Source organism: Mustela erminea, chromosome 8, assembly GCF_009829155.1.
Source record: "Mustela erminea isolate mMusErm1 chromosome 8, mMusErm1.Pri, whole genome shotgun sequence".
Lineage (NCBI taxonomy): Eukaryota > Metazoa > Chordata > Mammalia > Carnivora > Mustelidae > Mustela > Mustela erminea.
Genome location: NC_045621.1, coordinates 40,984,603 through 41,128,781, shown reverse-complemented (window position 1 = coordinate 41,128,781; position 144,179 = coordinate 40,984,603). Strand labels below are relative to the sequence as shown.

Here is a 144,179-nt window from a genome sequence, read left to right as displayed (position 1 = left end):
TGCTTATCTGACAGCTATAAGAAGTGCCAAGTCAAGTACTAGGCAAAAAAATATGTTCCAGACAGTAACAGATGTTCTCAGATCAAATATTTTTCTGCAAAATCATGTAGGAGAATCAACTGATAAAACAGCAGAGACTATTTCAGTGGCTCGCATCATGGTAAACACACACACACACACACACACACGCACACCAAGAAAAAGCCTCTTGTCTGAGCTCAGTTTCCCCACCTGCAGTAGGCAGGCTGAGGTACCCTCATTTCTGAAGTCAGAGCTCTAGAAGCAGTTCTGGGCAGAGGTAGGGCTGTTGTTCCAGAAGCGACTGTTTTCCCAAGAGGGATAGATTAGAAGTACTACCAAAGAAAGGAGCCAGAAGAAGAAAACACATCTAAAAAAAGGAAGAAAAGCAAGCAAGAATGAAGAGTATAATGAGGGGTGGGGAAGGACTCTGGGATAATTGTTTGACTTAGTTATCCTCTCGGAGCTGGGATGCCTTTTGAAGGGAAAGATATTACTGTCCCACCTAACACTCTTGGGGACCACTGAAATTTCATGGCATGTGGAATTTTTGCAAAGTTTTGAGTGAGAAACCAGGAATCACACAAATTTGGCATTCATGGGGAGGCATTATGACAGAACCATGAGGTCCCTCCCCTACCTCAGGACCTCCTCTTCCTTCTACCGGTCACCCAGGCTTAAAACTCAGCTCCTTCCTTCAAGAAATCTGTCTCTCTAAGCTCGTGAATGCTCAAGATGATCCTGAAGATGTGGGTAGGAGGCCCAGGGAGGGGGACTTAGCCACCTTTCTGGCCCATCCTCCTCTTCTCTTCCCTCTCACTTTTTCTCCTCTTCCTTGAGTGGCAACCAGAAGCTCCAAATTCCTCCCCCCACCCTGGCACAGCAGTGGACTCTGCCCCACTCCATCTGTGAACCTGCTCATCCTAACGGGTCAGGCTCTGCTGCCCATGGTTTCCTGTTTGCGGGAGCATTCTCCTAGGGGCCTCCCCAGGCCTGGGACCTTAAAACCCACTGCCAGTCATGGGGTTTCTGGATTGTTCTGCATCACCCAGTTTCTCGAACCAAAACCTGGGATGGGAGGTTTCCCCTTTCAGCTTCCTCTTCTTCAGGACTCTGTTTGCCATACAGCATTAAGCCACTAGACAAATCTGTATCAAGTATCACTCCAGCAACCCCATCCATAACTGCAGTCCCCATTTCCCTGTTACCCCTCATTCTCCTTTCTATTTCTCTATAGCATGAATCACCATCCGACCTAAGACAGCTTCACTGGCTTTTTGTGATCCCCCTCCTCCGGTCAGCCTCCAGCCCCCAATGTGAGCTCCATGAAGCAGAGACCTCATAGGTTCTGTTTCTCAATCTAGTCTCCCCTCCTGGACACGTGCATGCCCCATTGTAGGAACCCCACAAGTACTTATCGGATGTTGAGTTAATTTCAGATCTCAGTAATAAGTGGCAGTTTCAGGATTTAAATTCAAGCAATCTGACCCAAGAGAGCTTAATATTTGCCCTTAGTGAGCTTTCAGGTACCAAGAAACATAGCATTCATGAGCTTCAGGTAAAACACAAGATACATTTTGGAAAGAATCACACACATAGGGGAAGCCATTATTAAGTCACAATAAGTCTATGAAAGATCACATAGACACACTAGGGATAAGCAGAAAAAAAAAACTATTTTGTAACATTTATAGATGACAACTTCATATGCTACCAAAAGGAAACCCAACTTCTTGAAACTCCATGCAATGGTTTTGAATATTATCAGAAAATGTCATGTGATCAGTGAGATCATGTGGTAGTTGTCTTTCTCTGATTGACTTATTTTGCTAAGCATAATACCCTCTAGTTCCATCCACGTCGTCGCAAATGGCAAGATTTCATTTCTTTCTATGGCTGCATAGTATTCCATTGTGTATATATACCACTTCTTCTTTATCCATTCATCTGTTGATGGACATCTAGGTTCTTTCCATAGTTTGGCTGTTGTGGACATTGCTGCTATAAACATTCAGGTGCATGTGCCCCTTCGGATCACTACATTTGTATCTTTAGGGTAAATACCCAGTAGTGCAATTGCTGGGTCATAGGGTAGCTCTATTTTCAACTTTTTGAGGAAACTCCATGCTGTTTTCCAGAGTGGTTGCACCAGCTTGCACTCCCACCAACAGTGTAGGATGGTTCCCCTTTCTCCGCATCCTCGTCAGCATCTGTCATTTCCTGACTTGTTAATTTTAGCCATTCTGACTGGTGTGAGGTGGTATCTCATTGTGGTTTTGATTTGTATTTCCCTGATGCCGAGTGATATGGAGCACTTTTTCATGTGTCTGTTGGCCATCTGGATGTCTTCTTTGCAGAAATGTCTGTTCATGTCCTCTGTCCATTTCTTGATTGGGTTATTTGTTCTTTGGGTGTTGAGTTTGCTAAGCTCTTTATAGATTTTGGACACTAGTCCTTTATCTGATATGTCGTTTGCAAATATCTTCTCCCATTCTGTCAGTTGTCTTTTGGTTTTGTTAACTGTTTCCTTTGCTGCAGCACAAAGATTCTAATGGAAGCCTCCAGAAACTTAGAAGCAGCTGCAGAGAGTAAGCTCCTTCTGCCTACGGGGTTGGAGAGGGAATCCCTCGGAGAGAAATGGCTTGGTTATTACCTTGTACAGCCACACCTGGAGGACCTTACAATACCTTTTACAAAGATCAAAAATTATATATAAAAAAGGGCACAGTTCTGTATCCCAGTGCATCAAAGTAAAAAATTAATCACATCCCAAAAAAATCCATTTGGAAATATGAAGTTGAAAAAGAAGAACTTCTCCCAAATAACATTTTTGTGAGTCTTTATAAAAATCTACAATATGCTGACCTTGTACCCAGCAAATGTGTCTCCCAGACATCATGCCCTAGAAATATTCGTTAGTGTGCTAAGATGTATGCCCTAGGACATTCCTTGCAGCCTTGTCGGTAACTGTAAAAACCTTAGGGAAAATCCCAATGACCTTCATAGGGGTAAATGTAATGAAGCCATGTGGCCATTACAAAGAATTCAGTGACACACTTCTGACATGGAAGGAGAGCAGAGTCTAAGCTCCATGAGTGGGGCAGGGAGATCTCTGCTCTGTTCACATATGGATCCCAAGGTTCTGGAACAGAAGCAGGAACATAGTTATAACAATAAATATTGATTAAGTGAATGGATCTCTGAAATGTATTGCTAAATGAAACTAGCATATGAAAGCAACCTGCATGGCATGAAATTTCAGTGGTAAAAAAAAAAATCAAATGTGTGTAGAAAAAGCAGCTAAGGAGAGGATGGAAGTGGGGCTGCCCAGCCCAGCCTGTGGTCACCCTGGGACAGGGGAGGCATCAGGACTGAAGGCGTGGGAGTAGTGGAGGGAGGTTGCCCCCTTCTTGTTCTGAGTACTCCAGAGTTCTTTAAATATTTACAAGAATATTTTTATTCATGTACTTTTAAGAACAAAAAAGATGAAAAGAATAAAAGAGAATTAATAAAGCAACCCCAAGCTCATTCTTTGAGGGTTTGTTGGGGAGCTCTCTGGTAGGTCTCATGAAGAAAAGTCACCCATAAAAAGCAGAAATTTTTTTTTAAAAAGTGGTTATAGGGGCACCTGGGTGGCTCAGTGGGTTAAGCCTCCATCTTCAGCTCAGGTCATGATCTCTGGGTCCTGGGATGGAGTCCCACATTGGGCTCTCTGCTCAGCAGGGAGCCTGCTTTCCCCTGCCCCACCTTGTCTGCCTACTTGTGATCTCTCTCTGTCAAATAAATAAATAAAACCTTTTTTAAGAAAGTGGGTATAAGCCATGTGAGAAAACAGCAGGATGATATGCCAACCAACTTGAAACTTAATCAAGAGACATCTTTTTTCTGCCCATGGATTAAGTGAAAAACTTCAACCCACGAAAAGCATGAAGACATTTTTCATGATGAAAAGAAAATTTAAAACAAAATCAACAACAGAAAATAAAAATAAAGCATTGTTCCTTCCCCATCCCCAGACTCAGAATATTTCACTGGAGAAGTCATTTAAACTGTCAAGGAAAAGAGACTTCTCATACTTTATAAATTCTTCCAGACAAAGATGACCATTATACTATTCCTTTCATGTAAATGACCTATTTTCCAATAACAGTACTTTTGTCAAAGATGGTGTATTATTAACATGGATACAAGCATTCTCAATAAAGTACCAGTACATAAACTCATAGATATGTTACAATATTTCAATAGATCACAGAAGGCTTATTCTTGGGAGATAAGAGTACTATAATGGTTAGAAATCTATGAATGCATACTTCAAATTAAAAAGATAAAAGCAGAGGGGTCTCTGGCTGGCTCAGTCAGTAAAGCACACAGCTCGCTTTTTCTTTCTTTCTTTTTTTCTCTCTTTCTTTCTTTCTTTTTTTAAGATTTTATTATCTATTTGAGAGAAAGAGAGTGAGGATGAGCAGGGAGAAGGGCAGAGAGAGAAACAGGCCCCCTGCTAAACAGGGAGCCTCATGTGGGACTCGAGCCCAGGACCCTGAGATCATGACCTGAGCCTAAGGCAGACACTTAACCGACTGAGCCACCCAGGCACCACAGAGCATCTGACTCTTGATCTCATGGTCATGAGTTTGAGCCTCACATTGGGCACAGAGATTACTTTAAAAAATAAAAATATTTTTTATTAAAAGGACAAAAACAGAAAAATATCAGTAGATACCAAAAGGCATTTAATAATGTTCAATAATCATTCTTATTGGGGAAAACAAAGTAGCTAAGTATTTCAGGGTTACGTCTCATACTAAGTAAATAACGTTATGCTTTAAGGGTAAAGAGCTAGTAGCATTTCCAATAAAATCAAAAATGGAGTCCTGCCATGTACTATTACCTAACATTGCTCTAGAAGTTCTAGAAACAATAAAAGATATAGCTTTCGGAATAAAAGAGATGATGGTATTGTTAGTTGCCCATGATACGATTGCGTACCTAGAAAACTCAAGAGTCACACATTTAAAATTATCAAAATGAAGAGGAGAGCCCATTGAAAAGGCTATACCTCAGATCATGAACACAAATAAATGGTAATAAAAAATAGTAAGTCTGACTTATAAAAACAGTTTGAGTTGAAGTCCTCAAGGATGATAGTGGCAGGTGACTAATGAGCATGGGTTAGAATGGGGAACTTGCTGGACTTTCGTGAAAGGAAGGGACACTTGGAAGGTGAAAATTGAAGCTGCCATCCTCCAGTGGGCTTAGACCCAAGACAACGTGAACGCTTGTGATGTGAGAGTTCTCAAACCTCTCTCTTTTTTGGTTAGTGATGTTGACCTCTATGTCTCTGCAGAGATTTTCTGTTAAAAAATAAACAGTAAGAAAGCTGACCGATGAGCTGGTTCTCTAGTAATCCCAAGATGAGTCAACAGGCAAGAAGGTGCCTCACTTAGCGCCCAGAACACCAACCCAGGAAGAGTGGTTGGTGTAGCCCCATCTGAGCCCAGCAGTCATCATGGGGCTGGGATGACAACTTGAACACGAGGGTATGGTCCTGGGAGCTCAGGAGGAGAAAAGTCAGATTTCTCGGCATTTCTCTTGGAAATCTGAGGCACGCCCAGTGACTTCAGGAAATGAGCATTTCCTAAAGGTACCTCTTGCTGCTGACTCTGCAACCTCCCTCCAAGTGTGGGCACCTTCAAAAAATGGCTGGGGTCAGAAGCAGTCATATCATGTCCTTAGTTTCATAATCACAAAGGGATGGAGAAGCAGAGCCAGCTCCCCTTGTCCCTTGGGAGATGTGTCTCCCACGCTTGTCCCTTGTCTCCCACCATCAAACATCTTCTTGGTAGCAGCAGCTGGAGCTAGACAGTGGGAATGTTGGCTAATCCATTGTTTCAAGTCCTGAGTGTAGCTGATGTGTGACTTCACTTTGGACACTCACAGCCCGGTGGCAATGGCTGCAGGAGAAACTGGCTCTAAGTTAGCAGCTAATATTTTCTGTAGGAAGTCAAAATTTCCCCTTTTCCTCATTTTGGAAGAAGAAGGGGAAGCCTGTGACAGAGATGTGCTCCAGGACTAGGGGCAGTGGAGGCCAGCACATCCCTACACAGCCAGAGGCAAAGACACAGAAGTGGTCCAGGCCATGCCCTTGGCTTCATCCTTGCTGTCCCTTTCCCTCCCATCCCTGCATCTCCATCATGAGCAAATCACATCTGCTCTGCCTTCCATCTGTCTCCAGAATCCAGCCACTTCTCAGCGTTCCTCCTGCAAAATGGTAACCGGAATACATAGAAGTTACTCATTAAACCCGGCTGGAAATTGCAGACTCTCTGGAAATACCTCTTGTGCCCTTATTCTGGTTATTTACAATTACACTGGTGACCCTGTGCATCATAAGACAGCAAGAACTCCTGTAAGAACCATTCTATCCACCATTTTATTTAACTGACAGCACATCCTCTTTCTCCATAACAACTTCTGTGAAGCTGGCTCTTTCGTGAGACCAGGAGCCCTCAGCCTGAAAGCTCTTCCCCTTACATGCAACATTTTGACTCTGGATTTGGGTTTTGTGGCAGAGACTCCCACTTCTGCCCCACAAGGCTGAGCAAGGTTGAGCTGCCTCAGCAGCTCAAAGGATGGCGTAGATCTTTCCGCATGACCCTCGTTTGTCTGTGCTGTGGTTTCTCTATTTTTTTTTTAAAGGAAAGCAATTATTCCCTGAGTCATGCTGCATTTTTGTGACCCATAGTAACACCCTGCGAAATGTCTCTAGAAGTTACATGGTTCCCATTCAAAGACATAAAATTAAACAGTTGGCCATGATTCCTTCTGCAAAGTCTAGAGAAGTAGCATCAGCTTTGGGGGCAGGACCTGTTAAAATGCTCTTCAGATGGGGAGCTAAACTTACGTATGTAGCCAGTGGGTGACGACAGGCCAGTGGGGCTGCTGGCCACTGGGCTCCACCCACAATCCTGCTTTTTCCATGGAAGCCCCTGGCTGAGAAGGTCTGACTGCCGGGAAGGTGCTGGAGTAATAAGCTTGCACAGAGCATAGTCACCTGCTCCCCAAGATGTTGGGCTCAGCACAGCCCTGGCTTGATGTTTTGTTCTAACAATTCTGTCTTACAGACTCAAATAAAATTGTGCAAAGATGTTAATTACTTGAAGTCACAAGCTCTTCTGCTTTTTTTTTTTTCTGTCTGCCTTGCCTCTGCTCCCTGTCCCTAGTCCTGTGCTCCAATTTTATTGTAGGCAAACAAAGAATCCTACAAATGGCATACAAATCAAAACTTTTTCAAAGAGGACTAGTAGAAAAGTTGATCAAATATGAAGCAGGTTCTCTGGAGAATATGCATTTTGTTACAGTATCCAATAGGTCTAGTTTTGTTGGCCCCTGTTGTTGGACAAGGACTTACTTGCTCATTGACAAAGTTTGTGTTCTGGGCATCTGCTAGACCCCTAAGCAGGGGTGGCAGTGGATGTGGTCCATGTCGAGGTAGCTAGGGGAGGCAAGGTGACATTCTGTGTCCCTGGAGCCTAGGACCTGAATGGGTTCTGATGTCAATCAAACCTTGGGCTTGGTCCCACTTGTTTCCACTCAACTTGTGAGCAGCCTGCCTTGTGTTCAACGTAGGGTGTGCTCAGAGGTTCCCAGTCTCCTGTCCTCATACTGTTTGGCTCAAGAGTAATTTCTGAGAAGCCTTTATTGAAACCTCCAATTAGGCCCTTGGGTTTCTGAACTCTTACAACACCGATATAGTTCCACCAATTCTACTTAGCACATCTTAGGACAACTGCTTCTTTTGTCAGATTATACATTCCCTGCAGGTAAATATTTTGTCTTAATTCATCTTGGTATCCCAAACCTGACACAGTAGCTGCTTGTATTGGCTAGCTATTGCCTTGTAACAAATTGCTCCACTCTTTGACTTCTGACAGCAATCACTTACTATAATAGCTCACAGGTCAGTGAACATGCTGGGGATAGGCTGCTAACCTAGACTGCACTTGGCTGATCTCTGCTAGGTTCCTTAATGCATGTGGGGTCATTTGGGGTGTCTGCTCTGGACTGGGCTTGGTTGGGGCCATTCTGCTCCCCATGTCTCTCATCTTCGTCACAGGACTAGCAGGCTAGTCTCGGCATTTCCTTCTCACAGTGATGGCAGAAGAGCAAAAATGTAAGAGGAAACAGCAAGGGCTCTGAGATGCAGGCTGAGTCCTGATAGTACTCTGTCTCTGCCAACCCATCCTAGCGGACAGAGCTAGTCTCATAGTCAAGGCCACACTTGAGGTGGAGAAATAGATTCTGTCTTTTTGGAGGGTGGGGTACTGCAAAGAAAAGATGTGATAAGGGGGGTGAAGGAGTGGGTTCATTACCTCAATCTGTCATACCCCAGAGCCCATACCCTTGGCAAGTTCAGGGTCAACTTGACCCCAATTCTATTCTCATTCAGAAGGGATTTTGGTTTCGTAGTTTGGTGCAGACCCAACATCAGTCACCAGGCTTGCTTCCACGCTGCCTGTCTGGTTAGTATCTAGCATCCTGCCCAAAAAAATTCACCCTGATTTGAAATGGGTAGGAGGGCCTTACAAAGTGCTCGAACCTCGCCCTGCAGGTTAGCACCTGCTGATTTTCGGGAAATGTCACCTCAGCTGGCTGCCTACATCACAACATGTACTCTGCTCTGAGATTCCTCTTCATCCCCCAAGCTACCGGAGGATGCTCGCTGGGTGTCCTTGATGTTTCTTACCCAAGGTTGAGAATGAGGGTTTGTCTGCCAGCTCATGTCCCCATGCACCCCTGCCCTTGGGTCTTCTCTTGTGCCTCACTCCAATGGAACTGTCAAATTTGAGGTCTTGAAACTCAGGTTTTGGAGGGTCAAGTTTCCTGTGCTTTGTTTTGTTATAACTGAACAGAAACCAAACAAGAGTAGACCTTGGATTTTTAAAAACCACTCCCATATATTTTATTTTATTCCATCCTATTAAGAGCTTCATGTGATGGAGGTGATTTTAAGCTAAGAAAACCAAAGAGTGACAGAATGTATGCCACTTTCCTGAAATCAACCCGCAAGCAAGGAGCAGAGTCTGGATTAAAGCCTAGTTATCCCATTTCTCATTTAGACTTCTCATTCCTATCCTCTGACCGCTCTAGTGGTTAATAAAATCCCCCCAAAACTGTTGATTGTGGAAGTGATATTATGGAGATCAGTGAATCAGGTATCAATGAGTGTTCTTAGGGATTCTACTGGCTCCTGTCCCTGTATCATCCTTATACCTCTTCTGACTATCTGGGACATCAGGGAACTGGTGTCAGGTGATTGCCCATAGGAATTGTTACAACAACTTTTCAGAGTGTGGTCCTCAGAGCATCAGCAGCACCTGATTGCCTGTACTCTACTCCACACCTACCGAGTCAGAAGCTCTGGGAGCAGGGCCCAGCCATCTGTGTTTTCATGAGTCCTCTGGTGATTCTGATACACGTGTGAGTTTGAGAACAACCGATCTGGAAAATTCCAAGATATCCTTAGCTTACTGGTGACTGTTGTGGTGAAGGGCACGAGGGGCCAGTAAGGTCAAGTAGACCTTAGGTACATCAAGACATCCTTCCACATCTACAAGTACTGCCATCAGAGTCAGAAGGGGAGATAGTGAGGGACAGATTCATGAAATGACATTGGGAACGCTCTGATAGTTGTGGTTCTTTTTATACTTGGTGGACACAGGTTGGAAAGACTGGCTGGCTTGCTCCACTGAGCAGACGGAAAAGACAATCAAGCTCAAATCCTTTCATGCTGAACGGCTCACCTACTCTCTCAGTTCTCACTTGCTCCTGCCTTCCTGGGTGGAAGTCCTCAGCGGTCCCTTTGAGCTGTTATTCTCGGTTTCATTGTTTCTGGTACTGCGTGTGCTGAACCCAAAACAAAGCATGCCAGGGTGTGTGATGTTTGGTGCTAAGTGACACTCGGTCTGCATGTGTGGTGTTGGGGATGGGAAGGACTCTCTCTTACTCTGAAGATGCCAGGGGGCAGGAATGTTAAGGTGAGTCAGCAGAGACAGAGAAGTCCAGGTGAATGTGATGCTGGCAGCTTCACCTGATATTGTCCTCTCCTCCCTACAGAATCAGCCTAGGTCTCCTCCTCCAGGAAGGCCACCATCACAAGCTAGGTAAGATATCCATCCCTGTGCTCATCTCTACAGCAGTAATTACCGTGGGGTGTTAGAATTTCCTGATTGTTTCTTTATCTCTCCTCTGCTCTGGATCCCTGAGCAAAGGGTCTGTGAGTCAGGTGTCTGTACTCCAGCAGTCCATCTCCCAAGGTTTAACACCATGAGGGACTGTAAGTTGGTGCCCAGAAGATGTTTGTTGAAGGAACAGTGACTCTAGAAAAGCTTTATAGCCTGTCTCACTGACGGGTAGGAGCCAAGGATGTTCTGAGCAGGGAACCAGATAAGGATACCTCTTACCTGTGTTTACAGCATGAATAACTCCTGGACAATCGCTAGCATCAGCCTCTTCCAAGAACACTGGGTCACAACTAGGGAAAATTGGACAAAATAAATTCACCCATTTAAGGAGACAAACAAAATCCAAAGAAGAAAGATGAAAGAGCCCCAAGGAATGCAGGCTTACCAGGGAGCCAGACTAAGATTTTACTTATTTATTTATTTATTTGAGAGAAAGAGAGAAAGCATGGGCAGGGGAAGAGGCAGGAGAAGAAGAAGCAGACTTCCTACTCAGCAGGGAGATGGGCATGGAGCTCGATCCCAGGACCCTGAGATCATGCCCTGAGCAGAAGTCAGAACCTTAACCAACTGAGCAACCCAGGTGCCCCTGTGTTTCCCTCTTTCTTAAAATTAAGCTTTTATTTTGCAATCATTGTAGATTCACATGTAGTTGTAAGAAACAGTGCAGAGAGATCCCACATACCCTTTTTTCATTTTCCCCAGAGGTAGTTCTCCTGCAACACTATGTTATAACATCACAGTTGAGTTATTGACATTGATCCCAAACACGGGTCTTATTTCCAACTCACAGTTTCCCTTGCACTTGTGTGTGTGCATTTGGTTCCATGGTCCTTAATCACACTTGTAGGCTCAGGTGTTCACCACCACAGTCAAAATACTCAGTGACTCCAACACCACAAGTACTCCTCATGTGACCCGGTTATGACAATAGCTGGCCCTTCCCAACCCCAACCCGGCATCCCCTAATCTCTGCAATTTCTGTAAGTTAGTCACTTCAACAATGTTTTATAAATGGAATCATAGAACCCATGCAACATTTTGGAATGGGTTTTTGCTCAGCGTATTTCCCTGGAGACCCATTGTTCTAGATGTTGAATGCAACCATGGTTCACTTCTTTCATCATCTAGTGGTGGACAAGGGGACAGATATACCTCCCTTTCTTTAACCTTTCACCCCCCTGAAGGATGTCTGGGACTTCATGCCCCTGGAACAAAAGCCCAAGAGTACAGTTGCTGGGTTGCCTGGTGATTGCACTCAGTTTTGATTTTTGTTTTTTGTTTTTTGTTTTTTTTTAAAGAAACTGAGTGGCTTCTGTTCTGAGGGGTTCTTCTGCCCCTTGAGGAGGAGAAGATAAATGTCTAGCCTTGACATCAAACCTCTCACCCTCAGGCACCCCTAATGGGCCCAGGGGCTCTGGATGGCACCAGAGTAGGGACTAGTTTAGGAGCCCAGGGTTAGAGACTCAAGGGACCTCCATCTCAGGGTCATGACCCTGCTCTTCCCCAGCAAGAGTGAGCACCTCCTTCAATTCTGCTTCTGTGGTGCCTCCCCTGCCTCCCCTGGTCCCCACCCCAAGGACAATTCCAGAATAGACATCTGGAGGTTCCCAAGCCAGATTAAAAAAATATGGGAGCAGGGGCCACAAGTTTCAAGCAAGGGATTTTTATGAGCTGGAAATTAGAGCAAGGTGCCCTCAGGAGTGGGATGCTAAACACAAAATGAAAATTCCTTGGTTTTCTTGTTATGACACCTGCTGGAAACCCCATCCCCAGCATCATTGACACCAACGTCACAGAGCCCAGTTCCTTTGCTCCTGAGGAAGTGAGAAGGAGATGTGGTTGTTAAATGCCTTCCTAGCTGGCTTCCCCAAGTGAGGCATCAGCCTTAGACTTCCCTTTTCTCTGCAGCCCCTGCGTCGTTGTGATCTCAAAGTCGAACTTCTGTGGCTAGGGCATGCTGAAATACGCTGAGCCTCTGGTCTGGTTGCATAGGGTTTTTGGGATTTACAGCAGGGTCTGAAAACTTTCCAAATGTGGCTAGCCAATCAAGTTGCCAGTCCTTGTTGATCTGTCTGGGCAAGGATGCGTGTGTGTGGGTACGTGCGCACGTGTGTGTGTGTGTGTGTGTGTGTGTGTGTGTGTGTGTGTGTAGGGGGCATAACTGAGAGATACAGATGGGATTAACTTCAAAAGACAGGCAGAGGGAAAAAAGAAACAATCATTCCACATGTTACTAACAATACTTCTGCAACATCTTTGCCAGCTTCTTGGTTAGGTCCAGAGTTTGGGGCCAGATTATATTTGTCTTATGTATAGAAAAGTCATGGGGTGCCTGGGTGGCTCAGGCATTAAGTGTTTGCCTTTGGCTCAGGTTGTGATCCCAGGGTCCTGGGATCGAGCCCCACATCGGGCTCCCAGATCAGCGGGAAGCCTGTTTCTCCCTCTCCCACTCCCCCTGCTTGTGTTCCCTCTCTCGCTGTCTCTCTCTCCCTCTCTGTCAAATAAATAAAATCAATCCTAAAAACAAAACAAAAAAAAAGGTCAGTGTATCAGTGAGCCTTCTGTCACAAAAAATATGGTGCAAATATCATTCAATGTTTTGTCTTATATTTATACCATTTATTCATGTTACTATTTTATGTTTTTTCAACAATTGGGCATGATCTAATCAGAGGAGTCCTTACAGGAGACGAGGAGCTTTCTGGAAACAGCATGAGAGAGACCCTATATGCGTGTGGTGGGGACAAATGCTGGCTTTGGGGATATTGGGGTCCACATGACAAGGAATGCAGGCAACCTCAAGGAAACAAGAACGGTCCATGACTGATGACCATCAGGGAGGTAGGGACCTCAGTCCCACAACCCCAAGGAACTGAATTTTGCCACTAACCTGAGTGAACTTGCAAGTGGGTTGTCTCCCAAAGCCATCAGAAATGAACCCACACCGGCTGCCACCTCGTGTCAGTCTTGTATGACCCTGAGCAGAGAATTCAGGTGAGCCCTGCTTGGGCTTCTGACCTACAGAACTATGAACTGTGAAATCAGTTTTGTCTTACTCTGTGAAGCTGGTGGTATTTGTTATGTAGCAATAGGACATTGATATTGCCTAACTACTTTCTTTGAAGGAGGAAGGAAAAACTCAGTAGGAGAAACACAAGTTAGTATCTCACTAAATTAGCCTGCCACACCTGTATTGATACTTGGTCTCCCGCAGTGAGTAGTAATTGCCTAAATTACCGTATCTTCACCAGCAACGAGTTTTATTATTTTATTTTAATCCCTGACAATGAAAATGTCAATTCATTGTTATTATAATATGCATTTATTTCCTTCCCTTCTAGTGAGAAACACCCTTTTTATATACTTCTTAGCATAGCAGCTGTTAGCTTGTAGGAACAGGCTATTTTAATTTCCAGCTGGATGCATTTTTCTATTTAATTTTTGCAGCTAATTTCTCTGTTTCTACAAAACCCTTACACATTAGGTGCTATAAAAATATTTGCTGAGCAACTGTCTGAATTAAAAAATAATGAATGAATAAATAAGTCTTCAAGAGCAAATTAGGGCTTTTATTGCTGAGAAATTCAGCCTTTTGGTGTCGGGACAGGAATGCAGGTGGACCAGTGGAATCAGCTCAGTAAAGCAAAGACCCACCTGACATTCAAACGCCCTTGGCCATATCAATCTCCAAGGAAGCTGGTCAAGCAGTAGCCAGTGGGGAAGAAGTCATTACAGACAGACCAAGAGATGAGAGTGGAGAGAGATGGGGAACCACCATGAACGGATGCCTGGCAGGTGGCTGGGCTTCTCTGGGGTGGATAGCAAGGCAGTCCGCTGATTTCTGAGATCAGAGATGCAAAACTAGGTCGGAATATCAGTTTGTTGGAAATTTATTTGTTATCATTTCTTTTTTTTTAAATTTGTTTGTAAACTATTATTGCAAAAGTAACATATTTGCTATTTTAAATACTTGAAAGGGCTTAGAAGTTTATAAAATACAAGGTAAAATATACCCTCAATCTTACTCCTCTCAGATAATGTCCTTTGGATTATGTACATAATGGTGAAAGGAAAAATGGGTTGAGCTATGTTTATTGTCTGCAACACACTTTATTTTCAATTAAGAAAATATCATGGGAATATTTTCAGAGATACAAATTTCAGACGAGGAAACTGGCCATAGGGAATGGCCCCCGGGGTCTCCATGGGTACATTCAGGATATTTATGGCCCCTGAAATCTTGGGTGCTTTTTCAAGCTTTTGTGGACATTCCCTTGGTCTCTAAGCAAAACAACTCCTACATCATTTTCAAGTCTTTTCTGACATTGTGATCATTTTTAAAAATTAAGATGTACTTGAAATGTAACATTTTTGAAATTTAAAGTGTACGTGTTGATTTGACACACTTACGTTTTGCAATATGACTGGCTCTGTAGTGTTAGGCAACACTGCTGTCACATTACATAATTATCATTACTTTTTTTGTGGTGAGAATATTGAAGATTGACTTTCTTAACATCTTTCAAGTATGTGAGCAGTTTTGCTAACTCTAGTCACAAGATTGTGGATTAGATCCTCAGAACTTACCTTCTAACTGCAAGTTTATACCCTTTGACCAACATTCCTCTCCAAACCACTATCTACTCCATATCTACAAGTTCAGCTTTTTTGGATTCCATAAATAAGTGAGCTCCTACAGTATTTGTCTTTCTTTGCCTGGGACTTCCCTCCTATAGAATAATGCTCCCAGTGTCCATCCACATTGTCATGAATGGCAGGATTCCCTCCTCTTATGGTCATATAAGTTTCCATTATATACATCTTCTTTATCCACTTATTCATTAACAGATACTTAGGTTGTTTTCATATCTTGGCTGCTGTAAATAATGCTGCGGTAAACATGGGGGTGCATATGTCTTTTTAGTATCCTGTCTTCATTTCCTTTGCATATATACCCAGTAGTGGAATTGCTGGATCGTAGAGTAATTTTATTTTTAATTGTTGAGGAATCTTCATATTGTTTTCCTTAGTGACTGAACCAACTTACATTTCCACCAACCATGTACAATGGTTCCTTTTTCTCCATATCCTCACTGACACTTGTTATTTCTTGTCTTTTTGATGATAGCTATTCTAACAGGTGTGAGGTGATAGCTCATTGTAGTTTTGATTAGCACTTCCCTGATGATGAGTCATGTTGGACATATTTTCATGTGTCTGTTGGCCATCTGTATGTCTTCTTTGGAAAGATGTGTATTCAGTTCCTCTGACTATTTTTTAATTAGATATTTTTCGTTTATTGAGTCAAGACCTTGTAATGATTCTATTAAATTGTAATGCTTTTTTTAAAAAAAGATTTTGTTTCTTTATTTGACAGAGATCACAAGTAGGCAGAGAAGCAGGCAGAGAGAGAGGAAGGGAAGCAGTCTCCCCGCTGAGCAAAGAGCCTGATGCAGGATTTGATCCCAGGACCCTGGGATCATGACCTGAGCCGAAGGCAGAGGCTTTAACCCACTGAGCCACCCAGGCACCCCTTAAATTGTAAAGCCTTTTACGAAATTGCCACTTGATGCTGAATATCTTCAAGCTCCGAAACTCATTTTATAATTTAGGCAATGACACTGGGAGATTAGGAGTACTTATGACGTCTAAGTGCAGAGAAAAATCCCAGCTTGTTTGTCCCTTTGTACTTATTGTTCAGTAGATCTGAGCAGGATATTATCAGGATTTCTTTAGGATCCCTTTTGGGTCTGCTCTACTGCCATGTCCTTCTTGTTGTCTTTCTGTAAATCTGTCATTTCTATGGCAATGTGGACACCATTGGTCTTTTTTTTTTCCTAGTTTTATTGAGAAATGATTAATATATATCACTATACATTTAAGGTATAGGGCATGATGATTTCATTACCACTGGTCTTTAAATGGGTAATAGACCAATCACCAAAGCTTCAGCTCTCACTTACGAGGTCTGTGATGGGGATGGCCATCATGTGAATGGCACACATGGCATGGGCATCTGCTGACTGATCATGTGGGTGTAGGTTGTAGGGGATGGATGGGTTAGAGATGTCCAGGAAGGAATTAAGGTAAGGGGTAAAAATGTAGCATGCCCTCAGGAAATACTAGTTTGAAAAATTTGTCAATTAAATTTTGACACTCTGGTTTTGTGAAACTACCTTTTGTGTGACAGTGAGATAATGTGTTAGTCTAGGTACAAAGATTGTTAATCCAAGTTGCAGGCCCCTCTCTGGGGATGGGCATGCCTTCTGTTCTTGTTTGTCAGTGATTTGTGATGTCTGAGGTGGATGATTACAGGTCCATGAACAGATACTTTGAATTCACAAATCGGGGCAAAGTTGATTTGTCTGTCTGTCCTTTAAGAAGCAGAAACCAAGATGAGAGACTTATGGGAGGGTATGGCTGTAAGGGATAGTTAGAGAGGGTCAGGGAGGTAAGGAGAGCCTTCAGATTGATGCAGGTCTAACACCTGGGAAAACATGGAAGGAGGGAAGGCAGGCAGGAAGGAAGGAAGCTGGGTATAAGAAGGACTTTGAACTACAGCCTCAGCTGGTGGGGGTTCCTGGGCAGTGGTACCTGGATCTGGTCCCTGGCACCATGTTTAGTCATTGGCTGAAAACACTCTGGGAAGGGAGCTAACACTGTGGAGTATCCAAAGCTGCAGCAGCTGGAGGTGTGTGTCTACAGAGCAGGTTCTGCCTACCTGTCTACCTGTAGCAGGTTCTCTCAAAGGGAGATGTGAGCACCTCCGCTGGGACCTGCATGTTATCTCATTGGGCAGCCACTCTGCTAAGTTCTTGGTGCTCCTGTGGCCTTGTGAAGGCGTCACTCCCACCCCTGTCTCCCTCCTCACATCACTGTCTCTTCTGTGTGTCCGCTTTTCCTCTCTTTTTAAAAGGACCCTATTTACCAGATTTAGGGCCCACCCTAATCCAGAATGATCTCATCTCAAGGTCTTTAGCTTCATTACATCAGCCAAGACCCATTTTCCAAACGAGGTCACATTTACAGCTTCCCGGTGTGTGTGTGTGTGGGGGGGGGGGGGGTGATTAGGACTTAGACGTGTCTTTTTGAGGCCCCCTGTTCATCCTTCTACAGACAGATATCTGTAAAAGTTCACAAATCATAACTGGACAGTTCAGTGAATTTTTGTACATGGAGCACACTCGTGTAACCACCTCCCAGAACAGCTCCACAGATTCCCTACCGATGCCTCCTCCCGTCATTCCCTTTCCTTCTCCCCAGACTCAGCCTCCATCCTGACCTCTGCCACTATCCACCAGCTTTGCTTGGGTCTGAACATTATGTGGATGGAATGCTGTCTGCCTGGCCATGGCGGTATACCAGTTCTCCACTCTCAGTTTCTTCTAGCCATACACAGAAACCCAATAGATCACTGACTAGCTGATGAAGTAATAGGAGGAGTTAATAAAATAACCAAAATCACTGTGAATCAGCATATCAAACTAAGTAACTTTTCTTTAGAAAAGTTTAGAAGCATCGAACTGGTTAAAAATAGAACTTAGAAAATCCCATTTATAACATACCTGCAAATAGAATAGTTGAGAATATCCTTAATAATAAATATAAGGGACTAAATAAATGAAAAAAAAATTGAGCTGGAAAATATTTTTGTTTTCAGAAAGAATAGCCATGTCTTGCCCTGGAAAATGCTAGGTTTTATTTTTTATTTTATTTTTTTAAATGGTAGGTTTTAAAGTGAATAACTTTCCCAGTTGAAATTGGAAGAGTAAATAAGGGGAAATACTTAAGAAAATCTTCTGCAAGATGTGGTGTATATATATATATATATATACACACACAATGGAATACTATGCAGCCATAGAAAGAAATGAAATCTTGCCGTTTACAACTAAACTAGAGGGTATTACGCTGAACGAAATAAGTCAATCAGAGAAAGGCAATTATCATATGATCTCCCTGATATGAGGAAGTTGAGAGGCAACGTTGGGGGTTTGGGGGGTAAGAAAGGAAAAAATGAAACAAGATGGGCTTGGGAGGGAGACAAACCATAAGAAACTCTTAATCTCACAAAACAAACTGAGGGTGGCCGAGGGGAGGGGGGTAGGGAGAGGGTGGTGGGGATATGGACATTGGGGAGAGATGTGCTATGGTGAGTCCTGTGAACTGTATAAACCTGGTGATTCAGAGACCTGTACCCCTGGGGCTAATAATACATTGTATGTTAATAAAAAATTTTAAAAAAGAAAAGAAAATCTTCTACAGAAAAAAAAAAAGAAGAAGAACTTGCTCTACCAGATTTTATACTGTGTGATAAGCCTATAGCTAGTGAACATGAGCATCACTGGTATAAGAAGCAGCCGCCGATCAATGAACAGTGAACGGCTGGAAACTGATCAGTATTTCACATACGTTAAGTGAGGTGTCACTCATCAATGGGAAATGAAAGATTTCTCAATCAAGGATGACACCATAGTTGGCAAGATATTTGGGGAAAATGTCCACTTCTAACTTTACCACACACCAAAATAAACTGCAGATTGATCACAGCTCAGTTACTTAAAAAAAAAAAAAATAGGGGAAAAAATAGCTCCTTGGTTTCTGGATGGAGAAAGGACTTTCTAAGTTTAAACCCAATGAAAGGCAATCAAAAGGAAAAGATAGATTTGAATTCATATAAAAGTTACATGTCAAACATCACAAAAGAAAGGACAGCCAATTATAGGCTTAAAATGTTTTTTTTTAAATACACAATATTGAGAAAGAGTTTAAAATGTCAATAAATTAAGTCATTCATATAAATCAATGAGAAAAGCTGGAATATTCCATTAAGTAAATGGGAATAGAACAAGTGTAGAAAACTCAGAAAGGTAAGTGCAAGAAGCTTACCAGCAAATGACAATTTAGTCAATCTTACTAAGAATCAAAGAAAAGGGAAGTTGAAGGTAAAGACCAGTGTTTGCCTCCTGACCTAGTGACAGGAGAGTTTGAAAGATGCAGATAAGCTGTGCATTTTTTAATCTAATGATCCATCTTTCCGAGAACAAATTTAGCAGTTTGTGTCAAAAGCTCAAAGTATTTTGATAAATGTGGAAAAAATACACAAGGGTTTAAACTATATATATAATCATATAAAGTAAATAAAAATATCAGGGAAAGTGAATAAAATACACCCAAACCTTGCAGTGTTATATCTCATCTTTGGTGTTCTCACTACTTTCCAAATTTTCAAATGACTTTTATCTTCAGGGAAAAAAAAGGATTGATAAAACAAATGAAAAATGCTAAGTTCATTCTGTGCAACACCAAGGGAATCACTGTTGCCACGTGGTAACGGGATAAGGGTGTGAAGATACCAACAGTGGGGAATGGACAGACATACCTCTTTGTTCATAATAAACTGAAAGGCAGCACATAAACCCAATCAATAGGTAGTTTTTTGGTGATCTCCAAGTAAATAAAATCTCTCACTAAATGGAATTAACTCACTTCATTCAGCAGAGAAGGTCATGTTTAGACTAAAAGGTTAATAAGCAGGACTGTTTCAGATAGAACAGCCAGGGGAGGGCACTAGTCCAAGAAAGACCACGTGCAAAGATGGGAGGTCTGAGCCATCCAGTGGGCTGGAGAGAAGGTGGGTGGCTGAGAATGTGGGCAGGAAAACAGGGACTGGACCACTAAGGGCTGCAAAGATTTTAGAACTGGTTCTGTATAGAGCAAGGCAGGAGCCACGGGAACACTGGATTTCCAGGAGAATGTTGCATCATCAGATGTGTCTTTTTCAAGAAGAAGAAGAAAAGAACATCACTTTTATTGACAAGTTAGGGCCACAATGGAAATGAGACAGTCCCAAGAAAGATCAGGAGTGCAGAGAATGAACACAGAGGTGGGGGAAGACTATACGGAGACTGCTAGATTCAGAAGCTTTTACAGTGGTCTTCTGGAAAGTGATGGAATCGGAAACAAGGCCATCATAGTTGAGAGGAAATGGGGGGGGGGCTTAAAATGTCAGCATTTTTGATCAAAGGGCTTTTTTGATCACTTCTGTTTTTGTAACCCTAGAAAAATAACTGGACATAGCAGGTGGTGAATAAATATTTGTTGAATGAATGAATCAGCAAAAAGGCACGAGATATTTACAATGTAATAAACTAGAAGGAACTGGTGGGTTTCTAGATACAAAAGAAAATCATGAAAAACTTCAAAAAGGACATAAACAGTAATACCTCTAAAGAAGCTTAAAGGTTCTTTAAGTAAAGTAAATCCATCCAATGATGCCTCATAAATATCCTTAGATATTACTGTATTATATTCATGCTGGTTATAATTCTACAGGATTTCAAAATGTTTCCAGGGGCCGCTTAATATTTTTCTTATAAACATGCCCATTCTATGGACATAAACGCCTTCCTAGGATTAAGGTAAAAACATTTTTCTCCCTGTATGGTTATTTTGTAGTTTAATTTTAGGTTTTTTTCTTAATACAGAAGTTTGATGTTTTTATATTTCCAGAAGTAACAATATAACACTTCCATACTGAATCATTGTGTTAATATCCATTTCCTGGTTGAGATGTTATTCTATAGCTATGCAGAAGGTTATCACTGGTGGAACTAGGAAGGGTTTATGGGATCGCTCTGTATTATTATATTTTAATAAATGCAGGCAAATCTAAAATGATCTCAAAATAAAAAGCTAAAAAAAGAAAGAAAGAAACCCCTGAATGACTCATCTTCTTAACTGAAGACCTTTTACACGGTAATGTCAAAAGGAAATCTTGGATTTACATACAGCCCCTGGGAAACGGTTCCATAACTGTCTCTTCTTTATAGATGTGCCCAGAAGAGAGGACTGCTCCTTTGCTGTTGTCATTGTAGCTTTTCTTTTCTTCGGTTGCAGTTCCAAAGAAAACACACCTCTTATTTACTACCTCCAAACTGCGAGATGATCACCATGGTTATTGTCTCTTCTGAGCTTTATCACTTCCTCTCCGGATGCGGTCTGTTCAACCCCGAGCAGATTTGCCTTCATTTCAAAGCAGAGAAAGATGAATCCTTTCTGAGTGCTCTGCGCTGCAACATAGTACAATCTTGTTTCTGCTGATATGATCCAGACCAGACGGTGCGGAGAGGATGCTGGTTTAATCAGTATGGCCCCTGACTGTGGTGACAAGTGCAGAGGCACAGCCCTGGCTCCATATCTGTTCGCAGCCTTACCTGGGTGAGGTGAGGGGTTGCTGGGCTGCCAGCCTCACTGGAGGCTTGCCTCTTCCTGGCTCTGCCATGTCCTTTCTGATCTCAAGGCACCCCAACCCCTGACCTCTTCCGACTCCTGGAAGGTACTCTACACGAGCTGGTTGGATGTATCTGGTGTCCCCATTGCCCCACGCACGTGATTTCTGTCTCAGTTGTAGCCACCCACTCTTTGAACTATTGCACACACTCCCAAATTTTTTGTTGAGTCCCCTTTGGCCGTTGTCGGACCCATTTTCACCAGGCAGCCAGAGTGATCCCTTCAAAAGTTCCCTCTTTGGCTTAAGGCCTTGAGTGACTCTTCAAGATAAAATCTGAAATATGGCACACAGTCCTTCCTGACCTGACTACGTGCACCAGCCCAGCCTCTGGGCTCCTCCCTCTGCAGGCTCCCCTCCAGCTACATGTATGAGGCACACGCAGATCAGCCCCACTCAAAGAGCTTCCACGGAGCGGCCAGAGGCACCTTGGAGCCCCCGGGTTCATAATGGGGAGCATTTGAGCTTGGTATCCTTGTGAGTGTCTTATGACATTGGGAGGGTATCCTCACCCTGTTCCACTTCCTCCTATAGAGCCCGGGGTGTGACATCTGTAAGATGGTGGCTCCCTGGATTCGGAGTTGTCCTGTGCCTTCTTACCGTCAGGGTGGGGGCAGGGAGGCAGGTCACATGTGTGGCTGTAGGCCACCTGGCTCAAAGATCTTTGCCTTCTGACCTCCTAGTCTTGAAATCACCTTGACAAGAGCAAACATAGCCACTATGTGGTCTGGACACAGACTTCAGGCCATAATATCCACCATGAGTTCTCTGATTCAGTGCAGCCGGACTGTCTCGAACCTTCCCAAACATCTCCATAGCCTCCCCACTCCTTCTTGCCTGTGAATAGGCTATGCACCGCCCCCACTCTGTAGCAGGTGCAGCATGAAGGCATGAGCTGGTAGGATATAGATGTCTGTTACTGGGGGCTTGAGGAAGAGCTTCCTGTGATGGTGGGTGGAAGGTGCTAGAACAGGGCCAGGAGTAACAGCAGGTTGAAGACTGCATTTAGAGCAGGACAGTGCTGGGATCCTGAATCAGGAGCTGAGCACTGGCACACATCTGGTAACATCAAGAGCACTGGCCAAAACCCATCATGACAGAGTCTAGAACTAAGTAGATGGTACAGGTTGGCATGTTTAGGCAACAGAGCTTAGAAATCAACCAATCTAGCCCTTCACTTCACAATGGAGGAAAACAAGGTTCAGAGAGATTGTGAGGTCTCTCTCTTACAGCTAGAAAAGCCAGGAGTATTCATGAACAAGGCAAGGCCAATGTACCTGGCTCACAGCATGATCACTGCCACAGAGCAGGGCTGCTGTCTGTAGCTGTCCAGGCCTTGCTTTGTTCTTTGCATACCTCAATGTGAGCAGCTTCACCTAGGGGTGTGCAGTGCACAGACTACACAGCTGTACAGAGAGAGTCTGAGCCAGAGTCAGGGCAAAGACTGATAGTGACAACAAGGTCACATTGCATGGGCTAGGTCCATGGTGGAAACAAAAGCAGGAGGCTGATCTAGAACCCAGACAGCAGCTGGCAAGGCCTTTCCCCACAGAGGAGAGGAGGGTTCTTCTGGCGTTTGGCTCTGAGGGAGACCATGGTTGGAGACACTGATCAATAAACCCATGAACACCTGGGCCAGGCATCCATGGTCACCCCTCCTTGGTGGTGAGTGGCCCCAGAACCTGGCATGGTGGTCAGACTGAGTCAGTAGCGGAGTTCATCAGACCTTTGCCATACACAGACCCCAAAGTCCAAAGGGCAGAAGCAGGACAAGGGCATGGTCACAGACCCCACAAGCAGACCTCGGCCAATACGAATGTGGGACGTGAAAGGCTGGCGAGCATGGGCGGCGTATCAACAGAGAGTCTACCTCTCACAAAGCAAGCACTGAAGAATGAATAACCCCGCCTACTGCAGACCTTTTATTCTTTTGTGTATCACGGCTTTATAAATATTTGCGTACAATTGCTTTATTTAATCTCAGAGGAAGCCCGGGATAAAGGCCTTATTATCATCTCACGTCCCCGCGCGGCTTTTGCAGGTTACAGGAAAGAGCAAAAAACTTGAACCGGTCTCTTGGTCTTGGGTGAGCGTCCTGCTCCACAGCGCTCCCTTCTGGCCAGAGAGGAAGCGTTCCTTTAGCGGCTCGAGGGCACCGAGCTGGGATGGGGATGGAGAGGGCAGGTGGGTGTGACGTGGGCGAAGGGGTCCTAAGTGTGGCAAGGGCGAAACAAGACCTTACAGCAGGTGGATTCTGGCCATGGAGACAGAGCTCTGTGAGTCTGAATCTCTGGGAACATTTCGGCCTCAAGTCGACCCCTCCCATACAGCTGGTCGGTGCACACCAGCGTGTGTTTTCCACAGCCCCACTCCATCTGGGAAACCTTCTCCCTTCTTTGGACAGGTGAATCTCTCTCTCTCTGTGTGTGTGTGTGTGTGTGTGTGTGTGTGTTCAGACGTCCTTCCTCCTGGCAGCACCCAGCAACCCACCCAGGCCATTTGCTCTGTTTTCTGTGTTCCATTCATGGCTTTTATCACCCCACATTTCACACAAGATTAATTTGAGACTTTGTAAAATGATTTTTCTTTTTATTAAAAGAGTAGGTTCACCTTGCAGATAAGGTGGAGAATGTAGAAAAATAGAGAAGTGAAAGTAAAAATCACCGGTGGTCCAACCCCTGAGATAGAAATCTCGTTATAATTTGTATCATCTCCTTCCAAATTTAAGTACACGACAGAGTTTATACTTTAGTGATACTGTCATCTTCTATTCTGTTAATTAACATTCCTTCACAAGCATGCTACGAAGATTTTTCCAAACACCCTTCAATGGTCTTATCACAGAGCATCCCATAGACGGTGCATATCACATAGCCATTCTCCCTTACTGGACATTGCTGGTGTTCCCAAGTTTATTCTTTTGAACAGTACTATATGGAAAAGCTTGGAGATGAATCTTTGTCCTTGGGATGGAGTCCTGAAAGTGCAATCACCAGTGAGCGGATTCCCAGCTTGTAAAGCTCCTGGCAGTCATGGCCTGACCTCACCAGGCAGGTGGGAGCCCGCACAGCTGTCCCGCTGTTCCCAGACAGGTGGCCAGGGGCCCACAACTTTCGCTTTTGTTTCAGGGTGCATTTTTTTTTTTTTTTTTTTTTTTTGGTTATCAGTCAGGCTGGACATTTTTGGCACATATGGCTGAAGTCTCTGAAGGAGCCCACAAAATGGCAGCTCTTTCCCCTGCCTGCGGTCTGACAATTGCAGGATGACCTAAACGGGACAGGGGGACTAAAATATTACTTCTAATCCTAATGAAGGTGAAGGGGGAGGAGGCAGCTTTGTGTGAGGGCGCAACGGCTATGAACTGTGTTATGAATTCAACAGCCCCACTTCTCTGCATCCTGGTTAGTACCAGCTGGACAGCTGGACGGAGAGTCTGCTACAGACCTTCCCTGGTGTGGGCACTGTCCGGTGAGTCTCAGCATGGGGGAGAAGAGAACAGAAGAGGATTCCCCCTCCCCGCAGTCATCTGGCTCCCAAAAAGAAGGGAGCATCTGAGTAAGCACCTCCTTTTACTTTTCAGATTGGTCCTTTTCTCTACGGGGAGCATTAGGAAGGGGCAGCAGAGACATGGGTTCATCTGGGGAGAGTTCACCTTGTTAGGGTGTTTGAAGAGTGAAGAGAGGTCACACTTCTCACTGTTTTCATCAGCCTAATGTGTCTCCTCCTATTTGTGCATATTCTGCTCATTTTCTGTTGAGCTTGAAATGCACAAATGCTTTGTCGAGTCATTCTTAAATTTTTGTCTTTTCTTCTTATTTAAAATGTCTTTGAATTATGCATGTTGTTCAATTATTATTTAGCTAGCTAGCTAGCTAGCTACCTAGATATTTTTTGGCATACTGTTCCAATCCTGGAAATTAGCCACTGTTACCATCTTCATCAGAGTTGAGTGAGTCTCCTGTGCTGGGCGTTCTATAAGCCCTGTGTGTAGGTTAGCTCATGAAATCTTCACAGCAGTCTCAATCAGGAAGAAATGGGTCCCCAAACCACAGTTTGTGCGGGGCAGTGACATGCCAGGAGCTCAGACGGGGCAGGGCCAGTGTGGTCTGATTCCAGTTGCTGTGTCCCCATGGCCATGTCACCCCAGAGTCAGGAATTATAGGCTCAGGGCTCCCATCCCAGAGCCAAGCATTTGGGAAATAAAAATGCTTATTTATGTGGGCTCCTAATTACTCTGCCAGGAAGCAAGCTTGTCACTGCTGATGATTTGGGGTAGGAATGATACAGATTCCAACTTAAGAATGATATACAAAGCTACGGGAGAGGCTGTGACTCAGCTTAATGCTCTGTTTTGAGAAACATCAAAGCTTTCACAGATTTATCTGTCTGCCCAGGGATTCAGCTGTTCCCAGAAACCACTCTCACCCTTGATACACTTGGTGGGCTCTTTTCTTTCCATTTGATTTATTTTTCTCAATGACAGAAGTAAATCATTGAAAGTTTTGGAAAAACCACAGTAATGGATTTAAAAGATGGTTCACAACCAGATATTCCCTCCTCCCATCAACTTTTTAGATAATACTTAAATAATTGTAAGCACTTAAATAATAAATAATAAAGAATGGAATAATATTAATTAACACTTCAATAATAATAAGTGCCAACCATTCATGAAGTTCCTACTCTGTGCCAGGAACCCAGGTGTGTTCATGTAATCCATGAAGTGGCAGAGTCTGGCATTCTTCCTACCCCTGTTTCCCAGGAACGGGAACAGAGACACAGAGACATTAGTAGGAAGCCCCAGGTCCCACAGTCCGTACGTGTCAGAGCTGGGATCTCAACAGCAATCTCGGGCTCCTGAGCCCCTGGTCACAGCTACTCCATCCAAAGCCTCTGATCACAGCTACTCTCCTCTGCTAATCCTTCCGGGCAGACTTTCTGGAGATGTTAATGCTCTTTGTTTAAGAGCATTGTTTTAAATAAACACTGGTAGATGCCGAGGAACTTATGCACATCAGGCGACCACTTTTTCTTTCTTTTCCCTTTCTTTATAGCAACATTACTTGTTTCACCTGACAATATATTTGGACATCTTTGCAGACGTAATATAGAGAGTTAAGAGAAGTTTGACAATGTTTTATAGTACAGTCAACCACAAACTGTGGCTGACTATACTCTATGGGACCATTTCACTACTTATGGGCACTTAGATCATTTCCAGTTGTTTTCTCTAGAAATAAGTATTTTTATGCACAAACCTTTATACAGCATGTTTTGTTTAATATCAACAGAATATATTGCTAAAATTGGGATTGCTGCATCAAATGGTTTACATATTTAAAATTCGAACACATCAGTCCCATGTGGTCATAAGCTAATTCTACCAAAACTTTAAGGAATGAATTTCATACGAATTCTGACAAACAATAAAAAAAAAAGAAAGAGAGATTACTTGCAAAGTCATTTCATAAAGTCATCAAAACTGCATGCTAATAGAACTCAATGACATCACAGAAAGGGGGTATTTGGGCCTATGTAATTCATGCCTATAGACATAAAATATTGGAGAATGGAACCCAACAAAATACATAAAGATGATCCAGAACAATACATTTGCATTTTATACCAGTGATGCAAAAATGACTTGATATCCGAAAAGGCGTATATAGAATTGAATATGCCCATCCATCAAAAGAGAAACAATCTGGTAATCTCAGTAAATTCAGAATATCACGATATACGAAAACACCCAACCGTGATTTTATTTTAAAAGTCTAAATTTTAGAATAGAGATTTCTTTTGTGTGCTAAAGTGTATCCATGAAAAATACAGAACAAATGTCTTCCTAGATAGGGAAATGTCAAAAGCCTTCCTTTTAAATGGAAAAAATGAGTGTGGAACACCCTACCACTGCTTTTGTTAACACTGTTAGTCAAGGGGAGCAGATGGTCTCTACATCAAGGTCAGTGTTTTGGCCATTCCAGGTGACAGGGTACCCTAAATTCTGAATCATGTCTTGCCTTCTCACTAAAAGTGGCCCTGGGGCTACCTTCACGGGAGAGTAAGCACGTAACATGTAGGGGGGGTTCTCATAGGCAAAGGAAAAGCTCTTGCACTAAGTGGATCTTAAAGGATAGGGAGACAAGAATAAATATGCATTGTGATCACAGCCTCCACGATTGGTTATTTAAAATAACAGTTATGGGCACAAAAGTCAATAGCTCATTACTGAACTCAAAACCCAGGCAGAAAATATTAAGCAGACAGCTTCTATTTACAGTAGCAACAGAAGCAGAATAATTAGGAATAAGATAAATAAGAAGGTACAAGATTTATATGAAGAAAATGATATATAATCTCTGCTGATGCATATTCAGACAAAAACATGTTAAAAAGAGAGAGAGATGGGGCACCTGGGGGGCTCAGTGGATTAGGCCTCTGCCTTCTGCTCAGGTCATGATATCAGGGTCCTGGGATCGAGCCCCATATGAGGCTCTCTGCTCAGCGGGGAGCCTGCTTCCCTTCCCCTCTCTCTGCTTGCCTCTCTGCCTATTTGTGATCTCTCTCTCTGTCAAATAAATAAATAAAATCTTTTTTACAAAAAGAGAGAGAGAGAGACTGGTTGGCTCAGTGGGTGGAACGCGTGACTCTTGATTTTGGGGCTATGGGTTCGAACGCCATGTTGGGAGTAGAGATCACTAAGAAATAAAATAAAATTTAAAAATATATAATATAATATAATTGACACAGAGCAGAAACCCAACATTATTTTAAAATGTTATTTATTCTCACCTACGTTAGATAGGACCCAACTTATAGCCCAAGAGAATTTTTGAAACTTGGCCAAATAATTTTAGGTTTTATTGGTAGGGAAAAAGAAATATGGAATAGCCAGGACATTGCTGGAAAAGAAAAATTATAAAAGGAATATATTTCTTTATCAGATGAATTATAACATGAATTATGAAGCTAAAATTCATTCCTTCTACAAAATATATTGAGTGCCTTCTCTGAGCAAGATGCAACTGAAGATGTGGGTAAGCTCTGGGCAGAAGCAGGAAGCATTGTGAGAGCTTCTCCAGTGCTCAGCTTCCCGTATAGTGACCGAGAAGGTGCTGGCTCCCCACGAAGAGGCAGCTGCAGAACACAGAAGAGCCAGCATCAGCTCCTCAGCCACCTGGGCCATGGCGAGCCTTCCAACAAGCAAGGTAGGGACTGCACCATCTTTTTGGAATTGACCTCCAAGTCAGCATGGCTTTGACTGCATACTGCAAGCAAACCACATGGGACCCAGACTACAGTGGGAGGGGAATCAGGTTCTCCTTGAGGCAGAGCAGAGGCTGGGTTCTTGCAGAACCTGGCACAGGGAAATGGCACTGCTGCTGGCTTCAGCACAGCTTCAGTACAGTGTTCTCAAGGTGAATGTCAGTCGTTTGCTGGGGAGCCTGGCTTCAGCTCGGGTGCAGAGCTGGAACAAGAAAGCATTCCTGAGGGGGCAGTGGAAAGCAGAGGCAGGCAGCCAGGGGGCCAGACCTAGGAGGATGTCCTACGGGGTCAAGGGTGGGATGGCATGTATGAAGCATCTGGGTACTATGCTGAAGGGGGTGCTCTCTCTTGGGGCCCTGGGATGACACACTTCCTTAAATTTGGCATGCTACTTGTCTCCCTCATTTCAGCTGAATTGTAACACCAAAGCAGTAGCAAGAAGAACCTTCAGATGAGCAGAAGTGAGCAGAAGGTCACTTCCAGGGACAAGGCTGCTGGGAGCACCATGGCATGCAGTGTCCTTGGGCTCCTGGTCAGCAGCTTTGAGGAGGAGGCTTGTGGTCAATAAACCTTAGTATGAACTGTATCCAATTTTGATGAAGGAGACTCTGATATATCAAAGAAATGTCTTCCCTGGTAGCTGGGAGAGAGAGGGTATTAGCAAGTTGGCAAACATCCATTTCTTGATCAAGTCAACATTGGTCCACAGAGGCTGGAAATTCTAATGAACTGGAACTGGAGACGTCATAGGATTGTCCAGATGAACAGGTCTCAGGCTCCCTTGGGCACAGCACATCCTTCCTTCTCTGCCATGCTGCCAGTGCATGGAGAGGTGGCTGCTTGCAGGTGATGAGGGCTGGGGAGGGCAAAGGCTGGCACTAGTAAAAGGAGATGCCAGCCGAGGTCCCACCAGACAAAATCCCAGTGATGAAAGATGGACATTCCATGTCCAAAAGAAAGAAAGAAAGAAAGAAAGAAAGAGAGAGAGAGAGAAAGAAAGAAAGAAAACTAACTAACTCAGTGTTGGCATCAGGCAACTGTGGTCCCAGGGTCCCAGATCCGAGCTGTGCAAAGACCCTCTAGGGCAGGCTCTGGGCACATGTGAGCTTAGGAGGCCACAACAGCTGTGATACCTGTCACATAGCTCTGTGATCATTCCATGGTTCCTGACTTCAGGTGTTCCCAGGAAAGTCATTCACTCTAGAGAGAAGATCGATGCCATCCAGTCTGGTGTCCTCCCTTGCCCATTGTGTCTGCCACTAAGGTGATGTCTTCCTTGGTCCTTCACCCTGTTTAATGAGAAAGCCATATGGGGGTTGGGGAGAGCAACAAGCTGAATGGGGAGGAAATACCACATTTGGGATCAAAGAAGCAAAAGAAAGTCGGAGGTATAAGGGAGGGTGGGACACAGAAGGGAATGAGCTTCAAGTGCCAGGAGCGGCCAAAACACACATTTGAGGCTGAGTAGGGGAAATGCCAGAGCCACCCGCATGACTACAGGCAGATAAAGAGGTAGATTAAGGATCAATACCATAGGGAAAAGAATCACTCTGGCTTCTTCTCCCTATAGCCTTCAGGCAAAGTGAGTTTGATGGAGCTCCAATCTTGTTTCTTTGTTTCTATTTCTTCATGTATTTATCCAAAGATGAGAATGCAGGGAGCCCCCCCCCCCCCCCGCTTTTAAAAATATATATATATTTTTTTTTATTTCTTTTCAGGGTAACAGTATTCATTGTTTTTGCACCACACCCAGTGCTCCATGCAATACGTGCCCTCCCTAATACCCACCACCTGGTTCCCCCAACCTCCCACCCCCCGCCCCTTTTTTTTTTTTTTTTTTTTAAGTGTCTTCCATAGCAAACTGGCTCTTTAAGCCCCAGGCCTGAGAGAGGAGTGATTCCGATCTGAGGGTCTCCAGGAGCAGAAGATAGCCCTTGCCTGAGATCCATGTCCCTGCAGTTCTACTCCAGGGACCTCCCTGTTTGCTGCTCCAAAGAGCCACTAGCAAGGGGAGGCAGCAGTGCTGCTTGGCACTCCACGGAGAGGTTCCCAGCTGGGGCTAAATCAGTAGGGTCCATGGGGAAAGAAGCAGGCAGCAGATGGGTTTGGCCTGGAGACATCTTTTTCAAGTTTTTTTTACTTTATCTCTTCCACTTTCCCTTATTTCTGTAGAGCTCCCTTTTAGCATGGCGACTCTTTTGTTGCATCAGAAAATCAAAGGACTGAGAGAGGTGGAACTCTTGCTTTCAGCTTTGTGGTGCCTATACCTGGAACAAGACACATGTCCCCCTTCTCTGTGATGCTTACACCCTAATGGTTCAGGTAATTACTCTGTGGTCTATTGATAACGTTGGCTCCCTGACAGAGAAGACTTCATGCACATTGCCTGGCACACATCTCCTGAAATGCCATCTTGCGTGAAAAAATGTGTAATGACGTGCTCAGGTAGAGTGAGTGTTTGGCATGGATCTTAATGAATCAGACTCACTCAATCAGATTATATTCATGTTGATTAGGACTCATCACACACGTTTAGGATAATGGTCATGACAATGGGGATAAAAATGCCAGAAGGTAGAGTCTCTGAAAGACTTTAGGCAAAGAGTATCTTGAGATGGTTATATGTTCAGAGGCAGTTGAAAAAAATGCCTTCCCATGATGGCATCTTTCAAAACTGTAGTCCGCTATTGCAGTTAGGATATTGGCATTGATGTGGTCAAGATATAGGACGTTTCATCCCTATAAGGAGCCTGTCGTGTTGCTTTTCTATAGCCACACCTGCTTCTTTCCAACTCCTAACTTCTCATCTGTTTTCCATTTCTGTGATTTTGTCATCTTAAGAATGTTACATAAATGGAATCCAGTATATAACATTTTTTCACTCAGCAGAATTTTCTGGAGTTTCTTCCAGGTTATTTGATTCTCAATAACTCATCCCTTTTCATCACTGGTAGTGTTCCATGGTGGAGTGTAGCTCCAAGGTATGGGAGTACCTCCAGGGTATGGGCACATCTCCCTGCATGGTATAAATGCATCTCCCTCCAGGGTATGGGTGCAACTACCTCCAAGGTATGGGTGGTCCTCCCTCCAGGGTATGGGTGCACCTCGCTCCTGGGTATAGTTGCATTGCACTTGTGCAACAATCCACCCGTTGCAGGATATCTGGGCTGCTCCCAGTCTTTCGCTATTATGAGTAAAGCTGTTAGGAATGTTTGTGTACAGGTTTGTGCATGAATATACACTTTCATTTCTTTGAAATGAATGCCCATTGGCAAAGGGTTTTTAACCTTCAAAAAAGCTAGTGGGGAGAGAATTGTTTCATAGTGCCTGAAAACTGGGAGAAATGGCTTCTGAGAAAAAGAAGGCAAGAGCAGGAAGAACTGAGCAATGTGCCAGCTTCTTCATGTTGTAGCAGGTGCACAAAGATGCAAATTGCTGAGTTGGTTTGTATTCCACAGTCTGCACGTTAGTGGTCACCTCATCGGTGCAGATGCAAAGAGCATAAAAATGCTGGAGAAGTGGAAATACAATCTGTGAAAACCCTACTTTAAAGATTAATTTTAAAATCCCAAACTGAGAGCTCTGGGGACACTACCTCACTGTGTTAGGGAGCCTGAAAGGAGACTGTGGGTTGATGTCCAGCCCCCCTGCTGGGAAGAACCCTCCAGGCATTAACAAGGGTAGTGATGGAAATCAGGGGTCTCTCTAGACACTGGGTCACAGTGACTATGTAGCACCATACAGCTCTCCAAGAAGGGGGCACCCTCTACATATACATTTATTTTATTTATTGAAAAGCAAAAGAAACTTCAGGAAAATTTTATTTTCTATTAATTACGCAGACTGAGGATTACAAAAAGATAAGTATAGGACCAGCATGTGAATCAAAAGCTAAATAAAAACTTACATCAAAGGCAATCAACAGAGATTCATTTCCAACAGAAAATCACATCCATTTATGTGGAAGAAAATTTTGAAAAATCAGAACACAGAATAAGAAGTAAAGAAGTGAGAAGATGATAGACAAGGTAACAGACATGGAAGAATTTTAACTGAAAACCAATCTAATAATATTCCCACAAAGGAAAAAAAGAATAAATGGAGCAGAAGCGGTATTTGAATATAGGAAGAATAATTTTAAACCAACATTTCAGATCTAATAAGACTCAAATATGAAGAGCGAGTTGGCCACACGAACTTAACAAATTTAATTACAAGCTGGTAACACCCAGACTTATCTGAACTACATTTTTAAAAGTCAAAGGTCATAAAAGAATTTTATAAGTATTCAGGGAGGAGAAAAAAAAAAACAAATGAATAATGTGTTGCCTTCAAAAAATAAAAATCAGATGAACTATAGACTTCTGTGCCAGTTCAAGCTAAGAAAATTAATTTGGTTTGGAAAAACAAAAATAACAACAACAGTAAGATGTGACCCTTAATCATTTTTTGTCTGGAGAATTTGTGATTGACATTTGCAAGCAGGAAACTAAAAAACATTCTTCAGGCATATCCTTTCCTGTGATGCAGCAACATAATGCTTTTCCTAATAAATAATAACTTGTAAATGTTCTTAAGATCCCAGACACAGAATCATATTTAAGTATGGTGAAGTTTTGTTGAAAGTAATTGGGTAGGTGATAAGGATTAAAATCTGTTCAATTTAATTAATTAATTAATTAAATTAATTAAAATCTGTATAGATAAGTCACAGTAATTCTTTTAAATTTGCATGTGAATTTGAAATAATAACAAATAGTCAATACAAATAATAATAAAAAACTAATCATAAAAATGTAAATAATGATGTGATGTGGTTTATGATCTCAGATAAAATCACAGGAGACTGGGTAGTATTGGAGTAATAAGTCAATGCTTAAGGATCTTCATCTCCTGTGAAAGAAAGGAAAATGTGCTTGGTTTCTTTTTCAGCATGAAAATACCTAAACTTAGGTTCAAGACCTTTTTGCAAAGCTATAAAGTAAGGGCTCATGAAACTAAAATCAGATTTTAAACTTCTAGATTGCTGAAGAAGTGAAAGCAGACAGAACAGTGTAACAAAAGATGGAGAAAAATTGAGAAGGAAGAGCAAGAACATATACCCAAGCTTAGAGAAGACCCAGCAAAAATATTATGGTAGTAAAAGGGCTTTTGTTCTCTTATTGAATAGCATGATTTTTTATTAGATCATTAAAACTTCATTAACTAGCTTTCTATTTAAAAAAATCCACTTAAGAGAAACAGAAGGTTAAACATAAAATAAACTCTAGAACCGAACTGGTAATAACAGAATAATATAATTTTTAAAAGGCAGGTATGACGACATTAATATCAGACAAAGAGTTTTAGGCAGGACCTGAGGTCATTTTATGTGTAGAGTGAAGAGCCATTCTTGGTTCAGCTACATCACGAACTAGGTATGTGCCCTGAATGCCTTGTGCGGAAATTCAGCAAAATAAACCTATTTTTTTCTAAAAGTCACAATTGTGTAGAAGACTTTGCATGGCTCTAAAAAGCTGTCAGCATGTTCTGGAAAATAAAGAGCATATCTGGGGTGCCTGGGTGGCTCAGTGGGTTAAGCCTCTACCTTCGGCTCAGGTCATGATCCCAGGGGCCTGGGATCGAGTCCCGCATTGGGCTCTCTGCTCAGCAGGGAGCCTGCTTCTCCTCATCTCTCTCTCTGTCTGTCTCTCTGCCTATTTGTGATCTCTCTCTCTGTCAAATAAATAAATAAAATCTTTAAAAAAAAAAAAAAGAGCATATCTGAACCATGAAAAGACTGAAGGGAAATGATAGATACCACACGTGGTGCTCTAAACAGTTTCAAAAAAGTAAATAATAGTTTTATAAGCACGAAGCTTTTCCAGAGGAGGCTCAGGCAAAGGGCCATGGACATGCTCCTTCTCTTTGGGCTGATTAACCACAAAATTTCTTTGACGGTGGCCCTCCTCCGAGGTTTACGTGCAGAACCCATGGATGGCCCACCACCCTGGGACACAATCGGGGTCCGCTGTATCTGTTTTGGTAACAGCTCCAGAGGCATGCAAAAAATCCCTTCTGCTGGTGTAATTACTGTCTCTTTAACTGTTTATGTGATTAGTCAGCCTTTATTAAAGCTACGGGGTGTTTGACCCTGGGCTGAAAACATGCTCTATCCATCTTATTTAACAAACCCGTCGTGACTCCAGAGCCATGAAGATGCGCTCTCATTTTCATCTCAAAGTGTTCTGACATTATCTTTATTTTTTAAAAAAGATTCTATGTATTTATCTGACATGGAGAGAGCGAGTGAGAATGCACAATCGGGAGGGAGAAGCAGATTCCCCACTGAGCAGGGAGCACGCCACAGGAATTGATCCCAGGACTCTGGGATCATGACCTGAGCCGAAGGCAGACGCTGGACAGACTGAGCCACCCAGGCACCTGGACATTATCTTTCACATACAGAACAGCGAAGCATCTGGAAGTGATTTTTTAGGGATGCTCTAAGAGAAGCATCAGGATTAATTTTTTCTATCAAAATTTACTGAAAATTTTATTAATCTCCCAACTCCCTTGCCTGCCATGTCACCTTTATCATAAATTAAATGATTGTGCATGTGTGGTCTGTTTCTGTATTTCATTCCACTCCATCGCCTGTCTGTCCATCCTCTCTCTCGTCAATATGCCATCCTTCTGTTTATGGCTCTGTAGGTGAGGAGAGCTGGTGACCAGGCACCCGATTCTTTCCCTCAGGATTGCCGTGGCTGTTCTCGGCGAGGGGCACTCCTGACAGGGCCTTAGGCAGTGTGTCACAAAGGCCTTAGGGGACGGTAAGGAAGAAAGGGATTTGCACACGTCTGAATTATTGAAAGTTGGCTTTGGTCACAGTCCAAGTGTGGTCGGGATAGGCGGGCAGCTTTTGCGGCAGCCCGTGCATGTTGGGAGAGCAGCTGAGGGGAGAATGTGTGATGAGAAGTCCTAGGGCCAACCAACCCCTCCCCAGACCCCATGCTCCCCATCTCAGCTCCACTGCCTTTCCTGGCCCCTTTCTCTTCCATGTTCCTCCCTGCCCCAGGACCTTTACACATGTGTGTCTATCTGCCCAAAAGCCTCTACCCGTTCCCCTTGGTCTTATTCCCTCCTCCTGGTCTTCCATCTCTGCTCACATGACTTTTCTGCAGAAAGCCCTCCTCCAGGATGATAACGAATGAGACTGGCAACAAAAGTAGCTACAACTTTTAATTACTGGCTACCAGATACCAGGTTCTATTTGGAGGACCCCTGAGGAGACAGCATTTGACAAAGCAGATAAAGTGCTTGCTGATGCCTTCCACCGTCTGGTGGGAGAGATAAACAGCGAACAAAACATTATATGACAAATTGGACACGAATAAGTCTTACCAAGAAAGCTTAATCAAACATCCCCTAGATCTGCAACTGGAAGCAAGCTAGGATTTCTGAGATAAGGACACTTTCCTGGCCCATGTTACAGCCTCATATTGGGAATGAAATAAAGAACTCATGCTGTCATATTTTTTTATGTACGCTTCACATCCAACATGAGGCTCAAACTCTCGACTCTGAGACCAAGAGTGGCACGCTCTACCGACTGCCAGCCAGACACCCCTTACCCTTGTATTTTGAAAGTGGTGAAGTGCCATCTAGAACTCAGAGTGCCATCTGCTAAGGCTGGGAGCCTGCTTGCTCGTCCACTGTGCACAGTAATACTCTTCTAATGGGAGGGTGTTGTCATGGCAGGTCCACCAGAACTCTGGGGTGCAGTGGCGACCTGATCAGACACCACCCCTCATCTTGCCACGTTCCCCGCTCACAAGCCCGCCCTTAAGTCTGATCCTTTCTGGAGCGAAGTGTTCACCCCTGTGATGAACATCCTCAACCACCCCCCATGCAGGCTGTGCTTGGGAAGACGGGGCGTTATAAATGTCATTTTATTCCAGTTTCCTACAAGAGATGGAAAAGCTTAATTGCTGAGTGTGTGGGTTTATTTTTCTGTTTTGTGCTTCTCTGAGATATTTTAAGGTATTATTTGAGGGGAAGAAATAATTCCAAGAAAGAAGCTTCTGGTGTTGAAAACTCTAGGGTTTTCATGTGATAAGACGTGGCATGAAAGGAAAGGGGGAAAAAAAAAAAGATTCTTTTTAAATTGTCATGGCTCCTGAACTTCTCCAAGGAAAGGACGTGTGCCCGTGTGGTTTGGGGCACAGAATTGCTAATGTTCACTGGGGATCAATAGGCTGCTTCTGCTGCCGGTCCAACATTCTTGCGGACACTTAACTGGAAAGAAGAACCTCTGAGATCTGGGAAGGCAGGGACTGCCAGCTCAGGGAGGGGACAGCCCTGTCTTTTGGCAGGCTCTTCCCACATGCTGCTGCCCACGTGAGTGGTTTCTGCCACTCTCCTGATGACAAGCTGAGACCCCTGTGGACCTGGCTGTCATGGAAGGTCTGTCGTCTGTCAGACTCTGGCCAGGTTGGGGGTGGGGGGTAGTAGTTGCCAAACCTTATTACTGAGAGTCTGGGGAGGGGGGATTGTTAGCATCCCTCTGAGGTGCCTCTGAGGGACAGGCAGTGTCTGGTGGCCCACGTGGCTGTCGTGTGGTTTAGCAACTGTTCCTCTTTTGGAGCCTGACCTATCTCCATCTAGTTCTGTTCTGTTCTGCTCTTTTTATTTTGAAGATCACTCATCGTACCTCTTCTTGTTTTCAAATTGAGTCATAGACAGTAAGAAATGGAAAGAAGAAAATGCTTCACCCTTCCAATCTGTTGTGTAGCATGTAGCTACTCTTCACAGGTGGTGGGTAGCCTTCCCAAAATCGTCCTAAATTCATTCAGATCTATTTATATTCTTAAGCAGACATATTTATATAAAACAGAATCGTGATGTGTATGTGTGCATGTGTGTGTGTGTGTGTGTGTGTGTGTGATGCTTGCATATGTACAAATAGAATTGCTTTTTTTAACATCATGGACATATTTCTAGACCAGTATATGTCGATCTTCCTCATTTTTAATGGTTTCGTAGTGTTCTTCCATTTGACTCTAGAGTAATTTATTCATTCTTCTCTCTTAGAGATGCACGTGTTTTTCCAGGATTTTACCCTCACTGGTTTTTACATTGTCATTCCGTGCATGAGCTAGCCTATAGTCTTAACTACAATGATTGCTCAGGTGGCCAAGATTTATCACTCTGCAAAGCAATTGAAGGTGCTCTTTCATCTGAAATCGCCTTATTTGGGATCCAACTGTGTGCACAAGGCACATTCTCAGTACTGGGATATAATTAAAAAAAAAAAAAAGAATCAATCAATCTTTTTAAAATAAGTGTTGTGCTCCTGATTAAGAAGTACTGTGCAGGACTTGGATAATACTTTATATAATAGTTAATTTAAGAAAGACAAGAAAGTTTAACAAGCACCAGCTCTTCCTCCTCCATTTATTCTTTGTTATATTAAATAGTGGTTTTTCTATCTTACTGATTTTTTCAAAGAAACACCACATAGATTCATTCACCAATTCTTCTGCTTTCTTATTGATTCTTCTGTTTGGTTTTTATGGCTTTCCCACTTCTTGAGTTGAATATGTAGTTTTTAATGCATTTTAAAGTTAAAGAACATGTTGAATGCTATGAATTTATCTCTAGGAACAACTTTGGCTGAATTACGTCTATTTTCCTATGTAATATTCTGATTTCTAAATATTTGCACTGAAATTGTGATTTCTCTTTGATGCGAGACGGGTTTTTTTTGGTCCCTCCAATTGTTTGTATTTTTATTGTTGGTAGTTTTTGGTAATTCTTGATTTTCTTTTGCATTGTAGTTAGACAATGTAGATCATTTGTATTTGGGGGGAGGTACTGAGATTTTTCAAATATAAGAACGTATTTAAGAAAAGAATGAAAATACCAGTGATAGAAAACAGCAAATTTTGTTGTGGATTCGAGTAGAGTTGAGAACTAAATATATGACAAGTGTGTCAGAAACTCACTGCTTAATACACAGTGCTAACACAGGTGACTCTCTGTGCAAGAGAAAGCAAAACTAAATCCCTACTTTCCTAACAGAGCAGCCACTGTGGGCTACAGAGAATGCAGAGACAGCTAATGTAATGAGGAGCCAAGGATAAGAGAGTGTCTGGACAGAAGAAAGAAATGAGCAGTAGTCTCAAGCTCAGTAAGAAAATGATAAAGATATTTTGCTGGGGCACCTGGGTGGCTCAGTGGGTTAAAGCCTCTGCCTTCTTCTCAGGTCATGATCCCAGGGTCCTGGGATCGAGCCCCACATTGGGCTCTCTGCTCAGCAGGAAGCCTGCTTCCCTCTCTCTCTCTGCCTGCCTCTCTGCCTACTTGTGATCTCTGTCGGTCAAATAAATAAATAAAATCTTAAAAAGACTTTTTGCTTTATTCAGCAATTAGAATGTGATTTGTAATCTTAGTAAATACAGTTTTAAGGAGCAGTAGAAGCAGAAAACAAGTTGCACTGTATTGTAGAGTGAATAGTAGATGAAGAAATGAGACACTGAAAGGGGGTCAATAAGTTTGGATGAGAAGAGGAAGAGGAACAGTTGGGAGAGAGAACAGAGGCACAAAGGTGAGAGCAGTCTGGCCACACTTACCTACTGAAGGAAAAAGAGCCTATTCAGAAATCAGACTGTAGGCACCAAAAAGGAAAGAGATCCCTTCTGGCAGGATGGCCACATCCCAGTTTCCTGGGACAGTTCTCACATGCACCCGTTGTCACAGCATCCAATTGATTTTCCCAAAGACCATATTTCACTTCCCAAAGTGTCCCAATTTGGATAATACATTGTGCAATCACCCCTCCTATGGAGCATCTTTCCAGAGAGAGTGTGGTCCAAAACACAGGTGGAGACAATGGCCTTAAATAGAAAGAGGGCCATCTCATTTTGGGGGACATGAGGGAGGAGAGAGAAAGGACAGAGCTAAGTCTTCGGTGCAGGATGTCCAAGATTCCACAGTCAGCCCTAGTTCCTGAAGTGGTGGCAGAGGTAAACCCCACCTCTAACATTCTTCAAAACATATCAGAAGCTTCCAGAGTGTCAAACTGGAAAAGTCTCCTTCACCCCATATCAAACCTCCACCACTATCCACTGGAGCTTCAGTGAAGAAGCCATGGGTAAGAATAGTGTTGTATGCTGGGAACATGTAGGCTTGCCCTACAATAAGGATCCAAGTTAACTTTCTGAAATATGAAGAGGTAGTCATCATGCCAAAAAGATTAATTCCAAAGCAAGAGACATGTCACTTGATAAGTAAGCAAAAGTAGGAATTGAAGAGAACAGTGGCGGCCATGACTTATAATTTATCCCCAGGACTTAGGAGGTAAGCTGCCAGTTGTGTTCTTGCTTGTCAGCAGCATCCTTGATGAGGATGTCCTGGATCCTGAACTCCTAAAGCAAGCTTTTGCTGTTGATTTTATAGACTAGCTAATGCATGCAATGAAAATGTTGTAAAAAATCTGTGAAGGGATGTAGCTGGCATTTTGGTTATATAAGGGGTAGCGGTAATGGAAAGCTACCTTGTAAGAGCTGGGGAACAAATGGGTGGTGAGGAAGTGGAGACAGAGGATGTAGACAGCCCTCTCAAGACTGCCAAGGGAAACAATGTGCTAGGAAATAGATGGAGAGGTGTGTGCAGTCAGGAGAGGAATTTATTTGAGAGTAGAGAGAACTAAGTACATTCAAATTCTAACTGGAAAGAGCCAGTAGAGGGAACATCAATGATACAGAAGTGGAATGAGATGTCAATAAAGTGTGGTCCTGAGGGAGAACAGGTAGAAGGAATACTGAGCACTGCCTGATGGCTCTTTTCAAGCCAGCAGTCCCTGTGGCCATGTTGCTTTGGGTGCCTCCAGAAACATGCCAGCTCTTCAGCCCATCCTCACTGCTCTGTGAAACCTGACCCTATATCCTGGATCCACCTGGCCTTACAGGAAGAAACTGGACAACAGTGAGTCCCGTTGTGTAAGCCTTCCCTCTTAGTGGGCTGCTCCTTGGACTTGGGCTTGGACTGAGCTGGCTTGCTTGGGACGAATGATCCAGCAAGGCAAGGTAAAGGGTCTGACCAGAAGCTGACCCAGGTCAAGTTGTAGCCAAAGCCTGTGAGCCTTCTTGAGACAGAGTTCTGATAACTTCGCCCTCCCCTATTCCCTCTGGTAATTTCACCCTCCCCTAAAATCTTTGATGACTCCCATTGTCCACACAAGACCCCCCAACTGTCCAAATGGCATGCTAGGCCTTTCACATCATGGCAGTAATCAGGCACTTCCATATTTTTCACAGTGCTCCTTGTCCAGGTTGCTATAGTATATCATCACTTTCTTCTGCTCATGACTTAAGTGAGAGAATGCTATCTTTCCCTCAAACTCATTGCAAAGGCCATGTCCTCCATGAAGCAGGAGGCAACCACATTCCTCTCCCTCACAAATCATTCCTTGTCCTCCTCTGACTGCCATAGTGCTTCTCCTGCACCAGGATTCCCACCCTAAGCCTGATCCATCTCATCTTGTCCTTCAGCAAGCCGGGGTGTGTCTTCAGGGCACAGGAGGAGAAGCTACCAGGGATCTATCTGCCCGGGAGACTATGGAGCCTCTTAGCAAGAATTCATTCCACGAAAGAGAGCTGGGCCCACCATAAGTTCAATGACAATGGGTCTGAAGACACCAAGCATCTGGGCATCAGAATCCATGGAAACATTTCCAGCTGCATCACAGCTGACTTTATGGGTGAGGACCAGCCCTGAAGGGTGCATGCAGACTAGGCAGCTCCAGGGAGGACATCCAGGCCATCTGGTGGCAGCAAGGACCACGTTAGCAAATGCAAGAAAGTGAAGTTGAATCAGCTAAAGCTGAAGAGGAGGATTTAATGGCTCACACATCTGGGAAGGCCAGAGGTGGGGCTGGTCTCTGAGAAAGCTGAATCCCAGCATACAAATGATATCCTCAGTGTGACTTTGTCTCCCTTCTCCTCCTTCTCTGTGTTGGACTCATTCATGTCACCTGCAATGGGTTTTCCTTTATACTTCAGTTAATATGGACATAGTGGAGATCCCAGCTCAGTGACCCCCCAGGAGAACTGCCTTCTGCACACTTCAGTACATGTAGGGATAGGATTGGCTTGACAAAGACCCCTGCACTCACACACGGAGTAATCAATGTGGCCAGAGTTATGAAGACTATATAAATTGACAGTCCCACTACCATGAGCTGGTTACAATAGAGGAGGGAGCGGATTCCCAAAGAAAATGATCCAATTACCAGAAGGGGTGGGGAGGTAGGAGAGGCCCCAGATGGAAGTCATGGACATCTTCTATGCAGATGTCTTCTGTGGACATTGGGAGCACAGCCACCATAGGAACATCCCAGAGAGCTCATCCGGAGCGTGCTCGTGGTGGACCTCAAGCTGGAGACCAGGGACCAAGTTTTCTGAACACCCTAGGAGAACCTGAGAAGGCCCAGAGTCCCCGGGAGAAAGTTGCTGAGAGTCCCCAGGGCAGCGGCACCCCTCCTGGGAGGGTCTTTACCCCTGGTGGCAGTGGCCTGAGTAAACCTGCTCCCAGTACTTGCATTCCAGACAGATGCATTCTTAACCATGTGATGAATTCCTTGACCTGCATCTGCCCTAGCCGTAGTCACCCCAGAGAACACAACACAGAGCCCAAGGAGGTATGTGCAGAAGATGTAAATAATGATCAAACAAATTCATATTTATTTTGATTAAGAGGCCCAACTTACCTTCTTATCCCTTTCATTTTCCACCTATCTCTATGCCTCCCCACCGTGTCAGCCCCAAACAGCCGAGAAGCACGGGCCTCTTTGTATGGTGCCGCCAAAAACTCACGTGTAATGAGGACTCCATCCTCCTGTTGTGACTGTGGGTTTCGGAGATCCTCTTCTACCTGGTCCCCGCATGTTTCCAGGCAGGGAGGGTGTGGGCTGAGGGGCTGGACGTGCTTTGCTCCTGCGATAGGTAAGCATGGGACAGGTCCAACACCGGCTTGCTCCTGTTTCCAGCCCAGGACTTGCCTCAGCACATTTCCCTCCCTGCTAGTAAAGACGATTCTGGATGAATGACTCTTCTTTGAAATGACTGAAGTTTTGGCCAAAAATCTCTCTTCCTTTTGCTGCGAACTACAGCTTTTCTAACATGTAACCACTTCTTGCCATGATTCAAAGACCCAGGCTATCTGGGACAATTTATAAACGACACATTGAAATGTGTGTTGCCATCTGAAGCTCACCTTTGGATTCTCCCAGTCAAAGGACCCAGGGCTTCCAGAGCTCTAGGGAAAGCAGCTCAGTAACTTGTTCCACATTGTTGGAAAATCACCTGAAGAAAGAACGTGTACCCTCTGCCTTTTGCGGTCCATGCTCGGTATTTCCCCAGCCCCTGCCCTCTGCCTCCCCTCGGTTTCCTATCTGTGACTCACAGACCATTCCTTACCAATGGTGCTCAGCCAGTGCCAGCAACCTCCTTGTCAGGAGACGGATCCCACACGTGCTCCTTAAAACGTGCCAGAGCAAGCCAGGGTGAAAACTGCCTTTCTAATCCCTCTGCTTTGAGAGAGTAGTATGCTTTTGCAGGCCCTGAAAAAATGTCAGAAATGCTGGCTCAGAACTGACACTCTTCCCCATGGGGAGGCAGCCTCACCCCCACCCTCTTCACTGGCAGTGGGGATTGCTGAGAGACCGCTCTGGCTGGAGGTAGACTGTTCCTCAAACACAGGCTGGCTCCTTCCTGGCCTTCCATCCCTGTGGGCAGGGTCTAGGGGTGCTGCCTCCACACCTCCAGCCCCGACGGTGAGGAATTCCGTATAAGGACACAAGCTGGTGGTTTCTGACAAGACCAGTCTGTGGTCACTAGAGAAGATTTGCAAAAATCATTCCGGACATAATGCCTGAGGTTTTGAACCTTCACCTGTATTAAGTTTCCTTCCTTCCTTCCTTCCTTCCTTTCTTTGTTTCTTTCTTGTATTGTTATGTAAGCTTCCAAAGGCAGGACACCAACTCTCTTGCCCTAACCCTTGAATCTTGCTGGGCTGTGGTAGGAGCCCAGTAGGTATTCATTGTGATGTCTGACGTTTCAAAATTCATACTGAATTGTCCTAAGCTCAGGAAGTTAATGGATCCTTTTCTGTGGTCTCTTCTACTCTGAGTCACCACATACCCACTCCATGATGACAGTGATGCTTTTCACATGTCAGACCCAGTGTTACGCACTCTACACTGGGTTCTGTCATTTGAATCTCACAAACCCTCCAGTGCTGGTTTTGCTGTCATTTGCATCTTTACCTTCAATGGAACCAGGATTTCCAGGTTTTCCCACCTATAAGCAGAGGAGTAGAGATCTGAACCCAGGTCCCACTGGGTGCAGAGTCTGTATCCATCCCTAGGTATCTGTCAACAGGTGCTTTAAGTCACCTGCGTGGTGACCTGAGAGAAGTGACTTCTCATTTATGTTTCAGCAGTTTTCAGTGACTTTCTATTAAATGCAAGGGTGACACAGCAAGATCGCCATTTTGATAGTCAAAATTTGACAGTTCCTTCCACAAAGGAACCCATGAGGGTGGCCAGCTCTAGACAGGCAGGCAAACCCTCACCCCCATCTCATGGAGAGACCCACAGTCTCTTGAGAGGCCAGGGCATGACCAGGACTCAACAGAGTGACACTTATTCAGGAAACTTTGACCTGGAGGGAACAGCAAACCAAGTCACATGGGAGTAGATCACTCTCCTCTTGAAGGAATGCAAACTGGAAGCCATGCCCAGCCATGCCTCACTGTCCTGGCCACCTCCCACCTCCATGAGCTACAGGATTCCTCAGTCCCCAGCTTTTACCCAGCAGGGGCTAGCTGTGCCCTGCATCCCTGCCCTGGACAAGTGCCCTTATTTCTCTAAACCCCATTAGCTTATATGCTCACTCTGTGTTTCTCTTAGTTCAACTCAGACAGGGATGATTTTTAAAGATGTGTTTTTAAAAAAGATTGTATATATATACATATAGATGTATATATATACACACACACACACATATATATACATATCATATACATATATTTTCTATATAGTTATTATATATGTGTGTGTGTGTATATATATATATATATCCTATATACTCACATATGCCACACACAGACACACACACACACACACACACCCGTACCTCACCTGAAGTCGTTGGCCCAACATAACAAAAGCCCAGCAGCATCCAACCACAGTTTGACCAGGTTAGGAATAAATGTCAGCACTTAGACTAACATTTCTCTTCTTCAACCTGACCTGGTTGAAGTAATAACAGGTTCATGGTTGATGGACTTATAACAGGGACATTTGCTTTGCTTCTAGAATTTCCACACTTCAGTAAGAAACTTCACAGGCTTCTCAGGTGTCTGTCCAAATGGTGTGGCTTAGAGAGGTGTTTCTGATTGGTTCTGTCAAGACCATCCCTGGTTGTATTCTGCAATGAACCTTGGCTACCCAGTTTCCACTTTGACTATGCTGGGGTAACTGGGCTGGGTTATTCTAGCAGCATTCAGTACCACAAATATGATTTGTATCTCTCCTTATAATTTGAATTAGTGACTCTGTCTTCTTTCTTCTAGCAAATTTGCATTGAAGTATCATTAGTTGCTGAGCTGATTAAGCGCAATGCTTTCTTACAAAAAGTGTTAACATTTAGCAATGAAGACTATCTTGGTTTATATACATTGTATACATATGTATTTTTTTATTTGTACAGATTCTAGAAACACTAATCACTTTGATTTTGGAGCTGCCTGATATTGTATCTTAATCTTTCTTTCACTCTGTAGATTCTTGAAGGTTCCAGAAAGATATATTTTGGCCTCAAATATATTTCTACTGAGCCCTGAACAAACTCAAAATCCTGATTGTGCTCTAAAACAAATCTTTACTGTAAAGATAAATGATTTCTTTGTTGATATTTATTTTAATGTTTTAATAAATGTCTTGTTTCTCCACCAAAATCCCAGACAGGTGCAACTGGCATACAGTGAGCGTGTACAACAGGCTCCTCTTGTGTGGTAAAGGACAACGCCATCTGTGCCCTCTTTTGTTTTGCTTTGATTATTTCCATTGAAAACAATAAACAATGAAACCTCATCTGTTTAGGAAACGGCAAAAATCAACTTTGAATTCAATTATGTATTATAGTTGTTCATCTAGTTCATGGGCTGAGGAATACTGTTGACTGCTGCGGGGCTTATCATTTTGACCAAACAGTATTTGTTTAATCAGATTTTACAAATGAACTAATGGAACAATAAATATAAGGCTCTGTATTGGGCATTAGAGGACAGAATTCTGTCCTTGCGTTGAGGAGCTTACAATCTAGTGGGTCATACACTTATTGGTTTTCTGAGCAAGACAGCAGACCCTGCTTCTCCTTTAAAGAGCCATAACCTGAAGTCCCATGAAACATTTTTGAAGTAAGCATGTTTCGTATCTCTCTATCTGTCCACACTTACATGCACCTCTAAAATCATAAAATAGAAACACTATGTATCTTCATTTCAAAATAAAATTAAAAATTAGTCCCATCACAGAATCCATGGAGGAGTTTCTGAAAATACCATGTTGTTGAACAGGACCAGACAGAACAGACTGATTTTTGAGAAAAGCTTCACGGCCTGAGATACGTGCACATGCCTGTTAAAGAACTGTAAAAGAACTATAGGGCGCTCTGATAATACCTTCCAGCCCTTCAGTTTAAAACCATGGACTCCTGGGAGATGGATTCTAGCTGGGGTTCTCTGAAGCCCCCTGGCTTGACTTTGCTTCCCATCTGTCCAGCAGAAGCTCTGAAACTCCACTGGCATGGACTCCCTCCTGATGGGTTGGTGTCCCAGGCAGGTGTATGTGTGTGCGTATACACATGTGTGCACAGGCATGAGTATGCATGTGAGACTGTGTGTGTTGTGAAGGTGCATGTGCAGGCATGTGTTTGAGTGTGCAAGAATGTGTGTGTAAGCATGCTGGTCATACATGTGTGAGTGTGCATGCTCCCACATGTGTGTCGTTGGCATGAACACTTCCCATGGAGCTCTGCAAATCTCTTTAGGGAGTCAGCCTGGGGCAGGGATGAAGTGAAGCTCCAGGCTACCTCCACTGACCAGTTTGTCTTTTCTGACGCCCACCTTAGGTTGCCCTAAGCCCCAGGATTCTGGCTCTCCAAAGATGGATCTCTCAATCCATGACCAATGTTTCTCTTGGCTAGGATAGCCAGAGAAAATACAAGACACCCAATTAAATTTGAATTTCAGATAAAACAGGAATTTTTAAGTAAAAGCATGTCTCAAATATTCCATAGGACATGCTTATACCAAAACATTTGCTGTCTGTGAGATTCAAATTTAACTGGGCATCCCATTCTGTTTGTTTCTTTGCTCTTGTTAAACACTCTACCCCTGAGTGACTGATGCATATAGGCTCCAATCTCAGGAAGGCAGAGTGTTAACAGAGGGAACCTTGGGACAAACTGCCTGGGCTCTATCCCTGACCACACCACTTATGGGCTGCAAAACCCTGGACAAGTCACCTAGCCTTGCTGGACTTTAGTTTTCTCATCTGTAAAATGGGGATATGAATAGCACACCCTTCCATGGTTTTATTGATTCAAATACCAATGGCTGGATGAGAGGATGATCATTGGGTTGGTCAAGGCTGGTGTTCATTCTGGTGGAGAGTGATCAGAACAGACTTGAACTGTAGGGCCAAAGCAAGTTTCTGAGTTGACCACTGTATAGTCCTAAAGTGGATGCATGTTCAAGAGAATACCAAGACAATATCAAGAGGACTTATCTATGGTGGGGTGTGTTTTTTTTTTTTTTCCACAACAAAAAAGTGGAATTCATGCATTAAAATATAAACAGATAAAATCTTCCAACACGCTGGCAGAATTGTAGCTCCCACATTGGAAAATGTTAATGGGAAAATAGCAGGTGCACGCTTACCACGTCAGTTCCCACATGTGGTCCTGCTGGTTACTTGGCAGCCACCCTGGAAATCGTGAATGTGACCGAGACACATCTATTTTCACATGCTTGTCTGCCAGGAATAAGATGAGAAAAAATAGTGGGATTTTTTTCACTGCAGGACCTGGTCACCCAGTGCTGAGAGAGAACCAAGGGAGGGAAAAGGTGCTTGTGGCTTGTTTTACCAGCTGCATTGACCAGACATGTCTCCTTTCCCAGACCCTGCCATTCCTTGAGAATACAGATCTTGTCAAAAGTTCATTTCAAATCTCTCAACATGTGTTTGTACGTCCTGCCACCTCTTCCTTTTCTCTCCTTCCCCAACATGGATGGGTGTTCAAAAACCAGTAACATGAGAGTCAAGGGTAAAATGATGTTGAAAGCAGTTAGCATCTCACCTGAGTGAAGCCCATGAATAAGGAATGTGACAAAGCAATATTCCTTTCATTCATTCCAAATGGTTTCTTGATCTAGCCTCTAGATCAAGCAGGTAGTGTCCTACTTTACACTTTCCTGGGAGAGCCACTGATCCAGGGATGGGGGCTTGGAGGAGATGGCTCCATTTCAGAAAAACTGAAGAGATGTTACCTTGCTCAGCAGTGACCTCCATACATACTTCCCTTTCAAAAGCAAGCAGGGATTTGTGTACCATGCGTTACTGTAAAGTGACAGGATTATAATTGTCACATGCAGTTCATCAAACCAACTTCAAGGTCACATATCATCCAGACTCACTTTCCACAGTGACCACTCATGCATCACATTCCACATTTCGGCTTCCCATTTCACACCATCATTCCCTGTTTTTTGTGTTAGTACTTTTAAAAGAGGTCTCTTACAACTGATGAAGCGTTATGCTTACTTGAATCTTGAGCACATAAGTCAGATATTTTCTCTAAGATTATTCTTTGTCATCTTCCTGAAGAAAAGTTATGTCCAAGGAAGACAGGCCCTCTGGGTCTTCCAGAACCTATCCATCTCTCTTTCTGGAAGAGTGCTGAATTGCTATGGGCTTGAGGATTCTTCTGTCAACTTGTTGGAGCAAGTCCTGTGTTTGGCCAGTATCAGCTATTGACAGGTGGGCGTTCAGATGGACTTTGCCAGAGATCCCTGTAGATTCTGCTCAAGTCCTGAGGGAGTTCCAAGGTCAGGTCCAAGAAGACAGGGAGGGGAGGAACAGATTAGGATGAGTCTCGACTCAGAGCTTCATTCTTGGCTCGTGATATGGACAGTATTCCAAGGAAAGTTTTCACACGGAGCCCACCTCTCTGCTTTTTCCAAGGCTTCTGGTGTCACTCTCTTTCCTCCTCCATTCCCTTGGACACTTACTGCTTCCCCTCTGCTGTTTTGAGGCGGATCTGGGGCTAGGGCTGATCTTATTGCAGATTGAATTAAGGTCATATTTGTCCAAGAGCCAGTGTTGCAATTCCGGAACTTTAAGGACCTGCAGGGGTTCAAGACGTTCAGCCAGTTGCTTGAGAATTGAGTGTGCCTTGGCACAAAACCCAATAGTGGTGACCAGGAGTCATTCTCTTCTCTGGCAGTTTTCTCCTTAAGAAAAAGAAGAAGGAGAAGGAGAACACTGTGTCTTGATTGCATTGTACCTATATTAGCAAATGCATATCAGTTGAAAAAAATTATATATAAATCACCACCTAAGAGCTAACCATGCAAGACTTTGATGCTTAGCATTTTCTATTGTCCACCTACCTACATTTTCCAAACAAAAATGGATCATACCCTGTGTGTTTTTTTAAATTATGGACAAATATGTGACAAAAATTCTTCTACTTGTGCTTAGTTGATTCTGCCACCGGTTCTGTGGTTACAGGTGTTCACCGCTCATATTCTGATGAGAATCCTCATGAATAAGGTTTCCAAGAACCCATCTTCTGATGAGAACCCTTATCAGAAGGAAAGATGTTGTGGCAGAGATAAGGAGAGTTAACAGAAAGGGCACAGGTGCCCATAAGAGGCTGTCCACACCGTGGTGAGCTATTTGTATGTGCAAATTGCCTGTTTCTGGAGATCCTGTGATCTCATAGTCCTCACATTCCCCACCTGCATGCCCTTCTAGAAACCTCCTCAACTACAGCATTTCCAGGACAAGGAAGCCTGGCCGGAAGCAGATACTGAAGTAATCCAATAAGCTTGCCTTTTCCCTCTTTTTGTTTTTTTTAAATCTTGAAAGTGACCTATTTAGAGATCTATTGATTTGGCATATGCTGAAACCAGTTGATTAAAGGTAGCCAGTGATCCTAACCCATACTGTAATGTGCTTCTACATAAATTTTTTTCCCACCTCAAGTGTATTTTACTGTGAATGAGCCTCAGAATGGACGGTGTTCAGGGTTAGCCTTGGTGGGCTCGTGGATCTGAAGTCAGGTCATCTTTTGCATCAGAACAATCAACATGAGCACTTAGAGTTGGGTTAGCCCAATAGGGACTAAGAGTAGCAGTCTGAAGTGAACTGGGAAATCAAAACATGCTTGTAAAGCTTCCAGGACCAACCAGACTCAGGGCTCTAGTCTGTGATTCACTCTCTCTTCCTGGCGTTTAGAAATGTGTCTTCTTGTGGAATGCCTTTTACCTGCCAAGGCTGGGTCCTCTCCTCTAAATAGTTGATGGATGATTCATCAGTTTAAAAAAAGGGAGGGGGGCGCTTAATGAATGGAAGTGCTGTTATCGGTCTTTACATTTTACATTATGGTAGCATCTCTTGTTTCCAATCATGCCGACAGAGGCAAGGTAGTTTCCAGGGGCAAACTGTACAGCAGGACTGTGGGACCTCATCTTCCCAAGTCGAGCAAGGGCCTGTGTAAATGTTTGAAGGTTGAATCTGCTCAGCAGTAAACCGATTGTCATCACTACCACACGGACCCTCCAGTATGTGCTGTTGTTTGCCTTGTATCTGTGTAAAAGTACTTTCTTGCTATGGTCCCAGGAAGGACAGCAAGCACCAGAAGCCCTCCGTCCTGGTGGAAAACAAATGGAACAGTTAGCACCCCAGGGTGGAATGGAGAAATCCCTCAGAGGCAACAGAGAGGCTGGAGTTGTTTGAAATAGTGGACCAAGAACTTGGCACCATAGAGGAGAAGTTTATTGGTTCCACAGTCAGGAGATAGAGCTGGATGGAAAAGCACAAGATGTCCAAGAGAGCCAGAGTGTTGGGTCCTGGAGAGCTGCTCTGCCAAAGACCAGAAGTTTAGGGAGGACTATGGTCACAGGTGGAAGGAGACAGGATACAGACTTCTCACGGAGCAGTCATTGGTAGGAAGGACCGAGATTTGAGTAAAATGAATATGGGTATCCCAGCTTTTGAAAAGTTCATGTGACACCACTTCATTTTTACAAAAGACCTAATGCTAGTACCTGTTTTCATTAACTGAAGGAAATTTAAGAGGATTTTTGCTTTTATGAAAAAAGGTGAAAATCAGCAATAATGAAGAATTCAGCAGTGGTTTGCAGCGAGCAGTTATAAAGGTAGCATGCACCCTGACTGGTGAGAGGAGCGCCGTCCAGCTCCTTCCCCGGAAACCACTTTCAGCTGCCAGAGTCTTGAGCTGTATCTGAGCATCTGTGCTTTATCTCAATTTATTTTGTGCATCCATTAACAGGATATACCCTAAGGTATCAGAACAACCTAAAAGAGGTGATTTGGGGGGTCTTGGAATGCTCAAAACTTTTCCCATGTAAGTTAATGCCAGTTGCTTCTTTGCTGTATTCTCTTTCACGTTATGGAAGTTTTTATAGAACACTACTTTTGGATACTGGGGAAAACTTGTCTTAAGAGTTTGGGGAGGCCGAAGGTAACTTGTAAGAAAAGTGGAAGACGGGAAGTATAGCACATAAGGATGTGAATACCTAGCTGGAAAGAACTGTACATCTCTGGACAAATGTGCTTGTAGGATTCCCCTATAACACTGTCCTCTTTGCCTCTTACATTCTCTGTCCTCTGGATGAAGGATACTTTCAGAACACTGTTGTCTTAGTGAAGGGAAGCAAACCCGTTCCATAATTCTTATCCAGAACAATTTAAGAATACTTCCTACAGGACGTTTCTAAGAACCTAAAATTTTTTTTTGAAACTAAAATTTATTTTAGAAAATTCCCCAACCATTTCTTCTTTTTCTTCCCTCGTTTCCATAGATCAAAGTGCCTCAAAAAATTCTGAAATGTTATATCCCCATACAGTATTTTAGACTGCATCTAATGTGGTCTAAAATCACCTACCTGAAAAGCACTGTGTATCTTGCCCTTAAATATAACCTCATGGAGATTTTTAAAACTGTGTTCTCATAGAAATTGAAGAAGTTTGCATTATAGATATCACTGAACACAAGAGGGAACTTGTTGTCTAAATACTGGGATTTTTGCATACTTAAGATGTATATCAACACCTGCCAAAAAGAGCTGAGTTCCTTCCCCTCTTACTATGCCATCTGAAAATCAGCTTCATAAGGCTGCTCCTTTTTCTTCTCTTAACTACTTCTTCCCCATCCCCCCCCCACCCCGCGCTTTCCTTCTTTCTTACTAACAAAATAGCTTCAACCTCTGTGACTTGGTTAACAACTAGCTGATAACTTTAAACAAGCCATTCATGGTATCTTTCAAAGTCTGGATTTTGTCAGATAAAAATTTTAGTTTGGGGTCTTCAGTGCTCCTGATACTGCAAAAACCAATATATATTTATCACAAAAATCTTGCAATTCCAGGGCCAGGAGAAACCCATGAGAGAAACTCTTTATATTTGAGCAAACCCAGATCCAGGAGGCAGAAGTGACTTTTCAGAGTCACATAGAAATCCTGTGGCAGAGCTGAGATCAGAATATGGGTTTCCATCAGCCAACATGGATTTGATTTTCCAGTATGATGTATTGGACTTGATTTTAACAGCAACAAAATTCAGGTTGTCATTAAATTTTCTCATCTCTACTGTGTTCATTTCTCAAATAGAAACAAAAAGCATCTTTTTTCTCAAGCCACTCAGCACAAACAGAAATTACATCTCTCATTGTATTGTTAGATCTAACGCGATTAGATTTAAGTATTAATTGCATATCCTATTGTCTCCTGGATTGAAATGATTGCTAATAAATTTTTGAGATCTTCTTGAGTGATTAGATAACATTAGGTTTAACAGCTTTTTTTTTTTTTTTTTAATTTTTAATCGTCACTTGAAACTTCTGAAGCTCTCCAATGGATATTGGTTTTTTTAAGTAAAGTTGCTTGTAAAGAGTCATTTGTGAGTCATGCCATTAATATGCAATCAGAGATAAAGAATGTTCCTGTGTGTTGTTGCATCATATGTGTGGCTTTGTTCTTTTGTTCTTCCTTCCCCTTAGTCTCATGCTGGGAATGTGGCTTTCTTAAGAAAACAGCAGTTCACTCACTATGCTGTCTTAGCCAAGTCTCAAAGTCACCTGAGCACCAATGCCAGCAAAGTCTTGGGAAAGCCACTGATAACCACTGAACTCTCTGGGGCAAAGTTTTTCAAAGACCAATTGGCTTTTATCCCCATGTTCTCAGCTTCTTGTCCGTGAGACTCATTGTGCTAGATGAGAGGAGGGAGGCAGACCAGGAAGAGTTTCAGGAAGTCAGAGGGAGATGAACAAGACCCTGAACCCCAGGCTCCATGCAGAAGCAAACCCTCAACAGACAAAATCAGCATTGATGTATATCCTCAGGATTGCCCTGGATAACATCCTGGTGAATATAAATTCAAAATTACTTCTAAAACATGAAGTCATGAAGAAATAAGTCACGACAAGGAAAAGCAGCAAATAACAAACAACAGAGTGAGTTCCCTCAAGTACTTCAATAATTGTAATTACCATATACAGACAATGACGTAACTGTTTTTATTTGAAGAAATGAAATACTATGAATGACCATAAACAGGCGACAAGACAAATTTCTAGGAATATCTTTTAATAATCAAATTATACAAGTTATAACTGATAAAACAAGAAACTCAATAGATGGGTTACGAGTAGATTAAATACAGCCGGAGAAAGAATCGCAAAGCAGAGAAGGAATTGGCCAATGTTGAGCATGGAGAAATGAGATAAAAAATGTGAAAGAGGGGCGCCTGGGTGGCTCAGTGGGTTAAAGCCTCTGCCTTCGGCTCGGGTCATGATCCCAGGGTCCTGGAATCGAGCCCCGCATCGGGCTCTCTACTCGGTGGGGAGCCTGCTTCCTCCTCTCTCTCTCTGCCTGCCTCTCTGCCTGCTTGTGATCTGTCTGTCAAATAAGTAAAACAACGGTCATTTAAAAAAAAAGATTCTTTAAAAAAAAATGTGAAAGAAAGGTGAATATATACAAAGTATATAGGAAGAGGGAGGGAGGGGGAGGGAGAGAGTATCATTTTCAAGTTACAAGACGGGAAAATGGAATCAACAGCAACAAACTTATTCTAACAGAAGGGAAAAAAAACCCAAAGAATTAGCAGGGCAAATAGAAAGCACAAAGTAAGATAAAGATGAAAAATAAGGCTTCATATATAGTAACTGCAGTAGATTAAAATGACCTAAACTTCCCACTGAAAATACAGAGTTCCAGTTTCGCATAATTAAAAAAAATCTACGATGCCCTATTTAGACACAATTCTCCTAGAGCATGGGCCTACAGCAAGCTAAAAGAGGTAAGGGCTACAAGGCAAATACTAAAGGAATCTGGAGCAGTTATAAAAATAGAAAAATTATTACTAGGGATAGTAATGCTCACTTTATATTTCTGTGACAATCCTGAGTTTGTGTTATCCTAAATAACTACAAAATATATATGGCAAGTACTGAGAGACTACAGAGAGACCCTGAGATATTCTCCACCAGAATGGAAGGTTGTGACCTCCCTTTCTCGTAACTAATGTGTCCAATAGACAACAACATTAGTATAGAGATACAAGACTGGTCCAACACTACTTCGCAAACTGTTCAATAGATGTCCAGATATCCTGGCATTCAACAATGGGGAAATGCACATTGTTCTCATGTACAAATGGATTATCTATAAAAATTGAATATGCAATAGACCATAAAGAAAATTTCAGAACTTAAAAATTTTTAAAAAACCACATCTTACAGATTATGTGCTTTGACAGCAATGCAAATTAGTTATAAGTTAAAATACACATTTCTCTAAAATTTAAAGCCCCTGTGTTCCATAGATGAGGATATCTAGGAAACACTGGCTGAAATCCAGTTTAATAGTTATAAAGGAGAGGAGGAGGAGAAGGAGAATAATTTTTCAGCTGCAGGAGTTCTCATATGCCTTCACCTACTAATAACATATCATCTAGCATTTAATGCATCGTCAGCATTTAGTGCAATGTTTCATATGTTCATTTTACCATACAATTTTCTACTCATGGAATGACTCATGGGACCAGGGTTCTGTGGACCACACTCTGGGAAACATTGTTCCAAGGTTCCCCTGAGGTTAACTTCACATAAACCATATTATTTCTATTAACCCTATTTCACTTGCTTGGACAGCCACATGGACGGATATGACATCTGACGTCAGAATCCCTCGTCTGATCAAACCACACGCCCAAGTTGCAGATGAGAAGCATCACCAGACCTTCGACAGCGCATTACAAGGAATAGAGCAGAAGCCCTTCACCAGGACGAAGCCATGCGCAGAGAGGGATATTTGTGTCTTAAAAGTGTTCTCATCTTTCAAGACCCTCGCGCTACTCAAATCTGTGTCAAAGCTCTGAGACCCACTGTATGATCCCTTAAACTATTTCTCAAACTTGTCAGGACAACCATGACTCTCTTGGGTTTGACCTTCATCCAAAAGCCCCACTTTCTAGACAGTTAAGAGACCTGACTCTCTTTCCAGCTCAGTGAGTCTGTGACAGGACGATGAATCACTGTGCGGTTGAAGAGTTAATCTATTATGTTGCCTGCAGCACTAAGCTATTTCTGCCCCTTTCCAGGGCTTTCTCACATACCCTCCCTCTTACATTGAGAGAATTCATTAGTTCTGCTTTGTCAGGGGCTGTGTTAATGAGCAACCAGATGGATCGGAGGGACAGAAAAGCAGTGAACCCCCTCTGGGGATGGGGCAGCTCTGAGCAGTGTTTTTGTTTTGTTTTGTTTTGTTTTGTTTTTTTCTACAGGAATCCAAACACTCCAAGGTAAGAAATAAGCTCACACATCATGAGTTCACTTAACTGTGTTTTCGTACATCTGAGGAGATATATATGTGTTAACTCAGGGTGGTAATTTTTAAAAGTTGTCCAAATGGGGCACCTGGATGGCTCTGTGGGTTAAGCCTCTGTTTTCCGCTCTGGTCATGATCTCAGGGTCCTAGGATTGAGCCCCACATTGGGCTCTCTGCTCGGCAGGGAGCCTGGTTCTCCCTCTCTCTGTGCCTGCCTCTCTACCTACTTGTGATCTCTCTCTCTCTCTCTCTGTTGAATAAATAAATAAAATATTAAAATAAAATAAAATATTTTATTTTTTATTAATTTTATTAACTTATTTATTCATTTATTAAATTAATTTTATTAATTTCCAAAAATTCTTGATAGTCCTCCATCCAAAAGATGGAGCACAATTCTCTTTCCCATGAGTATGGGTTGAACTTAGTGACTCATGAATGAATAGAATATGGCTGAAGTCAAGGGATGTCACTTCTGAGATTAAGTTACAAATGGAAGTTGTTATCCTCTCTTGGGTGTGTTCACTGGCTCTCTCTCTCCTACAACTCTTACTCTAGGTGAAGCTGTGTCACCAGCAGTCCATGGAGAGGACTGCAGGGAAGAGAGAGAATCCTCCTGTGACAGCCACATGAATGATATTGAAGGCGAGCCCTCCAGTCCCAGTCAACCTTCAGAGACTGTAATCTGTGTCAACAGTATTACTGAAATCTTGTGAAAGAACCTGAGCCAGAACCACCGAGCCTCAGAAACTGTGAGTTCATAACTGCTTATTGTTTTAACAGGCTAAGTTTGGGGTAATTTGTTATGCAGCAGTAGATAACTAATATACCCAGTGATCAGAGCTGTTGAGGGCATAGGGAAGCCATCTTAGGTAATGGGTATCTACTTCAAATGCCTGGGGCCATATTGGTCTGGCAGGAAAAGGAATTCCCTATAATTAGAAGGCTCACTAACTGGAAAGGAGGTAAGGATAGAAGGAAGCTTATAAGATATAGGAATGGTCCTGCAACTCAGCTCTCTACCAAAACCAGACCAAAGGGTCAGGATCCTGGCCATATGGACATAGTTGTGGGGTGGGCAAAGTATCAGGCATGGAGACGGTGTTGGCAAAGGTGTTGATGCGGATTGTCTTATCTGCGACAAACCCTAGTGTGATAAGGGTGTGGAGGAGCCTGAGTACCAGTGTTAGGTTTGGTTGACTGGTGACTATGGCTATGGTGGTGATGAAGAAACGGAACCAACTCCAATGGGCTCCACCAAAGCTTTGCCTGGGTGTGCTGGCAACAGTGGTGCAAAGAATTTTGCAGCACATGAAAAGGAGTTGGCTCATCAATGCCTAGAGCTTTAAGCAGGATGGACTAAAGTCTGGTGTGAGTGATCTTGATTTCTCCTTCCCACAGAGGATGGTAAGTTCACATTTGAACAGGTGGATTGGAATTTCAAAATTAAAACCTAAGGCGTACCTATTCTTTTAAAATTGGGCATTACTTAAACATTAAGAAACTAGATGTCTATATCTATTCCTTTCTTTTCTCTTTTTCTTTCTTTTCTTTTTTTCTTAAGATTTTATTTTTAAGTAATCTCTACACCTAACATGGGGCTCAAGACAAGAGTCACAGGTTCCACCGATCAAGCTAGCCATGCAGAAAGAGACCTTTCTTTATCATCTCTCTAATAATTTATTTTGAGACTTCCTGAAAGAAAAATAAAACAGATTAGAAATATTTAAAGATCTTAAAGAACAAAATTTTAATAACTACTGCCACAAGATGTGCCCCCCAAATTCCTATTTCAGGAAAACTAATTCTGATGTAGTCTTATAATGTTTGTCTGAATAAAAATTCAACATGGAATCAGTTTTCTGTTCCTGATGGGTTCATTGTTCAAGTGACATCAAGGTGACATTGTAACAATATTTTTTCTGAGGAAAGGAATTGATTCATTGTTTTAAAACCTGCTCCAAGAATAGATTTTCACTAATAATCGAGTTTAATTAACAACAAAAACATAGTGACATGACGCTATGTGAGAATAGACGGTAAAACTAAAGGAACAAATTTATCTGTTTCTTCAACAGATGTTCGCTGGAGGTCCACCATCCGTCAGTCAGTGTATGAAAGACCTAGAAGGTGAGTTGTAAATAGCTTGAAACTGAATGTTTGTCAGGCGGAAGGCAAGCATAGCAATGATGAAGATGCTCCCTGCTGCTGTTGAAAGCTAATATTACTCAGTACTTTATGCCCAGAGCCAGGCTAAGTACTGCACAGTCATTAGCTCACAAAATTGTTACAATAACACTATGAAGTTGTTACAACTCTGATTCTCATTTTGCAGATTAGAAAAAGAAGCTTATTAAATTAAATTAATTTTCCCAAAACATACGTATAGACAGGGGCCTATATTGACAAGCAAGAGCTGATTCCAAAACCTGTGTTTTCATTTCTATATCAGCAGGAGAGAGAGGAAGGGAGCTGTGTGCACGGAGAGAATAGTATTAGATGCTAGATAAATTTCAGAACTAAAATCAGCACATGGAAGCCATAAAGAGAAGAAGCACCCTCTGTGATATGGAGAAGCAGCTGAGAAGTTCTCTCAGAATGCAGATGAAAAGGACAAAATGTGGAGCACTGGAGACTGGGAAGGGTATCAGGATAACTGGAATTTCTGCGGAAGAGATCAGAAGCCATGGAAAAAAGGAATAATATATAAAAGAATAAAAATTCCTTTATTTAAGAAAAACTCAATTCTGCACCTTGAAAAAAATTCATTCAGTAGACTAAAATTACCAAAAAATAGGATCAATAAATATGTTCTGTGTATTTTTATCTTCAGTGAAAAACAAGAAAATGCACAGATCCTAAGTGTTTGGTTCTATAAGTTTCAACACACAAATAGAATAGAAAATAATTCCCAAATCCTAGTAAATGCCTTCATGCTCCCTTAATCATTCTTACTCCCAGAGGCACCACCATTCTGATTTCTCTCATTATAGATTAGTGTTGCCTATACTTGAACTTCATATAGATGGAACTGTATGGTGTGCAACTGTCGGGCTTCTTTTCTCCCCATATGTCTTCACAGTCCATCAGTAGTTTATTTCTTTCTATTGTTGAGACGTACTCCATTGTATGAATAAACAACAATCTGTTTGTCCTTTCTCTTGCTAATGAACATTTGGATTGCTTCTGGTTTTTGACTATAATAAAGTTGCTCTGAACATTCTCATACGAGGCTTCTTGTAGACATATGTTCTCACTTCCCTTGGGTAAGTACCTAAGGGAGGATGCACTGAGACAGGGCGAGCTTGTGTTCAACTTCACAGGAAACCATCCAGAGCTCTAGATAGCGGTTGTATATTCTTATGCTCTCACCAGTAGTGTCTCAGAGTCTTAGTTGCTCCACATTCTAGCCAACTTTTGGGGCTCTTGGTATTTTTCATTTTAATTTGGGTATGAAGTGACATCTTGTTGGTGGTTTTAATTTTCACTTTCTTGAAGACCAGTAACACTGAGCATCTTTTCCTGAGCTAATTGGTCATTGTCTTCCTCGGTGGTGTCTGTTCAAATCGCTGGCCCATTTTTAACATAATAGCCTCTCACAGTAAGCCAGGTGAGAGGTTATGAAGACCTGAACTAAGGTTTTCATTATGGTGATAACAGAATGGTATGAGAGTGAGGGAGGGCAAAGTGAAGACTGATCATTGAGGGTCTGTTGTGATAGATAATGGCAGTAATGGTGAGTTCATTCAGACACCCAGGATTTGTGGTCCTAACCATTTCAACACTCCTATCATGACTCAGCAGAAATCTTGGAGGAAAACTTCTTTACACCTGGTCTTCATCCAACACCCACTCCAGCCTCTACTGTCTACATCACATCCTGAAAATCTGAGGTAACCTATGTGTCTCATTGGCTCAGAAGTTTCTAGAAGGTCTCCATGGGAGATTTTTTTTTAAAGTGTTAAGTTTTCAAAGTCAACACAAGCTTCTCTAATGTTTTGTGTCATGTTTATGCCCTCTGCCCCAATGCCTGTGCTTAATTTGGTTTAGATTTCTGTAAAAAAACAAATTTCATCACGTAATCTCTAATAATCCTGCCCCAGAACAAGACCTTCCTTGGGACTGTTGAAATCATGACTCTTGTATACTCTAAAGAAACATGGGTGGCTCTTTCTTGGAGTTATCCGTCATCTACATATAATGATGTTTTTGCCTAGTTATTAGGGAGACCAACCTGTGGATAGAGTAAGTCCACTTCTCATTACCCAGAACCTTTGCATCATGGAAGTGTTTATGTCTTGTTTAGAACGAGCTTAGTCACAGTGAGCTTGCACTTTATGAAGCCATGACGAAAATCTCTCTTTAAAAGCCTTTTCTGAGTCATTTCCAGAAAGATCCTGATGCCTTGTTGGTTTCCACTTCCCATTTTTCCCCTTCATTTGAATGTGTGTTTGAACACATGCCTCATTATAAATCCTTTTGGATGGAAGTTCCCAGAGCAGGAAGCATGAAATGAGCTCAGTCAGCTTTATTATATAGAGGTTTGCTTTCACTTAGTCATTAATGTGCAAATGATGGAATTCCCATTGGTTGGATCCAAGAAATACGTTTGCACAAAATGAAGCAAATATGAAGTGCATTTTGGATGCTGTGAAAGAGAACAGCCTGGAGTCACTTAGATTGGATCATGTACACCATGAACTCATGGGTTGTGATCTCAGTGTGCTGTTTATTTCTGTGGTATCTTGCTCCATTTTGCCCTGAGAAGTATAAGGAGACATGTATTACCAAACTATAGTAAAACACTGTACTGTGGCAGTTGATTGAAAAAAAAAAAAAAACCTAATATCATGATATTTTAACAATAGAGACAAGAAACCGACTCTAACTATAAAGGGAATTCTCAGAAAATGTTGTACAGGGAGTAGAAACAGAACTCATAGGAGTAATACCTGAAATTTTTTTCTAAGCTGAACACAGATCCAAGCCTGCAAGTTGAAAGGCTCAGCAACAGCAAGAAAAATAAGTAGAAGGAGACTTATAGACCTTGAAGATATGTTTCAAGGCTAAGGGGACCTTATTCTTAGCACCCAGGGTGAGCATTTTAAAGGTAGACATGCAGTCAGATTGTCTTCAAACTTATCTTCTATAGGACCAAGTGCTAAAAATCAATGTATCAGTATCTCTACAATTCTGAGGGAAAATTACTGTAACCCGATTCTTCAGTTTACAAAGCTATTATTTATGTGTAAGAGTAACATACAGATTCTCAAGAAGGTCTCCATGGGAGATTAAGTTCCTCTATATCTAGAGGAACTTAAAAAGTATACTGTTTTAGTTTCCTACTGTTGCCATAAAAAAACCACCACAAACTTTGTGGCTTACATAGCACAGATTTATTCCCTTACCATTCTAGCAGTGAGACATCCTAGAATCAAGGGCTACATTTCTTCCAGAAGTTCTAGGGGAGATTCCTTTCCTTTGCCTTTTTCAGTCCCTAGAACTCATCCATGTTCTTGGTCTTGTGGTTCCTTCTTCTGTCTTCAAAGCCAGCATTGTTGCTTCTCTGACCATTCACCCATCCACCCTGCTCCCTCTGATGCTCCTGTTCTGCCTCTCTCTCCCATTTAAAAGGACCCTTGGGATTACACTGGGCTAACCCAAATGACCCATAATCATCTCAAGATCCTTAATTTAATGACATCAACAAAGTCCCTTTGTCATGTAAGTTTATCTGTTCACAGGTCCTGAGAATTAGGATACGAACATCTTCTGGGGGTAAGAGGCATTATTCTGACTACCACATGTACCAAACAAACCCCTTCTTGAAAAAAGGTAAAGATCATATACATCTAAAATTCTGTGTCTAGGGGTGCCTAGGGGGCTCAGTCGGATAAGCGTATGCCTTCAGCTCAGGTCATGATCTCATGATCCTGGGATGGAGCCACACATTGGCCTCCCTGCTCAGCAGGAGTCTGCTTGTCCCTCTCCCTCTGCTCCTTTCCCTGCTCACGTTCTCTTGCTCACTCACTCTCTCAAATAAAGAAATAATAGCTTTAAAAAAAATAAAATTCAGTTGGAAGAAAGCATAGGAGAATAGTCAAAAAATTTTGAAAACAGAAAAGTAATGATTAGAACATACCCTAATAATCTCTAAAATTGTAGAGCTACAGTATAATTGACACCAGAACAGGCAGACTGAAAGTCCACAAATAGGTCCAAACATCCACATGAATTTAAAGCAATGAGAGAATGAGAAAGAAATCCAATACAAGTTGTTAGGAAAACTAACAAATCATTTGGGGGGGGGGATGAAAAGTTAAAACCTAAACTTGTATCTTATGCCCACAGAGAGTAAAGATTTAAATATACATATTTTAAAAAATGAAACCATGAAACTATTGGAAGAAAATTTTATTTTACTTATCTATTTTTTTTTTTAAGATTTTATTTTTAAGTAATCTCTACACTCAATGTGACACTCAAACTTTGACCTGGAGAGTAAGAGTCACACACTCCATGGACTGAGCCAGTCAGGTGCCCCTACTGGGAGAAAATTTTAGTGACTAATTTTGTAATTTTAAAATAAACATGAATTTCTAACTATAACTCCCAAGCCAGAAACCCTTAAAGGAAAATAGTGGATGTATATGAAAACATAAACTGCTAACTAATAATAAAAATGATTTCTATATGACCAAAATAGTTGAAAGACCTATGATAAGTTACTTATAACAAAATTGGCAGAAGTTAATATTCTTCTTATATAAAAAGCTTTTACATATCAATAATTAAGAGACAAGAGAAAGGTGGGCAAAGGATATAAATAGACACTTAGGAAAAAGAATTGAACAGACCAAGCAAACATGAAGAGTACCTGTCAGAGGAAATGGTGATTTTTTTTTCCAGAAAGTATCAAATAGGAGCAATCAGTGTGCCATAAGTCCTGATTATGTAGAGATGCTAATCACAAATCATGCAAACTTCAATTATCACGTTCCAATCTGCCTCTAAAAGCAGAAACAGTTAAAGATTATCCTACCTGAAAATCCCAATGATTTTTTGTTTTTTAGATAGTATTCTGTTTTGGTGTGTGATTTTAATTGGTTCAAACTTTCTGCAAGCTAACAACATTTAATAGAATTTCAGATGTGTATATTCTTTGTAGCAGCAAGTATAATTCTTCACCAGGTGGTTGGAATAATGCCTTGACCAGCAGGGGGGAGTTATGCAGTTCCCATGGGGTTTCCCCTCTATTGGTGATGGGCAGGGGGACACTTTGTTTTCATTTAACACCTTCCTTCCCTCACTCTCTCCTGCTCCCTACTTCTCCTCTCCGTCTTAAGTGCTGACCCAGGAGATCCCTTTAAGTCACACTCAACTATAGCGAATTCAAGGATGGGGAGGACATTCGTGGTTCTGTGAGAACAGCCTGAGTGTGGGCAGGCATAATGCCTCCATTCCTAGAGCCCTCACCCCAGGCTGGGGCTAGCAGAGCGTGAGGCACCTGAGACCTTCCATTCATGGGCAGTCTCCTCTCTTGTTAGGTCTCCAAACACAGCAAAGTCCCTTTCTTTCTCAGAGTTTGGAAAGAGTTTCACTCTTTTCTCTCTCTTTCAGGAATATTTAGGAAGTTTCTCTCCTTGGCCATCAGTGGGAAAAAAGAAGCGTGGTGGCGGGGAGGGGGTTTTGTGTGCTTACCTTAGTTAAACCTGAAATTCAAAAAACAAATGCTCTTAGATAAATTCTAAATCATAGCATTTGGCATCCTAACAGCCTATGTGTGTGAACGTGGTTTTTTTGTTGTTGTTGTTGTTTTGGTTTTTTCCTTTATAATTAGAAGTTTACACCTTTGAGGATTCAGGTCTGCTGCTCCCGTGGGAAATAGAGTCTGGCATCTTAAAGGAATTAGCTGCTGCTTAGCCAGCACACATTAAGAGCAGAAAATACATTTAAAATAAATTAATCCTTTACATAATTAAAATATGAATGCTGACTCTAGGGCATGTGCCTTCACTTATATATGCAAACACTTTTTTATCCAAAAATCAGACATTTTTTATTAACAACACTTCAATTTCAAAAGAGAATGACAAATTCATATCTACAGATTCAAAGTTTAAACCTCAGGAGACTCCAATCCACCGTCCGCCATTGCCCGATCTTGTCCCCACACCAGCCCCTGCAATTGACTAGCCCGATGGGCCGGTGTAAATTCTAAGACAGATGCAGGAAAGGCATTAATGCGAATCAATTTTATTCTTAACAAAGCCGAATAAGAGTATCAGACATTCCGGAACTCTCTTCTATGTGCTACAGTTTCCTGTCCACATTAGGCTCTCAAGTTGCTAACTGAAGGGGTGTCTGTGCAGAGAGGCGATGTGCCAGATGGCCTCACCCTAGACGGTCCCTGCTGTTGGCCTGGTTCCACCTGTCTCCTCCTGGCTCTCAGATTTCATGTCTTCACTGTTCTTGAGAATCCAGCTCCCTCTTAAAAGTGGAAAGTGATACAATAAGATGCGTTCATGATTACATTCAAATGCATCGATGGCCATTTCTGACCCCCACAAAGCAGCAGGAAAGCCTAAGGGTATTTTCATATAACGACTCACAAAATAGAAAGAAAGCCTTCACTAACTTTGCACACTTGTCTGTAATTGTGCTAGCCCTGCATTCTCATTAGAATATAATCATCCTGCTTTTCATTTGCTTAAGCTGCCATCTCTGCTTTTCCATTGTGAAGGGTGGGGAAGACTTGATTACTTGCTTCAGTGTAAAATGTGTAATTTTCCCCAAAAGGCTACTTATACAGACGCATTTTCCATCAGGGCTCCAGAGCCCAGAACAAAATTTTGATTAATAGTCCATCAAGGGTTTCAACATATGGTTCAGTGTTCAAAGGATTTTAGATAAATCCACTAAAGAGGATACAACTCTGGTTATGAATATAATAGTATCTGGCTTTCTGGCGGAACTGTAGCCAGTTTAATATACAGACGCCGGATACCCTCACATAGGTGGAAAGTGCCTTGCAGGCAGGGACCTGGGGTTCCTCAAAGGGTATCTCTAACATGTGACAGCGCCCTGGACACACTGAGGACAATAAGCATTAAATGAAATGTTGCTCAGCCTGATGAGATATGTAGAAACCGTGTGCAGAAAATCAACAACTTCGGACAGATTCTCTGAAGATCATGTTCCTGCTGGTGCTGCCCATCATTACATAAACTAGTTAAATTCTTCACTGGGCCCATTCAGTCAGCAAGCACGCACTGAGCACTCACTTACTCTCTACTACACTGTGACCCTGGAATTGATCAACAGCTCATCAGCAGAATCCATTTCTTCTTTTCTCTGAGTCATTTCCCTGTCTCCCTCACTGCAAAGGCCATGTAGTTGGTTCTATCTAGCAAGTGGAAGATGAAGAAAAGTGTCTCTCTTCAGGCGGTCCTTTGGAGTTCCTCAGTCCCCTCCTCCATTTCCTTCCTCCTCCCAGTTGGCTGGATCAGAAACAACATGGCGGCCATGGAAGCCGTGTGCTGAGGGTGGGAGACCCTTCTTCAGCCTAAGTCCTTGAACACCCCACCAAACTGAGCACCTGCCCACGACTGTTAGGTGAAAAGAAAAGAGCTTTTATCATCCTGAATCCAATCCCAACTAAAACATCAGAGATACAAAGTCAGAGGAGATGTCGTCCTGCCTCTAGGGGGCATCTAACCCCAGTATGGACTTCGGTGGGCCGAAGATCACCATATGGCCCTCTGGTGGGCCGAAGATCACCATATGGCCCTCTATGCCTCCACAGAAGAGAATCACACACAGAAAGAGTCCCTCCATGACACCTGCTCCAAGATCAGCAGACCCTTTGTGAAAAGACCCTAGTTGGAGACCAGTAGCCAGAGATGGCCTGCACTCAGGGATGAACCAAATGCTACAACCAGCCAGATGTGGGGCATGCACATCAAAGGATGGGTTTGTGAGAGGCCAGACCGATGACTTGGATCCCTCATGTCTCAGCCAAGTGGCTCAGCAAGTGTTTGACAAGGGGACGCTCCCTAACAGAACCCTTCTGACCAAGGCCCACCTCCTCCACCTAAGGCCTGCTTTCTGTTAGCAGACAAACTGTTTCCAGTATATTCATTTGAAGGACCTTGGTATCCTCCACTTTGAAAATACTTGCATATGTGTTTCTCCTTTAGTCCTCTAAATGACCTTGCTGAGCTGTGAGGCAAGTTGGCTCAAGGTCATATGGCTGGTGGAGATGTTGGAACTCAAATGTTCTGACACCTGATTCATTCAATGTCCTCCCCATTGGGTCAAGCTTTGGCTTTATGTCAGGGCTTGGGACACACTTTCCTCTATAGCCCAGTATTCTTTAATACCTTGGGTGTGTGAACCCACGAACCAGCAGCAGATTTGAGCTTGACCGGAGAGCCAGGAACACACAATTCATGCTCCGCCCCACCCAACCACTGCACCACCCCAGAGACAGCATCTTGGCTATGCAGAGCTTCGGGAAAATGTCACGGGTAAGATTTAAATGTCACAGTATCAATCTGGGTCTCATGTTCAGTTCCCCAGGCAGCATACAAATGAGGAGGACCTAAGGATCATAAAGGTTTGCCAAAAGAGAGAGAGAGAGAGAGAGAGAGAGAGAGAGAGACTGAGCTATTTGTTAAGAATGTTAGGGTGATACTGATATATTTCACTGAGGTTTCACTGGTATATTTGAATTTTAGTTTCCATAGAAGTTAGACCCTCAACATCCCCCTCCTTTCTGCACCTCACAAATAACCCCTTCACGTTACTTACTTCAATTCAATAAATATTTACTGAGCACCTACTAAGGGAAAGGCTCGCTGCTATCCACCTGCTATCCACCTCCATGATGGCACTGTGTCAAATCAGGAAGATAATTATTCACAAACACGGAAACTGATCGTTCCTGAGTTCTTCAGCCTTCTGGAAGCTGTCTCCATTAACATCCAAATGAAACTACCTGAGTCCCCACCACGGATACAAGGAAGCCAGCACTGTGCCTGGGGTCTGAAGGCAGGGAATGAAGAGCAGCAAGTGTCTTACTACCAGTTACTACAGATGAATGCTACTGGCCCAGCTCTCAACCCATAAGATTACCTCTCCTCCAGCAACTTCATTCATATGTGTCTTTAGCAAGTGTCTATGGAATTCCCACTAGTTCCCAGGCATTGCACTGCATGATGAATAAGACAGAGAGCCCTGTTCTTGTGACCATGCTCCTTATAATCTAGGAAAAGACCCAGACAATTTACTAATCAGCAGTTAGAGAGTAGTACAGCTACTCTCCCTTGCCTGAACATGGACACACCTCTTCTTGCATCCTTCCCCCAGCTCTACCAACTCCAGGCTGCTGTGCACAAATCTTTTATTGGAAGTTTGGGGAAACGAAGTATGATTATAGGTTAAAACTAAGAAAATCTTCCAATTTAATGTCAGACTTCACTATTCCCAAAAATTCTCTGCCCAGTCCCCACCAAAACTTATTTTCCTGAGATTCCAGTATCTGGATCTCTACCCCTTAAGCATTTTCTTCAATCTTCCCCTTTGTTATGGGTTCGATTGTGTCCCTTTCCCAAAAAAGATATGATATTGAGGTCCTAACTCACACTACCTCACACTGTGACCCTATTTAGAAATAGAATCTTTTCAAAGATAATTAAGTTAAAATGAGGTCATTTGTTGGAAGGGGGAGGGGAAAATCCATTATGACTGGTGGTTTTATGAAAAGGAGAAAATTGGACACAGAGACAGACATGCACAGATGTGAAGACACACAGGGAACTGGAATAATGTGTCTACAAGCCAAGGAGCACCAACATGGCTGCCTGGATATTCAGGAGCTATAAAGGGCAAGGAAGGACTTGCCTCCACAGGTTTCAGAGGCGCCTGGCCCTGCCAACACCTTGATTTTAGGCTTCCAGTCTCCAGAACTGTGAGACAATACATTTTTGTCATTTAAAGCCACCCAGTTTGTGGTCCCCTGTAACAGCAGCTCGAGGAAGCTAAAACACTCTCATCCTTGAGAGTCAAGCTTCTAACCTGACCCCTTGAGCCCCCATGCATGAGGCTGCCTGCAGAAAACTCAAACACTTTGCCATTTCAAAGCAAAGTAGCTCACTTTAATCTCCTAGAGCCTGATCCCCTTCAAGGCTTTCCAGAAGCAAAAAAGTCATTTATACCTCACCCCCACCCGCAAGAATTTTGCCACTTCCCTACAAGAAAGAAGGAGATGCTGGCAAATTGTTTTGAAAAGATGAAAAGTCAAAGCTCTGGATGACACGTGGGCTGGGGAGCTCAGTTCCTGACCACCAGGGCCTCTGTGGCACCCAGGTGGGAAGCCCTGGATAAGCAAATGACCTCTGAGTAGCCACCCTCCCTGTGCAGTTAGGGCAAAATCAGGTTTCTAGATTTGATGTCCAGTTTCCTGAGAACATGAGTGCACAAGCTACCCAATTTTGGGGTCCTTCAGGATACCAAGAGATAGGCAGCCACCCATGATTTTCCTGCCAACTCCCCCTCCTTCAGGATCTGGATCAGAGTAGTGGAATGGGGTGGTTGAATGGGGCGAGGTGTCTTAGTTCTGCAGCCCAGAAGAAGTGTGAAGAGAATTTTTGCAACAAATGGACAGGGTGGGGGTCAGGGAAAGAATCCAAAAACAAAGATGGCACACAGGCCTGCATGGTGGCTGGAGGTGGGAAGTGGAGTAGCTGTAGACGCCCTTAATGAAATCAGACCCCGGATTGCTGAGGAAAGACGGTGTGCACCGTGTGAAGTACATGGAATTTCTTTTCCTTCCCTGTCCTAGAGTTTCCAATCTGACCCGAAAACAGGAGGATGATGTGTGTACATGGATCTTCTCTATGGCTGTAAAGGCAGTAGAAACACATTGGTCCTCATGGAAATTCCATTCTAATTTACAGAAATAAGCCAGAATCCATGACTTCTGACTTAAACACCTAGGGCAGCATTCAAGTGTGTAATAACACCAAGTATTTCAGAAAAGTCACAAAGACGAATGAGCTGTCCACCAAATTGATCTCAGTGGCCCAACATAGGTCAATGACAGTTCAGTTAAAGGTCATTAACAAATACAAATTGTGATCAATTATTTAAATATAATTTAAGACAAATGTAGTGCAAAGCCTTTCCAAACCAGACACAATCGATTTACTGAAAATAATGTTGTACTTTCAAGAGGCCAGCCAGGCCCGAATCAATAAAGTTACCTCTAACTATAAACCTTTTATCCAAGACCAATTCATCATTATCAATACCTTTTAACAAAACAAGTATTTGACATCCCACTTAGAGGATCCTTAGTGGTGATTTTCCTGAAAAAGCTTATAACCAAACAGTGATTTATCCCTCTGTTCACACGTGCCATCCCCTCCGGGTGAGGTTTTGGTTCAAAGGAATCCAAGCTGTTATCTCTATGCTTCTGTTCCGAATAGAAACAGCAAGATTTGGTGTTCAATCCAACCTGACCATCACTTACTGGCATCTAAACAGTGGATCTCAATCATTTGATTTCCCCTGACCAAGACAATGGTTCTCACACATACAGAGCCTTCCCCAGGGTGGCCTGGGACAAGCCTTGGTTCTACTCTCTCCTCCCACACTTAGAAACATGTTATCAGAATGCAAGAAGAAATTATTGTGACAACTGAAAAGGTTAATCTTAAATACATTCTAATTCTGGCCAATAAAAATAAAACTCATAAACTTTGGTGCCGAAACCACCGTTAAAGCCACTCTAACGACACATTAGTGGTTGAAAACCACAGATGTACTAGACGCTCAGTGCTTGTGATCAAACCCTCTTCCATGAAATATTATTTTAATGACTTTTAAAAGAGATACGCATGCATGGAGAAGAAAGGAGCATGACCTTGAAACCTGTTAATTAGACAAATGAGCGTCTGGTTCCTCCATTAATGGCTCAAAACCCATTCTGCCTCTCTTTGTGGCTTTGCAAATCTCTGCTCTGAGATCATGCAGTAAATTTAACTCTTCATGGGGGCAAATCTGATTTTCCCACCTGCCAAGTCTTTGCAAGGACCCTGGAAGGGGGTCACTCTAGAATGAAGACAGAGGAGAATCCCAGAGAGGTTAGTTTATGGGCAAAGGGGCCAGAAAAGACCTGGTGCCCAGATCCACTTCTCCTCTGGCTGTTTCAGGAAAGCAGGCAGTTGGGGTAGATGACAGGGGCCCAAGCTGGAGGTGGACTGCTTGGTTAGAGTGGCCGTTGCACCACGAGCTGGTCCTCAACCAGAATGCACAGGTGGGGGCCTTCAGGTGATTTTCAGTGTGCACTTTCTCACCAATCCCTGCACTGCCCTCACCAAACTGCACATGCAATACACTTTTAAGCTTTTATTATGGAGATTTTCAAACACAGGAAAGTAGAGAGTCTTGCAGTGAACCCCATCTGCCACCACCAGCCTTCAACCGTTGCCAACTCAAGGCTTATCTTGTTCATTTATACCTCCAGCCTCCCTCTTCCTCCACTGGATTATGTTAAGAATTTTAATTTACCCCAGATGCAACCCATTAGTCACCTGCTAAACTTGGGCAAATTCCTTCATCTCTGTGAAGCTCAGAGTCCCTGTAAGTAAGATAAGAGCCTTTCCTCCCAGGAGATGGTGGAAATGAAATGAGCTAAGACATGTGGAAGCCTTAAGGGCAGAGCTTGAAAGGTGATAAAGGCAACAGAAGCTTATCCCTGTGTTCTTTTCTGAAATTCTAGACATAATCAGTATATCAAACCAGAGGACACATTGCATAGAGGGGCCAAGCAATCTTGTCTTCAAACGAATTCTGTGGCACTGGGTTTTCTCTGCTCCGGTGAAAACCGTGAAGTCTCTCATGTTTTCTAGACATTCTTGGGCTACATGCAGTCCCCTTCTGGTCATTAGAATGTCCATTCCCTTTAGGAGTTCAAGTACATGCTTTATCCAGTTACAGCAGCTTCCCCTTCCCAGCCCAGCCCAGCTCTGCAGGCAGTGGGCTACCCTGGGGCTGGGGCTGTTCCTTCTTTATTTCCCCTCATCCTGTGTCCCCACCCAAACACCCCCTCTACACACACACACACACACACACACACACACACACACACTGCGGAGAGTCTGCTACAGAGCTGTGGGAAAAGCAAGGATGTTCTGAGTTCAGTAGCACATGTTTATGCTGACTGCTTGCTTGTGGGGGAATTTCTAGCTTCTTTAGAGAATTCTTGCCCTGATCCTTGGCTGTTTCTTACCTGTTGTTCCCATAATATGGATAAATCCCAGCCAGCCTCTTACCCCTTTCGCTCCCCACTGGGAACTCTCCAGGACCTCAGGCTTGTCTCTGACGCACTTCAGCACAGGATTCGACATCTTGCACTGTGGGCTGAAACATGTGGACCCAAATAAGGAAACACCCCTGAATGCTTTGCCCCAGCAAACTGGGTGCACACATCCATCCCTGCATGCCCTCCTGTCTGTCCACTCACCCATCCACAGTGGGCCATCTCCTCCTGCCCTTCGTACTTGCTCTGGGCAGTCAGGTGTCAGCCCACTGTGTCCACAAACTACAGGGATCATGCCTCAGACTCTCTAAGAGGGCCTGGTGAAAACCCTTAAAACCAGCCTGAGGGATGAGAAGGAGTATTTATAGCCACAATAGCCTTTCCCCAGAACCCTCTCTCTCAATCTCTATGTCCCAAACTCAATGTGGGTGAGGGTCTTAAAAAGCTATACAACTGGGTTTTTAAGTCTACCTTGAAATTTCTGCATGGAGATTTCATTGGTACACCATTTTACACCCAATGAATATACGGGATGTAACAGAACATGTGGCCAAAGTTAAAAGTTTGTCTGGACCCAGTCAACCTGCCAAAATGGTTTTACTTGGGGAGAGAGATGGAGTGCCTAACCATGGCCACAGGAATGAGAGCCTGGAGCCCAAGGGTAGGGCACCCCACAGTCCCTGCTGGGACGTGGGAGGCTCCAACAGCACCCATTGGGTAGATGTCACTGGAATGTGCAAAACATTTTCAAACATGACTCCTGTGGCACCAAGAGAAGTGATGTCATTGCATGCTCAGATGCTTCAGCTTTCTCTCCAACCAGCAAGGAGAGACAGGGGAGTTGAGATCCCCATCTAGATCCCCAGGCTTCTTGGGCTTTGTGACAGGGTGTGGAGATAGGCTGGGCTTTAGGATGGGGATAGTAGACTTCCTAATATTTTTTTTTAAGATTTTATTTTATTTATTTGACAGAGATCACAAGCAGGCAGAGAGGCAGGCAGAGAGAGAGGAGGAAGCAGGCTCCCTGCTGAGCAGAGAGCCCCATGCAGGGCTCGATCCCAGGACCCCGGGACCATGACCTGAGCCGAAGGCAGAGGCCCTAACCCACTGAGCCACCCAGGTACCCCTAGACTTCCTAATATTAAGGGCAGTTGAGAACTAGGTAATTCCTTGCAAAAAATGAGAGAGAAAGAAAGAGAGAGAGAAACATCTGTGTGTGCTTCCAAATGGATGAAATAAATCAATTGTTCTTTTTTTTTTTTTTTTTTTTTTTTTAGGAAGCAGGCTCCCTGCTGAGCAGAGAGCCCGATGCGGGGCTCGATCCCAGGACCCTGGGATCATGACCTGAGCTCAAGGCAAAGGCTTTAACCCACTGAGCCACCCAGGCGCCCCAAATCAATTGTTCTTTGAAATGCCATGCATAGTCTCACCCCAGGGCCTTAGCACTTGCTATTCCTTTTGTCTGAATGCTCTTCTTACAGCTATCCTTTGTTCCCCCACTTTCTGTTTGTTTGTTTAAAGATTCATTTATTTATTTAAGAGAGAGAGAGAGAGAGTGCTGGGGGTGGGGAGGCACAGAGGGAGAGAGAGAGAATCTCAAGAAGGTTAGGGAGCCCATTTGGGGGTTTGATCGTGTATCCCTGGGATCATGACCGGAGTGGCATGCTCAACCAACTGAGCCACCTAAGTGCCCCTCCCCACTTTCATTCTAGCCTCTTCTTAAATGTTACTGAACTAGAGAAAACTCCTCTGACCACTTATTTTAAGGAGTCATCCCACCGCAGTCAAGCCCTGTCTTCCCTGCTGTATCTTTCTCCAGAGCATACATGATCACATGCATTTTCGTTTCTTTTCCTATCTCCCACTGAAGAACACAAGTTCCATGACAGCTTGGACTTTGTTTTGTTCATTGCCTTGGCTCAGTCCCAAACATTGCCTGGCACATGGGAGGTACTCCAATGCTTATAGAATGAATGATTGGACCCACATCTCCCTGTTCTTTGGTTCTAGCTCTTGGACTGTTTTTCTACTTCACCAACTCATTTTTCTGCAGTGGCCAAACCACTGATCTCCACCTCCCTTAAAAAATATTGCAATCCTGTTTTCCACCTAAAATCCATCTCTTCTGACCTTAGGGGAGGTTTTCTTTTGAATAATTTAATGTCCTTCGGGATTTTTTTTAATGCATTCTTTTTTTTTTTTTTAAGATTTTATTTATTTATTTGACAGACAGAGATCACAAGTAGGCAGAGAGGAAGGCAGAGAGAGAGGAAGGGAATCTCCCCGCTGAGCAGAGAGCCCAATGTGGGGCTCGATACCAGGACCCTGGGATCACGACCCGAGCTGAAGGCAGAGGCTTTAACCCACTGAGCCACCCAGGCACCCCTGTTAGTACATTCTTAAGTGTTTGATTTCTTGCAATACATCTATTTCATGGGGAGAGATACCTCTTCTCTGTTTTCTCAGATTATTTGTCCTTTCTTGACCTCCTGCATCTCTGCATGTACACTGATGACTTTTCTGTGTTGGTCATTCTTTCAGAATGTAGTTGTTTATTATTAATACTGAAAGTTGAGATGAGCTTTGTTTTCAGTATCAAATGGAGAAAAAAGTAGTGATGTATGTTATTATAGAAACTATAAGGTTTTTGTGAAAACCACTAAGAGCAAAACTAAGGTAAATGACAATCTAGGGGAATATTTTCAATTTACATGAGCTCTACTATATAAAGAGCTCTTAAAATCAATTAGAAAAAAATACTCTAAGAGGAAAATAAAGGAGACATTTAATTCAAAAAGAAGAAAAACATAGAGGCTTAATCTTAGCATTAATCAACAAAATAAAGATTAAAGTAACCATGTGATAGTATCTTTCCTAAGATATAAAGAAAAATAGTATCTTTCTTAATAATAAAGAATCATATCCCTTTATAGCAATGACTGGAGAACTTTCATTTATTTCTGCGAGGAAAATAATTTACTGCAAGTTCCCCTGAAAGGGCAGTTCTTCTCTATGAATCTGGAATCCTAAAGAAAATGCATATGGCATCTGACACAGTAGTGTTTGCTCTGGTTTAGGGTTAGGGCAGCATTCCAGGCTGTATGCTGAGTCCGTGATGAGGTCTGGTTTGGGGACACCTGCCTCAAGCACTATAACACAGGTGCCCTTCTAACAAGGTCTGTGTGGAGGCATGGGCAGGCCAGACTCTCTGAGCAAATCCCGATGGACCATGTTAAGGCTGAGCCACTTATAATCACATCTAAGACCCCAGGCTCCACCCTAATTTCCCTTTCTGTATTTATCATCTTTGCCCCCCAACACACACCACATATGTACTTGTCATCTCCAGAGGGCTAATTTAGAAACTAAAATAAAAACAAAGGAATACACAGCAAGTGTTTATTATAATGAGAATGAATTTTATTTGCTTCCATAAGTATTCATTACAAATACAAGCATTCTTGAAATATTCAAAATATTCCATGCATATTCCCCTATAGTTGGAGAAGCATATGCCAATCAGACAGACTGAACCTAGGGGAGAGGTTGTTAATATATATCACCCCTTCTTTCATAGTCTGTGTTTTGAACCAATGAGATGAAGAAAGAAATGCCAGGCGAGAGATGAGAATATTAGCCTTATCAATGACCGAAGCTCAATGGAGATATGGCTTGAGATCAGGCAGGTGGGCTCCTAATACTTTGCCACTGAATTAGTAGAGCCATGAGCAGAGCTAGACACCCGCAGGATGTCACCTTTAGGCGATGGCTCTGACTTCAGGGCAGGTCTACAGACCAGAGCACTTCTCTGCAGACAATCAAAAAGGGTCAAGAAGTGGGGTGAGAAGAACCTGGCTGAAGTGCCCAGATCACTCCCCAGGAGTCACCCAGGAGCCACTGCTCCTCTTTCTTCTAGAGAGATGTGTGAGTGACAGATGAGGAAGAAGGGGTTAGTGGTTCTCAGTCTTAGCCTACTTGCACATTAGAATCACCTGGTCTCCCTAAAAGACACAGATGCCAACACACTACCGACTGCATGAATGGAGGTAAAAACAAGTAACCTGCATTTTCAAAGCCCCCAGGGGATTCTGATGTGCAGTCAGAATTGAGAATCCCTGCTCAGGCTAACGCCCACCCTATGAGGAAGACTCAGGTGTGGGGACCCAGTGCCTCAGGGTGAGTGGGGCACCTGGGGAAAGAGGGACCTGGTGGTGGTCCTGGAAATGACTCTGGGGGTTCTGTTATTCGTTCTTCCTACCACCCACAGATGATCCAACCAGGACCATCAACCTTCTGAACTTTCTATGGATCAGGCCAGTGACATCCTCACCAGATGTCCTGACTTTATTCCTCCAACCCTGTGGCGCCCCCTGCAAGCCTGGGGGATGGAAGTACACACCAAGAGCAGGAGCAAAGATAGGGAGAAGTCACTCGGAGCACAGATATTTTTCCAACTCATTCAAGTCCAGGTGGCAGCAAGTCCAGTCACGTCCTGACTCCTGATGCTAACACGTCACAGGAAGAGAGACACGGACCATTCCTTCCACCTCTGCAGAGCTTCCTCAGAAATTCTACCCAGACTTCCAGTCAACAGGTTCTTGAGGCTGCTCCTGGATGTTTCCTAATCACACACAACTTCAATTAAAAGGAAGTAAATGCAAAGACATCACTGTTGGACAAACTGTGGGTTAGAAATATAAAACGGATGCTGATTTGGGCAAGGAAAATGAGAATCATTTTGAGGCATTAACCATGAAACAAAGGTTTTTCATCCGAATAACTTGTTGCCACCAAAACAAACAAATATTTAAAGCTGATTCATACTAAATATTCACGTACCTGTGGATCAGGGTTCATAGTCACACACTTCACTCATGTATGCAAACATACCTAGGGCTCAAGGGCTCATTTGCGTCACTGTCTTCTATGGATGTGAAACCCTCCTCCGGGACCCAAGAGATAGCAGGGCAAGGAGGCTGGACCAAGCATGCCAGTTTCCTGCTGAAGGGGGTGCCGGGCTCCTTTTCTGCAATTCTCCCCCTTCCCACCCCCATCACCCCAGCAAGATTTCACCTGCGTAGAGAGGAGAGTGGACTTTGCCTCCCAGCATGGGAATGGGAAGGGCTTGAATCCCTGTTGGTCCCTGTGCTGTCCTTGGGTGTTGTTCTCCAGGCGCACAGGTGTCCTCTCCACCCTGCTCTGGGCCCTGCAAAGCTGGACCACATGGACCTCATCCATTGGTTTCCATGTCCTGTGGTGACCAGTTGGGTTCAGCAAATGGGTATGTTAGCAAGAGGCAGAGAGAAGGAGGAGCATGCCCCTGGTTCCTTCCCTTTGGAGTCCCTGAGGACTACCTTGTCCCTTGACTAACTGTCTCATCTCCTGGAAGGCAGCTTCCTCTGTGCAGCCCTCCCATGTCTCTGGGTTTAGGAAGTTCTCCCTCTCCCTGCCCAGGGCTCTGCCCTGTCACCTGTGGTCCCCTGCCTTCAGACACACTTTGGAGATTGCTCCTCTATCTCTACATCAGATAACCCCCTTTTTAAATTTAAATTCAATTAGCCAACTTATAGTATATGATTAGTTTCAGATCTACATCAAATATCCTAACTCAAGTGTACCCTGTTTCCAGAAAGAATTCTGATGGAGGCTTGGATCCCTCTCAGACCTCTGAGTGATGCTCTGGTCCTGTTTGGGCACTTCTGGCCCTGCTGTGAAAGCCTGAGGCTCCCTAGGCACAGCCAGGAACCTTCTGGTCCTACACTGGTTCTCACTGGAGCTGCAGGTCCTCAGGGTATAAGGCACCTCCAGCAGCCTTGCAACAGGGGCAGTCCCCAAGCCTATGGGACCTTCCAGAAACCCCACCTTCCTTCTTCTAGATGCCTTTGGTGCATAGTTTCTGCCCCTGGCTGGTCTCCTTGAGCTCCAAACAGGAAATGAGACAAAAGACACCCTGCTTTCTTCTTTACTTCTTGTTTTTCTAGGGCTATTATAATTTACTATCCCTAGACCACTCAACCCTGGAGGAGTCAGGATTCTGGCTTTGACCTCTTTACCCTCGTCCCCTCTGCCTCCTTTCCCCTCCCATTTTGAAGGTTCTTCACCCCTTCATTCCCCATGGGGACCTCCTCCAAGTCAAATGCATCTCCTTTCCTATCCCGTGAACCTTTTTGCTCCAGCGTGCTCACCATCCTCTTCTTAGGGGCCTTAGACCACGTGGCTGAGTCTTAGGACTGATGAGGTATAAGAGAGAAACATAATACTGAAAATTTCCCCATTATACCAGGATAGGCTCAGAAATTCATACTTGGCAAACATTTGGGGGATATAACCTCTTGAAGACTTCAAGCTATCGTAGTGGTATAAGCCCTCCTAAGAAGGTAACTCAGGAAAAAGGGAAAGACATGTACTGCAGGACTTATCAGAGCATTTTCTTCTCTGCCGTGTTTTAAGACCATCTTAGGAGGTACACAGTATGCCTCCTTCCTCATGAGGTTTGACCAGAGATCTTTTTCCCACAGAACATATCACAGGGCCAAACACAGGGGAAAGCAGTGTTCTGATAAGATTACATTTTGAATGTCAAAGTTCAAAACCATTTCAGAAGATAAGGGCAAGCTAAATGCATTTCTCTATAGCAAAGGGCAGATGAGAAATGGAGTGACAGGAAGCTTTCAGGCTGAGAGCACAAAACACAAAAGCATAGAAGGACAAGAAATGGATTAATCCACTTATTAAAATACCAAGGTTCTCCCTGGCATGCTACTTACAAAAATATATCCCCAAGGGGGGAAAAAGGGAGATAAAAAATAAAAGCATGAGCAAATATACAAGTGAATGTTAGCACATAAAGGAAAAGAAATAAGGTTGCAGAGAAATTGAATTCCAAGCAAACATTATTTCATGGGAGCAAATAGGGCCATTTTTAATGGACATAAAACCCAATCCAATGTGAGAGGATAATGGTGTTAGAGATTTATATATACACTGACTCAAAACTGATAAGGCAAAAATTATTATAATCACAAAAGACATTTAACAGAAAAGCACTGACAAGATTTTAAAGCAATATTGTCATTCCAAGAGAGAGAAAATGCACACAAAATGTATATGAGCATAGGAGACTTGATCAATGTAATTAATAAGGAGAAATGAATAGATATGTTATAATTTTTCTAAAATAAATAAGAGTTCTTCCTTATTTTGTGTCCATGAAAATTTAGAAAATTTGTCATGTTTGCTCTGACAGATCTCATACATTTCCTAAACTAGAAACTGCTCAAACACATTTTTGAACACAGTACAATGAACTTGAACATTAATAAATGTGTTCAAAAGACAGTACCAAAATCACTCAGAAACTTAAAAATAAATAAAAATGAAAATTGTCTAAAAACTGGTAGGACTAAGAAGTAAATGAAAATATCCAATGGTCAGTTACTCAGATGAGACTAGAAGTGAGATCACAGTATTTCAAAACACATATGCCACCACCAGTAAGGTCATCAGAGAGAAACGTACACTTTAAAAAAAAAAAAAAAAAGAAGAAGAATAAAAAGTACAGGTACTAATATTCACCTCAGGCTTCACTTTTTTATTTTGTTTTTAAATAAAATTAGTCATAAAGAAACCTGAGCAGAGGAATAACAGAAATATGGCAGCAATTAACCGGCAAAAAGAATGCAATCCGCAAATACAGCTAAAAGTTGCTTCCTTTCCTAATTAGTAAGATAGCCAAACTTTTGTTAAATCTAATTTTTAAAATTCCAAAATGTAAGGAAATAAAATTAGGAATTTGTAAGTTGTTATAAGAAAAAATACGACACCATTTCTCAGCAAAACAAGTCTACTTCATCAAACTGTGTACTAATAAATTGAAAATGTTAATAAGAAGAAATATTTTGTGCAAAATTTTTAAATAATAGAAGCTTTTAAACAAGAGTGCCAATAACTAAAAAATACTCTAGAAGTTTTCAAATAATTACTCCTTAAAGCTCTGATTTCAGGTATCTTTTTAAGCAAATTGTACTGAAAATGTAATAGAATATGCATTTTTGCAATTTTTATACCTGATTTCTACATGTGACTAACACAGCACAGGTATGGCAATTTGTAAATCAGTCTCATATTTAACTAGAATGTAAAGATCCTAATTAAAATCCTACCATACCCCTTTGTACTAAATCTGAACATACACAGAAATATAGAATTTATATCCAGGAATGGAAAGGTGCTATAATATTTAAATAATACATCATATTGATATTTTTTAAAAGAAAGATATATAAGCATCTCAAAGGTTTTGCAAGTGCTTTAATACAGTTCTGTTCCTTTTTCAGATATAACTCTTTGAAACCAGAACAGAAAGAATTCTCGCCTCACGGATTAAGGATAGTTATTCTAAAAATGGTCATCATTGGAGTCAGTGATTCACTTGGGGTACTCAACGAAACTGGGAAGGGGGGCAGGAATGGGGATTATGACAATGGCTGCTAATTTATTCACTTATCCAACAAATACTCATTGCAGGCCTGTGCTAGGCTCCAGGTGTTGTAGGTGTTGGAGACAGTTTAGGCTCCCCATGGTCATGTGATTATTATGATCGTTTCTATGAATGTTGCTGTTACAAATATCAGCCATGGCTATGGTTGTTGCCATGAATGGTGCTGTTACAATTATATCAGCTTCACCTCTCCCATGCCCAAGTGCAGGACAAAGAAGTATGTGTCAGCAGGGAATTCACCCAAACATGTGGACAAAATCAACACCTGAAAGAGTTTTCTTGTATACCCAAAATTCCAAGGGAGAAGACATGGTAGCAGAAGGATCCCATTCACAATAGTAACACAAAATATCCCACAAAATACCTGGAAATCATCTTGAAGACTAACAAAAGCCACACTGAGAGCCATAAGAGAAACTTGCAGAAGGGAAGGAAGAGTGGGGATTCTGTACCCTGCTAAGGCAGACTATGGTAAAAATGGCATTTTCCTCCAAGTTAATTTTTAAGTGTAGACAATTTCAAAAAATAACCCAAAGAGAGGTGAGATGTGGTTTTTGTTTATTTATTTTAGAATAGGGAATGGGGATTCTAACATTTTTTTTTCCCCAGAAAAATAAGCAGACAAAAGTAGCAAGTAAACATTGAAAAACAAACAAACAAGAAAAAACCACCATGGTGGGAAAGAGCAGGTTCATTGAATGTGAAGACACAGTAGGAGCAAACACTCACACATTCATGAATTTGATGGATGTTGATTGCGCCTTGTTGGGTGGCTGATGCTGTCATGACCATGACAGGGTAAAGGAAGAGAATCTGTCCCGGCTCTCCTGGAGCTTGTGAGCCAGTGTCAGCTTACATCCAGCACTGGTAAAGACCATGAAGAACAGGGTGCAAGTTAAGAGGGTAGAGAGTGACTGAAGGCTTAGGAAAGAACTCTTCTGGATTGGATTTCTGAGGAGGTGACTTTGAGCAGAGACTCCAATGAAGAGTCGATGGGAACAAACATATGTTGGGGAGAGTTGAGCTCAGGTGGAGGGGACAACACATGCTAAGGATGAGGGAGAACTTGACGGGTCTGAAGAAGAGCAAGGATAAGGAGATCTGTAGGCGCTGAGGTTGGGAGGTGACCAGCAAGTCATCAGTGGGCTTCAGGGGTGCTGCTGGGCATGGGCCCAGTTTCCCCAGGACAGTTCTGGTTTATGCTTGCTGGCCCTATGTAATTGATAGTGCCTCATTTCATCCTCAAGGTCTGTTTTTTCTCCTTATTCAATTCAAGCATGAAAGGTAAAATATTGAAGCCTATAGAAGAAATCATGGGAAAAATATTTCATGGTATTGAACAATGATTTCCTAATTGGAATACAGAAAGGGATGACCCTAAAGGACTTCATTAAGATAATGTGTTCATCAAATGACTCTAGTGATAAGCCTGGACTATCTTGTGCTTTAAAGCAAGGAAGTGTTCAAAGACTGATCCCATGCATAACATGCCCTAACTGGCATGAAGGACTTCCCATTGGTTAAATTTCGGATGAATTGATTCTCCAAAAGAATAATGACAAAATGAATAACACATTGAATGTAAAGCAAATACAGGAGTCCCCAGTGTGCTAATAAATACAGATGAATGAAATGCAAAGGAAAGAAGGAAAGGCTTTTTTTTGTTTTGTTTTTTAATGACAACTAACAAGTGTAGAAGGCATCATAGAGTTGGAAAATCTCTATCTTGCGACTACCACAGAGGTAATTATTTCAGACAAGAACTTGGGTGAATGTTTGTTGCAGGACCTGGTATCAACAATGTATCATTTCTCCAGAGAATACATATTAATTACATAGGAGGAAAAGGTAACTTTATAGTGGAGAAATTGGGTATAGGGGTGCCTAGGTGGCTCAGTCAGTTAAGCATCTGCCTTCAGCTCAGGTCATGATCTCAGGGTCTTGGGTTGGAGCCCCACACCAGACTCCTCTTCACCGGGAAGTCTGCTTCTCCCTCTCCCTCTACCCTTCCCTCTGCTTGTGATCTCTCGTGCGCTCCTCTCTCAAATGAATTTTTAAAAAACACCTTTTTTAAAATTCAATTTTATTTTTTCAGTGTTCCAAAATTCATTGTTTATGCACCATACTCAGTGCTCCTTGCAATACATGCCCTCCTTAATACCCACCACCAGGCTCACCCATTCCCTTACCCCCCTCCCTCTAAAACCCTGAGTGTTTCTCAGGGTCCAAGTCTCTCATGGTTCATCTTCTCCTCCAATTTACCCCAATTCACTTTTCCTTTCCTTCTCCTAATGTCTTCTGTATTATTCCTTATGTTATACAAATAAGTGAAACCATACAACTGACTTTCTCTGCTTGACTTACTTTACTCAGCATAATCTCCCCTGTTCCATCCATGTCAATGCAAATGGTAGGTATTCATCCTTTCTGATGGCTGAGTAATAGTCCATTGTATATATAGACCACACCTTCTTTAACCATTCATCTGTTGAAGGGGATCTTGGCTCTTACCACAGTCTGGACATTAAAATAGGAAAAAATATCCAGTGGAAAAAAGACAGTCTCTTCAATAAATAGTGCTGGGGAAATTGGACAGCTATGTATAGAAGAATGAAACTCGACTATTCTCTTACACCGTACAAATATAAACTCAAAATGGATGAAAGACCTCAATGTGAGACAGGAATCCATCAAAATCCTAGAGGAGAACATAGGCAGTAATCTCTTCAACATCGGTCACAGCAACTTCTTTCAAGACACATCTCCAAAGGCAAAGGAAACATAAGCAAAAATGAACTTTGGGGACTTCATCAAGATAAAAAGCTTCTGCACAGCAAAGGAAACAGTCAACAAAACAAAGAGGCAGCCCCTGGAATGGGTGGAAACACCAGTGGGTTTATGCTGCTAAAATCTACCAGGCTATCCACTTTTTATTTATTTATGTTTTCTTCTATATATTATTCTATCTATATATTCTATCTATTTACATATTTAATGTATATAAAACATTAAAAAGTTTTTCCCAAAAGAAAAGCAAACATAATAGTCTCCTTTTGCAAAAACAAAAACAAAACCAAAAAACAAACTAAACAAACTCTTAGGAAGCTTTCATTTCAAACTCAAAAGAAGAGAAAGAGAGGGAGCTTGCCAGCTTACTTCACTCTCACTCATTTCCTGAAGTACCGCCTGAATAATCCCTGTTATTAGCGCTGGAATTGAGAAAAGGTGAGTCACACTGATTAATGCAGCATAGTTTTGAGAGGAGCCTTGAGAAATTCCCACATGAATAGGAGCTGCAATTAGTCACTGACTATTAAAGCAGTAAGTGTTTGAATTAGTAGCCAACAAAATAAAACACAACCTATTAAAACATGTTTTTGAGCAGAAAATTTATATTTCAGACTGTGTTCCAGACAAAACAAGTGTGTCATCTGCTGCACCAACAAAGGTACCACTGAGCGTGTCCACAAGGATGCCAAGCCCGTCACAACTGTGCTGGCAGCACCAGCCTACTACACACAGGAATCTCGGCATTTCAGCCTTAAGATTTGTGATTATAATACAATGGATTACTTAAAAATAAAAACAAAAACAAAACAAAACAAAATACAAACAAACTTCTATAAACATCCTATAGTTTGATTTTTTTTTTCCCTTTGCATGGGAAGCTAATGACAGCAGAAAGTATTAATTTGTCACAAAAGCATGGATCTATTGACCTGAGAAGAAGACAGTGTGGAGTTTAAAAACATTCCCTCCCAAAATAAGACCATCAGCCTGGTCTTGCCATTGTGTTCTACAGTTGAAAGAAAGATATGAAGGCTGAGCAGTGCTGTCTAGGAAGGTCACCCCAAATCCAGCTGAGCAGCTGGATGGGTGGGTCCCCCAGGGTGAGGTCCCCTCCTTGTCCAGAATCTCAGTAGTCAGTATACCCAGAGCTACAAAGCCTCATACTAACCAACATCAGCAAAATCTAGAGTATGCTCAAGAACACCAACCTATAAATTCACAAGGAGGAACACAGAATCAACTTCATGAAGTTGGATACATTTATGGTCATCCTACCAACAAGTCTACAGGAGAAAGCAAAATGTAAAAAGAAAGTTACTTTGTGAGCTTGAAACCAAAATAAAAGGAACTCACTGGATATTCTTAATGACTAAAATTTTTTTTAAAAATTGTAACAACCAGGAGAACAGAGAGATGTATAATGGACACAAGTTCCCCCTTAAGAGGGCAGAATTCAGAAACGATGGTTTTGGACCTCGGTTTTGCCTCTTCCTGTTTACCTGACCTGAAGTAAAATCACTTGATTTACATGAACCTCAAGTCCTGATCCATGAGATGTGGATGTTAGTACCTATTTCTAGGATAGCAGGGAAGATTAAGGAGACAATATATGTGATCGTGCCATATGCATGTAAAATACAATCATTTCCATCTGCTCTGTCCCCAGCCGCTTCTCAGGACCTGAAGCTCTCACTTGGAGGCTGGATCCCACAAAGGTCCTTTACACCAGCTCCAGAGAGTAGGATGATTTGAATCAGTGTTATTCCAGTGAACAAGATCCGCTCCAGGGTGTGAGGCTCTTCCCCAGGGTACACATAGATCATAAAGTTCTTTCTGGTCTTCCTTCAGTGCTTTCTGTTCTATTCCTTGATAGCAAACTTCCCACATGGTTCCTGGATTTACTCCTATTTCTTTGTTAAGTTGGTTTGCAGATTCCTGTTCCCCTTGCCTGGATCTTGACGGCCTTTCTATACCTTACCAGTTCCTTCTTCCTAGGGTCCCACTGGACTTTCTTGCCTTTCCCCCAAGTCAGTGCCTGGGCTTCTACCCCGTGTTGGAATTCCCTGGAAACAGATACAATACGTCCTGCAGTATGGCTTGACGTGCCTGGAGGTCAACATTAACTCTGCTCAAGCCCAAGTTTGCTATGTATCAGGTAACTGTAGCCTTAATTCTGAATACTATCAATTACAGCATGCGGTGACAGGTGTTTATTTAGCTCCCGAGCCTGTGAGTTGGCTGGAGGTCAGCTAATCGAGGCTTGGTGTGGCTGGAGATAACACTGTTCTATGTGTCCGTCATCTTCCTTCCAGGAGCAGCAGAAACACAGATGCAAGTAAATCACCTGTGCTCCATGCCTACTGCATCCAGTCTGTTAACATCCCATTGGCCAAAGCGAATCACATGGCTGGGCTCATCATGAAGGCATGGGGAAGTGGCCCTGCCCACAGTGGGTGGACACTGAGAACTTACTTTGCAAAAAGAATGGATATGAGAAACAACAGGGTACCCCAGCTTATCCTTACCTTTGTCAGAGGCTGGTTCAGATGTTCTCGTGTCTGTCTAGTCCTAGACTTAATCTAGTCTAGCCCTAGACTTAATCACTTAATTTAATTTAAAGCCAATTTGATTAATTTAATCATTTAATCCCAAATGTCCGTGCCACCTCAACAAAGATTCTTTGCTTGATCAAACTTCAGTCAGGCTCCTGAACCCATCTGCGCATTGCCTTGTAAAACCTAGTTTTAACAAGAACACTGCTTAGGGAGGTTGACTAGAACCACCTACCTGGATATCTGATCAGAAGCCTCATCCTCCACCAGCCCCCAGGTGATAGGTATCTGGTCACTATGGCCCATCTTCAGCAAGAATCAGTAGGTGTGTTTAGCCAGAATCCCCGTTACTCCTGATGTGTCCTCTTAGTAATTTTCCATCCACTAATCCTCACCCTGTTCCCTGGCTGTAACTCCTCACTTACCCGTGCTGTATTTGCAGATGAGCCAAATCTCTCTCTCACTGCAAAACCGCATCACAACCATCTCTGTGTTCATCATAGCAGTCTGAATGGAGACTGCCTTTCCATGTGTAACAGGTGTCACTGGACCTATTTCATTCTTTATCACCCCTTTTCTTCCCTGTATGTCCACACTTCAATTCTGCCGCTTCTACTTATGCTCACATCTCTCCTCAGAGACTTCCAAGACCCCCCCCAAATAAGTGGGGTCCTCCTATTTCCTTCTGTCATGGTGCTCTGAAGTTTCCCTTCTTGGCACTTCTTTCTGAGTGTGAGCGGAAGTAAGTCCTGAAACCATAAATACTGAGAGCCTCCAAAGACCTGAGGATTCTCTGGTCCAAGTTTCGGTTAGTAGTCGTTCGGATAACGTCTCTGCAGATGAAGGCCACACTTGTCCTGAACCAGCCAAATCCTTCAACAAGAGATGCAAGCGGCCAATAAGCACTTGGAGAAATGCAAAAAGTAAAACAAAATGTAAAAGGAAGAAATGAAAAGTTAAGTGTGTATGCATACGTATGTAAATGAATGTATGTATGTATGTATGTAAGTATACATATGGGACTTAGATGTATATATGCAAATTTTGTCGGCTATAATTGTTCTAGGCCCTGAAACAAAAAAGCACATTTGGAGCTTCATAGAAAACATCTAGCAACACTGATGAATAGTATGAATCAGAAGTGTAGCTAGGATAGTCCCACAACATGGTACTCTGGTTAGTTGTTTCTGATTACTTTATTTTGACTGCAAGAGCATGCTAGTTTCAGCTCACTGGTGCTATTTCTTCCCAATGATTAGTTTGGAAAAACTGAGCTGAGAGCAGCGTGCACAGACTCAGCTGACAGGAAACAAGGCTAACGATCCATTGTCGCTAAGAAACATCACCCTTAAAAGAGCAACAAATTACCCGTGTGCTTCTGGAAGCTGGGTCCAGGTGTTCCAACAGGGATCAGTAAAAGGGAACCCAGACTGTGGTGGAGGAAAGAGGTAGCCATGGTGAGCATGGACATGGATCTCTGTAGCAAAGGTGTATGAGAGGAGTAAGATAATAAAAACTGACTTTGGAAACCCATTGAATAAAATCAGTATAAATTCAGAAACTACCTAAAGATGAAGCTACCTGCCATCTTCAAGCCATGGCCAATAGACCTGAGTTTTCTGAGGTAACTGTGCAGCCTTGACCAAGCAATCAATAAGCAGTAATGCCTATTGGCTTTGGGGGCAATGGTGTTTTGCAGGGAGTGTCATAGCTACTATTGTTTTCACTGCAGCCTAGCTGGAGGTGATGCACCCTTTCCAAGAGAGAGACCCTCCTTCTCCACAGGGAAACTAAAGCTGAGAGAGGTTGCCATCAGCGGTCTCCAGTCAGAGGCAGAAAGGTGATATATCTATAGTTATGTTCACTAAGACTGCCTGGAATTCGCAAGTCTTTCATTTATGCCAACAAATCAAGATTTGGACCTCAAAGTTTGAGGTTTAGACAGGTGCATAAGAAGTAGCCAAGGCTTAGCAGAAAGAGGTCAGACATCTCAATAAACAGAAGTCAGACATCCTTGCAGGACAGAGTGAGCCAGAGCAGGCTGGACCCCACAGGAGAGGATTCTGGAGCCCAGAAGAGAGGACGCAGGTCAACACAACTGTGCTCTTAACCGGGCTGGCCCCGCGGCCACCACACTCTCAGCGCAGTCGAGCTGCGGAACCCGAGCTCAGGCCATCGGTTCTTGATGCATCTCAGGCTTGCACACGCAGGAATTCTAGGTGGTTGTCACATCAACATATTCCATTATTCTTAAAGCAATCTTATCTTCATAAAGATATCTAGAGTTGTTGTTGTTGTTAATCCTTAGGTATTGCTGTCTGTAAATAGCTGCATTGCGTGGAACTACTTCCTAGCTCTTGTCACCATTTCCCGACCCCCGCTGTGCAAAACCAGGCGCTGCTTAAGTTTTCCATTCTAAAGGAAGAAGGAAAGAACAGAGGAAGGGAGGGAGGCGGGGAAGGAGAGAGGAAGGAAGGAAAAGAAATGATAGTGAACTAATTAATAATGAGCTGATTTTAATTTTAAAAGTGTGTGTATGCATGTGTGTCAGTGTGATTCTATCATTGTCAGTATGGCATCACTGGGATTCTACCATCCATCAAATTCATCCTAAGAAACACCTTTGTGGCAGAGTAGTGTGGAGCTGATCTAGAGAGCTACGACAGAACTCTGAGTTAATTTCCTCTTGTCTTTATCTATGGGATGCAGTTGCTGCAGCAAATTTCTTTCAGCAAAATTACCTTCAAAGTGTTTCTGAAATGCCTTTAACTGTCCTTTGCATTTAAATATATATATATTTATATATATACACATAATATATACATATATATTTTTATATATATATGTATTTAACAATCAGCATCAGAATACTAACCTTATAGATTTAGAAAGCTAAGTTCTTTAGAAATCATTGTGATAGAAATAATTTGTGTGTGTGCAGTCCATGCCTCAGAGCCCAAAGTGTTCCACACACTTCACTGTGCATAGTTTTGGGATCGAGAACCGCCTCCCACCACATCCCAGTCTCCTGTCCTTCTACCCTGTTTTGAGCATTTCGTTCAAACCTCTCACCACTTTCTCCTGCATGTGTTCAGTTCTCTGAGGTTCCACGACAATCCTGCCCTAATTCTGTGCACTCCGGGAACACTCCTGACCATGTCCAAAGCACAATAGCCACCAAACCTACATATTTAACTTCTTATTTCCTTTTATATGCCAATTACTGGAGCCGGCTCTCTGCCTAAGCAACCCAGTTCACCTGCCACACCAAGCAATACATGTCCAACTTCAAGTTGAAAGTCACTGCTTATGCTAGCTACTCTCTGCAAAAACCACTGTTTCCTGCCCTGATCAACAGCACCTACGTGTCTGGCATTCACTGGAAACTGAGAATTGTACTGAATCTCCTCTCTCTCCCTCGCCTCCCTACAACCCCACTACTGCTGTCCCGTGACTCTTGATGCATCCTCTAAGACCATGAGAATTATAAGGCATCGTTCTGTTGAGGTCCCAACTTTGTCTCTTCCCCTTCAATCTATCCTCCATGTTGCTCCCAGGTTCATTCCTAAAAATCCATGTGCTTTTGTTTTATTCCCTTGCTTCAAGCCCTCCACACCACCTACAAGCTGAAGTTCTACTCCCACCTGCTCTCTAGTCTGGGATGGTCCTTCTGGACTCATTGCTTACTGCTCCCAGACACACCAGACCCTCCCAGTCAACCTGACATGCATGGAACTCCTCCAACAGGAATGTTCTTTAGGTCTCTGTGCCTTTGCATGTGCTGGTCCTCTTGCCCCCCAGTTCCCTTCCCTCCTTCCTCACTGCAAGCCCCACCTCATTCTTGCCGAGGTTCGCTTCAGGGCAGCTTTTTCTGGTCTTGTCAAGTGCTCCTCTCTCTGCCCCTCATTTGGGTATCTATTTCAACCTACTGTGTGATTTTTTTGTTGTTGTTTATGCGTTTGCTCCCCTCACAGAGTATGAACCCCTCAATGTCTTCATTAGCACAATCTCTGGAATGTTGCAGAATGAGAACATGCACAAATGTCTGATAACTTCATTTTACTATCCATGGTTTCATAGGGAAAGCAATGAGGGACATTAGAATTAGGTGCATTCCTAATGGTGGAAAAAAATGCCAAAGTCGGTGTAATACAAAATTAAGCCAACCAAGCACACCTGGGCTGAACAGTGTCCCCCCAAATTCATATCTACTCAAAATCTCAGAAGGTGAGCTTGTTTGGAAATAAACTTGCTGCAGATATAATCAGTTAAGAAGAGGTCATACTAGAGTAAGGTGGTCCATGTCCTTGGTCCATGGTCCTTAGTCCATGATGACTGGGATCTTTATGAGAAAAGGAGAAGAAACCCAGATACGCAGGGAGATGCAATGTGACAAGAGAGACAGAGATGGGACAGGTGCATCTATAAGCCAAGAGATGCCAAGGATTGCCAGCAATGCCAGTAGCTGAGAGAGAGGCCAGGCACAGCTTCTCTCTCGAAGTTTCAGGATGAGTTTGGCCCGCTCTGACCTTGATGTCAGACTTCTGGTCTCTGGACCTGGGAGAGAGAAAATTTCCATTGTGTGAGCCACTCATTTGTGGTACTTCTCTGTGGCAGCCCTGGGGAACTGATTGTCCACACTAGCCGGAGTTCCAGCAATGCCTGCGAGGAGGAAGGTTATGGGACACCAGTGAGCCGCTCTCAGTCTTCGTGCTGGGAGCAAGGGGCTTTACAAAACAAAGGATCTGCATGAAATGTTCCATGTTAACTCTAGCCTCCTTCTTCCTTTCCACAAAAGCCCTCAATGCAGCAGTGGTGCTTGAGAACACACCTAACAGAGAAGCTGTCACATCGGGGCTGGAACAAGTGACAAATAAACACAATGGCAAAGACTGGGGGCCAAGACCAGAGTCACTTCTCTTCTTTTCCTCTTTGATTGATTGCTCAGACAAGGTGGTCCTTTAAACAGCCCCGAGATTCTAAGTCATCTACGGGGCCATTTTAGCTCTAAATCCAGCCCAGCTCAGAAAGGGGAGGAGGAGGGGGAAGGGCAGCAAGCAGGTTGGGAGCAGGGCTGGGGAGGGGTAGGGATGACCCCTAGAGCCTGCAAGAGTGGGCTTTCTGGGGCCTCAGCAATGAAGAAACATCCAGGACCAATGTCTGGTCCACCTCTCAGCTCTCTGTTGGTATCTATCAGCGGATGTTTATCTGTTCAGAAGCAAATGCTAAACTGGGCTTTTAAAAGTGATTATTTTGACTTTGAATGTACATAAATATGTGATAGGGCAAGATCCACCCTTTATATTCTATTTCTAAAAGTGACAACAGTGAGCCAGAAAGCTCCCAGGAAAGAAAATGGCCCTGTGGGATTTCTGTTTGAGTCAGATAATGCTGGTGGCCTTGGCTATTCATGTACTTTAAAAAAATTTTTAATTTAATTTAATTTTTTTTCCGTGTTCCAAGATTCATTGTTTATGCACCACACCCAGTGCTCCATGCAATCCATGCCCTCCTTAATACCCAGCACCAGGCTCACCTCTCCCCGCCAACAACCCCCTCCAAAACCCTCAGTTTGTTTCTCAGAGTCTACAGTCTCTCATGCTTTGTCTCCCCCTGCCTACCGATTTCCCCCAACTCACTTCTCCTCTCCATCTCCCAATGTCTATTCATGTACTTTTAATCACTCAAGCACATGTTTCAGTATAGGCGTATATGCTGGGAAAACCACCTACAATGTGGGTTGGCAATGCCTTGAATCGACAGGTTCACTTAGAGAGAAACGACATCTCTGCAACTCTGAGTTATCCTCTGTGAGAATGTGGAGTCCCTCTCCATTTGTCTAGACTGCTTCCCCTTTTACTGAAGTCTGAGCCTCAGAAATTTTCTATAGTGTTCTTCATTAAGTCTGAAATACTTATCAATGTTTTTATGCTCTTGTGAATGGTTTCTTAACTTTTACTTTACGTTCCAGTTGGTTAGGGCTGATATTGGTAAGTTACAGAGATTTTCTGATTCTAGTAGTTAATCACTTGAATCTCTTGTTTCCCTTTTCTAAATAGATGAAGAGGACATTGGTCTTCAAAGAATGATAGCTTTATGTTTCACCTCCTAATCTCTTATTCCTCTTTCTTCAGTTTGGGCCCAAATTTCCAGGTTTATGGTGAACATTCGCATTGATAAAAGACATCCTTTTTCACACACTTTGCCATGAAGCATGTTTGCCATGATAGATTGTAAGTACATAAACTTTCTCCAGTGAGGGCATTCCTTTCTCTTGCAGGTTTCCAAGGGCTCTCATCTTACTGACTGCTTTTTCCTCACATTTGCAGATAATTGTGTGATTTTCCTCCTTGTGCCTATGAATATGGTGAATGACCCTGATTCCTTGTCTGATTCGGAACATCCCTGCATCCAGAGCCAGCCTCCTTCATCAGAATGAACTGGTTTTGAGTGCACTGTTGGATTTGGATAGCAAACACTGTAGTTGAGGCTTTGTTCTTATCTTCATAAGTGCAATGGGTCCATGGGTTCCCCTTCTGGTGTCACCCCCCTTCTCTAATTTTAGAATCAAGGTTACAGAGGACCATCCAAGGAAGCATAGCCCAATTCCTTCTGCTTTCTAGAACAACTTGTGTGATACAGAGTTACTGTTCCTTGAAAGATTGGTAGAACTCATCTGTGAAACTATTTGGAATTGAGTTTGGGGGAGAGGTAAGATCTTTAATGACAATTTCAGCATCCTTAATCTTACTGATACATGCATGTTCTCTTTCTTCTGGGCCCAATTTGATATCTATTTTTTTGGTCTGGGAAAACATCTACTAGGCTTCCACATTTTTAATGCATATATGCTCACAATAGGCTTTTTATTATTTTAAAAACTGTTAACTGTTTTGTATTCTTTATTTTGATTATTTGTATCTTCTGTTTCTCTATTATTTCCCCCCAGATCAGTCTTGTTGAAGATTTATTTTAATAATCTTATCAAAGAGCCAGGTTTTTTAATTTTTTTATAAACATATAATGCATTATTAGCCCCAGGGGTACAGGTCTGTGAATCGTCAGGTTTACAACTTCACAGCACTCACCATATCACATACTCTCCCCAATGTCCATAACCCCACCCTCCTTCTCCCTATACCCCTCCCTCCAGCCACCCTCAGTTTGTTTTGTGATATTAAGAGTCAAAGAGCCAGTTTTGATTCTGTGGACCTTCTCGGTTGTTCTATTGTTGTTGTCATTTTATGCTCCATTGGATTGATTTCTGTCAGTTCTGTATTATTCCCTTCTGTTAGATCTCCTCTAGTTTGCTCTGTTATTGTTGTTTTGTTTTGTTTTTCAACTTCTTGAGTTGGAAACTCCACTTACTTTTAATTTGCTTGTTTCTTGAAAACTATATTTAGAGTGATGACTGACTCTTTAGATATTGCTTGAGATATGTCTCAAATTTCTTGGTTTTTTAAATTTCATTTTCAGTGCTCCAAAATTCGTTTTTTATGCACCACACCCAGTGCTCCATGCAATACATGCCCTCCTTAATACCCACTACCGGGTTTACCCATCCCCCCACCCCTCTCCCATCCAAAACCCTCAGTTTGTTTGAGTCCACAGTCTCTCATGGTTCGTCTCCCCCTCCAATTTCCCCCAACTCACTTCTCCTCTCCATCTCCCCATGTCCTCCATGTTATTCCTTATGCTCCACAAGTAAGCAAAACCATATGATAGTTGACTCTGTCTGCTTGACTTGTTTCACTCAGCATAATCTCTTCCAGTCCCGTCCATGTTGATGCAGAAGTTGGGTATTCATCCTTTCTGACGGAGGTATAATATTCCATTGTACATATGGACCACATCTTCTTTATCCATTCATCCATTGAAGGGCATCTTTGCTCTTTCCATAGTTTGGTGGCTGTGGCCATTGCTGCTATGAACATTGGAGTAGAGATGGCCCTTCTTTTCACTACATAAGTATCTTTGGGGTAAATACCCAGTAGTGCAGTTGTAGGGTCATAGGGTAGCTCTATTTTTAATTTCTTAAGGAATGTCCACACTGTTTTCCAAAGTGGCTGTACCAACTTGCATTCCCACCAACAGTGTAAGAGGGTTCCCCTTTCTTCACATCCTCTCCAACACTTGTTGTTTACTGTCTTGTTAATTTTGGCCATTCTAACTTGTGTAAGGTGGTATCTCAATGTAGTTTTGATTTGAATCGCCCCAATGGCTAATGATGAGTGAAAACTAAAAGTAAGAGAAAGGAAAAAAATGCAAACATTTTCGTTATCAAAGACAAGAACAGCTAATTGTTGACTGCATTTCCTTCAAGTCTTTTTTTCTATTTGCTTATAGTTCTTAAGATCCTATGGTACATTCAAAACTGGGCATAATGATATTCAAGTCTATTTTCCCCTGTTTACAAGGAAATTACACACTCATCACAGAAAAGCAGCTTCTTGGTAGTTTATGGTGGTTTATGAACATTTTTTCATGTGTCTGTTAGCCATTTGTATGTCTTCTTTGGAGAATTGTCTGTTCATGTCTCCTGTCCATTTTTTTTACATGATTATCTGTTTTGTGTGTGTTGATTTTGAGGAGTTCTTTATAGATTTTGGGTATCAGACCTTTACCTCAAAAGCTCACTACTGCCAGACTCAAATTTACATCCCAGTTACTTACAAAGTACCCTGAAGAAGTAAGTTCAGAATCTGCGTCCTTTGCAGATCTTATGAAACCTCGCCCAATAGCCGTTACCTATTCAGGTAGAGCCTGTAGTTAAAAGGCTCTAAGCCCCTGCTGACCATCTTACAGTGTTCTCTGACCTAGACACTGGAAGGCCACCTCCCTAGAGCCTTCTCCCCTTCTGAGAAGCCACGCCTGAGGGACTTTCCTCTTTTGCAAACCTGTCAAAACAAGGCAGGCTAGGGCTTGCGTGTGCTACCACCACCTTGTGGTCATGTCTTTCTCCCAACTCAGCCCCCAAAGCCCTAAGACACCCACCCTGGCCTCTTAACACTGGTATATACTGGAACCCATGGTCAAGGCAGAAGCTGTCAATTTCTGCAGTGAAGTGGCAGGTGGTGTGTGAGGGCAGAACCTAAGACACTATTCTCTAACCTGTTCTCTGGCTGTGCCTCAGACCACTTTGAACCCCAATCTGAGACTTAGTCTTAGTCCCCAGCATGAATTCAGGGCAGCCCCCCATGCTCCTCCTGCTTTTATCGCTGGTGGTGGAAACATAGTTTACTTCTTTGCTTGCTCTCCTGCTATTGTCAGTTAAATATCTTTTTCCTATTATCAAAGTAACACTCAAGTTTTTTTTTTGAGTTTGGAAACTAAAAGTAAGAGAAAGAAAAAATGCAAACATTTTCGTTATCAAAGACAAGAACAGCTAATTGTTGACTGCATTTCCTTCAAGTCTTTTTTTCTATTTGCTTTTCATCTTACAGTTCTTAAGACCCTGTGGTACATTCAAAATTGGGCATAATGATATTCAAGTTTATTTTCCCCTGTTTACAAGGAAATTACACACTCATCACAGAAAAGCAGCTTCTTGGTGGTTTATGGACTATTCTCCTCTAAAAAATCTCCCAAGATTCAGGCCCATCATTATGAGTTTGGAAGATGCAGAAAACCTGCACTCTAGTTTTTGGCACTGAAAATGGCCATTATGTTCTTCTGTACATCTCTGCTGCTTGTGGGGAGAGAAGAAAAAGCCTTTTAGTACAGCTATTCTTGCCTCACAACCGCACAGAGCCTGGCTGTTATTAGCAGGTGCCACAACAGAAAAGCAAAGATTCTGTCCAAGTGCTTCCACTGGTCAGGGAGAAAGCAGGTCCAGCTAGAAATGGGTTAAATTATAAAACACATTCATGTCTACAGGGAGAGTCATACCGCCATGAATATATAAGACAGATGGAATTTTGTGAGTCCCTGGAGTGCCCGTACCATTCTTTTGACGTGCTGGAGGAGGCATGCAGGTTTATGAGACCAGACTGTGCACAAATCTTCCCAACTCTGTACTCAGTCAATCCATGTTGGTACCTTGAAATTGGCTGTAGCGGTAGTAAAATCTGGCAAATGTTACAAATGAGGGATTATTCCCTCACTCCAAAAAGCTGAGTGTTAATCATTTATAAGCACATCACTGTTTTTCAGATCCTGAAACAACAGAACACAGGAAAAGCAACAAATCACATGTGTAGGACCAGTAGTCTTAGGTCCTACATGTATGAACTACAACTCTTGAGGTGCAATGTTCCACCAGGACCCCACCCCACTTCCTGTTCTGTGGTTTTCTGAGTGTGGGGTGAAAAGAGAGATGGGGATGGGTGCCAGGGCTGGAGCAGGCTGACTTCCTCAGCCAGTGACTTCATGCAGTAAAATGTTGACAAATTACTTCTTAGGTAGAGAAAATGTCATTTCTTTCTTCTTCACTCTATCTCTCACATGTTCTCACCAATTCATGTTCTAAACACCTTTTGGCACCTGTCATGGACCAATTTCTCTTCTCTGTACCTGGGATGTAGCAGTAGACCAGATAGCCAAGGTCCCTGCCTTCATACAGCTTATGTCCTGCAGAGAGGAACCATTAAAAAACAAAAAAATAAATAAAAAGGAAAACAAAAGTCAATATCAGTGTTCTGCTAAAAAATAGAACAAAGTGTGAGATAATGGAAAGAGAGAGAGAAGGGAAGGCAGTTTGTCTTAGGACGGCAGCCTTGGAGGTAGAAGATGGCAAGAGGTTCAATGTAAGAACCAATAACACCTATCACTACTTTTACCAGAAAAATAGTAAAAGGAGAAGTAAACCGTTTTGTTGTTGTTTTGGTTTTTTGGGTTTTTTTTTACACAGTAGAAGAATTTCTTACTTAAAATAAGAAAAGAACATTTAGATGAGCTACTGAAAAATCATGGAGACTTTGGAAATCTACTAGAAATATTAGTGAGAACACAAAGCGCAAGGAAGTGTTTTTAGAAAGGTCACATGGGGAGCTTATTATCCAGGACATTAGTGTGTGTGGCTGAAGTGGTATAACCACACCCTTGCCAGTGCACCCTGGGAGTGCCTGCCCGTGTTCCTGACATGTGCTCTCTTCTGTCACTTGCTTTCATCTCCTCTTCACTGGCATGACACGGGTAGGCCAGCCCCTCTGGAAAGCCTTCTGGACCTCTTGAGCCCATCTCTACCTCTAGGTGTCACATGGGTTTCTCCTTGTGAGTCTGTCTCCGAGCCTCCTTCTTATAAAGACAACATTCCTTGGATGGAGTCCATCCTAATCCAGTATAACCTCATCTTAACTTGGTTATATCTACCTATTTCCAAGTAAGGTCACATTCACAGGTTCTGGACAGACATGAATTTGGGGGTGGAGGACAGACACTATGAAACCCAGGACATAATACATTGAGGGAGGATTTGAGAAGTAATAGCCATGGTTGTCTCCCAAACACCCATTCCACCACTGGGGAGACACCATCTGGTTTGGGTGGTAGGATTTCCACGTTCAGTATATGAAGACAACCACTATGGCCCCATCCTCTGTACCACAGTGAATGGCTCAGGAACCAGCAACACACACTCCTCTGTTGCTAATTAGTTTTGAGGCGGATGAATGACCCAAGTTGGTCCATTAAAAGGGAAGCTACAACTTGTATTCCATGGTTGAAGAAAGAGAACTCTTTTACTCTCCCTGACTGTCTTTTGGTTTGTTTTCAATAACGTTTTTTTTAAAATATACATTCATTGTAGAAGATAGAGAAAAGTACAAGAATCTAGCCAACTAGAAGTAATCAACATCATAAAGTATACTCTTTCAATCTCTCCTAACACTTACACACTGTGTGCTTTTTAAGGCTTATCAAGATATAATTGATATGTAACACTGGGTATGTTTGAGATATACACAGTGTAGGTCAATTTTTTTCAAATATTTGCATAAAAACAAATGTATGCAAACACATAGAGAATGTTCTGGAATAATATACATATTCTAATCTCTGGAGAAAGGAGTTGACATAGAAGACACATTTGACTCTATGTTTGCATGTTCTGATAATGTAGCAATGTACCACTAGGTTGGTTTCTAAATAATTTCAGGACAGCAAGAAAAGATATGAGCAGAATTGAAAAAATAAATTATAAGGCAAATGGAATATTTGGAGCACATTCACAGGGTCATACCTCAAAGCCTATTTCAAGGGCTCCATCTGCTTGACTTGTTTTTTGACCCATTGGACCCCAAAGTGTAGCTTTTCCCCAAGGCTCTTGTCATCTTCTGCTTTAGCTATCCTCAAGTTTTTTTCTCCTTCCCTAAACTGCCAGTTTCTTGAGGGTAAGACTGTTTCTTCCCTGACTTATTCACTGCATAATATCTCTCAGATCCAAGCACAGTGTCTGCACACAGATGATATTATTTATTGAATTGGATTTTGAAATAATCCTTTATGGAATCCACTAATCATTATTGATTTTCTCCTTTTGATAAATATTTTTTTCTTTGCAGGGCTATAATTAATACCAGTTTCCAGAGAAAATCTGTAGGTCTCTGGCTGATGAGCTCAGCAGGTTAGAACCCTGTGTTAACAAGGGCATGATCATGGATGATCACTCATCCTCCAGTCCATAGCCAAAAACTGCACTCCTGCTTCCAGCCACCTATTGCCAGAATGCCAGTTATGTATAGCAATAAATATCAGATGGGAAAGCTGGAGAGATTGGTTTAAAACTGTTACCATTGCTCTGGGTAAAGACATATTTATTAGACTTAATGCCTCTATTAGGATTATTTCTGTTCTCTCCTGCTTTTATCATTTGACCGCAAACTTCATTCATTCTTGTATCTGCCTCAGTGACCAATGGTACTAAGTGTTTGGGTTCAATAAGCAATCACTGATTTGAATTTTACCATGAATGAGTATTTTGCTACTGGCACACTATTTCAATCCATGAGGGTCGGGTGGCAAAGTAACCAAGGAACTAACATTTTCATGTGCTTTCTGTGTGCAAGGACTGTTAGCAGTCTTCTCCATATTTACCATCTTTAATCTGACAACAGCCTGTAAATGACCCCATCACTGTGTCATGAAAAGGAAAAATGAGGCAAACAAAATATAAGTTCAAGGACACCTACATAATAAAAGGTTGAAGAGATATGTGACCTAATTTAGAATCTAAGCCTATAAAAGTTATTGCTATGATCTAAAAACACTTAGATTTCCAAATCCAGCTAATATCTGAGCTTTTAACAGCCTATCTCTACTCTCAATGGACCCAAATAACATAGTGAAGTCAATACAGCAAGTGCAAGTCTTAAAAGCAACCACCTGCATATGAGGTCATTGGATTTGAATTGTGCTGTAATTCACTTTGGGTTTGCTTGACTATTGCCTGAAATGACAAGACTATAAAATGGAGAGGGTTTAAATCAGTCAGATAGAAAAGGCAGGCCCAAGGAGAAACAGGGCTATCTTTAAGACCATCTTAGTAAGTGGTATTGGACTATGGATTGCTTCCCTCACAAAACTTAGCAAAACCAAATGTGGGAGGATGAGTTATGCTTGACTTTACATTGGTTTCAATGTAGGAATGGGTTATGATCTTAAAAACTAAACTGACCTCCAGACCCAGATACCCAAGAGCCCACTCTGTATCCTCCAGTCCCCTCCAATTGCCACCAACATCTTATATCTAAAATCACACCATAGGCCGAAAAATGGGTTTCCAAAAGATGCCCACATCTTAATCCTCCTAGAACCTGTGAATTTTACCCTCCATGGCAACAGGAGTTTTGCAGATGTGACTCACTGAAGATCATGAGATGGAGAGATGGTCCTGGACTGTTGGAGTGGGTTAGACATAGTCACAAACGTCCTGATGAGAGCAGGGTAGGAGAATTAAAGCCAGACAAGAGGTGAGAGCAGACGCAGAAGCTAGAGTGAGGCAGAGTCACATGCCGGGGAACGTGGCAGCCCCTAGAGGTTAGAAGCTGTTAAGAAATGGATTCTCTTCTAGAGCCTCTAGAAGGAATTACAGCCATAGCCTCCTATGTTGGACTTCTGACCTTCAGAACTGCAAGAGAATAAATATGAGTTCTTTAATCCACTCCATTTGTGGTCATTTGTTTTAGCAGCCACAGGGAACTAACGCATCTGTCACATCCTTCTATGAGTCAGAAAACCTGTAGGTAACAGATGACTCATTCGAAGCGGGTAACTAAGGACAGTTTAATCAAGTAGCCAATTTCTAGATGTGAGCACAGTTGAAGAAAAATAAGGGGGTGGGGAGGTGATGCATCCCGGCATGGGCACCATCGGACAACCATCATTCTGCAGGACCAGAGGGGGCCCAGAGAAAGCAGCAGGGAAGGGCCTGTAGGCCGGCAGGGTGGGGAGCAGGCAAGTAAATGCCCTCACCACACTCTCCTCCTACCCTCTGGGCTCTGCTGGGGCTGCCTAAGGGCCGAGCCCAGCTACAAGCCACGGGGCGAGGGATCCCACCTGGGCTGTCCTTAGAGGTCGGCCCCACTGGTCACAGAATGAAGGGGAAAGAATAGATAGGATAATCAAGCCTTCTGAGACATCCTGGGTCTTGGGGATGGTAGAACCATCCTCTGGCAATCTGGAAGCACTTGGCCTCTCCCTAGTCTTCCCTCATCTCCACACAGATTCAGCTGTCTCACGCAGTCAAGGTTCTCCTGATTCCTCTATCTCTGGGGGCATCTCCCCACTGTATCACCTGTACTCCCCAGCAGAGTTGACCACAGGCCCGATTGGACAGTTATCATTCTGCACTATCCCTCTAACCTTTATAAAGGTTTTTATATTTTTTAAGATGATAAAATAATAAAGATAATACGGTAAATTCAGTAATTGGCTTATTTTGCATAAATTTCTGTTTTATATATTGCATAAGTTACATTTATGAAGCTTATTGTAAATATGTGAGCATATATGTACATATTCATAGAACATATCCATAAGCAGCAGATCTAGTTAATTTATTTCACTGCTGTTCAGAATCTCATTGTAAATTGTGAAGAGTGGTATTTACCTTGAGAGCCGTTGAATTCTCAAAGCACTAAAAAAAAAAAAAAAAGACCTAAGCATTTCCATGATCTATTGTAACCAGAAACAAAAGGAAGAAGAACCAGAAGCAAAAGAAAGAAGAAAGCCATGAAACAGCAGGAGGGTGAGTTGTCTGCAAATCTTCACTCTGTGTCTGTGTACGACTCCATTGCACTCGTAAGATTTTACTTTTTCACTGAAGATGCACTGTAATTCTTCACTTGAGAAAACTCACATTTATCCCCACTGTGTGGAAGCTTTATGGGGTGATGAATTTGAGATATGGAAGCACAATATAGCAGGAAATTAACTAGTTATGTTGCCAGAATTCAGAGAACTTTGAACAATACAGTGAAAGCAAGGAAGATAATTCTATGAGGAAACTAAGCTGAATTGATCGGCCCCTTGCCTCACTTCAGGCAAGAGCTTGGTAGTTTAAATTGATGTATGTTTTTCCTGATTATAAAATTGCATAATGCATGGTAGGGATTTGAGAAAATACATAAAAGTATTAAAGTAAAAAATGTTCTCCAAAACCTGGTGTTAGATAATCCCTTCCAATTTTTTTTTTTTTGATAAATACATTTGCCTGAGAGAGGGGGCTCGTTCTATCTGTTACAATTTTGCTTCATTCAACTCTTTTCATATGGGATCATGGTGAGTATGTTTCTCTGTCAACAAAAACTACATAATTTTAAGTCAATGGGGATGTGAGAAACGGCTTGCTAAATCGAGTTGGGACAATTTATTAACCGGTTGGAAAAAAAAAGAAGAGTCAATCAATTCTTGAGTGAATTTGAATTCCTTCTCCAAAATAAATTCCAGATTATATAAATTTTAAGCATTCAAATACAAAAACATAAAAACACTAGGGTACAGCTTCGGAGAATATATATCATTTTGAAATGGGAAAGCATTTTTGAAGCATAAGACCAAATCCTTTCAATAAAGAATAAAATGTGACTATAGAAACATTAGCTTCTTTGTGAAAAGAAATCATGAACAAAGATGAAAAAAACATGGCAAAGAGGGATAAAATGTTTGCAACCTATCTGGCAGATAAGGGACTAATAAGCAAAGATTATTCACAATAAAAATCAGTTAAATGACTTAAAGGGTCAGTCACAAAAAGATTTGTACCTTGTAGTACTTTATTTTTAGATTGACATATTATCTTTCAAAAAGCTTATAAAATAGCTTTATAATCACATTTTAAAATATTTTTAATAATCTTTTAATCATAATCATAATTTGTAACCCTTTACCTTATCCTGAACATTTGTATTTTTCTGAAGGTTTTGCTGTTAGTTATACATAACACAACCATAAATATTTTATTGCAAAATGGATTTACTTGAGTTTCATTAGACTAGATTGAATGGATCAAATGGCATAAATGTTTTCTGACTCTCCTATTTTCTTTTCTTTTCTTTTTTTTTTTAAGATTTATTTATTTATTTGAGGCAGGGCAAGTAGGGGGAGGGTCAGAGGGAAAAAAATCACAACCAGACTCCTTGCTGAGAGTGGACCACCCCACCGCCCCGTTCCCAATGTGGGGCTCAATCTCAGGACCCTGCGAACACGACCTGAGCTAAAATCGAGTCCTACACTTAACCAACTGAGCCACCCAGGCATCTCGTGACACTCCTGTCTTCTTATCTTTCTTATTCTCATAAAACAAAACATAAATACAATGGAAAAGAACAGGACACCAAAAAAACTGATATTTGGAAAAATATCCCTCATTGGCGATTTGTTGTTTGATAGTCTTAACTTTGCCAGGCAGTGTAGTTTTACAAGCTTTATGGGCTATTTTATAAGAAATAAGACTCGGTTAACCAGCCTCTGTCCTAACAAAGAAATCCAAGCCCTCACATGGGGATCGGGCCACCCTGAGGTCCTAATTCCAGTTCACCACTTCTGAAGTAGATACATAACTTTGGGCTATTTATTTAACCTCCCAAGCTTCAATTTATTGACTACAAAGAGAGATTAGAACAGCCCCCATTCGGTGATGTAGAATAAATACTGTGGAATGGGCTATTAACATGTATGGAGGACCTGCTGCATAACTGTCTGACAGGCACTGCTCTGCGGGCTTTGGTGGGTAATTGGCTTAAGAAACTGTTGCCAAGGAGGAAGAGCAATGAGGCTGGGAGTTCTGCTGGACAGAAAAAAGAATCAATAAATTGATTAAAGCACATTACTGTGTGCTCTTTAAAGCGAGCTCCTTTCTCTAGTCTCCTCTCCAAAGCCCAGGGGAGTGAATCTCTGCTGGAGAAGGGATTTTGAAAGCGATCAAAGGGATGGTTTTGAGACCTGCAGGTTACCAGACTCATCCTTGAGCAAGGATGGAAGTCACTTTCTCTAACTCTGGTTGTCAGCAGGGGTGATTTTACCTCCCGGATGATAATTTTGGTGGCCGCCAATGCATGGGGGTGGGCATGCTGAAACCGGCACCTGGGGGCGGAGGCCAGGGATACCCTTAAATGTCCTATAATCATAGGGCCGCTCCCCACACCACCCCCCCTACCAAGAATTACATGGTCCCAATTGTCATTAGTGTCAAGGCTGAGAAACTCTGCTCTAAAATGATGATGTATTCCAACATTTAATTCTATTTTCCTCTACTTAGCAATATCAGCTTGGTCTCCAAATTTATACACCCATACCAACAACTTCACAATTCTGATTACATGTCAAGGTTGACCTTATGTTTTCTAGTTGGTTAGCGCACTTCAGGTCTTTACTGGCACTGAATTAAAAAAAAAAAAAATTAGAGGGGAAACAAAAACCACGTGGGAAAAAATTTAACTGTTGCTTTGGTTAATAAAAACAGTCAACTTGCAGTTATAATCAGTACGTGAATACTGCTTATCAAATACCATAGAATTTGGACAAAGGAAAAGTGTATGTTTTAAAAGCTTCGGTTACTTAGCAAGTAGAGAAAACTACCAATAAACCGAGGATTTATCTTACGAATGTAAGGGAAACAAAACCCTGACGGAAAAACGGAGACAAAACCAAAACTTCTTGAATTAACAGAAAAAACAATAAAAGTATTAAATTGCCCTTGAAATGAATTGTTTGACAAGGCCACAGTATATACCAGTTTCTCAAACTGAGGTGACCCTCAAAGAGCTTCCGATGGTTGAAAAGATGAAATTCCCGGTCCTTCTCCCCACCCCTCCGCTTCCGAATTCAAATCCAGGACTTTGGAGGAAAAGGCCCTGAAGTCTGTGTTCACAGCACACTCTTCAGAAGACTGTCACAAATGGGCAACTTTAGGAAACCCTGAAATTAGCCAGTCTTCAACAAAGCTAATCAAGGTAAAAGGAGCAGTCGTTCAAATAGAGAAGCTCGTGCGTCTATGAGCAGCCACATTTATAGAGAAAGCTCCAAAAGTATGAAAGAATGCGATGTCGTCTGTGACAGAAATTCTTGTCTCTGTCCTTCGTTGCTATTTCCACTCTGATGACAGATATTTCTAATCTCCCGAGTTTGTCCTCCATGTCACTTACTTATCTCTACGCGTCTCTCGTGTATTTATTTATCTAGCTAACTCTGCTTCTCTCATTAATCTCGCAGACTTTTCCTCCGAGGACAGAGCACCTGCTCTGGACTTCTCAGCTCCCACTGGCTTTTCTCCCCCCTGTTGCTTCAGGGGTTGTACTGTTCATCAGAAAACCTTCTCCCCTGCTCTCGTGTCCTTCTCTGGTCAGACACACTGCATGCTGAGAACACAGACTGGAGAGTTTCCCAGGCTTTTTTCCTGCTCAGTTTCCTATTCCACCCCCAGGAATTCAGGACCATGGTGAGGTGTTTGCCCTCTGTCCCCCTATCTAAAGTGATCCTTTGGGGGGAATCTTTCCAAGTGTCCAGTTGTTTTTTCCCAGCTTGCTAGTCATGCAGAGGGGTTCTGACTCTATCTGGGACATGGGTAGAGGAGTGGGCTTCCATACATGAAGGGAGACCATGCAGCCTGCTGCTGAAGGGGTCTAAATCCAGATGAAGGAAACAGGAAAGCCGTGACTGACCATGCTTTTTACCTTCATAGTTGGAGGTCACTTTCTCTATGAGGGGCTTCCTGGTTGTGCTGAAGTTTCTTTGCTGAAGGAGGCTGGGTTGTTGGTCACTTCTCCAGCTGCCATGGAGCCTCTTGGTAGCAGCGGGATGTAACAGTGCCCACAGTGTCATGGGGTCTCTGCCTATGCATGGGGACGGTGTTATGACAAAGGCCTCCAGTGCCATCTCTGTCAGCTCCAGGCACCCACTTGGAGGGAAGGACGGTGACTCCCCATCACTGCTCTAGTCCCCCTCTGCCTCTCGTCTCTGCACCAAGGACATAATGTGTAGATGGAGCTCTGCTAAGCCTTTCCCAGGAGGCGTGGGACACACATGCCCTCCATCTGATTTCCATTGCGTGACATTTTGCAGAGATCCCATGAAGTTTTTGGCATGCTTTCGAAATGTGCCATTCCTGGTTTGTAGTGCGAATGTATTTTTTTTCTCTTTTTGGATTCCTTTCTTGATTTAAAATTGGAAATGGAGTTGGGGGAGGACTGAAAAGTTCATAGGGAGGTTCCTCCTTTCTTGCTAAATGTAGAACGAAACAAGGTAGATATGGCACAAACAGTTTCTTAGGTGAGGGACAGCAGATGACAAGGAAGCCAGCTCTGAAAGGTCCTAGGCCTCCACCCAGGGAAGCAGTGTCCAGAGCTATCGGGAACCCAAGACCAACATAGCCCAGACCTGGGGACGTCAGCTCCCTTGTCACCCACCTCCCCGTCATCTTCCCCCTTGTCGACAGCAGTCAGTGGGAAGACTATCTTTCTACAATTGGCTTCTGGAAGAAACCAGACAGCTTCCTACTACTATTTCACTTTAGAAGGTTAAGATCCGATTTCACAGGAAACTCATTCCAAGTCTTTTCCTTTGGATTCAAATCCAATTATTGGAAACAAAGATGCACATGGCACCTCCCTAATAAAAAAATAGAAAAAATTAAAAAAACAGAAAACAAACAAACAAACAAAAAAACGAAAATAGTTCAAACTAAGGAGCAGGAGAAAATGAAACCTCAGCCATTTGTCAAAAGCCCCATTAAGCCCATTATTTTCTGAAAGGAAATCTTTCAGCAGCCTTTTGTCAGTTCCAAATTTAGAGGCACTCATTCAGGATGTGATAGTGGGAATGATGAGACTAATAAAGGCTCCTTTCGGGCTATTTTTAGGCCAATCCATGTGTCCTCATCAGAGGGAAGGCAAAATTCATTAGGAAAGGATGTCTCATTGGCTTAGAGCTGCCCTTCTGTTGCCACCAGCATCTGCACCTCTCAAAACCACCCTATGACCCTAGTTGCTCCAGAACCCCTCGTAGCTCCATAGCAGGCAGGGGCACAAATCACCCCTCCAGCAATGTCACTAATGTTTACAAGCAAAGAGTCTTGAAGTTGGGGAACCTGGCTTTGAACACCTACTCCCTGGCTTCCTCATTGTGTGACCCTAGAAAAGATCATTGACATGCCCAGGACTCAGAAGGATTGACACTCTTACCCAACAGAGCAATTGTGAGGATCAGAAAGGATTATATTCACGGAATGTTGTACTGTGTTGAATAGTTTCCTCTAAAACGCCATGTCTATCTTAAGTCCGTGAATTCCACCTTATTTGGAAATAGGGTCTTTGCTGGTATAAATCAAGTAAAGATGAGGCCACTGGTGTCCTCATAAGAAAAGGAAATCTGGGGGCGCCTGGGTGGCTCAGTGGGTTAAAGCCTCTGCCTTCGGCTCAGGTCATGATCCCAGGGTCCTGGGATCGAGCCCCGCATCGGGCTCCCTACTCAGCAGGGAGCCTGCTTCCCCCCTCTCTCTCTCTCTGCCTGCCTCTCTGCCTCCTTGTGATCTCTGTCTGTCAAATAAATAAATTAAAAAAAAATCTTAAAAAAAAAAAGAAAAAAAAAAAAGAAAAGGAAATCTGGACACAAGCACACAGAGGGAAGAAGGATATGTGATGACAGAGACAGAGATTGGAATGACACAGCTATGAGTCATTATCACATAGGAGCAAGCCAAAGGGTGCCCAGGATTGCTGACAACCATCAGAAGCTGGAAGAAGCAAGGAAGGATTCTGCCCGAGATCTTTCAGAGGGAACATGGTTCTGGCCACATCTTGATCTCAAGATCTCCAGCCTCCAGCGCTGTGAGAGAATAAATTTTTGTTGTTTAAGCCACCCAATCTGTGGTCATTTGTCATGGTATCCCTCGCAAACAAATACAGGCACCATTAGCATAGTTCCTAGCAAACATTAAGCACACAATCAAGGTAGAGGTCTATTTTGTTAGTCCAGCGTATGTCTGAAACAGAGTAGGCACTCAATAAATATTTGTACAATGAGATGAGCAAACATTAAGCATCTCTTTGAAGTGTATTTTAAGAACATATTTCTTTTTTTTTTAAAGATTTCATTGATTTATTTGACAGAAAGAGCAAGAGAACACAAGCAGGGGGAGCAGCAGAAGGAGAAGGAGACGCGGGAGCTCGATGCAGGGCTTGATCCCAGGACCTTGGGATCATGACCTGAACCGAAAGCAGATGCTTAACTGACTGAGCCACCCAGACGCCCCTTAAGAACGTTTTCTAAATAAGGAAAGGCTTTATGCATAAAAGTATTTATACTAATGGGAGAATTATATATAGTAATTAAAAATATCTGTAAAGATTTTAATAATATTCTTGAATATTATTAAAACATAAAGTATATTATTTGATCTCATAAAACTTTCTAATATTATAGAAAGTAACTTCTGAAACTTACCCGTTATGAGACTAAATGAGCTAATATTGTTAAGTTAAATATAAAATACGTATTAAAAAGCCAGAGTTGTCTACAGGTCATTGTGATTGTTTTTCTTTTTTGTGTGGTTCTTTTCCATCATTTCTGCTACAGTGAGTGTGTATTACATTTAAAACGAATAGAGGGGCACCTGGGTGGCTAAGTGGGTTAAGCCTCTGCCTTCAGCTCAGGTCATGATCTCAGGGTCCTGGGATCAAGCTCCGCATCAGGCTCTCTGCTCAGCAGGGAGCCTGCTTCCCTCTCTCTCTCTCTGCCTGCCTCTCTGCCTACTTGTGATCTCTCTTTCTCTCTCTGTCAAATAAATAAATAAATAAATAAAAACTTTGCCTTAAAAAAAAAATAGTTCCAGTAGCAAATGCAGTATGTACGTTAAGTTACTGCATATAGCTCCCCACCAGCCCTTCTATCATAGCACAGAGCTTGCAAACTAGAGTAATGTGTGCTTCTGTCTGGTAATGGCATTTACAAAATGAATTACTTGGGACCACGCTGATATCTGCAGCATGAGGAGGAATCACGCGTTGGCTTGAGAAGGCATCGTGTCTGGCAGAGCGCTATGTTCCTGTGAAATGACTGACCAAGGCTGGAAAGTGGAAGACGTGAAATCAATCAGTCAGGAAGTCCCATTTTAATGCTCATGGGGTGCCTGTTATTATACCAGGGAACGGGCGGTTGGAAAGAAATTGAACCAGGGAACTCCAGAGTTTGAAGAGGAATCACTGGTCATCCAATTTAATATCCAGCGTAGAGAATAAATGTTCATAATAAAATAAATTAGTTGGGCACTGTGATAGAACATGGCTTTGGTGGCCTCCAAGAAACTTGATGTATTCACATCCTCATGCAGTCCCCTCCCCCCTTGAATTTGCTCAGGCCCAATGACCTGCTTCAAGGGGTAGAAGGTGGAGGAAGTAATCCCATGCCTGTTCTAGGCCCAACCCTTAGTGGAGCCTAGTGACTTCTCTTGGGGTAAGTGGAGCAGATTGTAATAGAAGTCAGACTACTCTGTGACCACCATGCTGTGAGAAGCCAGCCCAGCCGTGCACAGAGGCCATGCATGCAAGCCACACGGAGGAGGCTGAGGTTTCCAGCCAACAGCCTCAGCTGGACTTCTAGGTGACAGCCAGCACCAACCTGCCAGGCCCAAGTGAGTGCATCTCCAGAGTGGACCCTCTGAACCAGCCACGTGATGCCTTATGAACTGTTCTTACTGAGCCCTGCTCAGATTCTGGAGCCCCGAGCAAATCGATGAAATGACAGTTGCTTACACCAGAGATGTGGGATAGTTTATTGCAAAGCAATAGATAGCAAAACCAGTATCTAGTCTCAGCTCAAACACTTCTAGGAACAGGAGACTCTGTGCTTTGTAATATAATCCGTTGCATTTTTAATAGCAATAATTGCTAGAACATCTTTTCTGCATTTAACAAAACCTGCCTTCCTGTCAATCACAACCTGTCTCTATGTAGAGTGTGTCTATAACAGCTCTTCTGGAATCTTCAGATAATTGTGACCTTCATTACCTACTCCTTCAGCCCTTACCACCACGCACAAGGCACATACCCACATCATCTTTTCTTAGAGGCAAGCATCTCCAGCTCCTTTAAGTCCTGATTCTTTCTTTAAAAAGCTCAAACTCTTGGGGCTCCTGGGTGGCTCAGTGAGTTAAGCCTCTGCTTTCGGCTCAGGTCATGATCTCAGGGTCCTGGGATCAAGCCCCGCATTGGGCTCTCTGCTCAGCGGGGAGCCTGCTTCCCTCTCTCTCTCTGTCTGCCTCTCTGACTACTTGTGATCTCTCTCTCTCTGTCAAATGGATAAATTTTAAAAAATCCTTAAAAAGCTCAAACACTTTTTTTTAAAAGATTTTATTTATTTAAGATGGGATCAGGAGGGAGAAAAACCTCAGAAACTCTTAATCTCACAAAACAAACTGAGGGTTGTTGGGGGAAAGGGGATAGGGAAAGGGTGGTTGGTTATGGACATTGGGAAGGGCATGCGATATGGTAAGTGCTGTGAAGTGTGTAAGCCTGACGATTCACAGACCTGTGCCCCTCGGGCAAATAATACATTATATGTTAAAAAATAATTAATTTTTAAAAAAGAAAAAAAAGATTTTATTTATTTATTTGGGAGAGGGAGATAGCACGTGGGGGAGAGGCAGAGGGATAGGGAGAATCCTCAAGCAGACTCCCCACCAAATGCAGAGCCTGACCCAGTTCTTAGTCCCAGGACTCTCAGATCATGACCTGAGCCCAAATCAAGAGTCAGCCACTTAATGGACTGAGCCACCCAGGTGTCCCCAAAAAGCTCAAATTCTTATTGGTAAACCAGATGCCACATGGAAGGACCACAGGGAATCCCCATTACTGGATCATGAAACAACACATTCTAAAAGCATACCAGTGCAGAGTCAAACACGTTTTCTCTACCCATCCAGTCTGTCTTGTGAATGCAGGTACGTGTGCACATATACAAATTCATTTTCGCACTTCCCCTAAAATATTTGTGATAGCATGGGAAATGCAATGACTGATAGCACCGTAAGCTGAGTAGCCAGATGGGAACAAGCTCTGGGTCTGCATGTGTCTGGGAGAGGAAGGATGTTCAATGGCATCTCCTCCCTTTAAAGGAGCACCAGTGGGGCGCCTGGGTTGCTCAGTGGGTTAAGCCGCTGCCTTTGGCTCAGGTCATGATCTCAGGGTCCTGGGATCGAGTCCCGCGTCGGGCTCTTTGCTCAGCAGGGAGCCTGCTTCCCTATCTCTCTCTCTCTGCCTGCCTCTCCGTCTACTTGTAATTTCTCTCTGTCAAATTAATAAATAAAATCTTTAAAAAAAAATAAAAAATAAAGGAGCACCAGTATTTCAGTGCATGGCTGCTCAGAAATGTTTTTCCCAGAAAACTACTGGCTAGAAAAAGTTTATGAATTAACATCCATATGCAACTGTAGGGATGATGAGCAAGGCCATTAGCTCTCTAAGGCAGAAAATTGTCTTTGAGTCACGTGTGCGGTGCCTCGAAAGTCTTCCAGACCAGGCTATTCTTATGCAGACAAGCATTTCTCTAATATGGCACAGCCGGTTTCTAAGTTACTGCTGAAACAGCCCATGGCACTGGGAATTCAATTATTGATCCAACTTCAGGATTGATGCGGGTCACAGCACCACAACAGACATACGGAGTTCTGCATTTCCAGGGAGACGGCCAAGGGATCGGAGGGGTGTGAAGCAGGAGCTAGTGTTTCTATGGTTCTCATTCACGTAAGGCTGTGTGTTATAACACAATGACACCTCGGCCGTTTTTAAGAGTCATTTGGGACAGCATTTGGGGGCCAAAGTGAATGCATGTCATTGCTTCAGATAGTTCATTTTTTCCCAAACACCGCAGAATTGTGGTATTCTGCAGAAGGGCGTATGCGCAGAGGAAAGCATGCATCCGAAGGCTCGGTTTGTCCCTGCGACACTGCCACATGCTAGCTTTCTTATAATGGACTGATTACCAAATCTCTCTGTAAATTAATTTCATCATTTATGCGGTGGAAATAAATACTTTACCGAATTGGTGGATGCACCAACCAGCTCCTTGTTAAGCGTGCTGTAAATAATCGAGGGTCACATAGACGGAAGGGTCACGAGTGTCCTTGTAGATGCGCTTCAATACACTAGACTCTTCGAATTCCAACGACCTTCACCTTTACTGCACCTTCTCACTATTAAGAGCAGCCCTAACGGAGCTGCAATCCATACAGTCAGCATTTTCTGAAGGGGCTCATCCACAGAGAGCGTTCATGGTGGCTAAGCAGTGGCTTTCCCATCGTGCATTGACACCAGCGGCTTCTTTCACTCTTTATACTTGGATGAATTTCACATGGTTTTAGCTACACTTGGGCTGAGCCCAGGCTCCTGTACAGCTGACTGGCCACAGCTCATGCCTGCGTGGATAGATGGCCCACAGGCATATCAGACTCAGCATGACCTCGAACTCACACTGCTGGTCCTCCTTCCAGAACCCACATTCCTCCCATCAGCGATGCCAAGAAAATACGGATGCTCAGCTACTTTTGAATTTTCTAGAAACCACAGTGAATATTTTTTTAATATATGTAAGTCCCATGTGGTATTTGGGACATTCTGATACTAAAACATTATCTGTTGTGTGTTTGATTGCATAGATACCGAACAAATACTTTTTAAGTATCAGAATGTCCCAAATATCACAGAGAATATACTTATAAAAGTGACTTACTGTTTAAAACTCAAACCCCACTGGGTGTCCTGTATTTTTATTTGCTAAACCTGACAAACCTGTGTCAGCAGTGTCAGCCACGTGAGGCCACCATCCACACTCTAATTATCGCATTAGCTCCCCCTTACCCTCAGGTCAAGCCCTCTGTCTGAGCTAAGGTCCCCCACGATCTGTTTCCTTCTTCTGCCATCTCTTACTGCACCCCATCCCATGTCCTCACCTACATGCCCACCCACCCCATTGGACTCTACCTCTTGGACATTGAATTACTTACATGTTGTCTGAAATGTGCACGTTCTCATCTCCAGATCTGCATCTGGTAGTGCTTACCCATCCCAGATCTTCCTTTCACTACCCTGGACAGGGAGAGAGGAACCCCAGGACAGGGGTTATGAATTATCCTGGTGATTCTGTTCCTACTCAGTTCTCTGTGATTTTGCATAGGACTCCCAGTGTACTTGTCTTCTTCAGGGTTTAGGGAGGCTTGTGACCCCCACAGGAGTATGGGTGTGCAACTGGGTCTCAGGCTGACAATGGCCTGTGACCACTCCTTCTGGACCCATGAAGAGTGGCTGTGTGACATTGTCCAGGACCCTCTGTGCTAAGAACACAGATTCTCAAATCTTGACTATATTTCATACTTGTATGATGGTGGGCAAGTCTCTTGCATCTCTGTGCCTCAGTGTTCTCATCTATATAATTGGAAATGTTTGTATCTCTTTCCGTTGTAACTCTTTCTGTTGTAACAATGATTCCAGGAACTTATGTTTGTGAAGAGGCTACAACACTGGCTTGTCATGGTTATGTCTCTCAGTTTTCTCACTCTGATCACACTCTATTTTATTTGGCTGTTAGCTTGCCATCTCTCCCCTAGTTAGAAAGATTTTGGTGGACAGAGACTTTCTTGTCCACCTTTACATCCTATGACCTGCAGAAACGTGATGGGGTGAAGATTAACTCTGCCTTATAGATTATAGAATGACTTTTCAGAGAAGTGACATTTAAGCTGAATCTTGAGGGATAGAAGGAGCTTTCCTGGCAGACAGGGGCCATTAGAAATCCAAGCAGAGGAAATTTAAGAGAGAGACGGGGTCAGGAGCAAAGCCCAGCAGACACTGCTGCCCATTTGTGATCGCTGTTGGAAATTGGCATAGGAAGGGCTGGAATGGTCATCTTGGGACCTCTGATGTTGCCAGCCAGGAGGGGCCATGGTTGTGCTGCAGACTGTCCGGGGAGGATCTGAAGCAGATGTGGGGAAGTCATCTTGGTGGATGGGGAGGTTGGACTGAAGGAAACAGGCGTGTGAACGGGAGGCAGCTACAGAAAAGGTATCAGAAATCCGTCACCCAGGGCAGGGCAGGGATAACCCAAGGGTGCCGAGGGTGCTGGGGATGAGGTTCCTGCAGGGAAGGAAGGGTCAGCACCACAGACCCAGGGGCTGCGGGGACAGTAAGAACAATAGGAGTGGGGATCGTCAGAGGGACCTCTGGATGTAGAGCCCCTTACTCTGGCCTGTGCTCTCAGTGGGTCTCTGAGTCATCCACATTTATCCATCAGTGCAAAGCCAGCAACTAGCCTCCCTCCCAGACTTCTTAGCTCCTGATTTGTGGGTTCTGATTCAGGGGACCATGGGATAGTCACAAGAGCAAAATGGGTGAAGTTTGAGGAACAGAAAGGAAATGAGATAAATCTCAAGGGAGACTTCACATTTCTTCCTCCTCTTATATTCAAACTGTGCACAATAACCATCCCTGGAAACTGGCAGTGGCCTTGAAGGAAGAAGGAGACTCCATCCTGTTATCCTGTTGGGTGTGGACCCTGTTCCACATTCCAACATTTTCAATGGTTTCACAACTCAGTATCTCCCATATCCCAGGATCAACCTCAGAGCTCACTGATATCAGCCCATTTGACAGATGTGAAGGCAAAGGCTCAGAAAGGCCATGTGACTAGCCTAAGGTCATAGCATTTATAAGTGGCAGAGCCAGGATTCACAATCACCCAATGGTTTTACTATACCAGGGACCTCCCTTGATGACCCTCTGTTCAGGCTTTCAGAAGCTATTCTTGGACAGTCCTTCCCTCAAGTCACCAAGGCCCCAATAGGCCTTCAAGAACCCTAGGCTCCTTTGCCATTTAGAGCCACCTCCACAGAGAAATTCTCATGGACATGGCCAAGGACATAGCCATGGTCATAAGAAGGTCCATGTGGAGTGTTAGTGCATTCCTCTCTTGATGACCTAAATCTAGTCCAAGGCTGATCTCATTCCTGGGTGGAGATGGAGGCCCTGTATGATGGGCAGCCTTTGTCCCCATATGCTTTAATTCTGCACCCTACATTGCATGGTCTTATCTCCTTCAATCCTCTCCCCTTCCTTCCTGAGATTCCAGGGTTCCCAAGATGGACTTCAACTATGTGAGCACAGTGGGCAGAAGCTAGGTGTTTTAAATAAAAGAGGAAAAGAAATGCGCCCCACACAACAGATTTTAGCCATTGGCACTTGCATTATTTATGTGAAAGACAAGAACATTTCTTCCTCTTACCCTAATGAAACCGAGTTTTAGTAAGAAACTTGGGATTCATAAACATGGCCACAGAGCAGACTTCATAATAGAGCTAAATGAGAGTGCAAAGTCAGGCGTTCCCTCTGTGTGTGTGGTTGTCATTTAACAGACAAAGAGCTCAAGATGTCAAGGAAAAGGAAGAAGAAGCTAGAAAGGAACAGATGCAAATGTAAATAGTTCCCCAAAGATAAATGCTGATGTCAGACCAGCAAGGAACAGTGAGCTTCATAGGGGAAATTATTGCTCAGATCTGAAGATGGATAAGATATAGGACATGGTGCCTACTTGTATTTTACTCCAATTCTCACTGGGACAGAGGCAGAGAGAGTTGGACTTCATATCTCCTTCCCTGGTCTTCTGTTTCCCCTCAGCCAGGCTCAATTTCAGGTTATTTCTATGTTGACCTGGAAATAACTGTCCATTTTTCAGTCTTCCCATGAAGTCAACTGTAATGGTGCTCATCTGACCAGGTGTGGCCAGTCCTCTGGAGCTCTGCTGTTACCTTGAGCTGTCCCCTGGGCCCCTGTTGGACACCCTGGCTGGACACAGATCACATCCCACTCCCTGGGTCACCTGTCTTCCTGACCTTGAGCCTGGTGTGCTAAATCTGCTTCTACTCCCTCCTGACACTAGACATACCTGTGTGCATGCACACACACCCACAACCTACACAGCATATGCATACAGAATACATACAGAACACATATACACACAACATACACAGAACACATACAGAGCACACACATGCACAACACATACACAGTAGACATACATCAATACCCACAATACACAACCACAACACATACACTACACACACACACACACACACACACACCATCTTTCTTTGTGTACTCTAGGATGATAACCTGAACAGATAGATATCTCATCTCTCCCTTTGCCCAGTTATGACCCAGAATGTTATGACTCACCCTGCTTCATAGGTCAGCAGAAATTCTTCAGACCCGTTGGGCTGACTCATCGCGCAACTCTAACCTTGGTCCTATTTGTAGCTGGTGGTGTGGAAAGCCTGCATTCGGCTCATTATTCTGAGCAGTGGAGTCATTCATCCAGAGTGATTTGAGCACTCTGGACAGAGACCCCTACCTAAGTAGAGCTCACCGAATGCTTGTCATCAGGTGTGGAATTGCACCACTGATGAATCACTACCGTGAGAAAGCAACTTTACGTGAGTTCTAAGACTAACTCTGTAAAGAACCTTGAACACGTGTGTGTAGGGCTACAGCACACTCTACATTATTCCTTCAGATCAGTTGTTGCATCACTTGGCCTGCTGTCACACCTGTTTGTTCAGGTGGGTGCTGGCAGCAGGTCTTTGGGATCAACAAGGTAGGACTGGGGTCCCTTATTCACCAATGTGAATGCAGCTGACGGCACATGGAGGGCAGCATCCCTTCCTGGCTACAGAAAGCTTTAAAAGCCTCGAGCCCAAATGAGTATAATTCCGTCTCTCAAGGAAACAACAGGATAATACCTAGAAACAGGCAACATCAAGAGTTCTTTCTCACTACACATGCCCAGGGCCCGGGACAGCCCTAGGTGATTCTCAGGTATGTCATCAGGGCGGCAGGAAGGGTGTGGGTCCCCATCCTGTGAGAATAAGAGAGGGGACAGAACATGAGTTTTGGGGTCAGAAAGAACAGGGTTTGAATTCACTCAGCCTGTCAGGGCCGTGCAATCGTGAATAAATAACTTCACCTCTGGACAGACTCGGTTTTCTTATCTGTAAAATGGAGATAATAACCCACCTCACTGAGTCATTCTGCTCACTAACTGGGTATGTGGGGCCCGCCAGCAGTGCTCAGGAAGTGGGCAGTTCCTGTCCTCTGCAGAAGTGCTGGTCACCATGTCTACTCCAGTCAGTAAGTTTCCTGAATCACTGCAATTAAAGAAGTCTCGCCTGATGTATCATTTTAGGGCACAGATGCCATGCTGCTGGCAGGTGGGCTGAGTTGAGGGTCCTGAGAACATAATGGTGGGGTCCCTGGTAGGCTGGCCTCAGGTGGGGTCCCGTGGCCAGGTGTTCTCACCAGCAGGATTCTTAGGGCTGTTGACTTGGTGACTTGGCCTCCAAGACTAAGAGATGGAAGCTGCCTGTTTCTTAAAGCCTTAACCAGGAAACTAGTACCAAGTCCCTTTCTTCATGCTCTATGGGTCAAAGCACTCACAGAGCACACAGAGGTCCCACAACTCAAAGAGAGGAGTACCAGAGAATTGGGGGCCATCACCCTCTCTTACCCTTAAATGTTACCTCTTCACTGAGCCCTCCCCTCCACTTGAGTCCTTCCTTGCACGCCCCACCCTCGTGGGCCCCTTCCATGGTTTATTTCTCTCCATGAAGTGGGAGCCAATTAATATAGTATATCTTACCTACTTGCATGTTTATTGTCCATCTCATCCCACTGAAATATAGGCTGCTTGTGGACATGTATTTTGATCCATGTTGCTCCACGCTGTTGTCCATACCCACAGGAATGCCGGGCACATAGCAGACCGTCAGTGAGCAGAGTGGAAAAGATGACCATGTGCTGTAGTCAACAGCTGCTTTCAGTCCAGGATCAAATGCCCTTTGTCTCCATGTAGACATCCATCCAATGGAAAGGGCTCAGACACAGGGAAAGTTTTCCAATATAGTCATAAGTTCTTTGGCTTCCTTTTCATCAAGACGTGGGGTTCTAGCCTTTGGATATAGAGATGTTCTGACAGTGGAGGCTGGTGGGACAGACACTGTGTAACTTCTGAAACTGGGTCAGAATGCTGAGGCAGCCTCCACCTGTTCTCTGGGAATGTTCACTCTGAGGAAGTTCCACCATCAAACCAACCACCGTGCCAAGGTCGAGATGCCAAGGCCACCAGGAGAGACCACGTGCAGGTGCTCTGCTTAAGAGACCCAGATGAGCCCAACCACCAGTTGTCTCAGCACAGGGCGCAGACTTGTGAGTGGTGGAACCTCTGAAGACCCCAACCACTCTGCCCTTCGCATCATCCCAGGGGAGGTCCCAGGCCCCATGGAGCAGAGAGGAGCCCTCCCTGCCCAAGTTATGGACTCACAGAACTGTGAGTGTAATGAAAAGGTGGTTGTTGAACATCACTAAGTTTGGGGTTGATCTTTCACATAGCAGCAGGGGACTGGAACCCCCATCTTTACTTTCTTAAATCGAATACTTTTGGTAAGACCTCCTACGCCCCCCACTGAGGTTAGGACATCCCATTTTTGGTCATGCTTTGGGAGTTCCTTCCTCAGTGTCTTGCGTCATGGATTAAGAACATGAAAGAATTTTCCATCCTGATTACTTTGCGAATCATCTCTCCCCTGCAGGAAGCCCATCTTTTTCAGGCTAGATGAGGAGACATCATGCATAGAGGTTTACTGAACCAGGCTCTGTCCCTGGCTCAGGGATGTAGCAGGAAACAAATAGAGCATGTTCTTCTTGCCGGCCAGAGTTGAGTGTCAGTGAGGAAGGCCAACAGCAAACACAGGCAGCCACTGACTGAAGTCTAAACACTTGCAGTGGGAGGGTCTTTTTGCTACAGTCTATCACTTCACTGCACATTCTCTAATTGGGCAGCCCTGGGGATCCCTCCAGATGCATAACACCTCCCAAAGCGGACCTGGAAGGAAAATGTGTGGGATCATCAAATTCTCATAAGTGGAGGCATGCGTGTACCTTGACTTACATCTTCTGCTCAGTGAAGCCTTATACTAACTCTCACATTGGGACTGGTCTTTTCTCCCCTGACGCTTGTATTAGAAGTTTGTCCGACTCCTCACCTCTCTGTCGATTGGTTAATGATCTGAAAACAATCAGGACTGGAAATGCAGGCAGCCCTGGAATAATTTAAAGACCCTTCGCTAATGTACTTTTTAAAATCATTGGATTTTTATACCCCATATAATTATTTTTTAATGTACTGGCAATCAAAGATGCAAACAATAAAATTTAAGTCAATCCTAGAAGGCTAGATGTAAGAGAAATGAAATTTCTTAAATTTGGTCTCCCCTCTTTCATTTCCACCCCAAATATCTGAGTTTCCTCCATTGTAGAGTCCGGGAGCCAGGATCCTCTGGAGTTTGTCCTGCCCATTCTTCTGAGCGCTCCACACCCACGTTCATGACCCAAGCACCACTTAGGAGATTTCTCATTTTAACAAGGGAAAAAGACCATAGAATATAAGGTGTGGAGAGGCCTTTAGCAACAAGTTGGCCCCTGCTTCTCATTTTGAAGCTGGGGAACCAGAGAATGAGTGGGGTGACTTGTCCAAGGTCAGCAGAATCTTGGAAGCTAGGGAGAAATCTCTGGGGAGGGCGTTGAGGGGGTTCTCCATACACTCCGGCACTCATACTCTTCTGACACCAGAAGAATTATGTTTTAGCAAAGGGGCCTCAAATCACACTCTGTAGGCAGTTCTAATCAAAAGGCAGACTCTAAATATAATTCATGTGAAGTATGTTTTGGAAATCCTTTTTGCTTGATATGTCTTCAATTATTAAGAACCGTTTGTTGGGGTGTATATTTTCCTTAAATTGAGAATGGCTATTTTTCAGAGGCAGAAATGTAGGTGATTGTTCTCTCTAACTTTCCTCTTTCTATCCTACTTGAATTTTTTTACCATAAGTATATATGATTTTTACAAAAACAAAATAAGGTCTTCTTTTAAAAAGGGGGGGGGGAGTATATTCGAAGAATATATTTTACCTTAATTACACAGATAATTATAGCTTTACAGAACTGACCTTACAGAATTGGGTTAAAAGCGAAATATGCAAGATGATAAAAGATATTTTCTAAAAATATTCTTAATATAGCTCATAGTTAATGTGACTATCCCTTGGAGCAATTACAAATGCCCACAGGTACATTTTCACCTGAACATATGCTGGAGGGCTCAGCCTCAGCCCTTCCATTCCACTCTGAAATGGAAAGAGCTCTTTCAGAAAGCAACAGCACAGATCTGCTGTAGATCTGAAAGTGAGAGAGAGAGCATGAACGGGGTGGGGGGAGGGGGCAGATGTAGAGGGGGAGGAGGAGGGGGCACAGGGAGGAGGGGGAAGAAGCAGAGTCCCTACTGAGTAGGAAGCCCAACATGGGCCTCCATCTCAGGACCCCAAGATCATGACCTGAGCTGAAGGCAGATGCTCAATTGACTGATCCCCCCAGGCGCTTGAAATGTAATTTTCAAGGACTTCTGGATTTATCCAGAAAAATGCATAGGAATTGTTTGCAACAGGGGATTGTGAGAGGGGAGGATCCAGATAACTCCCAAGAGTAAAGCAGTCAAGTTAATTAAAAGAAGTCACTACTGAAAAGTGGAGATTTGATACAATTTTCCTGAGTAATTTGTGCTAAGCACTCAACTCATGCTTGATGTATAGTCAGCACTCCCTTGATACTGGAGGTTACCAGTATTTATTCCTGGGGACTACAACTCCCCAGATGCACTGCCTCATTTCCTTCCAGCCTACAACTCCCAAAATGCACTGCTTTTCCTCCATTCAGCCTCTCCCTTCCTATCCTCATCACCCTTCTGAGAAGAGGAGAGGGGAGAGGGGGTGGGGAGAGGAGAGCCCAGCCCCCAAGGAGGAGAAGCAGCTGACCACACAATTCTCCTGATAGTGGAGGCCCCAGCTCACAAATTCGCAGTTAAACAGCATTTTTTTTTTCTTTTTTTAAACATCATCTGAAGTCTGCTCAGGCAAAACCTGGGAGTTGAATTCCCAGAATTGTCTGTATTTGTTTGCTGCTTTGATTTTACCAAGCTCTGTTTTGTGTTGTAATTTTTATCAGGCGACCCCTCCCCCGCCCCCAGAGATCATGGTGTTCATGGGTCTGCCAATTGCAGTGAGCTTTAATATTTTGCTCTTTTCATGGCCATGTTAGTAAGAACTTAGAAGTCCTGCATGATTTTAGACTGAAATTTTGGCAAAATGTCAGAGATTCTTTGAGCTATTTCAGATTTTAGAACAAGACAGGCATTAAGTGTTGCATCAAAAGATACTACACAGTTTATTAAAATGCATGGGTGCACTTTTTCTCATGTCTTAAAATGATATGAAGCATAGAATATTCAGGAAGAGTATAAAATGGTTGTGATTCCTCAGGGACTAAATCCAAAAATTTTAGGTAAACATTTTATCCTAGGAACTATTTTGAAAGCAGATAAGAATAATATATATATTATAATTTTAATGAGATGGAAATTACTGCATGTATAAATTAAGCCTTATGAAATATTGGTTTTATAGCTTAAAAACATAGTTGCATATTGGCAATTTCATATGGATCATCCAAGAATCTGGGTTTTCACCAAACATTTCTTGAACATCCACTATGTGCAGGACTGTTCTGTGGGACTCTTAAGATCGACAGGATCTAGCCCTTGCTTCCCAAGAAGGTCTGGGCATTGTTTTAGAGGAAGCTAAGGAGCACAGAAGCCTAAGAGGCAGCTCATCAGAGACTTCCTCCAGGATGCTTGATAGAGATAAGGTTGAGAGATCAACAAGTGACACGCGTAGGCCATGAAAAGCTTTTGTGTTGTTTTTTAAAGAAGACATGGACTTTTGAAGTTCAAGGACCCTACGAAAGGTGCAGAGGGCAACAGCTAACATGTATCACAGGAAACAGCCATGATTGCTGTGGGGGGACATTGCTAGCAACTGTTTACTCTTGGATGGCAAAGCCACTAGATATGGGCTTTTGGTCAAACAGCTATGGTGTAGCTGCCAAGAGGATTCACTATCAACTGACAGCAGCTTGGCTTTAAAATCCACACCATAAGCTGGCTCTGGTAAAAGGTGACGACATCAAGGAGAACTGTGGAAAGCATCTATTGTCAGTCATGGCCAAAGGAAACCCAGCACTAGGAGAAAAGAGGGAATCCAGGTAGGGAGATAGGGCCTTCCACCATCCCACTGAAACCTTCCCATGGCATGCAGAGGAAACAAGAAAATGTTGTTTTCATTATAATTTTCACTCTGGGAAAAAAGAAGAGCAATTTGTCAAGGAAATTTATTGAGTTTGAAGACCTAAAATTTCAGGGCGAAGGCTCAGATCTGCTACCAAGGGTAGAACTTTAGCCAACTGTAGGATTCCCAGTGAAGACCAGGGCCAGGGCATAGACTATAAAGTAAAGGCTCATTCGTGTATAGGAGGCTTGCATTTGATATCAATCCATTCAAAGAAAAGATGGGCATTTGAAATTGCTTGCATTTTTCTCAGTGAGTGAATGCATTTTAACTTACCCTAAATTGTGTTAATATGTGGCTAAGGGAAGGCCTCAGGAGAGTCAACAAATATCAAAAGCTTTAAAATGTTTAAATATCAAAGTGAGTATGAGTAATCTATTGTGGTACAATTAGGAATGAAATAGATTAATTAAATATAATTACAGATAATGTATTTTCTGTAATTTAAGCTAATTAAAAAGGAAGAAAAGATTCTTTATTCAACCATAAAATTATCAATAAAGTTTCATGAGCACCATCTATTGAGATATTTAATATTAAATGAGATAAATAAATTAAAAATACTATTTCCTGCAGTTAGAGGGAGATCACAAACTGAGTCACAGATGATCCTGAGACAAATGCAATGATTACATTTTTTTTTTAACCAGGGAACATGTGACCTTGTAGGAATTTTAATTAGTTCATAAATAGCTCGCATGAGGCCCTCTTCATAATTTGGGGGTAAGAGAATTGTTTTCCAATTAATAGTAATATTTCTTAAATACTCAAATACAATCAAGGAGACCAGTGGGCTTCCATAATCCCCAAAATTATGAGAACCCCACTGAATTTGACTGTGGAATTGATTACTGATGATCACAGAAGTAGCAATAAATATAGGCATGTACACACACACACACACACACACACACATCTACATACATACACAGACAAACTAGCTGCACCTATCTATCTATCTGTCCATCATCTATCCATGAATGCAATACAAAGTAATACATGAATTTACTACAAAACGTTTGCCATGTAATAACATGCTTCCAGTAAGGCACACAAAAGTGAATGGATACAGGAACCCCTCTTTCTCAGGGCCACAAATAATCTAACCTTCAAACTGTATTGATAGACGAGCAATGAAGGTCTATCAGACTTGTAACAGTCAACATGACACCTCCTGGGACATAGCATATGAGGTAAGCACAATCAAGTCAGCTGTTCTTATAAAAACAAGGGCACATCCAGTTCTTGTTGTGCAGTTTATGCCCACTGACCTCTGCCTGGTAATTTCATTTCTTAGAGGCATTGCTGTCTGGAGGAACATCGACATGAGGATGTCAGCTGCTAGAAAGGAGTATCCCCCTGCAGACATCAATGTACTTCTCCAATATCTCCAGTTCTTCTCCTTCTGGACACTCCCAGAATTGTTCTTCTCTGCTCCTTGGAGATCAGATGTGGGTGCATGACTTGCTTTGGCTGAGTTGTGAGTGAAAGGGGCACATGTAGGGGGCATTTAAGTAGCTGCCTAGAGACCCTCCCACCTCATCGATCCTAGCCATATGGTCACTGTTGAAGAGCAGCACCAAGCCACACAAGGAGGACAGCTGCCCTGGAGAGTTCTGGACCCTGTAGTGGCCTTTGTACCAACAAGAACAATAGCTTCGTTGCTTTACGGCTCTGCCTGCTGGAGCGGTCATGGCAACAGAGTCCTGCCTGTACTTACTGATACAAACCCCAACAGTAAATGAACCAAATTCCCAAGAGATTTCTTAATCAATCTCTTATGAGGGTACTTCATACAAATCAGTTTCCCAAGGTCTCACTGATCTTGGGGTAATTGAAAACATGAAGTTAAAGAACAGTCCCGAAATTGCAGAGACCCATTGAGATACAAATCCAGCCGTGTCTTGTCACCATCCTTCAACAAAAGATCAGGAAGGGGCCACAGACCTCAGCTCAGGGAAGGCTCTTGATCATAAATGGAGAGGAGTCCACATTCCCTTTGTTTGCACACGAAGCAAACTGGCATCACTCCAGCCCCAGGCAGAGGTGCTCGGACAGAGTCTGACCCCGTCAGAAGACTAGTTGACATCCAGAGTATCCCTGGCACCCCTTAAGTAGCCCAGAAAGTACAGTAGACTCGGTTTTTCATATAAAGCCCTACACACCATTTGTCATGCAATCAAAAGTAGGAAAACCTGAGCCAGCCTATAGGAAAGAAAACACGGGAACACATGTGTGCAAATGCCTGGCTATTAAATCAGTTGCCTTTAAAAAATGGACATTGGGAGATGGAGAGGAGACGTGAGTTGGGGGAGTTGGAGGGGGAGATAAACTATGAGAGACTGTGGACTCCGAGAAACAGACCGAGGGTTTTGGAGGGGAGGGGGATAGGGGATTGGGTGAGCCTGGTGGTGGGTAATTATGGAGGGCAAGTATTGCATGGCGCACTGGGTGTGGTGCATAAACAATGAATTTTGGATAACTAAAAAAAATTAAATTTAAAAAAACAAACAAACCTGTCAACCTTCTGGCAAGGGGAAGGGGCCAAGGGGGACATGAATATCAGCCAGTAGCTGTATTTGCTTTTGTGAGCACAAAGGTAGATAATACTCAACACACTCAACCCAACAACACAGGTGAACTTGAACACTTACGCTAAGTGAAGAAGCCTGACATAAAAGGCCAGTGTGTGTATGACTCCATTCATATGAAACACCCAGCATATGAAAATGCACAGAGGAGAAAGCAGATGAGTAGCTCATGGGAACAGCCGGTGCTTGCTGGATTGGAGTCAACCTGACCCACATACCTGGCCCTCCCATCCTTCCTAGCCAGCATCTATTGTGGTCACAGGGGTCACCTCTCCACTCCAGGCCTCTGGCCCTGCAACCACAAATGCCAGGGGTGGAGAGTCACATTACATGGACTTGAACATCTGAGTCCACACATAAGGGACGTTCACAGGCACTACCGTGAAGCAACTGTGTGGTCACTTTCCCATCTTTCCGCTCTGGGGGATTCTGCGCCATGGCCCTGAATGAGAGGAAGAACAGTTGGCCTTATTCTTGGCCTGGATTTTCTTCCTTCATGGAGCTGATCCTGCCAGCCCCATGAATCTCTTCCTGCAGCATGTGCTGGCTCACAGACGATGCTCATCTATCTTCACCCATGACACACAGTTCCTTCCTTTATTAGAACTAATATACTAATTGCAAAAGGACTCTGCCTGGAAACTCTTCCAACAGCCCCAAGGCTCTGCTTCATTCTTAATGAGAAGGAACGATGACCACAAACTCAAGTGTTTTAGGGAAGCTGAACAGGTCTGACTGAGCCAGAAGGAAGGGATACTACTCTAAATAAGCCATCAGAAGGCCCCCTGCACAAAGATGATTTTGATTCCCCTAAAAATTGAGGCAACCTGTTTGTGCGGGGCAAGTGAAATTTGTGACCAGTACATTCTACTAGACCAAGGCTGCCCGAGATCTGTAACCTACAAGCTCTGAAAATTAGCTTCAGGCTGAAAAGGGATGCTGCCTGCCCTTGGCCAGCCAGTTCTTGTTCAGTTCTTATCCCCTCCTGCTGAGTAGGATGGCTTCCCCAAGTGAGCAGGCAGAGGAGCAGAGGAAGCCCTACTCTAACTGTGCTCAGCATGCTGGGGCTTGGGATGGGCAGACAGCAGGTTCTCTCCCTTCGTTGTCCTATATCTTATGTGGTCTTCATCCCCCAGGGAGTCCCCCTGGGACCCTGGCGACAACAGAGGGGGAACAGCTCCAGGCTGTGAGAATTGGGTGAGGCTGACCTACGTTGGGTGTTTGGGGAAAGGGTCACACTGATACTACTGATTGTCAGAAGGTAAGAAGCTATTCAGATGCCAAAAGAAAGTGATGATCAAATGCCCCTGAGTTGGGGTGGCTTTGTGTCTCCTCCCACAACCTGGACAGGAAGCCCAGAACAAGGGCCAGTGGTGTTCCAAACAGGCTTTGGCACACCTGGGTCTGACCCTGCCTTCCAGACTGGCAGGAGGAAGCATGTTCTCCTCTCTTTCTCCCCACAAACTCACCCTTGTGAGGAGTCAGGTGGGCGATAGGCTCCCATGCCTATCCCATGGCTGGGATCCTTCCAAAGAGGCCACTCTAAACACACAGTGGGGAAAGAGAGAGGCCTGGGGAATGCATTGGAAGCATACCGAGGGCTGTGCAAATAGTTGCTATCAAATAATCCAAGGAAGCTGGGCTTAAGTTACAAGTTGGAAAAACCATAGGCTACCCCTTCATAGTTCCAGCTTCCTGTTCATCCATCTGTAGCCACGAGGCTACAGAATTGAATTCACCTGAAATTGCTTCATTTAATGATTAATCTGGCTGTGGAGTTACACTTCAGCTTTCATAGAGAGAATAACCAGCCTGATTCTAAACAAATATTCGTCATACATAGTTTTCCAAGCTTGGTTATGGAGGACAGACTCTACCCTCATGCTGGTCATCTATAATTAAATTTTCCCTACCTGTCAGGGCAAAGACAGCTTGTAAAGCATTTCTAAAGAATGAGACTGTATTCTCCCCTGACTTGTTTGAAAAGCAGTTATCAGGAGTTTTGACTTCCTGTCCCTTTGATCTCATTATCTGAGTCTATAATCTAAAGGCACTGATTAGCATTTACTGTTAGTGGTGGGATGCCCTGGAAATGCTTCACTGAGCAGCTCCAAGAACCCATGTTAATTATTTACTAGTCATACCAGGCTCCCCTTCAACAGTTTACTTGTTAGAGGTCATTGCCAAGTGGGAGCCCCTTGGTTAAATCACTTGTTCCCACAGAGCAAACTAGGAAGAAGGAATCACAAATGTTTTGCCAACTGGTCCCGAAGCCCCCATGCCCCTGCCCGCCGTCCCGCATTCCGGTCTCATGGAATCTGTTCAGTCGCTGAGCTGACAGCAGAGTTCCCTCACATTTTCTCCAGCCTGCGATGAAAGTTGACCCCCATCTTCATGGCGGCAGCTCAGCACCCTCTCCTGGTGGGATCCTGCGACATCCAGCCTGACTCAACCCATCTTATGTAGTGGCCAGCAGGATGGAGGACCAGCCCTACAGGAAACCAAAGAAAGCGTGCTAGAACATGAAAACACAGCATTATAAATAACAAGCATGACACTTGGTATTTCGCAAGAGCCTTGCCTCCCAAGATTTCTCCCAGCAGTTCTCTGAGAATCAGGGCAGCCCCTGGGGGTTGAGTGAGGATGCCCACCACACGTTCTCCCCAAGGAAAGATGAAGACCAAGGACTCCATCTACACCCAGGCAACACTGGGGCCATTCTGTGGCTTTACCCTCCAGACAACATGGTCACCTCTTCTTTTAACATTGACTTTCTGGATGACCTTTGCTGACCTTGGGGATGCACGCTCTTCTTAATGTTAGCAAGTCTCGCTTGGTGTCTGTGGATGTGATTAATGTCTGCAGAACTCTCTGAACACACACACAATCTCCTGTTAATGAGAAGCAGAAACAGGAGACAGGATGTGGTCTTCCCTGTCCTGAGTTAGTCAAGGTCTGGGCCTGGTGCCCCACCCTGACTCACTGCCTGCTTCCTGCCACTCTCCTGTCCGCTTCGGGACGTGGAAAACACATTGATCAGTTTCTTTTCATAAGGTTAGCAAATGGTCTAGCATAGATCTTTGCAGTTTAGAAGTAAAGAATTCAATGTTTGTTGAATGAATCTTGTCTATAAAACTCTATAGGCTCGGCAAATAGTAAGATCTCTTATGGAGAAATTTAAACAAGAATTTTCGTAACATGCTTTGCTGATTCTGTGTGTTCTTCCCAGCTTCAGGCAACAGGGTAGCCAACAGGAGAAGGTAGAGATGCTGCCAGCAAATGCATGAGCACCCCTGCTGTAGTCAGCTGGAACCTTCTGGAATTTCTGCAGACGGCCCAGATCCTCTCCTGTTTCATTGTCCTCCTTACAGAAAATCAAATTGACTCTCGCAATGGCTTTTATGGGCCCTCTTGCCTTAGGTAGGTCCCTCCCATCCTAATAAATTTTTGTGGGTCCTGGTATGGGCTCAGTTGTATCCCTTGCAAATTAATATGTTGAAGTCCTAACACCCAGGACCTCAGAATGTGACTGCCATTTGGAGATGGGTCTTTCAAAGAGGTAATCACGTTTAAATGAGGCCATTGGGAGGGGCCCTAACCCAGGATGACTGGTATTCTTGTAAGAGATCAGGACACACAGAGACACCTGGGTTATGCTTGCACACACACAAGGAAAGACTATATGGAGAGGCAGCAAGAGGAAGGCCCCCCCACAAGCCAAGGAGAGAGGCCTCAAGGGAAACCAGCCTCAATGACACCTTGATCTTGGTGAGAAAATAAATTTCCACTTAAGAGAAACGTTCATCTATGGTATTTTGTTATGCTATCCTTAGTAAACAAATACAGGCCCTAAAATTTTCATTTCTTTCTGATATAAGAAAGTTCACTTTTTTCTTCCGATTTTAAAAGAAATGGATACATTTTTGTGGGGGGGGGCCCTCAAAGTATGTGGCCTTTAAGCACCGTGCCCCCCGTGCTGATGGTAAAACCAGCCCCAGTGACCTTGAGGCGGTTGGCAGCGGAAGTTGCTTTCCCTCCCCAACTTCCTCATCCGTGTTCGTGTGCAGCAGCTCACATTTTATTGTGGCCCAAAGCTAGGCTGCTGGAACAAAACACTTTTGCCACTTTGTAACCCAGCATCCTCTGAGAATCTTTGAGGGATGAGGCAATTGAGAAATGCTTTGATAAACACCAATTTAATAATCAGCAACATAGTTGTCAGATAGCTATTCATAGTCAGAATGGTGTGGCCTCCAGGTGTGGGAACCCCCGCAGAAGGCTATCCCTCACGCCCCTTTATTAAGCTCATTTATGCATTCGGAATCGAAATAGAAGATGGAAAGTAGAACTGACTAGTGAGAGGTCGCAGATAGTGTTTTATTTAGCATGAAACAATTATACACATTTTATGTGTGACTTTGATGAGACAGAGGGTTTATTAATTAGATCCAGAAGCCCCTGGGGCTGTCCTTTTTACCATGACATTGGCTCCTCTTTTGGCAGGGCTGAGGCAGAACTGGGGCCCAAGACCAGAGGATTCTGCTGTGGAGTGTGAGTCCACCAGGGTGCAGGGACTTGGGTGTCCCAGACAGGAGGGAGGGCACCTACAAGGACACAGAGGCACGGAACAGGCTGGTGTCATCAAGACAGGCAAGTGGCTGGGGCTGACTCAGGGTGCAAGAGGAGGAGAGAAGACTCAAAGGGAGAGGAGCTGGACCGGGCATGGGGGCTGTATGTGTTCCCCTTCACCAAGCCTCACAGAGCCCCATTCCTAAGACATCCTGATGTTTCTCAGCACATGAGATGTGAACTTGTGTGTCATGGGTGGAGTAATGCCTCCTCCCAAAAAAGATGTCCCATTTCAAATCCCCCAGACCTGTGAATATGTTGCCTTAAATGGCAGAAGGGGACTTTAGAGATGTGATTAAGTCAAGGATTCTGAGATTAACCTGTATTCTTAAGGTGGGATCCCTGTCATCCAAAGGACATGACTACAAGAGAAAGGTAGGAATGCCAGAGTCAGAGAAGCACGGAGAGGAGGAGGGAGGGAGATGTGACCATGGAGAAAGGGTTCATGAGCCAAGCAACACCCGTCGCCTCTAGAAACTAAAAGCTAAGCAAACTGATTCTTTTCTCGAGCCTCCAGAAGGAACCCAGCCCTGCCTACCTATTTTAGACTTCTGCCCTCCAGAACAGTAATATAATAAATGTGTGCTGTCCAAAGCCACTCGGTTTGTAGAAATTTGTTATAGCAGCCACAGAAAACTCAGAACACTGTGTAAGAAATGTCATTTCATCCATCCCTGGGAACACAGAGCCATTTCTCCCGGTGGTATGACAATTCTGCCCAGGGCTTCCTGTATCCAGCCAACTCAAGGTCGAATGCTATACTCCTCGTTTCTTCACCTTGAACAGGCATTTTCGTAGTGCACTGGGAGAAGCTGTCTCAGGGGCTGCTAGCCCAGTGCAATTTTAAACCAGAAGTCCCCCACTGTACTTTGATAGATTTTTAATGATATTCAAAACAAGAGTAGTTGCCATGGTAAAATACCATAAATATCACTTAAGCAACTCTCAGAGATGCTTTTGCTTAAATAATTAATTGCAATGTTGCCATTTCTACTGCCCTGTAGGCAAACCCCAGCAATATGAGATAGTTCATAAAAGGGTTGAATCTACATAAATAGACCCTAGTCATGTTTACGTCCAGTTCTTTTAAGTATAATATCCAGAGCTTCCAAGGAAATGCTTTGGGTCTGAAGTGAGCTCTCTATCTTTGACTTACTCAAAGAATTAGTGTTGCCCCAAAGTCACTAGTGTGAAATTAAAGAATGACCATCTTCAGCTCTATTCATGGAAGGACCTTCTATGAATTAGATCAGGAAAATGGGATCTGGAGAAGAGGCCCCCCATGGGAATTTAGCTGGTGTGAAATACTAATGATTTTTCCTTGCCCTCAGAAGTTATCCCAGAATGCCACCTTTGCCATGAAGATGGCCCCTATGGTGAAGAGTTACAACAACCCTCTAGGGCTGCCGTCAGAGAGGCCTGTTGCTTAGCATGAAACTCCCTGCACCCATGGGACAGAAACCCCAAACTACCCCTATTTACATCTGTTTTGCTCCCTAAGTTCCACATATTAGTGAAATCATATAGTATTTGTCTTTCTCTGACTAACTTATTTCGCTTAGCATAATACACTCTAGGTCCGTCCACGTCCTTACGAATGGCAGGATCTTATTTCTTTTGGCTGAATAACATTCCATTGTATTTATACCACATCTTCTTTATCCATTCATCAGTCAATGGACATTTCAGCTCTTTCCATAGTCTGGCTATTGTTGATAGTGCCGCTGTGAACATCTGGGTGCATGTGCCCCTTCAGATCCGTATTTTTGTATCCTTTGGGTAAATGCCAAGTGTCTTTTGTGCAGAAAACTCTGAGTTTGAAGAGCCAAACACATACTTTCCTCCTCATCTCTCCATGGAACCTCCTTACTTATGTAAGGAGGTTCTTTACTTCTTTACTTTACTTTTCTTTTTTTAGAGAAGGAGTTCAGAGGGAAGGACCAGAAAGAGAGAGGGGGAGAGAGAATCTTAAGCAGGTTCCACACCCAATAAGGAGTCCAATGTGGAGCTTCATCTCACAACCCTGAGATCATGACCTAAGCTGAAACCAAGAGTCAGATGCCTCATCAACTGAGCCACCCAGGCCTCCCTCCTTTTCTTTACTGTAATGTCTCATTTACTTTTTTTTTTTTTTTAAGTGATTCAAGTGCTTCATGTTTTAAGGTTCAACAGTATTCTCTGGACACTCCAGTTCTCAAAGACAAGCCTGGATTTAGTAGGGATTGGGGGGCTCGCAACCACAGTTGAAATAATCATAGACATCAGCCCGTGATGACAAACTAAGTTGTTATTTTCTGGGAGTTTGGGGCTTTTTGAAAGATTTTCCTTATTTATTTGACACAGAGAGAGAGAGAGAGAGAGAAAACTCAAGTGGTGGGAGCAGGAGAGGGAGAAGTAGGTTCCTCACTGAGCTGGGACCCCGATGCAGGGCTGGATCCCAGGACCACGGGATCATGACCTGAGCCAAAGGCAGATGCCCAGCCACCAAGCCACCCACATGTCCACAAAGTAAGATGTTAAAGGACAGGAGCACAGTGCTGTGAAGAATTCGCATGAATGGTGAGGGGTGGAGGGTGGGGTTTGGAGGCCTTGGTCATAGGAGGCTTCCCTAAGAAAGTGACATTTTTGCTAAAATCTGAGGACCGTCTCAAGCTTCTTGAATCACTGGTCTTGCATCATCTTGCCAGGATTTTAAAATTTGATGCTCACAAAACTTAAGTCAAAAAAGAAAATATTTTGAATCACAACAGCAACAGCAAAAGAAACATGATTTTAAATTCTGCTTTCCAGCCCATGTGTCCTGGTGGAGGCTGGGCACAGGAGGCTGTTCCCATGCTGCCTTGTGCCCTGTTTGCCCAGGAGAGGACCAGGGGGACAGAAGTCCATCTATGCCAGCCAGGGACTTTTGGGACTAGGAACCAGACTGAGCTCAGAATGTCTCAGACAGTGGCCCGGTGCATCTGGGGGGGGGGGGGGGGGTGTGACTTCCACTGAGTTGGCCCCCAGGGGCTGTTCACCTTCATCATGTCACCTGGTAAAGTTTTATCTGACTTAAAGGGCTTTTTAAAGCTTGACCTAATTGCACTGAGCTGTGGGATTCCTTGTGGTTCCCATTCAGTGTTCCCACCAAGATCCAGCTAGTGTCAAAAACTTGACATCATTATAGAAAAAAGAACTCACTTCAGTGAAGTGAATCACGAGTTGCAAATGTAACCTCAGGCATTTGGGGGTGAGGTAGCTCTAATTTCTCAAAGAACAAAGGCATGGCAATTTGACAGCTTTTGTCGAGTGTCATAGAAATTTTCCGCTCATTGCTTCAGCCCTAACAGGTCCAAAGAAGCTTTATCCTGGCCTGAAAAAGGTGGAACTGTAATGAACAAGGAGTCCTTCTAGGTAGTGATTATGTTTTCTGCCTCCATCCTCCCCACAAAAGATCTTGCTAATCTTCCCACTGCTCAGAAATGTCGCCCAACACTCTTCTCACTGTGCAAACTCACATGGCAGTCCTCTAGAGCATGCTCTAACCAACTCATGACACAGTCTAGGGAGGGAGCTGTGTGGGTCCCACTAGTAGAGTGTGTCAACAACTCACCCCCCAAGCCCTGCTCCCCACCCTCCCAGGTAGGACCATTCTGACTCTCTAACTTCAAGGACGTCATGGGAAGAACCCTCACTGAGTTGAATCAATCTGTCCATGCTGGTCATTTCAGAAGCAACACAAAACAATGCAGAGTAACAACTCTGGGTCAAGAGTCTAAATCCCAGCTCTGTCACCCACCAGCAGTGTGATCTGGGGCAAGTTCCTGACTCTCTCTGTCTCCATTTCCATATCTGCAAAGTGACAGTGAAGACAGTGCCTGCCCCACAGCGTTAGTGTGAGGATTAAATACGTTGATATACACAAAGTGCTCAAAACGGCTCTTGGCCAGTGGTAAGAGCTCCATAGATGTTGTTACCATTAAAGCATCCCTAAGAACCATCTGAGTGTTTGCAGAGCAGTCCTGGGTGGCAGGCTCGGAGCACAGCACCTAACGGGAGTTCAAATGCCCATTGCCCCCCAGACTCATGGGACAGATTCGAGCAGCTACAGAGACCTGCTTCTTCGTTCCCAGCTACACGGCACCCCGACCACTCCTGTTCCCTGGCCTGGCTCGCTGCCTGGGCCCCGAAGCCTCAGCGGGGGCTTGGAGAGCCCACAGAGCAGACTTCGTCATGCCACTTGGATTAAGAACCAACCGCATGATCCTGAGGCAATGTCCTTGGCCCCGCCAGACCTGTCTGGTCTCCTGCTCACTATCAGGATGACAGTGCCCACTTCTCAGGGCCACCAGCCCAGCCCAGGTCTGCAGGTCCCAGGCCTGGTTGATGCCTGGTCACCAACTAGGGCCCAGGAAGAAGAAATGAGCCTCTCCCGGCACCAAAGGCCCCAACTCCCAGAATGCATGAGGAGGGCAGGGAAATTGCTCAATCTTGAACACCACTTACTTTGGGAAGCCCTTCCAAAGAATCCCAAACCTGGCCTTTGCCTCAAGTCCCCCAATGTGGGGACTCCCTACCGCATTTGCAGACAACTCTAAAGCCTAGAACCCTATTCCTCAGCTGGAGCCCCATTCCTTACCTTTTCAGCATGGTGCTTTAGCCAAAGTTCCATGGAAGAATGACAGTCGAGAGCAGGGAAGAGTGGGCGGGACGGGGTGTGTAAATTGCTTGCAAGCTTCCACGTCTGTATCATCTCTTTCCCCTGCTTTTGGAGCACCTGCCTCAGTACTTCCTTGAAGTTGCAAAGATGCAGGAATTGAACTGTAACAAAAGAAGGACAGCCTTGCCCTCCTGGCTGCCTGGGAGAGAGCTGCAGTGCCTCAACCAGAAGGAAGGGGTTTGCCCAACGGTCCTCATCCCTCCTTCACATTGTGGCCACCTGGAGCCCTCAAAAGCCATGCCTAGGCTGTCTCACAGAGGCTCAAATGTGACTCTCCCCGTGGGGTTATCTCCCGGAGGGCAGGATTGACCCCCATTCCAAATTGCTTAGGATGTCGAGTCTGGGCGCCAGGAGGACATGGAAAGGGATATTACTCACACAGTGGGACTTCTGGGGAAATCAGCCAGCCCAAGGGCTTGAGCCAAGGTGGTGCAAGCAGTGCTGGCTTTGGTTTTCGTCGTGGTTAGGAGTGTGCCAGGTTGGAGGTTCCTGCACACAGGCCAACGTTTGAACTTCCCACATGCCCAAGAAGGGGCTCTTAGCATCCCTGTCAGCTTTCCCAGATGTGGGGCAGCTGGGGAGGAGGGTGGGTGGGGTCTGAAAGTTGTCAGAAATCGCAAATGGGGTCTTTGTCTCAGCCACGCTCCCAGGCAGCCTCAGCTCAGAACCACTGGATAATATTCGTGTTTCCTCAATGCCCCGATGAGAAGGATTCTCAGAGGGGACTTGTTAAAACACAGATTCTTAGGGCCCCAACTCAGCCCCGTGAAATGAGAATGTCCAGGGAAGAGGCTGGTAATCTGTGCATCTGTTCAGAGGATTCTCCTCCTCTGGGGGTACCGGGGGAGATGCTGCCAATGAGCTCAGCACCACGGTGGCCGCTTCCTCGGTGAGCCCCTTTACAGTTGGCACGAAGCTTTCACACAGTGTACAGCTTGATCTCCACACGAGCTATGAGATAAAGAAGGGATATCCTGCTCATTTAGGCCGAGAAGGCACAATGCTATCAAAGGCCTGGGGACCTGGCATCAGCAGCCCTCTCTGGCCATCCAATGGGGATCCTAGGACAGAGTGCCTTTAGGCTTCTGATCTCACACCTCACAGGTGCGCCGTGTTCTCTGCCTTTTGGGTCTCACTGTTTCCAAGCTGATAGACACGACTGCAAAAACTCAGTAGAGTCTCCTATCAGAGGGAGCACAGGAGGTGAACGCTCACCCCGTGGGCCTCCCAACCACCCTGGGGTCCTGTGGTCACCAGCCGGCTCACGTGAGGGATCAGTTGGATTTGGAGAGTTTGTATTAGTGATTTAGCCGCTCCAGAAAGAATGTGCCCGGTGCTAGATCAACGATAGCACACACACGTTCTTGCAGAGCCAACACCTCTGACAGGACCGCACATGCTCCGCCAGCAGCAAGCTACATGTTTTTAAGGAGTTCGCTCATCTGGCCTGTGGACAGGTCTGTGAATTCCTGCCAGCCCTCTCCACAGTCTTGAGAGAGGAGGACAGCGATGGTAGTGGGAGGCCAAAGGTGAAATAACAGCCTCAGCACACCGTACGTTTGAAAGGAATGAAAGTCTGGTTGGGTTTGCACAGCCACTTCAGAAAACAGTTTGTCAGTCCGTTAAAAAGTTAAGCATGCACTTACCCCATGACCCAGCAGCTCCACTCCTACATACATACCCAAGAGAAAGGAGGACGTGCCCACACAAAAACATGAGTGTGAGTGTTCACACCAGCATTACTCACGAGAGCCAACAAGCAGAAACAGCCCGGAAGTCCTCCGAAGGGTGAGTGGGTAACAAAATGGCATACATCCATGTGACAGGAAATTATAGAAAGGAACAAGGTACTAATACAGCCAACAACGTGGGTGAGCTCCCCGAACCCTGTGCTGAGGGGGAAGCGGCCCGTCACAGAAGACTGCACATCACACGACCTCACTGTTACAAAATCTCTAGAAAAGGCACAGCTGTGGCCACTGAAAGCCGGCCGGTGGTGGCCTGGGTGAGGATGGGAGGAGGGGAGGAGGGGCCGCCATTTTGACGAGGTGTTGGAAGTGCTCTTAAATTCGACTGTGAGCATCACTGCACAGCTGTATAAACTGACGAAGTCATTGGATGGTATACTTTAAAGGGGTAAATTTTACCTCAAAACAGCTGATGTTGAGTAAATCTAGTTGAGTAAAGCAAAGTATGAATTAGGAAACCACTGGGGGTGACATGGAAGGCCTCATGTTTTCAGAAGCTATTGGCTTCTTTTTGTGCTCCTCTGCCTCTGTCTGTGCACTCGTACACTTGGACTGCCATGGCAAAGGCGCACAGCCTGGGTAGCTCAAAGAAATTTTTTCTCTCACACTTTGGTGGCTGGAAGTCCACGACCAAGGTGTCCACAGCATTGGTTTCTACTGAGCCCTCTCTCTTTGGCTTACAGAGGACCATCTTCCCACTGCATCTTCACATGGTCACCCCTCAGTCTGTGTGTTTCTAGTCTAATCTTCTCTCCTTATAAGGACCTTGGTCATATTGGATTAGGGTGCCACCCCAATGACCTCAATTTAATTTAATGACCTCTTCAAAGGGCAAATATAGTCCCATTCTGGTGTGCTGTAGGTTAGCACTTCAATATGAATTTGGGGAGAGTGGGGAGGACACATGTCAGCCTGTAACACAATTCTTCAGTTGATGGCAACATCACCCTCTGCCTCCAGGGCAGAAGTCTTGGGCACTGCCTTCTTCCTCCCTCCTCTAATATGCCCACACTCACTCCACCCCTCCATTATGAACATCATCTCCCTGGTGTAATACTCATTACCTCCTTCTAGATGGTGACAACAGCCATCCCAATCCACTGATATTCTGCTTCTGAGTAAACTTTGTGCAACACAACTTTCTGACCTGACGGCTGATCACCTCATGTCTTGGGCAGGGGCCTTATCTTTCCTGTGCCCCCAAACCTACAGGATCCAGTGTGTTCCACCTCGTCCCTTCCCCTGACCCATTAAGTTCTGAGTAGTTCTTCCACCTCAGTGACAATCAGGGTTACCAAAGCCACCTACAGATGTTTGATGAATGGCCATTGAAGATAAGAAGGGGCATGAGGGTAGTTGACAGAAAATAAGAGATATCCAAACAGAAGGAGGCCAGTGCAATGATCAGGAAAGATGCTGCCAAGAAGGGTCAGAGGATGTCTGCATGGTCTGGCCCAGAGATGATGAGGTTTCAAGTTGTGAGCAATGCCATCAGCCAAAGCTCACTTGGACTCTGTGCTTATGAAGACAAAGAACCAGTGGCTGGTTCTCTGCAGAAGAGCACAGAAGTGACAAGAACCATGCAGAGTCTTACAATGATTCCAAATATCCAGGATCCAAAGAAAAATGTTTAAAGACACTTTTGAAAATGTGGACAATCAGGAAGAAAAGGAAGAAGAGAAGAAATGGAAACTGACAGAATTCTGTGTGAAATTGCCAGAGGGTTTTGGGCAAAGCACACAGTCAAGGGAACAACAGCTTTCTAGGGCTCGGCCCTCCAGGAATGATGGCCACCTAGAACAAGAGGCACTGGCTGGCTTGCACTAAGGCTAGTAAGCACCTAGCTGTGCCCACTCCCAGCCCTCCCCCCATGCCCCCACCACAATCTACCCTCTTCAGTGGTCACATTGTCTGTGTCTCTGACTCTGCACCTGTCACGAGGCATTGCATTTTGGAGAAGGTTCTCTGCTAATATCTCCTCACGCTCTGCAGAGTCTTGGGGGCTGTCTTGGATCCCAAAGGGGTATTTCTTGTGAGAGATGGTATAATTAAATGCATTATTTCCAGGAGTATAAACAGAAATATCTTGCTTGAGGGAGGGCAAAAAATTCCGCCTTATCACAAAGTACTTCTGAGAATAGCTTTGAATGTTCTTGCCTGAATGTTGAGAGTTCTGCACATTTTTTTTTACATCAGTTAAACACTATATAAATGGATTTTAATACAGTTCTGCTTTGTAAAGAGGGAGTGGTACCCAGGGGTTGGGCTATACCCGAATGCTGGTCATATCTTGAATATTCTATGTGCCCAGCATATAGTAAATACTAATACTAATAACAAAAGTTTAAAAAAAGTTAACTATGAAACAATGATGAAGACATTAGTAGTGATGCAAGAGGTGGTGTTATTATCGATCTAGTCTCACCTCCAGTTCAGGCCCGCTCTGCTCCCTTTGGCCTCCTTGTGTTTGTGATGGAGGATGCCCTTTGCCTGCTTGAGGCTCCCCTCCTGGTTTCTATCTCCACGTACTTTTTTACATCATCTCAGCTGATGGATATTTGGAGTCTCCTCCTAAGAAATTCTGTTTCTTTCTTCACTTCCTACCTTCTGTCCTAGCCCTCCTTTTTTTTGAGGCGGTACCAGTTCCCCCCTGAATTTCTTGTCTATCCAAAATCCTTACCTTAAGATCTTTGGGTTAAAGTTCATGAATCCTAAGTCATTTACACAAGGCATAAATAGAAAAAGAAAGAACTGGAAACTGAGAGTGGAAAATATGGTGGAGTTAATGCAGAGATGTTTACCAAATGTCTTGGAGAAGATGAAGAAAATGAGCCAAGCCTTGGGCATGTACCTGGGCAGTGTGTGAATGGGGCCCATGGCCTGGCTTTGGTGTGAAGCTCTTTCGTGGGCAGAACAGGTAGATATTAGCCTATGTCTGCTGGTCAAGGGGTCTGAGAAATAGGGAATGGGAACAGAAAAACTCATTGCTAAGCTTCTCACCTAGACAATGACCCTTACATCTGTCAGTGCCTGGAACTCTTACAATTAACAAAACCCTTGTGGTTTGCATCCCTCTTCTTGGTGCCATTTGACCTGAAGCAGCAATGGTCACCCCATACTACCACAATCTCATTCTCACACAGTCTTTCTTCTCCCCTCACTCAATTTTTCACTCTTCCTCTGTCTCCCAAATAAATAATCTCAGCCTATACCATGAAATAGTTCACCAAATGTCCCTTCTTCACCCTTGCCTTTACAGAAGTCTGGCTGCACCTTGGGGTTTGTGCTCCCCAATCATCCTTTAATGCAGACTAATGGTTCTCCTATACCCCCATATTCTCTCCTTTCCCTGTTTTACCAAAGCTTACCTCTTTATAGAAACTTCCCACCAGAAATCTGGACCTGAATGTCCTATCTCAATTCACCATGGCCAACATTAACTCACATTCTTACTCCCCAGTCTGCCCCTTCCACCATGCCCCCATCCGAGAAAATGACTCGCCATCAATCCGGTTGCCAAACACAGAACCCCTGGCCCCATTCTGGATTCTTCTCTTCCCCCTACAGGGGATCGATTACCAAATCCCTTGGTTCTGCTTTCCAAATATCTGTTGCATCTTCTCCACTTCTCTCAACCACCCATACAAGCATGACACTAAATCAGGGTCCCATTATCTTTCTTCTGTGTAACTGCAACAGCGTGGTATCATTCTACCTGCCTTCCCTCTCCCCCAACAATCTATCCTCCGCATAGCTAAAGATTTCCAAAATGCAAATCTGATCATGCATTTCTCTGCTTAAAACATTTTAATGACTCCCTACTGCCTAGAGTAAAATTTAAATTTTTCGCCATGGATTAGAAGGTCATTCATAATGAAACAGGGATAAAATAAAATCTACTAGGTAAGTATTTACATTCCCTCTCCCCAGTGAGCCCTCCTGCTGCCCTCCACACACATGCACACCTTCTAATGAAGGAGGCAACCGTGATCTGAGCTTTAATTCAGTGCTCAGGGCAATGAGTGAGCAGCAGAACTGGAAGAAATCCAGAACGCCTAGATTGATTCACTTCAAAAACAAATGAGAGCAAGTTGCTAATAAATTCAAAGACCTGGCTCCAGGTCCCCAAAGAGAAGGTGGGCTCAGACCTCTGACTTTAGAGCTACCTGGGAAGTGCAGCTAACCTTGTTGCAGGGGCCTAGGGTCCAGGGGCAGTGCCTGAAAGAGACAACTTCCAATGGGATCCCATTACCACAAATACCAAAAAAAGGAAAAAAAAATCAAAGCCACTGCCTGGAGACCTTGCATAATTATTTTAGATGTGGAGAAAAGCATATGTGTGGAGCTTAAAATTTTAATAAACATATTTCCTTGAAAAGCGTGTCTACAGATTCACTTTTGTTTTGGAAAGAATAGTAATAATAAATGTCCCAGGCACTTACTCTATGATATGCATTTTATACATGTTCTCTCTTTGTTCCTCTTACCCTTGTTATGCCCATTTTATTGGTAGGAAAACAGACTTACAGAGATTAAGCAGCAAATACACATAGCTAATAAGTGGCAGAGACAAAAAACAAGCTCCCTCTTTCCGGGTGCCAAAAACCAGTCAGGTAATGGCTGCACTAGAAATCAGACCTTTCTTTCGAAACAAGACAGACCTCTCAAATTGAATTCCCTAGAAGCAGAGCCTGAGTCAGAGATTCAGGCACAGGTAATGTATTGTGAAGGTGCTCTGTAGGAGACACCTGTAAGGGAGAGAGAAAGCAGGTGAGGAAGGGGAAGGAGCAAAGCAAGAATGCGGCTTCAGATAAAATCTAGCTTTGTATTAATCAACAGAATGGAAGGGAGGGGTGTCTCCATAAAATTGTCTACCTAGAGGCAAGGGTCAGCATGCTGGAGGACGAGTGCCTAATAGACAAAAAGTATCTAGCAGATTCTATACTCCAAAAGTACATAAACAATTCAGCAAAAATATCGGTGAAATTTCTCAAATTCTCTAAATCTAAGTTGGGAATAAAAATGCCATTCTTCCCTGTCCATCAAAACAAGTTTGTAACCCCCTTAGGTATTCCTAAAGCATTAGGCTGGAATCAGAAAGAACTGACCAGTAGTAAACAGAATCCTAAGGTGGCCCCATCATCTCCAACCCTACAGTGATGGCCTGAGTAATCCCCTCCCCTTGAGTGCTGCAGGGAAATGCAAACAGCTACACTGTGAACTGGCTATGGAAAGGGCCATGTAGAGGGAGCCATAGAAGGCATCTAGTAGCTCCTGCTAATGGCCAGCAAGAAAACAGGAATCTCTGTCCTATTGCCCCAAGTCAGTCTTCCAACAGCCCGAGGGAGTGTGGAAGCAGATACTTCCCCAGTTGACCCTCCAGATGGGAACGCTGCCCAACCAATACATAGACTTTAGTTTTGTGAGATACCAAGCTAAGGACTCAACCAAGCCATGTCCAGACTTCTGGCCTATGGAAACTGTGAGTTGATGAAATTGTGCTGCTTTAAGTTGCTAAGTTGTGATGATTTGATAGGTAGCAACCAACCAGAAGACTGATACAGGGCAGCACTGAGTACTGGACTAGATTTGTGAGTCATGTGATGATTGACATTTATATATGTGTAAGTGCATTCCACAAGTACAAGAGCTATTATTATGCCTGTAGGAAAAGGCTTCAGAAAACTACTATCAGGTACAGTGTAAATTGTTTATTAAACAACACATAATTAAATGCAGCAAAGTTCACTTTGGAACTCTATGCAAGACTTCATACATATAATTTCAAGCATGTCAGCACATAACAAATCATAATTCAAACTACAGAGACATTTTGATTCTCTAATTTGTTAATAAAACCCCACATATCACATCTCAAATAATTCCTCTATATTACTCATAATATAATTATAATTGCTCCATATTGTAGCAGTAGGAAATTTCCCATTTTATTTTCTTTTTAAGAAATAACATTTAAACCTCAGGGTTAGAATAACAAAGGTTGACTAGCTATATTTTAAATGGCTTCAACCCACTTCTCATTTTAAAAATTGTAAAGATAGTCAAATATGGAGAGGAAGAGCCAGAGGTCAATTTCATGGTGAAATTTCTGCTGTGGTATAGATTATGTAAGTGGACTGAGAAATACATGCTCCATCTTCTGAGCTTAAAAAAAAACATAATTGATTTCCCACAATTTCCTGCAGACTTTTTTTTTTTTTTTTTTAATCAGGAAAACAAACAAGAGTCAACAAGCCATGTAACCATCAATCAACTTTACAGACACTTTCTTCTGAATGAAGCAGGTCAGGGGCACAGCAGCCTCCCACCCCACCTTCAACCCTATGGGCATCTTCCACACATTCCCCCTTGCAGACTGTAACCCTCTGCAGGTAGCAGAAGGGCAAGGAAGGAATATGCAGAGGCCACTGCTTTGGGGGATGCTCTCTAACCATAAGTAGCTTCAAGCCAGGAGCCTGAACTGCAGGGAAGCCCATCCTGACAGCCATAGCACCCAACCAAAGAACCACACGCTATGCATCACCAGTGATTTAGCTCTGAAAAATAAGGTGACTGATGGAGCAGAACATGAGTCAATGCTAGTCATGCACTGGAAGGAATCAGAATTGGCTTGATGTGGTTTTGCAGTTTTGCTCATTTGGTTGAGTTTGGGATCTAACTCCATAGCCTGGACTCCAAGCTACCAAGCCATTTGGCCCCTCAGAACTGGGAGTGCCTGAAAATATATGCAAATTGGCCATGGGCCTCGAAACATAGACAGTAGATAGATAGATAGATAGATAGATAGATAGATAGATAGATAGGATATAGATAGATGATACAGGTACAAGTGCAGGTACAGGAGTAGGTAGCGGTGTAAGTATAGATTAAGCTGCATTTATGTTTAGATATGATTGCTGGAAGCTGCCAGCCTCGGAGAGGGGCAAATGCTCTTCCAGCCATCCTGGCTGTTGACAAAATGCTCAGCCTAGTGGAAGTCTCAACATTCCTAAATGAATGGGAGAAAAAAAAAAAAAAACCCAACAGCCTCTGCCCTCTGTAGCTTCTGACTTATAATGGTATGCAAATGATGATGCAAGTAATTAGCATTAGTAATTAGAAAATGTGTTGGAGAGGCTGACGACCTCTCCCAGAGACGCCGTTTGCATCCCAAGCCGAGGGAAGATTTGTTCGCAAATTACTTCCCAACAAGTCTATTAGAATTTCATTTCTGGACCATTTATTTATTTATTTATGCTGCTCACGATATTCAGGAATCAATTTATTGCTACCTGGAGATGACTTTCGCTGATGAGGACAAAGACATTTCCCTGTCACTCTTAATACCATCATTAGCATGCGGTCCCCGTGGCCCCACTGGCTGTTCGGGAGCTGGGCTTTTGACTCCCCGTTGCCTGATTTGAAAATTCAACCCTTGCTCTCTGAGCTCTCATGGCGATCCAGGTAGAACCTAGGTGTGTTGCCAGGCCTCTGGTATCTGTGACACCCCTGCACTTACCCCCCACCGCCTCCGCCTCTGGGCAACTTTGACCCCGTCAGAGGGCCACCATGCCTCTCTGTTCCTAAGCGACCTGGCAGACCGCTCTGTCTGTTAGGACAGGTCTCCTTTCCTTGATTCCGCACCTGCCTTCCCTGACTCACACCCTGGAATCCACATTCTGGGGCCTTGCAGAGAAGGTGCCCAGGAATCCCCAGAGTCGTGAGAAGGAAACACAACTCCCATTCAGAAACCAGTCTAGTTATGGGGCATAAGGCATGCCTCCACATACTGTACAAACAAAACAAATTGACAACATGATGAGGGAAGGCCCTCGGGAGAGCCGGGCACAGCTCACTGTGGAGGCTGGCAGTGAGTGGCACAGCCAGCAGCCAGTGATTGGCAGCGTAGAGAGCCTTCTTGAGCCCAGGGACCTCCAACCACAAGAAGGAGGAGCTTGCAGATGGTGGACACCGCCCAAGCTTCTAAGGACAGCAGCAGGGTGATGTGAGAACCACCCTGTTCTCCCAACCATGGACTCCAAGAAGATGTGATAGGCAAGGAAACACCAGGAAGAGTACCTGTTAATCAAGCAGGTAGGGGTTCAGATCCTAGCTATTTACGGCATTCCCATAAGGAGACGCTTTTATAATCAACCATAGGGGAAGCTGGCAAACCAAAAGACACTCCCTTAGTGATACTCTTATTTTCAAAAAGACAGTCCTTCGAAGCATGGAAGGTTCGTTTTGATACCTATGACCATTGTCTTATGTAATGATCTAACTCCTGTACTATTAATTAAAACCCTTTGAACATTATTATTAATTGTCCTTCCTCCTCCTAAGTGACTCAAAAGAGGCCGTCTATTCCTCACCCAAGAGGAATCTGGAACCTTGGCAAATACCTGATTAATGGATAAGAGGTATTTAATAAAACTCCAGTCTTGCAAATAAAAATATAAAATCCATTTAGCTCAAATGATCTCTTCAAAGGCCTTTGCCTGCATCCGATTTTGCTCTAGAAATTTGCAGACTCTGGTCAGGAAGCTAAAGAAATGAAGGCAGAATAGGGCTCAGAGGGGTGCTTTGGATGTTTCCTTTTCTCCTTCTTTTCTGGTTCAAGCTGTTTGTAGACTCCTGCTGTTCACTGGTTTTTTTTTAGAGGTCTGATACAATCAACCAGACCTCACGAGAAGCTATCCCATGTGATGAAGTTCGGCCCGTCGCAGCAGGCTCTCCTTCAACACACAGATGAGGTTTCTCTGGCTACGGGCTTGTTCATCTTCCCTATTGTTCGTCTACCTGGTTTCTTATCTCACCTTTTCTCCAGAGAGTCTCCAGAGATCATTTCTATGATTCTCTGATAGCCTTGTGGTAGCCACATTATCGAACATCCCAGGGGGAGTGGTCTCTGAGGAAGATCTGCAGTCAGGGCTGTGAATGTTGACCTTTTGTTTCAAGACTTGTAAATCATGGATTTGTGTTGCTAGGGATGAACACCTGAGTTGTTTTCGTCCTTGTATTGGCACCATGGCTTGTTTAATTCATTACAGGGCATCCGTGCCTTCAACATTTCCTATGGATGTTACAGAAATTCATCCCCGTTTTTGCAATAGTCAAAACAAGCTTGACATGGACACTTTTCCACTTTCAGATTTAAGCCGAAAGTTGGGCTAAAAGCAGGGGAAGAGTGCAAAGTTGCCCAGAATTTGCTGCGCTGACCATCCTTGTGCCGAACATCGTGCCAGGGGCAAGACACATCACATTCTTTGTCAGCCCTCGTCGTGGTTCTGCCCAAACACACAGTTTGTACAAAATTATCTTCCCATTATCTGTGGGAGGGGGTGGGGTGTGTGGGGAGGAGGAGAGGGAAGAAGGTACACAGATGCCAAAATCACCCCAAGTCATCCAGAAGATCTGGGCCACGCAGGGGGAGGGCAGGCTCATCTCCTCAGTGGGCGGTGTTATCAGGCAGTGCCTGCCTGGCTCTGATTTCTTAGGGGTAGCCAAGCTGGTGGGGTCAAGTTCAACTGGAGCAATCATAAAGCAGTTTTAGGACCTCTCAGATGCATGGGAGAAATGGGGGCCCCACTTGGGCATGCGTGAGTATGTCACCGATATTATTGAAAGTGCCTAAAGCCAGCTG

General features: G+C 43.5%; 1 long non-coding RNA gene and 1 other non-coding gene across 4 annotated transcripts; one reads left to right on the top strand and one right to left on the bottom strand.

Moving 5' to 3' along the window:
• The first annotated feature begins 28,628 nt into the window (after positions 1-28,628).
• Positions 28,629-87,631, top strand: LOC116597473. 3 transcript variants are annotated; one of them, XR_004288621.1, is made up of 6 exons: positions 28,629-28,760; positions 56,557-56,750; positions 58,077-58,128; positions 59,800-59,891; positions 84,609-84,768; positions 84,926-87,631. It is a non-coding gene; the product is annotated as an uncharacterized LOC116597473 (long non-coding RNA). The 3 variants fall into 3 exon arrangements; XR_004288619.1 differs by lacking the exon at positions 59,800-59,891; XR_004288620.1 differs by lacking the exons at positions 56,557-56,750; positions 58,077-58,128; positions 59,800-59,891; positions 84,609-84,768; positions 84,926-87,631 and adding exons at positions 30,991-31,140; positions 35,074-35,189.
• LOC116598002 lies at positions 62,913-63,047 on the bottom strand. Its single transcript, XR_004288912.1, has one exon. It is a non-coding gene; the product is annotated as a U8 small nucleolar RNA (small nucleolar RNA).
• Positions 87,632-144,179: the final 56,548 nt, after the last annotated feature.